This window comes from Megascapheus bottae, chromosome 11 (genome assembly GCF_031878675.1).
Source record: "Megascapheus bottae isolate mThoBot1 chromosome 11, mThoBot2.hap1, whole genome shotgun sequence".
NCBI lineage: Eukaryota > Metazoa > Chordata > Mammalia > Rodentia > Geomyidae > Megascapheus > Megascapheus bottae.
In genome coordinates this window covers 63853812-63997990 of record NC_143519.1, presented here as the reverse complement: position 1 = coordinate 63997990, position 144179 = coordinate 63853812, and the positions used below count along the sequence as shown (strand labels likewise).

General features: G+C 40.6%; 2 protein-coding genes, 1 long non-coding RNA gene and 3 pseudogenes across 6 annotated transcripts in view; 3 read left to right on the top strand and 3 right to left on the bottom strand.

The window, feature by feature from the left end:
- Gja3 (gap junction protein alpha 3) overlaps positions 1 to 838 on the top strand; it is a 1311-nt gene extending 473 nt beyond the window's left edge. Inside the window, exons 1-2 of one of the 4 annotated variants that reach the window (XM_090341767.1) lie at positions 1 to 576; positions 613 to 838. The exon at positions 1 to 576 is cut by the window's left edge and continues 473 nt beyond it. In XM_090341767.1, coding sequence (XP_090197893.1) covers positions 1 to 576; positions 613 to 838 — 802 coding nt within the window. The other 3 variants (XM_090341768.1, XM_090341769.1, XM_090341766.1) reach the window with 3 other exon arrangements.
- Positions 839 to 30729: 29891 nt separating this feature from the next.
- On the bottom strand, positions 30730 to 120812 carry Zmym2 (zinc finger MYM-type containing 2). The gene is made up of 24 exons (XM_090342438.1): positions 120673 to 120812; positions 92588 to 93441; positions 89171 to 89456; positions 85385 to 85550; positions 83263 to 83475; positions 79596 to 79667; positions 75686 to 75836; positions 73616 to 73731; positions 71277 to 71393; positions 69798 to 69948; positions 62832 to 63004; positions 56904 to 57069; positions 55096 to 55130; positions 47536 to 47665; positions 46468 to 46583; positions 44876 to 45044; positions 41734 to 41859; positions 40551 to 40645; positions 36997 to 37165; positions 36669 to 36820; positions 35819 to 35933; positions 34842 to 35093; positions 34339 to 34459; positions 30730 to 31605 (listed from the first exon to the last, which is right to left on the bottom strand). Exons 1-24 carry the CDS (start codon positions 120711 to 120713, stop codon positions 31413 to 31415), a joined length of 4179 nt encoding a protein of 1392 aa, XP_090198564.1. The 5' UTR covers positions 120714 to 120812; the 3' UTR covers positions 30730 to 31412.
- Positions 42125 to 42777, bottom strand: LOC150057292 (uncharacterized). The gene is made up of 2 exons (XR_016537172.1): positions 42320 to 42777; positions 42125 to 42243 (listed from the first exon to the last, which is right to left on the bottom strand). It is a non-coding gene; the product is annotated as an uncharacterized LOC150057292 (long non-coding RNA).
- LOC150057291 (small nucleolar RNA SNORA51) lies at positions 58604 to 58720 on the bottom strand (annotated as a pseudogene).
- Positions 60498 to 60923, top strand: LOC150057290 (large ribosomal subunit protein uL15 pseudogene; annotated as a pseudogene).
- Positions 120813 to 121100: 288 nt separating the features above from the next.
- LOC150057288 (importin subunit alpha-1 pseudogene) lies at positions 121101 to 143430 on the top strand (annotated as a pseudogene).
- The last annotated feature ends 749 nt before the right edge of the window (positions 143431 to 144179 follow it).

The window sequence follows — 144179 nt, the reverse complement described above, 5'->3', positions numbered from 1 at the left end:
CAACATCATCTTCAAGACGCTCTTCGAGGTGGGCTTCATTGCAGGCCAGTATTTCCTGTACGGTTTCCAGCTGCAGCCACTGTACCGCTGTGACCGCTGGCCCTGTCCCAACACGGTGGATTGCTTCATCTCCAGGCCCACGGAGAAGACCATCTTTATCATCTTCATGCTGGCAGTGGCCTGTGCGTCCCTCGTGCTCAACATGCTGGAGATCTACCACCTGGGCTGGAAAAAGCTCAAACAGGGGGTCACCAACCACTTGGATCCAGATGCATCTGAAGCCAGGCTGGGGATTGCCGACCCACTGCCGCTTGTGTCTCACCCTGGCCCACCTAATGTGGCTGTGGGCTTCCCACCTTGCTACTCACACCCTGCCCCTCCCATAGGACAAGCAGGGTGTCCTGGGGCTCCCCCCGTGCCAGCAGCAGACTTTAAAACATTACCTCTGAATGAGGCACAAAGCGGAGCCCACCGGGCCCAGTTCTACAATGGCCACCACTTGCTAATGACAGAACAGAACTGGGCCAACCAAGCAGCGGAGCAGCAGACTCCGGTAGTGAAGTCCTCCCCTACAGCGTCCAGCCCTGCAGCCCCCAGCCCCACAGACAATAGCAGCCAGCCTCTCGCACAGGAGTCCAGGCTTGGGGACAGTGGGCCGCTGCTGCTGGCAGAGGGCAGCAGTTTGGAGGAAAGCACCTTAGCAGTGACACTTGAAGACGAGGAGCAAGCTGGGATCACAGCTGCAGAGATGCATGCACCTCCTTTGGTGGTGCTAGACCCCGGCAGGTCCAGCAAGGCCAGCAATGGGCGGGCCAGACCTGGTGACTTGGCCATCTAATGGTGATGTCTACAGACAGTTTATGATATCCCAGTCGCTCAAAACCAAAACCAAAGTGAAGTTCAAATCAGCAGGTAGAGAGCGAACCTGCAATCGAGAGTGTGTTGGAGTTCTCAGAGGCAGAAGATGGAACAGAATGGATCAGGTGTCCGTGTTTAATGCTTGCTGTTTTTAGCACTGTGAGTTAGTGTGGAGGTGACACCAAGGTTCCTGAGGCCAAGAGGTAGGGCTGGGGGGGGGCGGGCAGGGGTTCCTGGTCTTTACAAAAGAGCCTATCAGCCAGATTGCTTTGGGGCCTGGAGAGCCCTGGTCTCTGAATAACTTGTTGCATGCAATCAAGCCACAGGTGTCTGTGGCTCTCTGTCTGGGCACAGCTGGGGCTTCCATCCCTGAGCTACCCAGAGCCTCTCCATCCGGCCCAGAGGCCCAGACACACTTAGCTCTATCTCTGGCTCCATACTTTTTAACTTAGGAGTTGAATTTCATTTGGGAGATTTGCCAAACTGTACTAAAAAAAGATTTAAAGAGTGAGTCCATCCAATGTCATTTGAGTTTCTGAAAATTGCCTGAGAAGTCTGAGATATCAAACTTGAGGCTGCATGACAAGTGACAAAGAGCAGTCACCCTCCGGGGGCAGCGTCAGGGGAACAGGGCCACAGAGGTTGCTGGTGGGAGGCAGTGCAGAGCTGCTTCAGAGCACAACAGCTGAGGAACTGACATCAAAGTACGGCAGGTGTGCCAAAGGGTTGTGGTTTTTTTTTCTTTCTTTTTTTTCTCTCTCTTTTTTTTTGCTGGTGCCAGTACTGGGGCTTGAACTCAAGGCCTGGATGCTATCCCTGACCTTTTTTTTTTTTTTGCCCAAGGCTGGTGCTCTACCACTTGAGCCACAGCTTTGCTGCTGGCATCTTGGATGGTTAATTGGAGATAAGTGTCTCACTGACTTTTCTGCCTGGGCTGGCTTTGAACCAGGATCCTCAGCTCTCAGCCTCCTAAGTAGTTAGGATTATAGGCATCAGTACCTAGCTAGGTATTTATTTTTTAAATGCTGTTTGTGCTTTGATCTGAATGGTTACAGGTATACCTGTTTCCTGAACTTCCTATCTTTCAGAAGAAATTACTGTAACTATGCATACTGACCAAGAGATTGCTAACTTGTCCTAATACGAATTAGTCAAGACTTGAAACTTGCCTTTCTAAGAAATCCTTCAACTTCATGAGTCAGCCAGTCACCAAGAGACTGTATTATATAAAATAAAAGGAGGGAGGGGATTTAAGTCCATTTCAAATACTTGAAGTTGTGAAGTTTTTGAATGAGAGGTTTAAAGTTAACTACTGTTGCCAAGGAAACTATTTATACAGATGAAACAAGGAAGATTTCTTTTTGTCCTTTTTCTTCCTTCTTTTCTTTCCTTTCTTTTTTTTTTTTTAAGAAAACAGCACAAAATAAAACACTTCAAGTTTCCTATTATTTCTGGGCAGCCTGTTTGCTTTCCAAGGTACAAATAAAAATGTCTGGGTTTAACTGCCTGTGTAACGGCATGTACTGACACTCCCACCCCAACACGCACACACACACACACACACACACACACACAGATGTCCTGCCAGAAATGCTATCCACGTGTGTGGGCACAGCTGGAAGGTAGCAGTGTTTTCTGTCTAGGCACACACTGCTGTAGGGTCCTTGTCACTATTATAAGCCAAGAAACAATGGTCATATCCAGCCTGTCTCCACTTTTTATCATATCCCACTTCCACTGAGTATCAGTAGGCCTTGATCAGCACTCACTTTTTCTCCAATTTTATTTTATTATTATTGTTGTTGTTATTATTATTATGATGATGATTATTATGATTATAGGGCTTGAACTCAAGGTTCTTTAGCTTTTGTGCTCAAGTCCAGTACTCAATTACTTGAATCACACTCCTACTTCAAGCAGTTTTGGTGGTTAATTGGGAAAGAGAGTCTCAAAGATTTTGCTGCCTGGGCTGGCTTTGAACCATGATCCTCAGATCTCAGTAGGTCCTGAGTAGCCAGGATAACAGGCATGAAACACCTGCTCATCAGTCTTCTGACAATTCAGTGGAGGCCATACTTCAAAACATATTTTTGTTTTGTAACATTAAAGGGTGAGCCACTTAACAGTCTGATGAAGAGTATGATTTCCAGTGCTCAGATTCATATGTACAACTAATTTTGTATTTGTGAACACAGTTCACTAGTACATTCTGCTTGGACTATCACATGGGTTTGCAAAATACTAGTTCTCTCTGTTCATGTCCTCACACCACAATTCAGCCGTTTGGATAATTCCTCTTTTCCCTCATCAGGTGTGTATCGAAACCTTTCTGGGTACATAATTTGTCTAACTCTTCACATGTAGGCCTAAATTTTTAGGTCTTCTGTGTAAAAGGATATGAGAAAATCCTGGTACACAGAGCACTCTGAGCGAGCTTTGGCCCTGTAAGAAAATGCAGTGGCAGTCATGAAAGAGCCCAGCACATTTCACAGGTAGGATGTGGGTACTTACTTAGCTCTTAGTTTTTTGGCTTTTACCACAGTAAATGTGAACTATGATGATAACAAGCTGTGTGTTTATTCACAGTGTGTGTGTGTGTGTTTGTGTTTGTGCATGTGCGTGTGTGTGTGTGTGTGTGTGTGTGTGTGTGTGTATGCATGTGTGCTGGTACTAGGGTTTGAGCTCAGGGCCTAGTTACACTCCCTTAGCTTTTTTTGCTCAAGACTGGTGTTCTGTTATGTGATCCAGAGCTCCACTTCTGGCTTTTTGCTGGTTAATCGGAGATGGTCTCAAAGACGTTTGTACCTGAGCTGATGTCAAACCATGATCCTCAGATATCAGATCCTCTTGAGTAGCTAGGATTACAGGTGTGAGCCACCAGAGCTTGGCCCTGTTTACCCACAATTTGACTTTGGGTCGGATTGGAGATGAGAGTGAGAAACCCTTAATTGTATTTGTTATACTTTTAAATTCTATTACAGTATGATCATGAAAAGTCAGAATTGTTTGACTAGTCTAGTAGGCCTGTTTTGCACATGAGCAGGAATGTAAAGTTACAGTCATCTACTTAGCAAACCGCTAAATCTATTTTGTGTTGTCAGGTGCTGTGCTGCTACTTGAGGTATCTTGACCAGGGAAGCCAAGTTCCTCACCTCTTATGGGCAGTCTGGAATTGTTCCATAATTAACCATCATTTTAAGCATTGAAATAAGCAATAAAAATAGAAATTGTTCTCCCAATGGGCAGGATAACAGTTTGTCCTAGCTTGTTGCTTTAGAAATTTCACTTACACTATTTTTCCCTTGACTGAATAGAAAAAAAAATTAATCCCTGTGTGTGCTCACATGTGTGCACATACATGTGCATTTTAAGGTTCTAACTCAGAGCCAAACTGTTATCTCTGTCTTTTAGCTTTTTCTCTCAAGTTTGGTACTTTACCAGTTGAGCTATAGCTCCATTTCTGGATTTTTTGTGTGTGTGTGCCTGCCCTGGGCTTGAGCTCAGGGCCTGAGCACTGTCCTTGGACTTTCTCAAGGACAGAGCTCTACCACTTGAGCCTCAGCATCACTTCCAAGCTTTTTTCCATGTATGTGGTAGCGAAGAATCGAACCTAGGTCTTCTATGCATGCTAGGCAGGCACTTTACCACTAGGCCAAACTCCCAGCCACCCACTTCTGGCTTTTTGCTGGTTATTTTAACTTTTCTACTTGGACTAGCTTCAAATCACAGTCCTCACTTCCAGCCTCCTGAGTAGCTAGGATTATAGGCATGAGCCACTGGTTCGTGGCTTCTTTTTGTGTGTATGTTTTTGTAAAATTGAATCAAAACAAAGATACCTTAAGTAAGAATAGAAATGAAAGAGATGAAGTTAATATATTTATGATATATCCTAAGTCTTTTTAGCCTAGATAAGTGGATAGATCATACAATTCTTATATAAGAATATTAGAATAATGCTAGGATCTATTTATCTCATGCTTGTAATCCTAGCTGCTCAAGAGGCTGAGCTCTAAGGATTATGCTTCAAAGCCAGCCTGGGTAGGAAGTGAGACTCTTATCTCCAATTAATCACCAGAAAACTGGAAGTTGTGCTTTGGCTCAAAGTGGTAGAGCTCTAGTCTTGAGCTAAAGAGCTCTGGGATGGTGCCCAGACCCAGAGTTCAAGCCCTGGGACCGACAAAAAATTGTATGGACATATGCATTTAAAGACAGAGAGCAAGTGTTATGGTGTTATGGTACAGCCTGACATGCCTGAAGGCATTTTCACCCTTTATAGAATGTCGTAGTTTTTTTTCATGGTCAGGTATTAAAATGGCACTGAGAGTGAGCTGCTTCTAGGAAGTCATGTATGTAAAGGTGTTTGTTGTATAAATGTTAACTTAGCTTCTATGTTTACAAAACTTTTACTAAAACTTAATTGTGTATATGTCTTATGACCATGTCTTTCCCAGATTACATTGTAACTAAAAATAAGCATTTTCCAATATACATAATAAAAAGTGACCTTACATTTAAATGAATAGTTCCCAGGAGCGGGGGAACACCAGGTCGGAAACTCCCCTGCTGGCCCGGAGTTTGGCCTAGTGGTTAAAGTGCTTGCCTAGCGTACACAAAGACCCGAGTTCGATTCCTTGGTACCACATACATACAACAACAACAAAAAAAGCCGGAAGTGGTGCTGAGGCTCAAGTGATAGAGCTCTAGCCTTAAGAAAGTCCAAGGACAGTGCTCAGGCCCTGAGCTCAAGCCCAGGACTGGCAAAAAAAAAAAAAAAAAAAAACACTCCCCTGCTGATCAGAAAGGTAGATTCAGCCCTGAGGGAGCCCCAGGCCACTGTGTAGCCAAAATCGTGGCAAACTCAGTGACAGCACTCCAGGTAGCCTGGGGGTGCCACATCATACTTCTGCCATCCCTTCTCAGACCATGAGGAGAAGGGACAGAGCACACAAGCCATAACCATTTGCACAGAGGATTTTGGACCATTTCCTATGGCAACAGCTAGAAAAGGAAAGGTCTCCGGAGGAGGCAGGCACATGCAGAGTGGGCAGGAGACTGGCCTCGGCTGCTTTGGGGAAACCAAAGGCAGATACAGTGCAAGCTAAGGGACAGGCAGGGAGACTCAGCATGGCTTGCTGCTGGCCCACTGAGACCCAAGCTGGCAACATTTCTATGTCTTCAGATCTCAGCCTCCTGGGGATTACAGATGTGAGACGCTAGCATTTGACAGTTCTGAGATAGGAACTCAGGGCCTTAGCACTTGCTAGGCACGCTGTTGGCTCACTGAGGTTGAAGGTAACTGTTTCTAAGTGTAGATGAATCTTGTTGTCTGTTTTGGTGGTACTAGAATTAGAACTCAGGGCTTCAATACTTGCTCTATCATGAGCTGGGAGCTAGATGCAGTTAGACAGCTTGCTAGAGGCAGCTTTTACAGGTTTATGAGATGTCCTAAGGGTTCTGATTTCCTTCTTGGCCAGTGTAAGAGATGTGGCAGGCAAAATAATAGGATCTAATCCTGATCACATCATGGGTGAAATCTCCCTAGGTTACTGAGTGGGAAGACAGAACCACGAGGGTCTTTAGGAGAGAGAAGATGATTTTCTTACAGCGGGACTGAAAGATGCAGAATGGTGACAACAGGAAGACAGGAAACCACTAGAACCCAAAAAAGCCTGGAAGATGGAGTCTCCTCCAGAGCCTCTGGAAGGAACACAGTGTGGATGGCAGCTTGATTTGAACCCAGTGCTGATTTCTGTCTCCAGAAGAACGAAGCAAATAAACTTCATATTTCTAGCCTCCAGAATGGTTAAGAGAAAACATTTATGTTGCTTAAAGCGTTGTTTGTAGTGATTGGTGCCTGTAGCCCTAGAGAGACGTATACAAGAATCTTGATAAAGCCCATCTCAGGGCTTGGCAGGGCTGGGAGTGATCTTTCTGCAAAGGCTGGACCATCCACTCCTCACACCTGCCTCACACATGCCTACCTCACACCTGTCCTGCCAGGGCCAGAAATGCAAAGGGCAACTCTCTCTGCCTGAGGCCCACAGTGTCCTACAGGATGTTACTGAGAACTTTCCTTCCTCATTCAACCCAGGAAGAATCACTTCTATGTGATTTCCATGCCAGTTTCAACAGCACCCCTCCTCCATCCACTCGCCACAAACCATACAGGACTTGTTTTTATTGTCTAATCTTTTTTCCAGTGTATTTTCAGACTTCATTGCTATGACAGAGTATGTGACGAAAGCCACTCGGGGGAGGAGTGGTTTATGTGGACTTACAGGATGTTTTAGGGCCCAATCATCTGGCTCTGTGCTTCCGCAGCAGTGAAGCAGAGCATGGCTGAGGAGCAGCTTGGCAAAGGAGCAGCAGGCAGCCAGGAAGCAGAGAGAATTCCTCCTCCCCTCCCCCTTCCGTTCCATCTGAGGACCCTGCCATTTCCCCCTCAGTCCTCTCTGGAAACCGTGGCCTACTAATCTAGGCATCTCTCAATCCAATCAAGATGACAGTCAAGATTAGCTGTCACTCTTATAGTATAGAACACACAGTAGGTTCTCAATAAATGTGTACTGAATAAATGAATTTCTACTTCATTGAACACAGAAGCAAGGCCAAACACATTCAAGCATAAGATAAAAGGCTTGTAAACTAACCAGCATAGGAAAAACAACCCTCAAAAGTCAGCTTTTGCTGGGTGTCAGTGGCTCATCCCTGTAATCCTAGCTACTCAGGAGGCTCAGAGCTAAGGAGCCAGGTTCAAAGCCAGCTTGGGAAGAAATGTCCAAGAGACTATCTCCAATTACTCAATAAGAAGCCAGAAGTGGAGCTCTGGCTCAGGGATAGAGCATCAGCCTTGAAAAAAAGACAGGCCCAGAGTTCAAGCCCAGTACTGGCCACATGCACAAAAGTCAGTTGTCCACTGACAGAAGCGCAAGGAGCCTGGGCAGCGGGTGCACTGGCCAGCGGGAGGTGCTGGTGGGGATGGACAGTCCTGGGAAGAGAGGAGGAGGAAGGTACAAGCAGGATCTCCCTTCCTGCCCTGCAGTGTCCAGATGAATGCATGCACTGGGCCACTGGAGACAGATTCAAGCAGAGTGTTGTTCCAAACATGCCTGGGCCAGGGGTTCCTCCCCGGTTCTCAGAAGTCAACCCCAATAAGGGCAAGAGGGAGAAAACATGGCATCCCCTGCCTTGTGCCCGCTACCATGTTCAAGTGTGAGTGTGTGTGTGTGTGTGTGTGTGTGTGTGTGTGTGATGAGTGCAGTGAGTGCTCAGTTCCTCTTCATTGCACTCAGGTGTGCTTATAAAATAGTGAAACTGTAGGCTAGACAAAACATGAAAAAAGGGCTGGGAACGTGGCCTAGTGGTAGCGTGCTTGCCTAGCATGCACAGAGCCCTGGGTTCGATTCCCTGGAACCACATACACAGAAAAAGCAAGAAGTGATGCTGTGGCTCAAGTGGCAGAGTGCTAACCTTGAGCAAAAAGTGTCCAAGGACAGTGTCCAGGGCCTGAGTTAAAGCCCCAGAACTGGCAAAAAAAAAAAAACCATGAAAGAAAGCATGAAACCAAGTGTGTTCGCGTGCCATTTACAGCCAGGCTGCCAGGCTTATTTCGGTGTCCTCTGCTCAAAGGTGAGTGAAGACAGAGCTGATGTTCTCCTTCAAGGTTTTAGTCAGGTGATGGAAAAGTGGGGTTTGTGCCATGTCCTAAAACCAGACTGTTCAGACATTGGCAGCTTGCCACTTGAGCCACACCTCCATTTTCTGGCTTTTGCTGGTTAATTGGAGATCAGAGTTTCACACATTTTTCTGTGCAAGGTTGGCTTCGAAGCTTGATCCTCCTGAGTAGGATAAGAGCTGTGTGTCAATGGCACCTGGCAGAATTCTTCCTTCTCCTCCTCCTCCTCCTCCTCCTCCTCCTGCTCCTCCTCCTCCTCCTGCTCCTCCTCCTCTTCCTCCTCCTCCTCCTCCTCCTCTTCCTCCTCTTCCTCTTTCTTAGAAAAATCTATAGTTTCACAGGTCTCAGCAGGAGTCTGAGGGTTTCTTTTCCCTTGGGCACTCAAGTGCTGACTCCAGAACTGCCTCCATTGCTTCAGTAATAGTGGTGGACGAACAGACACACATGTGGTTCAAAATCCATCCAAACACATTCTTTTTTTTTGGGGGGGGGTGCCAGTCCTGGGCTTCAGCTCCGTGCCTGAGCACTGTCCTTGGACTTTCTCAAGGCTAGAACTCTACCACTTGAGCCTCAGCACCACTTCCGGCTTTTTTCTATGTATGTACCACCGAGGAATTGAACCTGGGTCTTTGTGCATGCTAGGCAAGCACCCTACCACTAGATCAAACTCCCGGCCACCCAAACGCATTCTTAACAAATTCACTTTTTGTTACAAGTTGTATGCCAATAAAGTTGACTTCAAAAAGAAATATGGATGTTTAAATGGATACACACACACACACACACACACACACACACACACACAAATATCCTCAATAACTTCAAACCCTAAAGTCACTTTCTGTATGAAAGTATGAAAACTGCAGTTTTCATTCTAAATAAGTGTGTATATGTGTGCCTGTGTGTGTGTGTGTTCGTGCTTGTACTGGGACTTGAACTCGGGGCCTGAGTGCTAGGACTTAGCTTTTTCACACAAGGGTGGCACTCTACCATTTGAAACACAGTTCCACTTCTGCCTTTTTGGTGGTTAATTGCAGAAAAGTCTCACAGACTTTCCTGCTGAGACTAGCTTTAAGCTGTGATCTCTCAGCCTCTTGGGTAGCCAGGATTATAGGTGTGAGCTGCTGGGGCTTGGCTGGGCTGCAGAGGTGTTCATGAGATTTATCTGACATTGACTTCTATCCATTTATTTCTTCTACATTGGTGAATCCATTCAGGCTTTCTGACTATCCAAAGAGATTTTTTTTTAATAATGAGTAACAGCCAGTTTGTCCCTTATACATATTGTTTCTTAGTCAACTTTAGCAATGCTGAAGTCTGTATTTAGACAAACCATTGTCTACAAGTGAAAATAATTTCCAGCCTATGAGAGGATCATATGACTTCAAATACTTCTGTAACAGCCATCATGTGATGAAAAAAATAAAAATGTCATTGAAAATCTGTATGCTTGGGAGACTCATGATGGACAGTCTGCAGCTATTTTATCACTTGAGAATAATTTTAGCCTTCGATATGTTGATAAACAGTGGGTGTGTAACAAATAACTATGCAATTAATAAATACCTAGAATGAATGGATGCAAATGTTTGAATCTGTTATGAACTATACAAAAATATCTGAGGTGTGGGTAATTTATAAAGAAAAATAATTTATTTTTCATCTGGGTATCTTTATTTCCCTCACAGAACATAAATTCTGTGGGGAGGAATTATGAGTTGCCTCACTCAGAACACAAGCCAAGCAGCTCACAGAAAAGAATATGCCCCCACAGACACTTCAATGAGCATCCATTAAATAAATGAAGCATACATTTGTATTTGTGTGTGGGTTACTATTGGTGCTTAAACTCAGGACCTAGGTTCTGTCCTTAGGGTTGCTTAAGGTTGGTGATCGACCACTAGAGCCACATTTCTCCTTCTGGCTTTTGGGCTGGTAGGTTGACATGGAATCTTGAGCCTCAGATCTCAGCCTACTGAGTAGTTAGGATTGTAGGTCACCAGAGCCCAGCTCGCTCGTCTTCTAACATATTGAACATGAATCAGAGTATATCAATTCTCCAACTCTTCCCCTGACTTCCAAATGCTTTGCTGTCATCTGGAGAGCATTGTATAGGTTGAAGAAAATCTCATGACTCTGGGAACTGGCCACATGTAGTCATTTTATTTTATGGCACAGAGGAGGCAAAGATTCATAAAAAGACATAATTTTGGATGGGGAGTTTGGCCAAGCAATAGAGTGCTTACCTAGCATGCACTAAGACCCAGGTTCAATTCCTCAGTACCATATACATAGAAAAGAACAGCAGTGATGCTGTGGCTCAAGTATTAGAGGTCTAGCCTTGAGAAAGCCCAAGGACAGTGCTCAGGCCCTGCGTTCAAGCCCCAGCACTAGCAAAAAAAAAAAAAAAGACACAGTTTTGCATCTAGTCATAAGTCAATAAACACGAAAGGATCTGCTGTTTTCCAGAGGCTGTGCTGAAATTGGAAGTATTAGAATGGACAAAACAGTTTCTTGTGGGAAACACAGTCATTTTACCAAATACGTTGAGAAAAATGAATATCCACATGCAAAAGAGTTTGGATTTCTCACAACCTGTGAAAAAATTTACTCAAAATGGACCCAAGCAAAAGAGCAACAACTCTAAATCTCTTAGAAGAAAGCATAAAGACAAAGCATCATAGCATGGATTTGGATTTTTTTCAATTGGTATAAATTAACTGTAAAAAGGGATTTCCTTATGACATTATCATACATGTATACAATATACTGGTCCCTTATAATATCTTACCTCTTCTCCTTTTTTGTTTTGTCAGTCCTGGGGCTTGAGCTTCTTTCGCACTCTACTATTTGAGCCATAAGGCCACTTCCAGCTTTTTCTGTTTATGTGGTACTGAGGAATTGAACCCAGGGCTTCATGCATGCTAAGCAAACACTCTGCCACTAAGCTACATTCCCAGCCTCCTCTTATTTATCCAAGTAGTACTTAATGGGTTTCGTGTGTGTGTGTGTGTGTGTGGTGTGTGTGTGTGTGTGTGTATAAATATATATAATGTTCACACACCCACACCCTTGCCCAGCTTCCTCTCCTATCCCCCCTTCTGAACTGATAGCCACTACCAGACAGTCCATCATCATCATCACCTTCATCATCATCATTTTAGATCTAGATTCCATCTCTGAGTGAATACATGCCAGATTTGGCTTTTTTAAGCTAATATGATGATCTCCAGTTCCATCCATTGCCCTACAAATAACAATTTCATTCTTCTTTATAGCTGAGTAATAGTTAATTATGAGCCAAGCACTAGCGACCCATCCCTATAATCCCACCTACTTTGGGGGTTAAGAAGGAGGGTCACAGTTTGCTACATACAGGTTCTTAAGACCCCTTCTTAACCCAAAGCTGGACGCTGTTGTATATACCTATCATGCTAAGCCATGTAGAAGGCTAAGATTAGAGGACCAAGATTTCAGGCCAGCACAGGCAGAAAAGTCCTTAAGATTCCATCTTCACCACAGGGAAGCTGGACTGGGAAGAAGCCTCGAAAGAGCAGGCCAACTGCAGCTGAAGTATGTGCCTTAGCAAGAAGATCCTATGGTAAAAAAATAACCAGTGAAGATGAATGCTGCCAGCTTACACCTGTAATCCTAGCTACTTAGGTAGCTGAGGTCTGAAGAATGAGGTTCAATGCCAGCCTGGGCAGGAAAGTCAATAAGACTGTTAACTTCACTAAACTACCAAACATGACAGAAGTGGAGGTAGAGGATTAGCCTTGACCAAAAGAAGCTCAGGGACAGCATCCAGATCCTGAGTTCAAGCCCCAAGACTGACACTGAAAATAATAACAGCCAGAGAAAAACATGACTGGAGGTGTGGCTTAGCAAAGCAAGCTTCAGGCTCTAAGTTCAAACCCCTAGTACTGCCAAAGCAATCTCTATTGTGCCCATATATATTTTCTTTATCCAACCATTAGGCTTTTTTTTTTTGTGGGTCATGGGCCTTGAACTAGGCCTGGACGCTGTCCCTGAGCTCTTCAGCTCAAGGCTACCACCCTACCCTTGAGCCAAGCCCCACTTCCCATTTTCTAGAGGTTAATTGGAGATAAGAGTCTCAGGTCCTTTTGTGCCAGTGTTGGCTTTGAACCTTGATCCTCAGATCTCAGCCTCTTGAGTAGCTGAGGTGAATACTGGAAGAAAGTGAGGAACAGGGTAACATTGTCCAAAAAGAAACATACTCATTACCTGACTTTTTTAATGGTAGCCTCTCTATACATCAACTTTATAATAACAATTAAAAAGTAAGAATTAAAAGCTGGAAGTATGGCCTTGTGCTTGCCTAGCATGCACGAAGCTCTGGGTTCGATTCCTTGGTACCATACACACAGAAAAAGCTGGAAGTGGTGCTGTGGCTCAAATGGTAGAGCACTAGCCTTGAGAAAGCTTAAGGACAGTGCTCAGGCTCTGAGTTCAAGTCCCAGGCCTGGCAAAAATTAACTAATTAATTAATTAACAGTTAAACAAAGAAGGCCCCATATAGCTCACATCACTGGCAGACATCAAGCTCTGTGAAGCTGAAGGCTTATGGAATGCAAGCCTAAAAAAAAGACCCTATGGGTTGCAACTAATACCAAGACCTTGGTCCCATAGTCTGCTTTAGATGCTGGACACAGAGCTATAGGATTTACCATTCCAGTGATGGGTTTGGTCTTGCTCTGGCCCAATCCTTCCTTGTGGCATTCCTACTCCTCCCTTTTAGAATAGCAATGTTTTTCCTGGGCCAGTGTATCTTGATAGAATGTAATTTCCCTTTTTATATTTATAGCACTGCCAGACAGCTTCGTATCTGTAACAAAATAAGCAATTTTAGGGAGGAAGGAACACTGTGGGGCTTACAATTTTCAAGGTTTCAGTCCATACCCAAGGTAAGGCAGAGCATCATGGGGAACACGTGATAGAGCAAAGCTGCTCACCTCATGAAGGCCAGGAAGCAAAGGCAGGGCTTGGTGTCAACACACATCCTTCCAACTCATTCCCCAGTGGCTTGCTTTCTCCAACTAAGTCCCACCTCCCGACAGCCCACCCAGCTATGAAGTCATCCAGTGATGACGCCAGCACCCTCGTGGTCCAGGCATCTCTCAGGACCAGTTCTTCAACACAGGAGTCTTTTGGAGGCACTCTTCATATTCATATCATACGCAGGGTCACAGCTAAGAGTTTGCCTTGAGTCTCATGAGTCCCTTTGGGGACCTCTTCCCCCAGTGTGACCACCATCAGCTAACCCATCTGGTTAGAGTTCCAATAATGATTGATATAGCTAAAACACTGGCAACTGTTCAGCACAGATTCCTAGATATAGGATTGCTGAAGTAAACACTACAAAGGCTAAGTCGTTTAGAGTGTGTGTGTGTGTGTGTGTGTGTGTGTGTGTGTATGTGTGTGTGTGTGTGTGTGCCAATTCTGGTACTTGAATTCAGAGCCTGGACCCTATTCCTTAGCTTTTTCATACAATGCTAGCACTACAATTTGAGCCAGGGCTCCATTTTTTACTTTTTGGTCATTAACTGGACATGTCTTAGGGACTTTCCTACCCAAGCTGGCTTTAGCCATGATCCTCACATCTCAAGTCCCTGAATAGCTAGGATTATAGGTGTGAATCATTGATGCCCAATGTTTCTGAAGACATACTGCTGATTTCTGAAATAATCTGCTGAGTCCCTCATCCTTTTAGCATCCTACGAACGCACTGTCTCATTTAACCATACTCAGGTAAGTTCCAACAGATTCGTGGACTTTCTTCCTGAATGCTGATTGACTTACATCTATTCCACACAAAAGACCTTAATGCTTACCAGCTAATCAGAGAGCCCATGTGAAACCTCCCCTCAAAGTAAAAAATAACCAAAGTCCCTCAGAAATGTGTGTGTGTGCGTGCGTGTGTGTGTGTGTGCGTGCGTGTGTATGAAAACATGAAACTCCTTTCAACAGTTTGTAAACTCTGCCTCCCCTATTTTCCAACAAGGCTGTCTTTCATTTGCTTAAACAAAACATTTTAAAATGCAATTGTCATCTATTCTATGGCTTGGAGAGTGGGACAGTCTGTTTTATGATAAATGGTGGCCTTAGTTCAGACCACGTGATACAAGATATTCTGCACCAAAGGGCTGGCCTCTAATCACAGTTTGTAATCTCGTTTTCACATCTCTCTCTGGCTGTCCTGCTTGACCCTGCTGACCCATGCACTTTGATTGTGCTGGTTAAAAGGGTAAGGGATTGTGCTACAAAAAAAAAAAGTGAGGTCTGCGAATTGTTTTCATGTCCTGTGCCCCATCCAACTCTGCTGCTACATGAATAGAAAGCATCTGGAGGTTAGCCAAAGCCACTTGATGGAAAATTCGGACTTCCAGAAAGTATTCCTGGTGCTTAAAAAAAAAAAAAATCATCTCTTAGGTTGTCTCTTTAAAAAGTATAGAAATATTTCTTAATTTTGCTGGGCTGTGTGAATTAACTAAAAAAATACCTGTGCCCTTTGATCTAAATATTGTCTGCTGCATTTTACAATCATTTTGAGCTCCAAGAAAGAAAAGATTGCGTGCGCGCACACGCACGCACTCGCACGCGCACACGCACGCACTCGCACGCGCACACGCATGCACTCGCACGCGCACCAGTATTGTTCAATGTCCTGCAGCAAGAAAACAGAGAAGCCACATTCTGAGAGGTCAAATTTGGAGCCTTTATTGGAGTGCTGGTGATCTGCAGAGGGACTCCTGACACAGAGATCTGCAGCCCACTTAACACTGTCAGAAAACAGAGCCATGAGAGCAGTAGGGGAAAGAAAGAGCAGAAATACCGATAAACCAGATCAACTCCAGTGGGGGGCTGATAGTGGAACTCCATGTTGACCAGAAAAGAGCCATAAAGAGACATAAACTGGTGCCTGAGTTGGTCTGCATGTACAGAGGGTCAGGTCAGGGGGCAGAGTCACAGGGAGCTTGAGAGTCCTTGACCTAAGACTGGTTTAAGTGTGCATACCTTTCTCATCTTTTCCCCCAATTCTTCCTATCTAACCTGGAGTCAGTGCCATTGTAAAGATGGCGGCAGATGTCCCGAAATGCTGCCCTGTGATATGATCCTCTTTAATGCCTACTAGACTACGTCTCTTTTTTGATATTATAAGGACAAGGGGCCCCTTAAGATTCCTGGACTTTAGGCTTGGGGTGTAAAAACATACTTTCATTTTGATCTGTCCTACAAAAACAAATCTATGCTAAAACTTCAAATTAAAAAAAAAAAAAACTCAGCCCAAGAGGAAAGAGAAAGAGCTGACCATAATAAGAGCACAGCTGGAGACACCACCTGACACCAGGATTCCACAGCCTTTTTTTTTTTTTTTATCCTGGGGCCTGAGCCCAGGGCCTAAGCACTGTCCTTGGACACTTTTTGCTCAAGGCTAGTGTTCTACCACGTAAGCCACAACACCACCTATAGCTTTTTCTATGTATGTGATGCCAAGGAATCAAACCCAGGGCTTTGTGCATGCTAGGTGAGCACTCTACCACTAGGCCACACTCCCGGCCCCTTCATAGCTGTTTTTTGTTTTGTTTTGAGCCAAGCCCCGCTTCCCAATTAACTTCTAGAAGTTAATTGGAGATAAGAGTCTCCGGTCCTTTTGTACCTGGGCTGGGTTTGAACCTTGATCCTCAGATCTCAGCCTCCTGAGTAGTTAGGATTATAGGGGTGAGCCACTATACCCGGCTTCTGTGGTACATTCTAATAGACCTAAAATTGGAAAGAATTTTATACAATGATATTCATATGGAGAACCAAACCTTCTGAGATCAGATGTAACTTGAAATCCTCATTCTTCTTGTTTCCCCTCTCCCCAGAGTCTGATGATACAACCCAGAAACTTCTCTGCCCCAGTGAATGAAATGTCTGAGACTGTCATGTGCTCAAGCTTTCAGTCAAATAGAACAAAGCGATGCAGCCACCGTGTCATGAAAGGCTGATGGGGACATTCTGGTGGAGGATAAGTCAGAGGTGGGGAGCAAAAAGGGCATGAAAAAGATCTGTGTGGAGGCAGCAAACAAGTATAGTTTTCTGGACAATTCTAAAGCAGAATATTTTATTTTTATTGGAATCATTGTTTTGTTAAAGCAGTAAAGAAGATACAATTACACCTATAAAGGAAATACACTTTCTCACACAGAAAATATATCCAAAATGTTGTCCATCACCAAAACTGGGAGAGAGTGAGGGAGGAGTGACATTGTTCAAAAGAAATGTACTCTTCCACTAGGCCCAGTGGCTCACATCTGTAATCCTAGCTACTCAGGAGGCTGAGATCTGAGGACCAAGGTTCAAAGTCAGCCCAGGCACAAAAGGACCAAAGACTCTTATCTCCAATTAACCTCTAGAAAACAGAAGTGGGGCTGGGCTCAAGGGTAGGGCTGTAGCTTTGAGCTGAAGAGCTCAGGGATAACTCACAGGCCAAGTTCAAGCCCCACGACCCACAAAAAAAGAAAGAAAGAAAAAAAAGCAAAGGGACCATGTCCAGGCCTTTGAGTTTAAGCCCTAGTACTGGCACACACACACACACACACACACACACACACACACACGCCAACACAAAAAACTTCACTCCAAAGGAGCAAGTTCAAGACTTACGTGGGCTCAAGGTCACAACAGACCACACTTTTTTACATTGCAGAAAATTTCCAAGCAGTTGTAGTGGGCCAAGGTTTGTCCCCTGCTACAACATGTAACAGAGAAACCCATTAGAACCAGATGTGAGGGGTCGACTGGCCAGTTAGTTGTAAGGCTGCCAGGCAAGTGAAGATCCTTGGAACATTGCCAGAAATAACAACCATAGCGAACACTGGATTCTCCAGGGCCTTCAGCATGAATGGCAAATGGGAAGAAATGCTTCCAGATGCCCTCAGGGCTGAAGAGAAGATACCCAGGGATGTCCATGTCCAAGTCTGTGGGGTGTGGCAGAACAGACCACCAGAAGACCAGAGTAGAGCTGTAGAGTGCTAGCCTTGATCAAGAGCGCCTCTCTCTCTCTCTCTCTCTCTCTCTCTCTCTCTCTCTCTCTCTCTCTGTCTCTCTGTCTCTCTCTCTCTGTCTCTCTCTCACACACACACACACAGAAACTGCCTATCAAACACACTCCTTGTTCTCTTTGCCAGCTTTGGAACTACCAGTCTACTTTATGCCTTTGAATCTGCCTTCCCTAGATGCTTCATGTAAGTGAGACTATGCTGTTTGTTCTTTTCTGTTTGGCATAATGTCCTTAAGAACCACCTTCCTTTATAAGGCTAAACAGTGTTCCATTATACAGATATGCCATATTTTTTTTTGCCAGTCCTGGGCCTTGACCTCAGAGCCTGAGCACTGTCCTTGAGCTTTCTCAAGGCTAGAGCTCTACCACATGAGCCACAGCACCACTTCTGGCTTTTTCTATGTATGTGGTACCGAGGAATCAAAGCTGGGCCTTTGTGCATGCTAGGCAAGCACTCTACCACTAGGCCAAACGCCAGGCCCCAGATATGCCATATTTTGTATCCATTTTTTGGTAAGCATTAGGTTGTTTCCACGTTCTGACTACTGTGAATAAATTTTTAAGTAATATTCAGTGCCCAGTAATTTATTTAGTGCCCACACACACAAAAAAAGTAATATTTTAACAGGCACTGGTGGCTTGTACTTATAATTCTAGCTACTAAGGAGGCTGAGATTTGAGGACTGCCATTCAATGACAGTCCAGACAGGAAAGTTCATGATATTATTTCTTCTTGCTAGTCCTGGGGCTTGAACTCAGGGCCTAGGCACTGTCCTTGAACTTTCTTAAAGCTAGCACTCTACCACTTGAGCCACAGCACCACTTTTAACTTTTCCTGTGTATGTGGTACCAAGGAATTGAACCCAGGGATTCATGCATGCTAACCAGTACTCAACCACTAGGCTACACTCCCAGCCCAAGTCCATGAGAATCATTTCCAACTAACCACCAGAAGACTACAAGTGGAGCGGTAGAATGCTAGCCTTGATCAAGAGCTCAAGGACAGCACCCAGGCCCTGAGTTTAAACCTCATGACCAACCGAAAAAAAGTAATATATATTAAACAATTCAAACATAAAGTAGTACTGAAAAGCATATAATAAAAAGTAGCATCCAGACACTGGTGGTTCACACCTATAATCCTAGAAATTTTTGCTCAAGGCTAATGTCCTAACACTTTAGCCACAGCTCCATTTCTCGATTTTTGATGACTACCGAGAGATTAGAATCTGACTTTTTAGCCTAGGAGGGCTAAAAAGTGATCCTCGAATCTCAGCCTCCAGAGTAGCTAGAAGCCTCCAGTGCCCAGCAGGAGTTTTTCATTTTGTCATACAATCTACTTGCCTCTTAGCACACAATGCACACACACACACACACACATCCCTCCCTCCATTATGGTCCTGATACAACTATGTCATGCACTTGAATACAATGATATTTCCATGTTTATAATATCTATCCATCAGGGCCCAGGCAAAAGACAGAAGTAGGCACATTAATGTATACAAAGAAAGATTAATATAAAGCATTATTCACTAGTAGTTAGGAAATTATGAAGAAGGAAAAGGCGGACTCTAAAGAAGGCAGATAGGAGGTACATGCAGCTATGTCTGCCTCAGGGGTTCCAAGAAGACACCAAGGTAGAGAAACTGTGGCTGCGACACTCAGCGTGTGGGGGAACGGAAGCTGAGAAATGGAGGACAGCTGCCACTGAATTGCCAGTAGAGTTCCTTGGGAAGTTTTCCCAGGCACTCCACTTGGCAGCTTCATCATGAAAACAAGAAAAACAAAGCCTGAGGTCCAATATAACCCCCTCTTTTCTTCTTTAGGTCTGAGATCAGGACTCAAACTCTGTACCTAACACTTTCACTCACTGGCTAGAGCTCTACCAACGGAGCCATACTTCCACCCCTGGTCCATCCTTTTTCTTACAAATGCTTCCAGTGTTCTCCGCAGATAAGGCTTGACAGTGTGATCTTCAGTGGAAATCAGTGTCACAGAGCAGGGCACACGGGTAGAGTTAGGGCAGAGAGGTAATAAGGTGATTGGAATGTGGATTACAACATTCAGGTTTCTCCAAACCTCCCTCATCACCTTCCAACTCTCAGCTTTTTTTTCCTATCTCCTTATCTTCTCATTGGTGGACTAGAGTTACTTTTGTCTGTGTCCTTCATGGGGCTTGAACTCAGGGGCTGAACACTGCCCCTGAACTTTTCTGCTTAAGGCTAGAACTCTACCACTGTGAACCACAGCTTCGCTTCTGGTTTTCTTACAGGCATGAGCCACCTGCACCTTGCTTAGAGCTGCTTTTTGACAACAATATCTAGGAGAAACTTTCTGGAAATGTGAATAGTTGGTTGGTGCAGCTGGCTAATGTGTATAATCCTAGCTACTCAGGAGGCTGTGATCTGAGGATCAAGGTTCAAAGCCTGCCCAATCAGGAAAGTCAGTGATACCTTTATCGCCAATTAACCAGAAAACTTTAGATATGGAGGTGTGATTCAAGTGACAGAGCACCAGCCTTGAGCAAAAAAGTTAAGGGAGACTTAAGGTCCTGAGTTCAAGTTCTGGTACTGGCTCAAAAACAACAAAAAAAAACCCTCAATGACTGCCCAATTTCTAATCTTTTGGCATATGATCTGGGTTGTTTGGATTTTTCTTCTGCGGAACTCTTCATGTCTTCACAGAATTTTATCTAGGGCTTCAACTCAGAACCTTGTGTTCTTGCTTGGCTTTTTGGATTAAGGCTGGCACTCTACCATTTGAGCCACACCTCCACTTTCAGCATTTTTGCTGGTTAGTTTCTCAGATGTGTTTGCCCTGACTGGCTTTAAATATTCTCAGATAACTCTTGGGGATTACACACATGTGCTACTAACACGGGGCCTCAATTTAAACCTTTAAGAAGTGTTCCTATATTGTGGTTCTTCTTTCTTTTTACTTTGTTTGGATCCTCAGCTCTCATAGTAAAAAATGTTCCCAAAATGTTTATTCTTACTCAAGGATGGGAAAAAATCCTGAAGGAAGCAACGTGGACCTAAAGACCCCCCCTTCTCAGGTCACTGTAATGTCACTTTGCTGTCAGCAACTGGTGGTCTCATTGTCATTATTCTGGGATGGCCTGTGTTCCCTTCCAGAAACCTTTGTATCTTCTGTGGGATGGCTAGAAGCCTGAGCTGCAGTTGCCTGGGCAGGGCAGTGATGCTCACTTTTAGCTGTGGTCTTGCACATAACCCATAGGAGTTTTCAGCTTTTGCCTCTGTATCTTGGGTCTCTGTTTTCCTCTCTCCAGAAACTAAACAAAACTTGATTTCTGCAGAGGAACAGAAAAATCTTCCTAGGCTGGGGAGGGAAACTTGGAAAGGGCTAAGTGGCTTCTCGGCTAAGCATTTATTTTTATGAGACAGGCTCTCCTCATAATGCCCAAGCTACACTGTGATTCTTGTCCCTGCAAACACTGTGGGAGCACTGTGTCTATTCTCAGTGAGACTACAACAATGCGAAACCAGTATCCATCATTGTTAGTAAGCTGCCAGCAGAGTAGTCCCAATACATGGAATGCAATGGTCTTGAAAATTAGAGGCTGGATCTGACTTTGTTACATGGTATATTGTATATATGTTTATTTGAAATAGGAAAGGGAAGGGGGAAAACAAGATGACTGGAAGGGGGTAGGGGAGGAAAATGGGGACAAAAACATGAGAAGGGGTATCAATGTGTGAGACGTAATGCACCTACTATCTGACAAATGCAACTGTAACCCCTCTATACATTACCCCAACTATAAACAATTTAAAAGAAGAAGAAAAAAAGAAAATTAGAGGCTAGGTGTGGTAGCTCATACCTGTAATCCTAGTTACTCAGGAGGCTAAGATTTGAGGATGGTAATACAAAGCCAGTCCTGGCATGAAAGTCTGTGAGACTTTCATCTCCAATTAAACACCAGAAAACCAGAAGTGGTGGTGCTTCAGCTCAAATGGTAGAGCAATAGCATTGAGCTGAAAAGCTCAGGGACAGCACTCAGGACCAGAGTTCAAGCCCTACAGCCAACCAAAAAAAAAAAAAAAACACACCAACTATCAAGGATTTGAACTCAAGAGTATTGCACTCTTACTTGTTCTTTTTTGTTTGTTTTTCACTCAAGGCCAGCACTTTACCACTTGATCTATACCTGTAGTTCTGGCTTTTCGATAATTGGAGATTAGAGTCTCATGACTTTTCTGCCCAGGTTAGCTTCAAACTGTGATCCTCAGATCTGAGCCCCTTGGGTAGCTAGAATTACATGCATGCCATGCAGTGGCTGGCTCAGCTCCATGAATTTTTGTCAGAAAAGGAAAGGTGAATAACCCTCCTGGCCCTTCCACATATAACTTAGCAGTTGTAAAGATTTACTGTGAGATTTTTCACTTAGGGCTAAGCAGGAATTCTCAACATCAGAAAACTCACATTCAACCACTATTATTGAACAATGAAGAGCTTTGTGAAAGGGTTGGTGGTGATGATGCAAGCCTACTGAATTAAATGTAAAATTACAAGACAATCAGTTTTTGGATGCAAAACTCACTTCAAACCAGTAGCAGTGGCTCACACCTGTAATTCTAGCTACTCAGGAGGCTGAGATCTAAGGACCATAATTCCAACCTAGCCTGGACAGGAAAGTCCACAAGACTCCTCAATTAACAAGCAAAGGCACTGGATATGGAGCTGTGATTCAAGTGGTAGTGCCAACCTTGAGTGAAAAAGCTAAGGGAGTTAACCAGTAGCCACCTCCCTCACCCCACACGCCTTCCTCCCCTGCCCCACCCCAGAGAGAGATTTTTGGGTCTTCCCAGTACCCAGGCCAACTCTGCTATATGCCACCACCCAGAGGAGAATCTGGCTTGTTTCAAACTAACAAATCATTATCTGACAAACTGCCAAAAGGAAGGGGAAAAGGTGGGATGGGACAATACAAAAGAAGTCCCTAACCACATAATGGACAACCAACTTCCAGGTTCCCCTGCTCACTCTCCAGAGTGGCCTTTATTTTTTTTTTGACAGTCCTGGGGCTTGAACTCAGAGCCTGAGCGTTGTCCTTGGGCTTTCTCAAGGACAGAGCTCTACCACTTGAGCCACAGCACCGTTTTTGGCTTTTTCTATGTATGTAGTACTGAGGAATTGAACATAGGTCTTCGTGCTTGTAGGCAAGCACTCTACCACTAGGCCAAACTCCCAGCCCTGGACAACTATGAGGAGAGAAAAAAAAAGTGAAGAGAAAATGTCTTGATCGTGAGTTAAAGGATCAAGTACAAAGGAAGGAAGGAAGGAAGGAAGGAAGGAAGGAAGGAAGGAAGGATGGATGGAGGGAGGGGGAAAGAAAAGAAAGAAAGGAAGAAAGAAAGAAAGAAAGAAAGAAAGAAAGAAAGAAAGAAAGAAAGAAAGAAAGAAGGAAAGAAAGAAAGGGAAAGAAAGAAGGAATGAAAGAGGAGGGATGAGGGAGGGAGAAGGAAGGAGGGAGTAAGGAAGGAAGGTAGGCAGGCTGCACTGATATCCAACAACTAGTGTTGCTTGAATCACAGTCACAATTAACATTTTGCTTATTGTGGAAAGTTGAAAAGCAGGGATTTTCCACTTCCCAACAAACTGACAAGTGTATTTTCCAGTCTCAAACTATAGTTCCAACAATGTGTTTTTGAGTATAACGAATGCTCAAAGGATATTCCCATTTTTCAAAACCCAATTGTAGGACTGAAGGTTCTATGCAACTGTCAATGGGAATCAAATGACTAATCTGCAACGTAATAAGCCAGAATGCCAACACCTTGCAAAGGGGAGAATCTAACAGAATTCTAGAAATGCCTTTCAAGAGATAAGTGTTCATGATTAAAATCATTTTTTCATGGTTTCAGCAGTTTGAAATGTTTGCTTTCATTCATGTGTGCTAAGCACTGAAGACTGAACTAAGGGTCAGAATGCTGTCCTTTAACCTTCATTCAAGGCTGGCACTCTACCACCTGAGTCACAGATCCACTTCTAGCTTTTTGCTTGTTAATTGGAGATAAGAATCTCATGAATTTTCCCTGCTCAGACTTGCTTCAAGTCAAGATCCTCAGATCTCAGCCTTCTGATTAGCTAACATGTATGAGCCACTGGTGCAAGGCTGAAATGACATTCTCAAAGACATAAAACCCATGCCTAACCTAGCAAACTAGTTTTTGTTGTTATTTGCTAGTTTTGAAGACTGGTGAAGCAAAACGGACATATTTGTCTATAAAAACATATATATATATATATATATATATATATTTTTTTTTTTTTGCCAGTCCTGGGCTTGAGCTCAGGGCCTGAGCACTGTCCTTGGATTTTCCTCAAGGCTAAAACTCTAGCACTTGAGCCTCAGCACCACTTCTGGCTTTTTTCTAAGTATGTGGTACCAAGGAATCAAACCCGGGTCTTCATGCGTGCTAGGCAAGCACCCTACCACTAAGCCAAACTCTCGGCCCCAAACATTATTTCTTCTAAGTACATATACAATATCTTCACTGCCTCTTGGTCTCAAAACCTAAAACTAGGGCCAGGAGTGTGGCCTGGTGGTAGAGTGCTTGCCTACCATGCATGAAGCCCTGGGTTCAATTCCTTGGTACCATACACACAAAAAAAGTCAGAAGTGGTGCTATGACTCAAGTGGTAGAGCATTTAGTCTTGAGAAAGCTCAAGGACAGTGCCCATGTTCTGAGTTCAAGCCCCAGGATTAGCCAAAAACAAAAACAAACCTGATATTGGTTGTGGCTCGCCAGTTTCCAGGGCTTGTAGAAGAGGCACACATATACAGGTACCCTCAATATATACAGCTGCGGAGGTGTGGGGGAGGGGCAGGCAAGACAGGCTCCAAGTATTATTACTGGCGCAACTAAGTTCATCCCCCTTATCCATCTGCTTTCAAGCTTCCAAGATTTCACTGTATGTTCAGCTACATTATTTATTTATTTATTTTTGCCAGTCCTGGGCTTGGGCTCAGAGCCTGAGCTTGGGCTTTCTCAAGGCTAGAGCTCTTCAAGGCTAGAGCTCTACCACTTGAGCCATAGCACCACTTCTGGCTTTTTCTATGTATGTGGTACTGCAGAATCCAACCCGGGTCTTCATGCATGCTATGCAAGCACTCTGCCACAAGGCCAAACTCCCAGCCCTCAGCTACATTTTTTTTTTGCCAGTCCTGGGAATGAACTCAGGGGTTGAGTACTGTCCTTGGACTTTTTCAAGGCTAGAGCTCTACCACTTGAGCCTCAACTCCACTTCCAGCTTTTTTCTATATAGGTGGCAGCAAGGAATCGAACCCAGGTCTTTGTGCATGCTAGGCAAGCACTCTTACCACTAGGCCAAACTACTGGCCCTGCTTCTGCCTTTTTGCTAGTTAATTGAACACGAGCCTCATAGATTTTTCTGCCCAAGCTGGCTTCTAACTTCAACCCTTTAGCGTAGCTAGGATTACAGAGGTTAAGCCACCAGCATCCAGCTCTGTTTTAATCCATGTAGCAGATGTGTATATATGCATATATGCCTATGTAGATGCATGCATTTGTTTCACAATAAACATGCAAATAAATGGGTGTTTCTTGTATTGATTTTGTTATATGCAAAATGACAAGCATGTGCTTAAGTATCTGTGGATATATAGATTAACAGTACTGGAGGCATAAACCAATACCATACCTTTCCCTTGTAGTTTCTCTCACAAAATTTTATAGGGAAACACCTACAAATTTAAGAACACCTCAAAGAAGTACTTGCCAATTAATGCACCTGATCATAAAACAGCTTCATGAAGAAAATATCTTTATGTCATGCTACTTTGTTGCACTCTACCACTAGGCCAAACTCCCAACCCCTGTATTTGAGTTTTTAACCAATGCTGAAAATGCAACTCTCTGGGACCCATTCAGATCTTTGTTATCTGATATATTGAATTTATTTGTATTTGGTTATTTGAAATTTGATAGGGAAGGGGAGAAAACCAAGACGGGTGTGGGGGTGGGGGGGAGGGTAATGGGTACCAAGACATGTGAAAGGGTATCAATGTATGTGAATTAATGCACTTTCTATCTGGCAAATATCATGTAACTCTTTTATTAATTACAATTAAAAAATACTTAAATAAATAAATAAATAAATAAATAAATAAATAAATAAATGGGCTGGGAGTTTGGCCTAGTGGTACAGTGCTTGCCTAGCATGCATGAAGACCCAGGTTCAATTTCTCGGTACCACATACATAGAGAAAAGCTGGAAATGGTGCTGAGGCTCAAGTGGTAGAGCGGTAGCTTTGAGAAAATCCAAGGACAGTGCTTAGGCCCTGAGCTCAAGACCAGGACTGGCAAAAAAAAATTAAAATAAATAAATAAATAAACCCTTCACCCAGGCTTGGTGGCTCACACCTATAATCCTAATCTCAGAAGGCTGAGATCTGAGAATCAAGATTCAAAGCTAGGCCTGGCACTAAAGAATGTGAGACTCTCATCTCCAATTAACCACTAGAAAAACAGGAAGTGGGGCTGTGCCCGAGTTTAAGCCCCATTGGCAGGGATGGAGCTGGGAACTCTTCATTTAAACAAACTTCACAAGTATTTTGTATTTCAATCTTAAATTGCTTTAAACCATCATACATGTTCACATGTCCCCTGATTCTTACAGATGGAAGAATGAAGAATTCATGTGGTACCAGTACACAGAACATGTGCACAAAACCAACTCAAGGGCCAAAAACACAAAGGGGGAGGGAGGAAGGACTTCTTCCTGTACCACAGGTCTTATTTCAAGTGGTTCCTTGATTTTCAAAGTTCTTTAACTTAGAAGGTAATTTTAAAGCCCGGATCTGGTGGCTTTCATCTGTAATCCTAGCTACTCAAGGAGGATCTGAGGATCACAGTTCAAGCCTGAGCAAGAAAATCCATTGAGATTTTATCTCAAAACAAAATCTGATTTTTATTGCTTTTAGAACTTACCTGGACTTTTAAGGCATAGTTTATATGAGGTGTTGCACCAGAGCCCTTGGGCAATTTTATATAATCAACAACATATTTCACCTCCCAGTAGAATATTATGAATTTAGGATTTCAGTTGAAGAATGCTTTTAGGATAAATGCAATTGGAACTTTATGCAGAGAACTACTGCCATCTGCTGACATTCACGCAGAACTACAAATATGTATTCAATGCAGGAAGGTTCATCTTGCATAGTTAATTTAACAGTTTACTTATAAAAGCAATTGCATTGAAAGCCTTTTAAAACAAGAGGTAACACTGGATTTTGTGTTCTATCAATCCCATATAATGTAACAGAATTACTTGTCTCGATTTAATGTAGTTGACTACCTTGAGTTTTATTGCTAATGCTCAATTAGAGTATTGCTAGTATTCAGAGATAATCCAGCACACTAGTATCAGTTCTGCTGACAAGCTTCTAGCAGAGCAGCAGGTGGCAACGACCTATGCATGTAATCCCCTACAATAGTAGCCTTTTGCTAGTCCTGGGGCTTGAACTCAAGACCTGGGCAGTGTCCCTGGTCTGGCTTTAGGTGGTTAATCAGAATTAAGAGTCTCATAAACTTTCCTGCCCAGAATGGTTTCTAACTTTGATCAGATCTCAGAGTTCCAAATACCTTGAATTTTAGGTGCGAGCTACCAGTGTCTGTTCATAGAAACCTTTGGAGTACTTATGGATGTTCACAATCTGTTGTAAACTATCATGAATGTATTTCTTCTTCATTCCCTGAGAGTTAAATGTGTATTGTTTGTTGTCAACCCAACTCTCCACAGGATGTAAACTTTGAGTTCAGCATCTGAGGGCTGCGGTTCAAACCCAGCCTGGACATGAAAGTCCCTGGGATTCTTATATCCAGTTAACAGCTGGAAATGGAGCTGTGGCTCGTGTGGCAGAGTGTCACCAGTCAGCAATAAAGGTCAAGAGCACCCAGGTCATGATTTCAAGCTCCAGTAACAGAACCTGCACATGTGAACACACACACTGAGTAAATCTGGGAACCCAAGTGTCTTAATCTTTCTCTTCTGAGAAAATATCAGCTCCTTGGCACAAAGGAAATACATAGCAAATACTAAGCTGCGTGTGGATGTAGATGGTTTATGCACTTAATTTAGTTCTGAGGAGTTACCCGAGAAGGACTAAAAAGAAAATTTGGTCAATTAAGATTTCTACTTCCTAATCTGTAACCTTCTCTTCAGGTTCAAAGGTTAACTATCCTTTATTCAAAATTCTTGGGACAAGTAGTGTTTTATATTTGCAACATATTACATAGACTTTACTGGAGCCTTCCTAATACATTCAATTCATTTTAGTTAGCTTCTCTTCTGTTTACTTTTTCAAAAGGTCTAAATCCATGAACTTGTTAGAGCGCAATTAATTAATAGACATCACGTGCCTGGGACAGCATTTTCTAAGTCATTATAAAATGGGGGGGGGGGGGAGAGAACTGACCACTTAGTGAATGTTCCTCATAATATCTAACTTCCAAGTGAAAGGGTGGGGAGGTATAAATTCAGATACTTCGTACATATAAACATGCCCTAGAGTTCTGGATATCAGCTTATAAATTGCTTAAGACCCAGAAACTACAACACAAAAGTACCTGTATACTGGAAGACAGCCCTAAAGTTGGTCTAATCCTAAAAACATAAAACATAGTAACAAATTCAGAATGCTCTTTAAATGTAACAGACTTATTAAGGGGGAAAATTCAAAAGTACTATAATTTAGTTAAAGAAATTTATTCTTTTAAAATACTTTACACTTTCATGACTATTTTGAGGGGAACAATATTCTCCTACAATCAATGTTATCTTAGAACAAAAATGACATATGTATAACAATACATTTTGGAAGTAACTGGCAAAATAAAAATGTAAATGTCTATAGTGATTTAAGACTGCAACATATTTGCAGATTAAATGGACCCACATTAAGAGTATGTAGTGCAAACCCAAACTTTCAGTTTTTGTTTTTTTGTTGTTTTTTGACTTCTCCATTACTGTATTTCTTAATACTATGTATAAATGAATTGCATCCATTTGCAAATCACAACTGGCCAGGAGAAAGGGAAATTCCATCAGAAAACAATGATAAATCTGAATGCATAGTACAGTATGCACCCTCCTCTTATTTCAGTAAGGTTAACACACTGGTAACAACTCCATTTAATAAAATAAAACCATAAATTACTATTGAAGTAGAAATATTTTCATGGAAAAAAAAGCTGAGCTTCTTGCCTACAAATAATCATTTAATATTGTGTTACCTAATACAGTAAAAAGCCTTTAAAATGATTTAATAATGATTCATTTTTGCAGGGGAAATGCACCTCTTTCAATATGGCTGATCATCTTTTTTACTGAATGATTTTCAATGACAAAATCATTCTTCAGGACAGAAAAATATAGCATCTTCAATAGATATCTCAGGACAACAAAGCTGTATTTACAAGATGCTCTATTTACAGAATGCTATCTATAATTAGAAATCACAAGAAAAACTAAACTTCTACCATTTCATTTCCTTTTTCTCAGCACACACACACACAGGAGATCCAAGATTCAATAAAACCTGCTCTAGATGAAGTACCCCAAATGAGCAGTGCTCATAAAATACTTTTTCTCTTTTCACCCTGAGAATCAATTTAATCTATCACTGGATTACAATCAAGATAAAGAAAGGAGCTCTAATCCCCTATTCCTGTCAAAATCAAACTGATGTAGGCTTCGCCTTAAAAAGCTAAGACATACAAATGAAAAATGTAAATAGCAAGACATGGTGCTTAATAGCAATACCATGGCAGAAATTTATAATATTTGGTGAGATATACAAGAAGTGATATTTGGGAAAGTGTTTATTGCTGTTTTCATGGAACATAGCACCAGGTTGAAGAACAAAAAGATGGTTAGGAATAACCACCTTTTACTCAATAACACGTGTTCATTCATAGGGACAGGACAAAGAACTTGCTCTGGGAAAAGGGGAAGTTGGAGGAGAGTTGTTTTTTTTTTTTTAAATCATGTTTTAAATGCTATCAACTTCTCTACACGAAATAGACAGCAGTCTATTTTTACTTGTATCAGATCTGTTGTATGATTATCACTGAACAGATATAAAATTAAGGAACAGGAAAGTATTTTAAACTTATAAAAACTAGTTATACTACAAATTTGTTAGGACAAAAATTTGCCTGGGAATTAATCATTGTTTGAAAATAGTGGTTATACCTGTGAATTTTTCCAAATCATGATGAGGCCAACTTTGTTAGTGTGCTAACATCCTAACAGACAGAAATACCTAAGGGATTTGTAGTTATTGACTACCTTCTTCTTGGGGAACAGGCCAATTTCTCTTAAAAATCAAAAGTCATCATGGTGACCTGAAATTTAGAAGCAAAGAAATAATATGATTGTATACATGCTAGACAAAGTTAGCTAAATAATTTACTCTTCAGAAAATAGAACTTTCTAGTAAAGTTCCTGATTCTAAAGTAAACTTCCTGATTTTAAAAGAAAATGTTTGAGTAGATAAACTGCTATGCAGAAGCACGAAGTAGGTTTTTTTAAAAATGCAATCTTCTATAAGAAGTAATTAAATTTAAAAGCCAAACAATTTAAGATTTTTTCTGCAGCAGATTTTCTCCATCAGTTTTTGTTCTTCAATTATTTGAAATACAATTACTACACTGGTGATCTATGTACTGAAATGTGACACTATCTTAAAGTTACAGAACTTTCTGTAACAACTGTACCAAGGGTGGCATTACTAAAAAGATTTTACCTAATGTGTGAATCATATTTGGGAGCAGGCACAAAAATTCCAATAGGAGTAGTTTAGACTACTATGTAAGTAACAGTGCAGCATGATGTTTATCTGGAAATAAGGTGGAAGGAGAGGGAGGAGGATAAATAAAAATAAATCTTCTACGAATAAAGGGGACCTTCAGATATGTATGGTTGACAGCGAACTTATATTTTCATCAGACATTCTTACAAAGAAAAATGTCTTAATGATCCTGTTTTCAGCTTATTGTTCTTTACATATATATATATATAATATATATATAAAATTAGATTATTGGTTGGGGTGATGCAGAAAGCCACAAATGAGAAAAGGACACTAAGTTTTAATAAGGGGAACAAAAAAAGTTGTTTTCACCAGCATAGATTCACATTACAGCACACCAATATCAACAGCATTCTCTTGTCTATTTTTGGTACAGAAGATGGTATCTCTCTCTACATAACCTTGTAAGGCTTCAAACTAAAACATAAAACAAACAAACAAAAATAAAACCCAAATAAAACAAAACAAAAAACCCAACCTATTAATTTACAGTTTATTTTAAAAATTGTGAAAGACACTGCAAGTTCTAAACTTTTAGTAGTGCTACCCATCCAGAACCATCCGATCAAGAACTCAGGAAAAGCATCCACTCTTTTGAAGAAGCTTTGCAACAGTTGAATTGTGCAATATGGATGTTTCTTACTACAGGAAAGAAATTATACATGGCACATTCTCATTCATATTTTGTAATGTAAAAAGTTATAAACATACCTAATCAAATAAATAATAAAAAAGAATCTGAATGTATTTGTTAAGTATTCTAAAACCACTACATAGAATAATGGCAACTTTCACTCACAGATTATTTACATGGTAATACCCAGTGTGGGTATACTGCTACAAAACTCAAAATAGGAAGAGTAAACTTGAAATGTTTTCCATAGTAAAGATCTAGCAGCATGAGTATCTAATGCTGTTTAATCCGATTGCTTCTGAAACATTCCTTTTTAGTCTGTGTCTTCATCCAGTTCATAATTATCTTTATCATAAATATCTTTAACTAGAAGAACCCGTACAAGCATATTTTCCAAGGTATTTCGGTCCAGTGAAGTAGATGTATACCAGACAGGGCTATCCGTAGAACTAGAGCATTCTGGTTGCAAATAAAAAACATCCATTCTCTGATTAAGATTCTGTGGACTTTGGGGGGGAAAGAAGAAAAAAGTCAGCTTCACAAAATATACAAGAATTTCCCATAACTATTCTTTCTTTCAAGAGTAATCAGATCCCAGTAAAAATATTACATGGCCAATCTCTCTGCCTCATTGCCTGTAATAAATACTTGTCATTCAAATAGACTAAAAATTAGTATTTTTGCCAAAAGGATTACCTCCCAACCACATTTAAAACTGTATTTCAAGAATTCTAGACACAATTTTGTGTGCATGTGTACATGTGTATGAACATGTCAGCCCTGAGGCTTGCACTCAGGGCCTGTACACTATCCTGAGCTTTTGAGCTTCAGGATAGCACTCCATCACATCAGTCACAGCTCCACCTCTGGCTTTTGGTAGTTAATAGAAGATGAGTCTGCTTGGGTTGGATTTGAACCCTGATTCTCAGATCCCAGCCTCCTGACTAGCTCAGATTACAGCCATGAACCACAGGCACCCAGCTTAGACACCATTATTTTAATGGCAGTGATTATAATTTTAAGATACATCAATTTAAATATGCATAAGTTTCAGTGTGAGGAAAAATGTAAAACATGACAGAATTGATGAACCATAGGACACATAAGTAAAAAAAAATCCTCACAGTATTATACGATGGAAACAATTTGCAACACCAAAAGGATTCCACCTGACAAACAGTAATTGCCACGGAAATATCTTGATATCACTGCAGTTAAAAAGAGCTAACCTTATGCCATGAAGGTAACATTATTAAGTTCCTGAGAACTACCTTAGGAATCTGTGATTTGTAAAGTTATATTAAATAAGTTCAAATTAATCTTTTGAAAATTAGGAAAGCCCTTAAATAATACACAATTATTAAAGAATCTGTAGTTCACAAGTATTTTTTAAAAAAAGTTTTTTGTTGGAATGTTTGTTTCAGGCTAGGGAACCAGTAGTATGAAGTTCAAGCCCCTGAGTTCAAGACCCAGGCCTGCAAAAATGAACACGAAAAACAAAAACAAAAAATAAATTGAAAGCAACACTGTGACTCAAGTGGTAGAGTGCTGGACTTGAGCACAAAGGACAGCATCCAGGCCCTGAGTTCAAGACTCATCCCAACCCCAAAAAGTATAGTGCTTTCTGAATATTGTTGTGCCTTTCAAAACTTCTTAAATGAAAGCTTCATTTTTTATCTATACTCCTATTGCTAAATTTAAGCATATATCTCCAACAGGACTGAACAAACCACAGCCAGCTACCTATTTGTGCTAAGTTTTATCATAACATAGCAAAGTGCTATGAATTATTACATATCATTTGGCTACTTTTCTGGCTGTAACAGCAAAAGAAACAAACAACAGACTTAAAAGCTTAAGTCTAAACTATTTCTCATCTGAGCTTTTTTAGAAAAAGTTTACATAGTCTATAGAACTGCTCTAAAATATGACAGTAGTAATTTTTAGTAGCTATATCTTAACATATACCTGAATTTTCATAATCCTGCTACTGAAAGTTATAGCAGAAAATAGAAATCTTAAAAATGATCACTTAAGCCAGGTGCCAGGGCTCACACCTATAATCCTAGCTACTCAGGAGGCTGAGATCTGAGGATCAAAGCCAGCCAGGGCACTAAAGTCTGTGAGACTCTTATCTCCAGAGAAAACTAGAAGTAGCACTGTGGCTCAAGTGTTAGAGTGCTAACCTAACACTGGGACAGCACCCAGTCTCAGAGATCAAGCCCCATGACTAACTAAAATCAATCAATGAGCCAGTGCCAGTGGCTCACATCTATAATTCTGCTACTCAGAAGGCTTAGATCTGATACAATCAAATTCATGTTCAATGTTAGAAGAGCAGCTGGGCTCTGGTAGCTCATACCTGTAATCCTAATTACTCAAGAGGCTGAGGTCTGAGAATCAAGATTTGAAGCCAGGGCTGAAAGTTTGACCTCATGGTAGAGTGCTTGCCTAGCATTCACGAAGACCCAGGTTTGATCCTTTGGTACTACATACACAGAAAAAGACAGAAGTGGCACTGTGGCTCAAGTGGTAGAGCTCTAGCCTGAAGAAAAGAACAAGGTCAGTGCACAGGCCCAGAACTTAAGCCCCAGGACTGGCAAAAAAGAAGAAGAAGAAGAAAGAATAAAGAAGCAGAAGGAGGAGGAGGAGGAGGAGGAGGAGAAGAAAGAGAAGAAGGAGGAAGAAGGAGGAAGAAGGAAGAAGAAGAAAGAAGAAGAAAGAAGAAGAAGAAGGAGGAGGAAGAGGCGGAGGAGGAGGAGGAGGAGGAGAAAAGATTTGAAGCCAGCCAAGAGGAAATCCCATGAGATTCTTATCTCCACTAAAAAGCCAGAAGAAGATCTGCAGATCAAGCAGCAGAGTACTCATTTTGAGCAAAAAAGGCTCAAAGTACCCAGACTCAAAGTTCAAAGCCCCAAAAGAGCACGAGCGTAAGTGTACATGCATGTGCGTGTACACACACATAGGATCAATTAAAAATGTCACCTCAGGCCAGATGCAGTGGTTCATGCCTGTAATCCTAGCTACTCAGGAGGCTGAGATCTGAGGATTAAGGTTCAGAGCTAGCCTAGGCACAAAAGGACCTGAGACTCTTATCTCCAATTAATGGGAAGTGGGGCTTGGCTCAAGTAGGGCAGTAGCCTTGAGTTGAAGAGCTCAGGGACAGCGCCCAGGCCAAGTTCAAGCCCCATGAGCCACCAAAAAGAAGGAGAAAAAAAGTCAAGTTCATTAATGCTCACCTTTTGGATAAGTAGCATTCAAACATTTTCACAGGACATCTTGAAGGATTGGCTGTGTTTTCTACTTGTTCAAATAGCGGTTCATCATCTTCATGTTTCCTTTTTCCAGTAGAAATTTTGTCTTAAAAAATAAAAATTAAATAATCTTGAAGACAGATAATACTACTCTATCTTAGCTATTTTAGAAAAATTAGACTAGGTGCCTTGAAGACTTCTACATTATAGTTTTTGGCAAGGTACAATTAATTTCTCCAATAAAAAGAACCAACACAGGGTAGGGTGGTAGCCTTGAGCTGAAGGGCTCAGGGACAGTGCCCAGGCCAAGTTCAAGCCCCATGACTCAAAAAACAAAACAAAACAAAAAAACCCAAGACATTTTAAGGTAGAACACATTGTTTTGCCTTATTTTGTGGAAATTCCTTAGGTTCTTATCAAGATGGGTTTCACCAAGACAAGATGTGAATACTTGAGCTACAAGCACCTCAAAAGATGAGCTACTTTACCTTCAGTATCTGTTCCACATAAGGAAGACACTTGGTATCGAAGACATGCTTTGTTTTCCATTGTTAAAGGGTTTTTTTTCCAATGCCTAAACACAGTGCCAAAGGAAAGTCTTAAGTGTTGTTCCACTGTTTTCAGGCCAAAATACTTAGTGTTAAAGTAGAACAATGTATTCAAAAGAGCTACTGGAGAGTGTGATCCTAGTTGTTTTATCCTCCAGAGATAGTCTTCTTCAACTCGAGAGAATATCGACCCTTAAATAGAGAGAACCACTTTAAAACAATTATCGTAAATAAGTTTTCATCTAAGTATCTAGACATAAAGTAAACTTAAATGAATCCAACCCAAATCTCGACAAATAACAGGCCAACTAGAAAACATTTCAGAATTACCTATGGAGCTGTTTAATAACACAGAGGCTACAAAATTATCCCCTATCAGATGAGGAAGTGGACCTAGGCTGTACTCAGTGGCAAAGCATTGCCTAGAATGTGCAGTGCTCTGGACGGGATCCTTGTGTGTGTGTGTTGGGGGGGGGGGGGGGGGACGAGCAGGGGAGAACAAAACAAAAAAACAACAACTGGATGTTTCCTTCTTCAGTAAGATAAAAGAAGACAATGGTCAGAAAATAATTTAAATCTGTACAATTTCTAAAAAACAACAGGTGATTTCCATATATACATTTTCTCCAAACAACTGAAACTGTGGTTTTTAGGAAAAATTTACATGAGAATCTCCACTGTAGGGCAAAATTCATACACATCCAGTTTTGTGCTCCAGAGAAAGTTGTTCACATTTCTTCCAAAACTCTTATAAACACTAGTTACTCATTCCATTCATTTCTAGTTTAATAAGAAATGAACAGATGCGCTCATAAACACTATGCTCTAAGCTATTTACTAATTATTTTTTTAACACACTTTCTGTAAACACAACAATCCTAGTATTGTTAGAATCACTTTTATTTAAATAGCATTACCATCTGGAAGTATGCTTGGTTGCCAACTTCGGAGTATTTTGTTCAATTCTTGCTCAAACATCTGGTATCCAGCATCAATAAATATGTTGTCCTTCCGGTTACTTCCACACAAGTACTATTTAAAAAAAATCACAAACAATGAATTTATTTGTATTCTCTGTCATTCTTTTTTATTTGCCAGTTCTGTGGCTTAATCTCAAGACTTCACACTTCTGCTCAGCTCAACTGCTACTTGCTTGCTCACAGCTGACACTTTACTACCTATCGCCCCCTCCTGTCAAGTTGTGACACAAGTATAAGCAAAAAACGACAAGGACAACACCTAGGATGAGGTTAAGACCCAAGTCCAGCAACAACAATAATAATAAGTGAGCTATACACATATTCTAGTAGTTAATAATAAAAAAACAAAAGAAACATGTATCCAAAGATGATTATTTTCCTCTGTTCTTTTTCAGCCAGTGCTGGGGATCAAATCCAGGGCCTCAGAAAGCTAAGCAAATGTTCTACCAGTGACCTATACTCAGTAAAAAAACATGAAATTTTGACAAAAACTAATATGAAATTTCACATTTTAAAAATACAAGTTATTTGAAAGACTAATACTTAAGACTAATCCTCATTTCAGAGAAGTTAGATAATCAAAAGGAATTATTTATTATTAATGTTTTCAGTAAAGTACTGATGGCTTATAACTGCAATCCTCACTATTCAGGAAGCTGAGATCTGAGGACTGCTATTTCAAGCCAGTAAGTTTTAGCCAACTATTCTTAATCTTCTATAGGTTCTCTTCAAATACCAAAATAACTTTTCTTAGAATAATCTTGAAAGCAACCATCAAAATACCAACCTCCTGTATTCCAAGACAAAGATAATAGATACTGTCAGGTGCATAATTCTCTCCATTTGGTCTTCGGATCTCATTGACAAAATGGGCTAACCCATAGTTAAGCTCAGCTGTGGTATGGGAGAGTAAATCTTCTTTTAACTTTACTGATTTAGCTAAAAGGAAATAAAATAGTCATTATTACTATGTCTTACCTAAGGTATTTTTTAAATATTTTAAATCAAAAGGCAATTCAAAAGTTGTAAGCTACAATTACAATTTTAAAAATTAAAGGTAGTAACAGAATCTTTTAAATAGGGGTTAACAGAAAAAGAGCAATCAAAACACTTACAAGATTTTAGCTCATCTAATACCAGAAGATCTTCATCAAGTTGCCTAGTTTTCACCCAGTGTTTCCATGCATTTACACCATATGAATATTTGAAAGGAAAGCTGCATTCTGAATTGTCAGAACTATCATCATGAGACTGGTATCCTGATACAGCTTTTCTTTTGGCTCCCTATTTAAAAAAATTCTTGTTTAACACAACAGTATTTTGTGACTTTATATAAACCATCACTCAACAAAGGCAAATTAAATATATTTATTTTAAAACTAGCAGATCTTATAGCCAAGATATACAATCAACCCAGATGTCCCTCAGTAGACAAATGATGTATAAATACACAACGGAATTCTAATGTCTCCATCAGAAAGAATGATATTGTATCATTCGCAAGGAAATGGAAAGACTTGGAAAAAATTGTAGTAAACATAGGTTGCATGGTTTCCCTCATTTGTGGTAACCAGAATGTGCCTATAAATCTACAAATAAACACACAAATAAAAAAATAAAATAAAAAAAAATACAAATAAAAAAAGTAGAAACTGCAGTGGACACGATAAATTATACATGACTCTAGACATTCACACAGTGAGGCCAAAGGAAAATATTCTTAGGAGAGGATCACAAAGGCTCAACAGCTATGTGCATATGATTATATAGAATGACAGTTGTTGCCAGAAGATCATGGATCACGGTTCGAAGCCAGCCCTATCAGGAAAGTCAGTGAGACTCTTGTCTCCAATTAACTACTAGAAAAACAGAAGTAGAGCTATAAATCCAAGTAATACAGTACTAGTCGAGCAAAAAACTCAAGAACGTGCACAGCCTGAGATCATAGATGATTAAAAATTTAAATAAACAAACCAATAAATAAAATGTTTATCAAAATGAACTCCAAGAAATGGAAACAAGAAGCTTTTTGTAATTTTGCTTTTCGTTGTTGTTTTCTCTTTTGTCACTGTTCTGTTTGGGGTTAAGGAGGAACACAGAAATGGTTGAACAAAGGATGAACAATGCAGAGGTGATGCTCACTAGACCCCATGTTGAAAAGGACACAACTTGGGGGGCTGGGTGTGTGGCCTAGTGGTTGAGTGCTTGCCTAGCATGCACAAAGACCCAGGTTCAATTCCTCGGTACCACATACTAGAAAAAAGCTGGAAATGATGCTGAAGTAGTAGAGCTTAAGTCCAAGGACGGTGCTCAGGCCCTGAGTTCAAGCCTCAGGACTGGCCAAAAAAAAAAGAAACAAAACTGCAACCCCTCTGTATATCACCTTTTTAACAATGAAAAATAAAAATAGTAGCTGGTATTAATGAACCTGAAAAGTTACTTAGAAAATTTCTTGAAATGCAACTCCTAGATTGTCATGTTTCTATACAAAGCACTCTACATCAGAGTAGTAAAAGTGAATGTACTGAAGAGAAAATTAAAGATAGTAAGCTAATAACCTAGAACTCTAATATTATATCATTTAAGAAATTTTGAACTTTTTTTTTTTAGGCCCGAGGGCTTGAACTCTGGGCTTGGGTGCTGTCCCCGATCTCTTCAACTCAAGGCTAGTGGCTTGAGCCACAGTACCACTTCTGGTTTTCTGGTGGTTAGATGGAGATAAGAGTCTCACAGACTTCAGTGCTGGCTTTTAAAGGCAATCCTCAGATCTCAGGCTCCTGAGCAGCTAGGATAACAGGCCGAGCCACCGGTGCCCAGTTGAACAACTCTATCCTACAAGGAATGACCATTGAATTCCTTCTATTTTATTTTGTTTTGGTGGCTCTACAGGGACTCGCACATGCCAAAATGCACTCTACAACTGAGCAACATCTTGAGCCCTGCTATTTCTGCCTTGTTTTTGCACACAAGCTGTCACGATTCAGCTCAGACTGACCCTGAAACTCAACATCTTGGTAGAATAATAAACATGTGGCATCACATTTCTCATTTTTTTGTGACATTATTTTGAATTTTGATATATCATTTCTTCTCTTTCCTTTTTTTTTGGGGGGGGGGGCTAGTACTAGTGCTTCAAATAGGGGCCTTGGTACAGTCACTGAGCTGTTTTGCTCAACACTAGTGCCCTACTACTTGGGATCCAGGTCCATTTCCCAGTTTTTGTGATTAAATGGAGATGAGCCTCTTAAGACTTTTTCTGCCTGAGCCAGCTTTGAACCATGATCCTCAAATCTCAGCCTCCTCAACAGCTAGGATTACAGGTGTGAACCCCTAGTGCCTGTCCATCCATCATTCTTTTTCTTCTTTATACGTGGGTTTTCTAGCTAAGCATGTCTACCACAGAACCAGAAAGATGTTTCACAAGTTTATATGTTTATCAATTACATTTAGGTCTGTGACCCATTTAACTAATTAATAAAAGTTCACCTTCACCCTATTCCAATTATCCTTTTCCAGTCTTCTTTCTTTGGGGGTAAATTTATGAAACCCATGTTTCTTATGGTACCTTTAGATCTTGCCTTATATTGGAAAACAAAAACACAAAGTTGTTGATTGAATAAAACAATTACACCTATTAATACATTTAGATTTAATCTAATAAGTGCTCTAGATGTTTTATGTTGACACATTGAACTGTGTACCTTTTTTCCTTGTTGACTAATATCTCATTAAAAATAACACCTGTAATCCTAGATACTCAGGAGGCTGATATGTGAGGATCATAATTTGAAGCCAGCCAGAAAAGTCTGTCAGTCTTGTATCTGTAATTAAGCATCAAAAAATAAACAAACAACAAGGGACTGGGACGGTGGCCTAGTGGTAGAATGCTTCCCTAGCATGCACGAAATCCCGGGTTTGATTCCTCAGTATCACATACACAGAAAAAGCCAGAAGTGGTGCTATGGCAGAGTGCTAGCTTTGAGCAAAAAGTGTCCAAGGACAGTGCCCAGGCCCTGAGTTCAAATCCCAAAACTGGCAAAACAAACAAACAAAAAAGGAACTATATGGCTCAGGGGCTAAAGGGCAAAACTTAAAAAAAAAAAAAAAAAAAAAAAAAAAGCTTAGGGTCAGTACATAGGCCTTGATTAGCAAACCCCAGAGCGCGCGTGCGCGCACGCACACACACGCACACACACACACACACACATACACACACCCCATAACAAGCCTGGTATCTGTCTCTTCCTATCTCTCTCTCTTCTCATTCCACTGACTCAAGGTATATCAGAGTCCTTAACTGGTCCTAAACTTTATAACTCTCCTAACTCAGATTCTCTAGGCATATGCCATGCCTAGATCCGAAAAGTTTCCATTTTTGTCAGACTAATTTACACTTTTTAGCAACTACTGTTTTGAGCTTATTAGTAAGATAAATTTTAAATCAAATCCAGCACATGGTTAAGCATTTTCCAATATTAAAACAAAAACAAAAAAACCCTAAAACTATTGGGTTAAGCATTTTCCAATATTAAAACAAAAACAAAAAAACCCTAAAACTATCTTCACATATTCCTAGGCACAACAAATCCTTACTATATCTTTGTTGTGTGGGGTTACATTAAGGAATGAAGGTGGGGTTACATTAAGGAATGAAGAATGGATTTTGTACCTTTTTTTTAGATCGAGGTCTGGGCTGTTCTTCATATTCTTCCCCAAATACAGGTGGTAATAAAAACTCATTTTCCATATCAAGCTCCTCAGCAGCTGAAAAATCAGAAAAAAAGTTTTATCTCAAATGCAATACTACAGATTCATCTAACAAAAATTAAGCCGACAAAATATAGGCATTCATACACAAGAATAACCTGGTCTGGCAAGGGAGTAATGTCTGTCTATATCTACCAAAGTCTGTGAGTTCTGACAAACTCTATTCAGACTCCAAAAACATCATAATATCAATACAGAATTTTCAAGGAAATACATGGGATAAGGAAAATGATTACAGCTTGAAATTCTAAGATTTAGGTATAAATGTGGTACAATCTCAGTTATTCTGAAGGAGATTGATTAGAGGAGTGAGGTTCAAAGATAGTTCTGGAAAAAAAGCATGGCTTTATGGAAAAAAAAACAAAACAAAACTGAAAGAGTTATGGTACAACTCAAGTGGTAGAATTCCTGCCTAAAACGCACAAGGCCCTGAGCTCAACATCCAACTACCACCCCCCCAAAACCCCTAAAGCATTGTAAACATCTAAAAGTTTGCAGTTCAAGTCCAGCTCAATTTACTAAATCTTCCTGAAGCAATGTCTTACATTTTCATGTGCTCTACAGCCATTCATAGTTCAACAAAATAATGAAAAGTAGAACACATTTCTTTTACTAATACCTGACAATATTTTTCAATAGTAATTCTTATAACTGTCATCAATGCTTTTAAATTTAAAAAGGAATACATTTCTTTCTCTATTTCAAAACTTTCTCTAGTGAATCATTTGAATTTATCATGAGCACACAATCATCTTAGTCCATAGCTAGTTTTTTTAAACATGTTCAAAGAGATTTGTCTCATATTCCTATAATTATATGCTTTATTATTTATATTATATGCTTTGTTTTATTTGGGGAAAAAGAAAAAACAAGATTATAGATATGATACCATGTGGTAAAGCACATCTTCCAGCATCTATTCATATACATATATTATATGTATAAGTAGATATATTTTCCACATACACATTCTCTCTCACACATAAGGAAATACAATTATAAATACAATTATGAACATTAATTAAATGATCTTAAGTATGGTTAAGACTCCATCAGTAGATTCAAAAACAAAATGTTTTGAGTACCTCTGGGAAAATCTATTTCAATATCCAACTCTGGTTCATATGGCACATCAGGCATGTTGGACTGTGTTTCTTGGTCAGAGTTCTTCATGAGATCTGAACCAACTATACCCGTTTCAATAATCACATCTGTAATCAATTCATAATTTTATTAGAAACCAAAATATTGCTTTAAATCTGCCAAAAGGAAATGATTTAAGAATACAATAAAAGAATACCTTTGTACTAAAGGAAGACGGCGATAGCTGTCTTAATATGTAAATTATTAAACTTCATAATTTTAATTACATAATCTTTTAAATACATAATAACTATTAACCTTATATAAATTTTGACAGTCTTCTAAAAGTATAGGTTTGCTGTGATAGTGAAACAATTCATAGTCTTTTCTCTCGTTTTTGTTTTCTTAGTGGGGAAGATTATAGCACTGGGATCTAGGTAACTGCTCTATGACTTGTAAATAAGTATGTAATTTTTTTTTTCCATGCCAGTCTTGGGGCTTGAATTCAGGGCCTGAGCATTGTCCATGGGCTTTCGCAAGAATTCAGGGCCTGAGCACTGTCCGTGGGCTTTCGCAAGAATTCAGGGCCTGAGCATTGTCCATGGGCTTTCGCAAGGCCAGAGCTCTACCACTTGAGCCACAGTACCACTTCCAGCTTTTTCTTTCTTTCTTTCTTTTTTTGGTCAGTACTAGGGCTTGAACTCAGGGCCGGGGCATTGTCCTTGGGCTTTCTCAAGGCAAACACTCTAACTTGAGCCACAGCACCACTTCCAGCTTTTTTTGTGTACATGGCACCAAGGAATCGGACTCAGGGCTTCATGCACGCTAGGCAAGCACACTACCATTAGGCCATACTCTCAGCCTCACTTCCAGCTTTTTCAATGTATCTAGTACTGAGGAATTAAACCCAGGTTTTCATGCATGCTAGGCAAGCATTCTACCACTTGGGCCAAACTTCCAGGGCCTATGTAGAGTAATTTGAAAGGCACAATCTCGTTAGAAATGAGCTACTAGTAATTTTAAAACACTTGAGTTTTGATCCCAGAATCTCTAAAATCATTCAATATACTTATTTATAATTAATATCTAAAATTTCAATCTATTGCTTTATATTAATTATAAACAAAATAAGGAATATACTTTAGTATATACTAAAGGACAATTGTAGGAGATAATAAAATAAGACACATGCCTTCAAACTAAATACAAATATTTTAGAAAACAATACTTATACCTTCTATGGCAGATGCATGGTATTTTTCTTCCTGTTATATTTCTCTTTTGGAGGGAAACTGGGTAACTGGGATTATGGTTCAATGGTTCAATGTTTACCTATCACATACAAGGCGATGGAACCAATCTAGACACAGACAGACAGACAGACACAGACACACAGACACAGACACAGACACACACACCCCTACACACTACTTTGGAGGTCTCTGTTATTTTTGTGTATGTGCCAGTCCTAGGGCTTGAACTCAAGAGTCTGGGAACAGTCCCTGAGATTTTGTGCTCAAAGACAGTACTCTACCACTTCAGCCACAGTGCCACTTCTGGCTTTTCAGTGGTTAAGTAGAGACAAGAATCTCATAGACTTTCCTGTCCAAGCTGACTCTGAACAGAGATCCTTAGCTCTCAGCCTCCTGAGTAGCTCTATAGGCATGAATCACTTGTGCCTGGCCCTTTGGTGTTCTGTTTTGTTTTGAAATAAGGCTCTTATATATAGCCCCAGGTTTGCTTCAAATTTACAATCTTCCTGTCTCAACCTCCAGAATTATGACATAACAAATATATGCCACCATGCCCAGCTTCCATTTCACATTTAAATTTACTTTAAAAAAGTTTACAATCTATCAAATTACTTCTACAACTTTTGATAAATACTTAACACTAGTATAATTATGAAATACATAGAGAACTACATGCATCAGCTACTCTTCTCTAGGATAAAGGGAATTAAGGCAGCTCATGAACACAATGGAATTCTGGAGCAAAAGACAGGAAAACAAAGTAAATTTAGAAACATCTATAACATGCTCAATTAGAATAATCATATACCATGTAGCAAACAATGTACTCATTGAGGTTAAATTTTGGCACACATAATGCCAATTATGTTAGTAATATAAGAAGTAATACAAATGACTAGCCAGGCGCAGTAGCTCATGCCTGTAATCCTAGCTACTTAGGAGGTTGGGAGGCTGAGATTTGAGGATGCAGGAACAAAGCCAGCTTGGGCACTGAAGACCATGAGACTCTTACCTCTAATTAATCACTAGAAAAGGGGAAGTGGCACTGTGGCTCAAAGAGTAGGATAGGAGCCTTGAGCTGAAGAGCTCGGGGACCGTGCCCAGGCCCCAGAGTACAAGCCCCATTACTGACTGTCCCCCCACCACCAAAAAAATGGATATAACTATTCTAAAGAGAAAATCTGAATCACATCTAAAGTCAATTTTATGTCTGTGTTACTCTGTTTTATGTCTGTTAACAGGTAAAATTTGGGGTTAATTTTGGAAATGAAATCCTATTACAACTAAAACAGGATCGATAAGTCAGGTATGGTGGTATGTACTGTAGTCCTCACATACTCAGAAGGCGGAGACAGGAGTATCACTAAAGCCCACGAGCTCAAAATTATTGCCATGAGCATATATAATTATTGCTTTGGTATCAGGTTTGGCATTAGAGGATAGCTTGTATATATATAATATGAGACTTCATAATATAAAATAATTTTCACTGAAGTAATTTCCTTCATACCAATATCATAAACATATCTGGAACTATAATAATCACTATATATATATATATATATATATATATATGGGGGGGGGCAGTCCTGGGGCTTGAACTCAGGGTCTGAGCACTTTCCTTGGGCTTTCCTCAAGGACAGAGCTCTACCATTTGAGCCACAGCACGACTTCTCGCTGTTTTATGTATATGGTACCGAGGAATCAAACCCGGGTCTTCGTGCATGCCAGGAAAGCACTCTACCACTAGGCTAAACTCCCAGCCCAATCACAATATTTTTAAATGCATGTTCACATGAATGTGCACACACGTACACGCACATGTGTGTGCACATGAAAGCATTCTCTTGCACACACGCACTATGATACTAATTGACAAAGTATAGCTTACTGTTGATGTTAGATGACTCTGTTTTCCCCTCATCTTCAGTCATCATATCTGACATTGTAAGCAAGTCTGTATCAAGAGGATCTGAAGAAACTTTGCTTTTTAGCTCAATTGCTGCAGACATCTTCTCAGTGCTATCCAATGGAGCAGGTAGAAAAACAGGAACGGGCACCTAATTAATCAAATTATTTAGTGTTAGGTTACTACACAATAAAAGATACACTACCAAGTCAATAATTACTGATAACGTTTTATGTTTTGGAAAGAACATATCTTAAAACTATGATGTGAAGTCTAACAAGGAAAGCCCAGAGTACATACAGCTTTTATTTTTTTTGAAATAAAAACTAAAGCCTGGCACTGGTGGCTCCTACCTGTAATCCTAGCTACTGAAGAAGGCTAAGATCTAAAGATCAGGGTTCAAAGCCAGCCTGGGTAGGAAAATCCACGAGACTCTCATCTCCAGTTAACCCCAGAAACCCAAAAGTGGTAATGTGGCTCAAAGTGGTAGAGTACTATCCTTAAGTAATAAAGTTCAGGGACAGTGCACAGGCCCTTAGCTCAAGCATGACTAACAACAACAAAAAGTCTCCTGGATTTTCTGCCTCAGGTGGCAATAAGAGCCAAAATCCTCAGAGCTCAGCCCCCTGAATAGCTAGGATTATGGGTGTGAGCCACTGACAGCTGACTAGAAAATAAGATTTGAAGTATTTTGTTCTCCAGGAGAATGTAATAGCTAAGATCAAACATAGTATTCTTAGTATTACAACAAATAATTTGGGATAAAATTCAGGTTTTCTTGGCAACTGTGTGTGCATGTTTGGGTGTGTATCACATGTGCACATATGCACATGGGTGCACAAACATGCTGGGCCTAGAGTTTAAACTTGAGGCCTGGGCTTTTTTTGGTACTCAATGCTAGTGCTCTACCATTTGAGCAACAACTTGAACTGTAGTGACTAACTGGAGGTAGAGTGTCAAGTACTTTTCTACATAGCCTGGGGTTATTTTTTTGTAGCGTTGTTTTTCTTTGCCAGTTCTGGGGCTTAGACTCAGGGCCTGAATATTGTCCTTGGGCTTTCTCAAGGCTAGAGCTCTACCACTTCAGCCATAGTACCACTTCCGGCTTTTTCTATGTATGTGGTACTGAGGAATCAAACCTTGGTCTTTGTATACCTTAGGTGAGCACTGTACCAGTGGGCCAAACTCATGGCCCCATAGGCTGGATCTGAACCATGAACCTCAGATCAAAGTCTCCTGAGTAGTTAGCAATAGAGCTTTGAGTTCCCAGTGTACCCTGCTAAAATTTAGTTGTTTTAAACAAAAACTCTAGTCTGTGCTTCTGTTTTAAATATTATATCTTCACAAATACTTCCTGTGAAAATAGCCCAAATATAAACGACAATATGCACAGAGAAGGAAGGATGAATATCGAATTGATTAAACATGATTCAGAGAAGATTTAACCAAAACCAATCACAGACGACAACCAAGGATGACTTCCCTAGTTGTACTAAAAACTAAGTTAGCAACTGCAACCCACCCTGTATCCAGAGTAGAGTTTAAAAAATGAAAAAGAATAAATTCCAACTTACAGGAACAGGAACTGTAGTAGGAACAGGAATATTTTGGCTGTACATGTGCATAGGAACTGGGACATACACAGGCACAGGGATAGGCACTGGAACATACTCCGTTTTCCAATTTTCCTCTAAAGACAATGATAAACATATCAGAGGCAGTATACATACATAATAGTTATTGAAAAACTTGGAAATAAATAAAAACCTTACTTTTTGCTAGTTGGAGCTAAGAATCTTTGAGATTTGACTGCCCAGACTGGCTTCAAGCAATCATCTTCCAGATCTCAAGCTAGGATTATAGGCATGAGCCTGCAACATCCAGCTCAAGGAAGTTTTTTGGTTTTTATTTTTAAACTTGCTTGTTTTTGTACATATGTGTGTGCTGGTTTTAGGCATCTTTGGGCTTTTTTACTCAAGGTTGCCACTCTACCACAGCTTCACTTCTGGCTTTTTGGTGGTTAGAGATAAAGGTCTCACAGATACTGAGTCAGGCTCTGGTGGCTCATGTCTATAATCTAGATACTTATGAGACTGAGATCTGAGGATCACAGTTCAAAGCCAGCCCAGGCAAGGAAGTCTGTGGGACTCTAATCTCCAATTAATTGCAGAAAAAGCCAGGAGTAGTGCTGTGGCTCAAGTGGTAGAGTGCAAGCCCTGAGCAAAAGGAGAAAGCACATAGGCACAGAGTTCAAACCCCAAGATCAGAAGAGTAAAAAAAAAAAGTCTCAAAGTCATGCCCCAGCTAACATTGAACTTCGACCCACAGATCTCAGCCTCCTGAGTATCTAGTATTATAGGCATGAGCCACCAGTTAAACTCTTCTTTATTTGCTTACATTACTCATATATACAGAAAGGGATTTCACTATTACATTTCTACACATTTACTTTTCTGACCTTTATCAAAGACTATCTGATCATTAATGATACCTAGAACTCGAGGTAATAGGCAAAGCTACATAATTGAAAATAAAAAAAAAAATAACCCGACAAATCTATACAATGACATAATAAAAGTGTATATTTTTAGTAAACGAAGAGCAAGATATAGGGAAGTATAAGGCAAAATTGTGTAAGTTACCTGTCTGGGAAGATTTAGACTGCATGTGAGGTTTACAGTAAGTAGCTTTTGTCATTGTCAAAGGTTTGCAAAGAACTGCCTTGTTTTTCATCTCTTTGTTTGGCGTTGGAGAAGGAGGTGGTGCTGAACCCTACAAAAAATCAAAAAGAAATATTTTTTGACAGTATTACCATTACTTCTTTATGTTTATGAATACATAATTACTAAGGCCTAAGGAGAAAACACAGCAAAAAAGGAAAAGTAATGTCAAATTATGTTATTATTACTATGTGTACCAGTCTTAACTATAGAGGCTCAATGTGAATCTTAGCCATTGGGACAGCTGAATAACAGGAATTATTTATTCTACAAACTAATGTCTCATTCAAAAGCTATCACAGGCAAGTAAGTTTTCAAAAAATATAATTCTATTTACATACCAAATAAAGGTTATAAAGGTAAACTAAGAAAATAATTTGGATATTTTTGTTATTAAAGAATATTCTCACAAGATGATTGGGAGGGGGTGGGGGAAGGGAAATGGGGCCAAATCATGAGAAGGGGTATCAATGTATGAGAAGTAACACACCTTCTATCTGGTGAATATAACTCCTCTATACATTACAATAAAAAGAAAGAATATTCTAAAGGCAAAATTCTATTCTAACATTATCTTCCTTCACATCATCAAAGTCTTCTCCAGTCATTGTCATTCACTGTTTTTAACAGTTCTGTTTTCTATACATATTCAGTGACTTAGAAATTTTAAGTTAGGTAAACATTTTTCATCAGTTAAATGTTTGTCAAAAATAATTAAGTTGTGGGCTGGGAAAGTAGCTTAGTGATAGCATGCATTAAGTCCAGGTTCCATTTCTCAGTACCACACAAACAAAAAGGCCAGAAGTGGCACTGTGGCTCAAGTGGTAAAGTGCTAGCCTTGAGCAAAAGAAGCTCAGGGACAGTACCCAGACTCCGAGTTTGAACTCCAGGACTGACAAAATAAATAAACAAATAGATTGTGTAAAGGAGTGATTTCCAACTGTACACTATGGTGATATTCTTGTTAGACTGAAGAGCCTTGAAAGTTAGATGTCTAATTTTAATTGTCAACTTTTACAAGAAAGGTCTAGAAAGCTGGGTGCCAGTGCCTCATTCCTGTACACAGGAATAGGTACAGAGGAAGTTGAACTCAAAGGATCATAGTTCAAAGCCAGCTCAGGCAGGAAAGTCCTTGGGACTCTTATTTCCAATAAACTACTATTAAACAGCTGGAAGTGATGCAGTGGCTCAAATGGTAGAGCACTAGCCCTGAGCACAAAGAAGATTGAGGACAGCACCTAGGTAATGAGTTCAAGCCCTAGGACCAGCAGAAGAGCAAGAAGGAGGAGGGGGGAGGGGAGGAGGGAACGAGAAGGAGAAGGAGGAGGAGAAGGAGAAGGAGAAAGAGAAGGAGGAGGAGGAGGAGGAGGGGGAGAAGGAGGAGGAGGAATGTCTAGGAGGTTAGTAAAGCATATCTCTGCATCTCTGCATGTGTCAATGATATTGTTTCCAAAGATGGTTAAGATCATGAGGGTTCAAACTTAATAAATGAATTCATAATACTGGGAGGTGGTGAAAGGCAGGATATATAGGGCCTACATGAAGGATGTAGATGACAGAAGACATGGCATGGTGCTATTCTGTTGTTCATGGTGACAGTAAACAGCCTTCCAATCCACACACATCCAATGCCATGATGTTCTATCTTACCATGGGCTCAGAATTAAGCCACGCACAGTGGACTGAAATATCGAAAGCAATAAGCCAAAGTAAGTCTGTCCTCCTTTAGGTCAATGATGCCAGGCATTCTGTCACAGTAATGAGATAAATAACTAAACTCTGGCATGGATAGTAGGGATAAAAGAGTGAAAAACCTGCCACACTGGGGTGTGATTTTTTAGTTCTCTGTACCAATGAACTACAAAACTTTGGAAGGCAAAGTTTTCACCTCGGAAATAGTATTCAACTTCTACAATAAAGCTAGTCCCAGACTATTTCAAACATTATCCATGCATTTATTTTTTATATCCAATAGAATTTTTTTTGTCCTACTTACAGATTTCTTTTTTTTTTTTTTTTTGCCATTCCTGGGGCTTGAACTCAGGGCTTGGGCACTGACTTTGAGCTTTCTCAAGGCTACGGATCTGCCACTTGAGCCACATTGCCATTTCTGGCTTTTTCTATGTATGTGGCACCGAGGAATCAAACCTGGGTCTTCATGCATGCTAGGCAAGCACTCTACCACTAGGCCAAACTCCAGCTCCTGCTTACAGATTTTTTAGCAAGTAGTTTGTGGATTTTGAGCACAGTACATCATTAGGATTTGTACTTAAAAGGAGTTCAGAGTATTAATGGCAAAATTGTGCAAACTTGATGATTTAAAGCTTCAAGTTTCAGGGCCTGTGAACACCACTCACAGATTTCCTAATAAATATCCTTACTTTTTTTTTTCTTTAAGCCAGATGCCAGTAGCTTGATGCCTGTATTCCTAGCTACTTCATCAGATGCCTGAGCTCTGAGAATCTTGGCTAGAAGCAGGAAAGTACATGAAATACTTATCTCTGATAAACAATCAAAAAGCCATATGTGGAGCTGTGGCTCAGGTAGAGTGTTAGTCTTGAGCAAAAAATGCTCAGGAAAAGCATCTAGACCCTAAATTTAAGCCCCAGGACCAACAAGCCATGCATATACACAATCTGATTAGCATTAAAATCTAGATTTCATAACCCTTTTCATATATACTACTTAACAGATATTATCTAGTAGTGTCTTGATCAACAGAACCTACCTCACCTCAGTCGGCACTAGTTGAAGAGTTAATATTTTCCTAATCATGGTTAGCACATTGTACATCCAAAGTCTTATGACAGTTTACTTCACTATGCTTTTGTAAGTGGGTCATAATCTGACGAATCTATAAACTTAGATACTATATAGTACATTATCTTTTAAACTGACTTGATGCAATGATTCTTCCTTTCTTTGATTGTTATTAATTCATTAATATTAAACTCACAGTCTCTAATTCATGCCTAAATGAGTTTTTGTATTCAGAGATGCTCTATAATAGCATTTCAGTACCACACTTGTATACCCTTGTAAACAGCAAAATGGCCAACAAAAGCACAAAAATAGAAAGGAAACAACAAAAAAAAATAACCAGAAACAATACATGACACTAATTAATAGCATGAAAGTTGAAACCAGAAGAAACAATACTGCCCTGATCTACTGCTACTGGGAACACACAGGTAAAGTGAATGTGCAAACATACCAAAATTCCATAGGTACTTATCTAGGTAAGTAGAGAAATTCACACAGACTCCAGAAGTAGTGAAAACTAGCTGTACTAAAAGAAATATATCTGAATTTTTTTCAGGGGGAGGGGGTGGGTAATGCTGTGAAGAAAGCACAGCCTTTCTTGTGATTAATAAGCACCAACTAGAAGAATCAGGTCCTTGTATTTATTTAGTATGTGCCAGGCACTAGGTTTAAATTTCATCTGGCCAAGAAAAAACTCTGATATCCTCATTTAAGAACAAGGAAATTGACATGTGAAAGGGTATCAATGTATGTGAATTAATGCACCTTCTATCTGGCAAATATCATGTAACCCTTTTATTAATTACAATAAAAATATATTAAATAAAAAAAGAACAAGGAAATTAAAAAATTACAAATATTCTAGAATTACTCAATATATCTGTGGCAAGTCAGCAGTATTACATTATGTCAATAACCATGGAAATGGCTCTAATCGGGTGACAGAAGCTCATGTCTTTAATCCTAAATGCTCAGGAGTCTGACATCTGGAGGATTACTAGATTTTATCTCTTTCCAAAATAACCACCAAGGCCGAGAGTTTGGCCTAGTGGTTAAAGTGCTTGCCTAGCATGCGCAAAGACCGGGGTTCGATTCCTTGGTACCACATACATACAAAAAAGCTGGAAGTGGTGCTGAGGCTCAAGTGGTAGAGCTCTAGCCTTGAGAAAGTCCAAGGACAGTGCTCAGGCCCTGAGCTCAAGCCCAGGACTGGCAAAAAAAAAAAAATAAATAACCACCAAAAACCATTGCTTTAATTATATAATGACAGCTTGGCAAGCACCAAGGCCCTACATTCAAACCCAGGACTGCCATACAAAATAAGAAAGAAATTAAAATTGGTGACATTTGTAGAAGTTAAACCGTTAAAAACTGGCTGTATAATCTGACAAAGGTCAATCTTAGAATTCAAGGAGATTCTTCTAATATTAAAGCCTATATTATTAACTATACACACAGACACAGACACAGACACAGACACAGACACACACACCGCCTCTACTGTGGTCAGGAAGAAAAATAACCGGTCAAGTGAAAAACCAATTCTATCCTGATTCTATAAATAATGAAAGAAAAGGAACTATGAATGAAGTTGCAGAAATTATAAAAGCTATGGAAAAATGGAATGGACAAAGGTAACAGCCACACCACACTCTGACTTTTCACTCATCATTTTGTCATATAATGTAGTTTGAGGAAAATAATACTTAGTACTACGTGCAGAAAAAAGGTTTTCTTAATTTTTCCATATATACTTTCAATGTATTTCAAAATTATTCACCTGTCAGACTTTTATTCTTCTCAAAGATTTTTGTTTGTTTGTTTCTGGGTAGGTCATGGGGCTTTAACTCTGGGCCTGGGCGCTGTCCTTGAGCTCTTCAGCTCAAGGCTACTGCCCTCCGATGAAGTCCCACTTCCCCACTTCCCGTTTTCTAGAGGTTAATTGGAGATAAGTCTCAGGTCTTTTTGTGCCTGGGCTGGCTTTGAACCTTGATAACTCAGAGTTCAGCCTCCTGAGTAGCTAAGATTATAGGCGTGAGCCACCATGCCCGGCTCCAATGACTTTTGTAAAGATTTTTTTATTTGTTATTTTTTGTTTCTTGTGCCAATCCTGGAGTTTGAACTCAGGGCCTGCCACTCTTCCTTGGCTTTCTGGAGATAAGAGCTTCTCAGACTGCACTGATAGCTCATACCTGCAACCCTAGCTGTTCAGGAGTCTTGAGATCTATTATCAACAGTTCCAAGCCAGGCAGTAAAGTCCGTAAGACTATTTTCTCCAATTAATCAGCAAAAAAAAAAAAAAAAAAATCTGTAAGTAACCAGGCTCATGCCTGTAATCCTAGCTACTCGGGAGGCTGAGACCTGAGGATCAAGGTTCAAAGCCAGTCTGGGCACAAAAGGACTTGAGACTCCAATTACCCTTTAGAAAATGAGAAGTGGGGCTTGGCTCAAGGGTAGGGTGGTAGCCGTGAGCTGAAGAACTCAGGGACAGTGCCAGGCCAAGTTCAACCCCAGGACTGGCAAAAAATTAAAATCCATAAAGTTCTCACAGATTTTACTGTCCAAAATGGCTTCAAACTGTGATGCTCAGACCTCAGCCTCCAGAACAGCATGAGCCACAAGCAGTTGGCTGAGGAACAGATTCTTGAAGGACCCTCTCAGAAGGTCCTGAAGTACCCAACTATGCAGAAGCTCAAGTTCAAGGGCAATGTATTTCCTTAAAAGCACATATACTTTAAATCATCTTAGGATAAATGTTATATAGAATTGTTACTTAGGGACTTTGTAAAGAGTTGCCATTTGTTAGTTTACAAGCTGCAAGTTCAATACAGACATTAGGCAATCAATAAACAAGGACTGCTGGAGAGAATCTGTATATCTGTAAAATGAAGCTATCTATCACTTCATTTGTGTAAAATCAGCACAGTGCTTTGCATATGACTATTTTTTTTTTAATATTTTTATTTCAGGTCCTGGGGTCGTCCAGGCCTCGGTACTATCCCTGAGCCTCTTTGGGGCCCCAAACTAGTGCTCTACCACTTAAGCCATGGGGCCCCTTCTGGCTTCTTTTTTTTGGGGGGGGGAAGGGGGGTGTTAATAAGGTTTGAACTCAGCCCGGGCACTGTCCCTGAATTCTTCAGCCCAGGGCTACTGCCATATCCTTGAGCCAAGCACCACTTCCTGTTTTCTAGAGGTTAACTGAAGATAAGAGTCTCAGGTTCTTTTGTGCCAGGGTTGGCTTTGAACCTTGATCCTCAGATCTCAGCCTCCTGAGTAGCCAGGGTTACAGGCGTGAGCCACTGCCGCTAACCACTTCTGGCTTTTTTGGACTAGTTTATAGGAGATAAGAGTATCACTGATTTTCCAGTCCAGGCTGGCTTCAAACTGCGCTCCTCAGATCTGAGCCTCCCTGGGTAGCTAGGATCAGAGCCACCAGTGCAAATTTTTATTTGTAGAACTTTCTGACTTTTTTTTTTTCCTTTTTTTTTTTTTTTTGGCTAGTCCTGGGGCTTGAACTCAGGGCCTGGGCACTGTCTCTGAGCTTCTCTATGCTGGAAGCTAGTGCTTGACCACTAAGACACATTATCACTTCCAGCCTTTTCTGTGTATGTAGTACCAAAGAACTGAACCCAGAGCTTCATGCATGTAAGGCAAGAACTCTACCTCTAGGCCATGCTTATCTGTAAGTTTTTTTTTTTTTTTCCCCTCTAGGATTTGCAATCCTGGTTAGCCGAATCAGTTGGGAAAAGTCAAGGAGCTATATAGTTAGTGATTTCATCTTTGGTTATATATTATAGCCAACTGAAGATGATTTCTGGGTTAAAACCAAAGAATTTGATTCTTGCTAGATCTAAGAACTAAGAATTGATTTATCACAAAAGAACTAAAATGAAGGCATACTGTAATCTAATAAAATGCCTAAAGCACTGCCTTCACTTTCTTAGAGTGAGACATTTCAGTAGAGTAGGTCTATCCAAAGAAGGCAGCAGGCAGAAGTATATCAAAAGCTCTTGGAGGACTTTCTAGAAGTTATTCCACATTACAATTTTTAAATGCTAGTAATTTAAAAGAATAAACTGATACATTACAAAAGAGAGAGATTAAATAAAAGAGGACAGACACATGTACTGCTAAAACTTAAAATACACAACAGATTCTCACTAGCAATAGAGATGTTTAGGCCTCTATTTGAAATATGAATACTCTAGAGCTCTAACCCTAAGAAAGCCCAAGGACAGTAGCTCAGGCCCTGAGCTCAAGACCGGGACTGGCAAAATAAAAAAAGAAAAAGGAAAATAAAGAAAACAAAAGAAAAAAGAAAAGGAAAGGAAAGGAAGAGAAATGAATAGTCTGTCATAGCTATTCTTTCACCCTCACTTTCCTTTATTCTACCTTTCAGGCAAGATCCTTGTGCATAGTTTTGACAAATATGTATGTTTTCTTATTCCTCCTACTCATGCCTATCTACTTAGCAACTAATCAACTATTTATAGTCACCTAATTCACATTTTTTAATAAAGAGAGCCCAGCATTTCAAACATACCATTACTATTACAGAACTTTTAACTCAAATAGCATATATATACATATATATATGAATATATATATTCATCAGCTGAGTACTTCTATTGTTTCAAGAAAGAAAAGTATAATTTTATGGTAATAATCAGATTAAATTGGCCAAATCAATGCAAAATAGCAACTTAGCACTCTACTTACTGTCATTTTGGTCCGTGATGTCTGACAGCCCTGATCTAGAAAACAAAAATGAATGTTAGTAAGAAAAATAGCAGTTGAGTTTATATGAATGTTACTAACAAAAAAATTACTTTAATGAAATGTACAGTTACTGAAGAATTAACTCTTTTAACTTTAATGTATATATATATATATTGAATAAACATTAAATATACATACTCTGAATATACTATACTCTGAATATATAACATACATTGCTTTGGATACATGTTGTGGCCTTAACTTTATTTTTGATTTAAGTAAAATCAAAAGTTACTGGTTAGCAGGGCACTGCTGGCTCATGCCTGCAATCCCAGCTATTCAGGAGGCCGAGATCTGAGGATCAGTTTGAACCCAGCCTAGGCAATAAAGTCCATGAGACTCATCTCCAATTAACCACCAAAAACTGGAAGTTTTTTCTGCGGCTCAAGTGGTAAAATGAAAAACTAAGGGACAGTATCCAGCCCATAGGATCAAGCCCCAAAATTGGCATGCATGCACATGCACACGCACACACACATTATGAAAGGATTTTGTGGTTATAACTTAAAACAAAACTTTAGTACCTAAGACACTACTTACCAAAATGTTTTCATTTTAAGTTACCCAACAAACTACACTTTATGTAAGTTAAAAAAAAAATTACATTTCACTTGACAGGAGAAATGATTATTCTTTCTAAACTTTTTGCTGTAGTTGTTTAGCATCTCTCTAGCCTAACTAAGTTTAGTTATCATCTTAGTACTGAATCTTTAAAAGTGAGCAAGTAAAAACCCAAAATAGCTATAGAAACATTACAGGGACTACTTTCACTGGAATAAACATAGGATGAGTTGTCATTAAACTATCTCCAAAATAAATTATCAGTTTATTAAGAAAAAGTAATTTATTTGAAATATGATACAAAAAGTGTTAGTAAAATCTTTTAATAATAATTTTTAAAAAAGGCCGGGAGTTTGGCCTAGTGGTTATAGTGCTTGCCTAGCATGCACGAAAACCCGGGTTCGATTCCTTGGTACCACATATATAGAAAAAGCCAGAAGTGGTGCTGAGGCTCAAGTGGTAGAGCTCTAGCCTTGAGAAAGTCCAAGGACAGTGCTCAGGCCCTGAGCTCAAGCCCAGGACTCGCAAAAAAAAAAAAAAAAAAAAAAAAAAAAAAAAAAATTTTTTTTACTTTTTTTATTGTAATTAGTAAAAGGGTTACATGATATTTGCCAGATAGAAGGTGCATTAATTCACATACATTAATACCCTTTCACATGTCTTGGTACCCATTTCCCTCCCCCCCACACCCCCCACCCGTCTTGGTTTTCCCCCCTTCCCTATCAAATTTCAAATAACCAAATACAAATAAATTCAATATATCAGATAACAAAGTGAGATACTATACCAATATGAGATAACCAAGGGACAGCAAAGGAGATGAGAGACAACATAGTACATTAAGGACAACAATCATTCATTATATGGCTTTTGTTTCAATATCCTGGAGGTCCTTTCAATTAGCTTCACATTATATGTCCTTATGTATGAAGATTTTGCTCTATTGCAAATCTCTGCTAGTAGAACCCAAGGTTTCTACTGATTATGATGAATGAGGGAAACCATTGAGCCTAAGTTCCTTTGAGTCTGGCTTACTTCACTTAATATGATTTTTTCTAAGTCTTTCCATTTCCTAACAAATGGGGCGATGTCATTCTTTCTGACAGCAGCATAGAATTCCATTGTGTACAAATACCACAACTTGTTGACATGTTGGTTTTCAAGTTGCCACCTGAATTGCTACATACCATAATGTAAGTTTTCAGGTCCTTTCTGGGTTGTCATGTTGGGCTCATTTTGCTGACAGTAGAAACGTAATAAGCAGTGTTGATCACAAAAATGTTTCATTTCCCCACGCCACTGCACTCTTTCTTTCAGAGTTCCTTGAGATTTGCAACAGTCACACCTTGCAGCCTTTAATAAGAAAGGGATTTCAAACTCTTAAAATAAGATTTAAGTATATATGACTTCTTAAACTTTATCATCAGGGATTACTAACCAATGTAATAAAATTTATAATTTAACACATGGATAGATTTTACTACCCACAATATATAAAACTGGAATGACAAAACCTCCTTTTGTGGTACTAGGATTGAAATTAATAGTTTTATTATCTTTTTTTTTTTTGGCCAGTCCTGGGACTTGAACTCAGGGCCTGAGCACTGTCCTTGGGCTTTCTCACGGCTAGCACTACCACTGGAACCACCACAGTACCACTTCCAACTTTTTCTATGTATGTGGTACTAAAGAATCAAACCCAGGTCTTTGTGTATGCTAGGCCAACACTCTACCATTAAGCCAAACTCCTGGCCCCAGTTTTACCTTCAAGCACAAAGAAATTACCAGTCAACATGTCAGTTTGTGGTGCAATGCGTCTTTTTCAAAAGCATCCCCTCACGAGCCTCTGGCTGAGCTTTGCTTGCTGAAAGGTGCTCTATTACTTGAGACACCAACCCTACTTAATTTATTAATTGATTTAGCCAGTCCTGGGGCTTGATCTCAGGGCCTGAGCACTGTCCTTGGGCTTTCTCAAGGCTAACGCTTTACCACTTGAACAACAGCATCATTCCCGGCTTTTTCTATGTATGTGGTACCGAGGAATCAAACCCAGGTCGTGGCAAGCACTCTACTGCTAGGCCAAACTCCTGGCCCCCAACCCTACTTTTGATTTGAAGATGGAGTCTCAGAGATAATTCTATGATCCTCTCAATGTCAGCCACCTTCAGTACCTATAACAACAGGTATGAGCCACTATTGCCAGGCTGACAAAGTCTCTTTCTATATTTACTAGATGTCAAAAGACCAATATTAAAAATGAGATGATACTGATAACTGGGTGTGGTGGCTCATGCCTGTAATCCTAGCTACTCAGGAGACTGAGATCTGAGGATCAACGTTCAGCCAGAGCACTAAAGAATGTGAGACTCTTATCTTCAATTAATAATTACAAAATGGGTAGTGGGGCTGTGGCTCAGGGGTAGGGCAGTAGCCTTGAGCTGAAGAGCTCAGGGACAGCACCCAGGCCCATCCCTCACCCTTCCAAATGAACACTGGTAGATCAGACTGATACACCTATTTCATTATTTTTAAATGACTCTCAGATGGGGCTTGGTGATATATGTCTGTAATCACAGCACTTGGGATACTGAGGCAGGAAACCTACAAGTTCAAAGTCATTGTAAGATATGTGGTGAAACTGTACCAAGAAAAAAATAAACCAAAATAAACACAAACATTAAAAGACAAAATAATTTTGAGCAGCATAGTATTATTCAGGTAAAAGTCTCCTATAATTATATCATTTGGAAAGTTTCTAGTGGATAAATACATTTACTAGTTTAGTTATACAAGTAAATTTTATAGCAAGCCAACAGAAAATTCATAATGTCAAATTAGTTTAACTTTCTAACGGTTTAATCTTTTGTCCTTTTCTTTTTTCTTCAACTCATGTCCCCTAATTTGCAATACACACTAGGCACAGGGCCCAGACTAAGGTGAATACAGGTTAGATTTTCTCTGCCTCCTCTTTTTATACACAGCTTGTGGTTAGCACCAATAGGCCTGGTTTTAAATCTGTAATAAATACACTGACTTAATTGTAATGAAAATACTTAAAATACTCAGTCTATTTGCCAAAACAGTTCTCTTAGGACATGCAATCTGACCTGCATCTAATAATATGAGTAAGCACAACGGATCTATGACTTGACATGAGAAAACCCAAACTTCATACATACAATTCTATTTTCTGGACCGATTTTTACTTTTCCATATTTACTATTTCTTAACATCTCAGTGAATGGACCATAAGATATAGGATTCATTTCAAATATAGTTCTTTTCATAATTATATCTACTGTAACTTTTTAATTCAATCTTTATTTTAAAAACTTGAGCGGAGGCCAGGAGTTTGGCCTAGTGGTTAAAGTGCTTGCCTAGCATGTATGAAGACCCGGGTTCGATTCCTTGGCACCACATACATAGAAAAAAAACCGGAAGTGGTGCTGAGGCTCAAGTGGTAGAGCTCTAGCCTTGAGAAAGTCCAAGGACATTGCTCAGGCCCTGAGCTCAAGCCCAGGACTGGCAAAAAAACAAAAACAAAAACATAAAAACTTGAGCGGAGAATATGATTAGTGGTAGAGTGGTTACCTAGAATGCATAAAGCCCTGGGGGTTCGATTCCTCGGTACCACATATGCAGAAAAAGCCTGAAGTGATACTGTGTTGAATTATAAAGAGGATCAGAGACAGCATCCAGGGCCAAGTTCAAGCCCAGGACTGGAAAAAACAAAAACAAAACAAACAACAAAATAATAAACTTAGGAATTTTGATGAAGTAACAAATATTGCATACTTTGCAGTTCAAATAATAGTCACTGCCTTTTTTATGAGTACGCTAAATAATCAAGTGTTCGATAGTATCATTTTTATAAACTTCAATTTTCAAAATTCTTTTCTTTTTTCATGTTGTGGTTTTTTTTGTTTGTTTTTTGCCAGTACTATCTTGAACTCAGAGCCTGAGCCTTGGGCTTTCTCAAGGGTAGAGCTCTACCACTTGAGTGACAGAACCACTTCCACCTTTTTCTATGTATGCAGTACCAAGGAACTGAACCTGGTCTTCATGCATCCTGGGCAAGCACTCTACCACTAGGCCAAACTCCCAGCTCCTCCATTTTCAAAATCACAAAGCAAGTCTGAAGAGATATTTATTTCAGCAGTAAAGCACTTGCATAGTTTCTTCATGGACATGGACTTAATCCCCAGCACTACATCCTCACCCCCCAAATAATCCCCACCTAGGATAGTAATAAATATGTAATCATTTATCAAACTTGTACACAAAGTCTTTAGAAGTCTCATATACTTGTTTACTAGTCTTTATAAGTCTTATAAGAATAAATATCAAACAAATGCTTATTAGTAAACTACAATTATTAACTAAATGTTTTAGACAAGAGACTTCTCAAAAACTTATGAATCTCAATTAAGTATTTTTGTACTATATGATAATCTCAGTAATACCAGCATTAAATACCTACCACAGATAGATAGACAGATAGATACATAGATAGATAGATACATAGATGGAGAGATACATAGATACATAGATAGATACATAGATACATACATGGATAGATACATGGATAGACACATAGATAGATAGATGTATACATTAAGTCCACATGTATTTAGTCAAAGGCCATAATTAAGTAACCATAGTGTTCTAGGTTCCAGTTGCTTCTTATTTTTAAATTAAGTACAGTTGAAGAAAGTTGAACAAAAGGAGATGAAAAGCATGCAGAATTGAAGGAAATAGCCCTTTTTGGTCTGGCTGCCAACATGCCATTCAGACTGAGGAAGACCTGCAAACTTGAGGCCACATGAGCCACGGCAAGTACCGCCCAGGAGGACTTGGTAATGCTGGCGGTGTGCACCACCATAGGATCAACTTTAACCAACATCCCAGAGGTTACTTTGGGAAAGTTGGTATAAGGCATTACCACTTAAAGAGGAATCAGAGCTTTTGTCCAACTGTTAACCTTGATACATTGTGGATAGACACTGGTCAGGGAGCAGACAAGCGTAAATGCTGCCAAAAACAAGACTGGAGTTGCTCCCAACATTAATGTGGTTTGATCGGGCTAATACAAAGTCCTGGGGAAAGGAAAGCTCCCTAAGCAGCCTGTTATTGTGAAAGCCAAATTCTTCAGAAGAGCCAAGGAGAATATTAAGGGAGTTGGAAGTACCTGTGTCTTGGTGGCTTGAAGCCACACTAGATGTTCATTAAATGCTTACATTCTTTCAAAAAATAAAAACAGAGAGAATTGAAGGAAATAGCAAAAGTGATGGTGTGGCCCAATTATCTCATTTATTGAGAAGCTAAAGTAAAAGACCAAAATGAACTGGGCACTAGTGGTTCATGCCAGTAATCCTAGCAACTCACAAGGCTGAGATCTGAGAATTGTGGTTCAAAACCAGCCCAGGCAGTAAAGTCCAGGAGATTCTTATGTCCAATAAACAACCAACAGAAAACAGGAAATAGAGCAGTGGCTCAAAGTGGTAGAGCCATAGCCTTAAGCAAGAGCTCAAGGACCATGCCCAAGGCCTTGAATTCAAGCCCCACAACCCCCAGAGAGGAAAAAAAAAAAAAGCCCAATACTACTAAGTATTGCTCAACTTTCAAAGTATATTTACTAAAACTGCTCTCCATAATTTTTACAAGAGCCTGAAAAATGGGTACCAAAAACTAACATTCAGAGTATTAAATTGTTTGGATAAAATATTTAAAATGCAGGAAGGATTTTTTTTTCTTTTTGCATAACACTAGGGATTTCAATTCAGCACCTTGTGCTTCTTTGTCAAGGGTCTTAAGGCCTGAGACATGCCCCTCACCACCCTCCTTTTTTGTGCAGATACTGGGGCTTTTGCTCAAGGTTGGCACTCTACCACCTGAGCCTCAGCTCCACCTCCAGCTTTTTGCTGGTTAACTGGACATAAAATAGTCTCAGAGATTTTTCTGCATGTACTGGTTTCAAACTCCAATTCTCAGATCTCAAGGCTCCTAAATATCTCAGACCTCCACATAGCTAGGATTATAGGCCTGAACCATTAGTGTTGGCAATCACTTGAGCTATAATCTCAAGAAAGATTAAGTAGGGGCCGGGAGTTTGGCCTAGTGGTTAAAGTGCTTGCCTAGCATGCATGAAGACCCGGGTTTGATTCCTCGGTACCACATACACAGCAAAAAGCCGGAAGTGGTGCTGAGGCTCAAGTGGTAGAGCTCTAGCCTTGAGAAAGTCCAAGGACAGTGCTTAGGCCCTGAGCTCAAGCCCAGGACTGGCAAAAAAAAAGAAAGATTAAGTAAAAAGCCAGACATGGTGGAACTTTGAAACCTTGAAGATGCCAAGAAGTAGGGATGAGTTTTGTTTTGTTTGCCGATTTGAGGGCTTGAACTCAGGGCCTGGGCACTGTTCCTGTGCCTTTTGGTGCACAAGGATAGTACTCTACCTCTTGAGCCACAGTACCACTTCCAGCTTTTCCTGAGTTCATGGGAGATAAGAGTCTCTCAGACTTTTCCACCTGGGCTGGCCTCCAACCAGACCTCAGCCTCCTGAGTAACTAGGATGGTAAGTATGAACCACCAGTGACCAGCTTGGGATGGATTATTCTATTATAACTAGAAATAAACTTGGTAATTTTCATAAGATATCAAGTATTTACCTGTCACCCCAGCATAAACTGTAAATAAGAGGGTTGTGTTTCAAACCTCAGTATTACCAAGAAGACAGCAACCCCCCTTCCCCGAAAAAAGAACAGGTATTTCAAAATGTAATTACTCAAAACAACTACTGCTAATGTTCAATATTGATCATGGAATCATCAAAAATATTTCTAGGACTGAAATAAAATCAAAACGAATTTTAGAGAAGTAATCCACTTAGTTAAAATACCATTGTCACGGAGAATACTGTGGATACAGCCTAAAGGGCAAGCAAATTGGAGGAGGGAGTAGGAGTATTATGAACTGACAAAGTATTTCAATTAACAGTATGGTCAGAGCCAGACTTAAAGTGTGTTTATGATAAAAAATAAATGAATTACTATACTTGTTACAATAATCTCTACAGAGACTTTCAAAAGATTGGACAAAGTAATAAAAGTCAAGTTACTTGCCTTATAGTACCAATCCTGAAATTTTTTGCAGCAATCTTCACTACAGAAATCTCTCACAACACCATCAAGTTCTTTCGTTGCTCCTTTCTTACACAGCTGAGAACAATAGTTGCATGTAACACATCTTAATCCTAAACGCCTTGCAAAATCCTGTTTGTACAGTAGTTTGCAGCCTGAAAAATTAGGCATAAGTATTAAAATGAAAAACACACTAAAAAAAATTCTGCGCTAAGAAAGACCTTACAAGTTTAATACTTTACTTTAAAAAACCCAATGATTTGTTTTTCAGGTTTTTAACGTTTTCATCATGAAAGTCCTTTATATTCTTAGTTAATTCCTAAGTATTTTATTTTCTTTGAGCCTATTGCAAAGGAGTTGCTTTCCTGATTTCTGCCTCGCTTTTTTCATTGTTGGCATACAGGAAAGCAGTTGATTTTTGAGGGTTATTTTTTTTGTTGTTATTGTCAGGATAATGTTACATTTGTCCTGTAGTAGGTGCATTACTTCTCACACTTTGACACCCCTTCACATGTTTTTGTCCCCATTTCCCTCTTCAGACTCTCTCCATTTCATCTTTAAAAACCTGAAAAAGGAAATTAAAGCAGAACTGAGGAAGTGGAAAAACCTCCCATGATCCTGGATTGAAAGAATTAACAGTGTGAAATGGCAAACCTGCCAAGAGCTATCTACAAACTCAATGCATTACCTATCAATATCCCAATGTCATTCTTTAAGGAAACAGAGGAAGCAATCAAAAAATTCATATGGAATAATAAAAGACCCTGTTATACCCTTTCAGGACTGAACTGTATCTCCCTCTATTAATTTTCCCCTGTGTTGTGATAAATGTTTGCTAGTCTTCAGTACTGTGTAGGTTTATATGCTCATTTTTAGCTTATTTCTCGTACCTTGCAACATGCTGTATGCATTCAGTCCTTAAGGGGTTTAACTTTGCAAACTGTGCACCTGTAAAGTTATTAGCAATAAGATAGAAAACTGAGCAAGTTTATACCATAATTTTGTAGAAAAAAAAGTAATCTGCTCAGTTCCATATTTCATCCATGAAAAAACTGCAATACAGGTTTCAAGGAATAAATAAAAAGAAATGTAAACCATTGTAAAAGTCTTCTGTTGGGTGTGTGTGATGCATGTATTATTGTCTGATTTCAGAATACTTCATAAAGACAATTCAAAAAGACCTTGTTATAGCAAAAACAATCCTCACCAGAAAGAATAGAACTAGGGGAATATCAATACCAAACTTTAGACTCTATTTCAGAGCTATAGTAACCAAAACAGCTTGGTACTGGCACAAGAACAGGCCAATGGAATAGAACTGAATACCCAGAAATCACCAGCAGACCTATGGCCACCTAATCTTTGATAAAGGAGCCAAAAAAAAAAAAATAGAATGGAAGAAAGACAACAAATGGTGCTGGCAGAATTGGTTAAGCACCTGCAGAAAATTGAAGTTGGATCCTTCTATGTCACCTTGCACAGGATTAATTATAAATGGATCAAAGACCTTGAGGTAAAAGCAGATACCCTGAAAACTTTACAAGAAGGAATAGAAGATATACTAGTTCTCCTTAGCACCAGTCAAAATTTTCTTAATAAAGACCCTGAAACACAACAAATTAAAGAAAGTTTGGACAAATGGGACCGCATTAAACTGCAAAGCTTCTGTATGGCAAGGACATAGAAATAGAAAGCCCACAGAGTGGGAGAAGATCCTCCACTAGCCACAACAGACAAGGGCCTAATATCTAAAATATACCTACAGCTAAAAAAAATGAATCTCTCAAAAATAAATCCTCAAAGAAACAACCACCCACTAAAAGGTGGGCTAAAGACTTAAAGAGAAGACTTCTTTGAACAGAAAAATAAGAATAGCCTATAGACACATGAAGAAATGCTCTGGCCACAAAAGAAAAGCAAATCAAAACAACTTACCTCATTCCATTATCAAGAAATCTAATAACAGATTCTGGCAGGGATGAGCCAGGAAGGATCCCTACTACACTGCTGGTAGGAGTGTAAACTCATTCAACCACTCAGGAAAGCAGTATGGGGATTCCTCAAAAGACTAAACATAGAGCTCCCCTGTGACCCAGCAATCCCACTCCTGGGCATTTACCCAAATGTCCAGAAACAAGAGCATACTCAACTTACTAGCGCAGTGAATTTTGTTGCAGCATTATTTACCAAAGCTAAGATATGGAACTAACCCAGATGCCCCTCAGTAGATGAATGAATCAAGAAGATGTGGTACTTATACACAATGGTATTCTATGCTGCTATCAGAAAGAATGGCATTGTCCCATTCTCAAGGAAATGGAAAGACTTGGAAAAAATCATGCTAAGTGAAGTAAGCCTTACCCAAAGGAACATAGGCTCAATGATTTCCCTCATTTGTAATAATTAGTACACATCTAGGACTCTTCTAGCAGAGTATTACAACAACTCAAAAAGCTCTGTATGTAAGGTCATATAGAATGAAACTAAATGAAGTGAACTCTAGGATATGGAAACAAGAGCTTTATCTTGTGTGATTGTTGTTTTTAATGTACTATGCTATTTCTCTTCTTTTTGCCCTTATGGTTAATCTCATGTGGTTACTGTAAATGACTTTATTACCTAGTATATTGTATGTACGTTTATTTATTTATTTGAAATAGGGTCGGGAAGGGAGGAAAACAGAACGATTGGGAAGGTGGAGGGAGGGAGGGTGACGGAGACAAAAACAAGAGAAGGGGTATCAATTTTCAAGAAGTAATGCACCTACTACCTGAAAAATATAACTATAAGCCCTCTATATATTATTGCAACAATAAAATTTTTAAAAATGTAAAAGCAACAAAGGAATACAAACTGGAAGCCTCTCGCTTATATATTTTAGCAAACCCCATTTTCAACATACTAAATAAAACCAGTGTCAAAATCCACATTTGCATAAAAATAATTTAAAAAATTAAAATCCAATGAATTTGCATTTAGTTCTAGCTCTCTTTCATGACTGAAAATCTAAACTCAATCTGTAAAAATTGGGACAGATATATTATATAGATATATATTTTTAATATATATACTGCTTTAAGATATTAATTTCTCAGAGCTATTCTTTGTTCAACTTCAACAGAATCTTAAACATTGGGGTAAATGCCTTACAAAGAGCATTTTTATAATGAAGACCATCAAAATGTTCCAAGGAAATTGATGGATGCTGCCTAAATAGACAGATTAGCTGAAAGTTCTTCCTTTAATGAATTATCTCTTTTAACCCAATGTATAAATGCATTCTTTTAAGATATAAGTAAGGTTCCATTTAATTTTAAATGTTCATTTCTTCTTCTTCTTCTTCTTCTTTTTTTTTTTTTACCAGTCCTGGGCTTGAACTCAGGGCCTGAGCACTGTCCTTGGACTTTATCAAGGCGAGAGCTCTATCACTTGTGCCTCAGCACCACTTCCGGTTTTTTTCTGTGTACATGGAACCCAGGCCTTCATGCATGCTAGGCAAGCACTCTACCACTAGGCCAAACTCTCAGCCCCTTGTAATTAATTTTAGTGTGTATGCATGTGTGCCTAAATATTCATTCCTATACAGTTCATGTTGGCTTTGAATGCAAGATCTTCTACATCAATGAGGTACTGAATACTGACTATATTAAAAGCACATGCCAATACAGGAACATACATTTCTGTTTCAAAATAGATTTAATGAATTATCATCCCTCAAAATCACTGACAAAAATCACTCATCTTAAGGATCCTAAAAACTTAAGGATTGCTACAAAGGCACCTAACATAAATTAAATGAACTATAAACCTCAAAAAAAAAAAAAAGAAAGAAAGAAAGAAAGCAAGCAAGCAAGCATATGCCATTAGTGGCAGAATGCCTGCTTAGCATGCACGAAGCCCTGGGTTCAATTTCTCAATACCACATAAAAGAAAAGGCCAGAAGTGGTGCTGTGACTCAACTGACAGAGCCTTAGCCTAGAGAAAGACTAAGGACTGTGCTCAGGCCCTGCGTTCAAGCCCCAGGACTAGCAAAAAAAAAAAAAAAAAAGTACTACCGCAATTTTTCTTTTATGATTACCTTTACTAAACTAGAACTGTATTCAGCCAGGTGTGTATATCTATTTCTGAAAGGCTCCAGAAAACTAGGTGCAGTGAAAGAGGGGGATAGGGGAGAAAGGAGAAAGCCATTCAATTATGTATCTGTTGCTCTCTAATCATTTTAGCAAAACACATTGAAATTTAAACACTATAAGATCACTGATATCTCACATCAATAGGATCTTATTTATGACTTGGCAAAATGGCTACTAGATAAAAATCCAGGTGCAAAATAAGTAAATTTAACATTGTTTTAACATTCTGTTTTTTACTTTTCATTACAGGTTTGCTCTTCAATAACTATGAAATATAGCTCTTGGTGAAATGTAAATCGGAATAGAAATACTTCCTTTGTTTTTATTAAAACTGAGTTTTTACATCATATTTCAAATGTCATGCTCTACAAACAAATATTCAAGAAAAAAGTCTTTATATGCAATCACTGGCACATAAATTTAAGAACATAATATTTAGCTGAATCTTTGTCACAGATACATATCAATCTATATCATCAATGTCTATGGAATATATATCCTATCATAGACCTATACATCTATATAGATATATTTATATCTGAAAATTCATGTCAGTGACCTAAAATACCTCCTTATTGAGTCATCAATCTTTTATTGTTTAGACCTAATACCCTCATATCAGGGAGACCATGGGCCTTTTGTTCCTTTGGTCTTGGCTTATCTCATTCAACATCATTTGCTCTAGTTTCATCCACTTCCAGCAAATACCATTATTTTATCTTGTCTGGTAGCTATGCAGAATTCCATTGTATATATTTACCACATATTTGTATCCATTCATCTGGAATGGGGCATCTGGGTTGTTTCACTTGGCTGTTGTGAATAGTGCAGCGATAAACATGACTGTGCAAGTGTCCTTATCATATCTTTGGTCATGCTGCTCAGAGTAGATGCCTAGGAGTGGCATGGCTGGATTGTAGTGACGGTCTATGTTTAGTTTTTGGAGGAACCTCCAAACTGCTTTTCCGAGTGGTTATATTGTTTACATTCCCACCAGCAGTGCAGTAGAGTTCCTCTTTCTCCATATCCCCGACAGCATTTGTTATTTTCTGAATTCAGAGTATTGGCCATTCTGATTGGGTAAGGTGGTATCTTCTCAGGGTTGTTTTATTTATATTTCCTTTATGAACATGAATAGTGAGCATTTTCTCATGTTCCTTTGCCATTTTTACCTCTTCCTCTGACAAGTTTCTCTTTAGTTCCCTTACCCATTTAGCGACTGGTTTGTTGGGGTGGGGGAGGGGAGATTAGTTTCTTAAGTACACTGGAGATATTGGATATCAAGCTTTTATCTGATGTATTGCTGGTAAACATCTTTTCCCAGTTGGTTGGCTGTCTTTCTAATTTAGTAGCTATGTCTTTGTGCAGAAACTTTTTACTTTTAGGTAGTCCCATTTGTCAAGTCTCTCTCCAATCTGTTGTGACCCTGGGACTCTATTCAAGAAGTTTTTGCCTGTGCTTACGAGTTCCAGTGTTTCTCCTACTCTGTTGTGTAGCAGTTTCAGAGTTTCAAGTCTTTGATCCGTTTTGAGTTAATGTTCGTGCTATGTCTTTAGCTGTGGAAAGCTTGTTTTTTAAGAGATACTATCTTATACACATAAGAACATTACAAATGAAAGCCCTAATAAATCTTCTGATTTTCCTGTTATGCTTTATTGCTTGCATTTAACCTTTTAGCCATAAATTCCATGGAAAAGTAAAATCAGGAAAAGAAAAAAAAATCTCATTAGAAAACAAAGGTAAAAGGGGATAGCTGAGAGTTCAGAAAGAATAAAAAATGAGAGCCAGTTTTGAGAATGCTGTGAAGTACTAATAATGACAAGAACCTCAAGCTCTAGGAAAGTACATTCAGAACTAGAGTTGATTTCTACAATCTGCTGCCTGGCACCAGAATAACAAAGTGAGAAGGAAAATTCTTCAGTATGCTCTATTTAACAGAATCCAAAGCTCCTCTAAATTTCCCCACTGTAATACTGTTGCTGCATGTAGTTTTATTTTATTTATTTATTTTTTTTTGCCAGTCCTGGGCTTGAATTCAGGGCCTGAGCACTGTCCTTGGACTTTCTCAAGGCTAGAGTTCTACCTCTTGAGCCTCAGCACCACTTCCGGCTTTTTTTTCTATGTATGTGGTACCAAGGAATTGAACCCTGGTCTTCATGCATGCCACGCAAGCACTTTAACCACTAGGCCAAACTCCCGGCCCTGCATGTAGTTTTATTTCTGGTACCTGAAGTGCTTGACACCAGAAACATTTAGCATTTGGGGGATTTCTTGTATTTGGGAATATTGGAGTGGTCCACTGATCTGACCTCCCTGAATGTAAAATCTTATGAAAAGCCCCATGAAAAGCTCAAAAGTTTTGGTGTTTAAGTAGGGATATTCATCTTACAGATTGGAAACTTGTAGGTGAGGTACTAAGCTGAGAAGGAAAAATGAAGCCAATGGGAAAGAATTTCAACTCACTTCGGAAATCCATCTTTCAGGCCACAATGCAAAAATTTAGACATGGCAGTAATGATGTATTATTAAAATTTACTTGTAATGGAAAAAAGTGGAATAGTATATTTTTAGTGGTAAAACCTTGAGACCCAGAAATCTATAATACATCTAAAATACTTTTCAGTAGAAAAGTGACCTTGTTTTGTACAGCTACTCTGAACAACAGTTCAGATTATTTAGGCAAAAAAAGAATTTAAATACTATGTTTTTAATAGTAAAACCTTTGTAAACTAAAAATAAAAATATAACCTACTAAAGATAATTAAAATATAACAATATCAATAAAAATTATGACCAAGACTGTATATATACTTGCCTTCACTACAGAAAGGTCTCTTGACTCCAGAGAAATTTACTGTTTCATGCAGAGTCTTCTCCTCTTGACAGTATTCGCAGTATGTAACTATACAGTGCAACTTCTTATAGTCATCTGAACAAGTTTTGCTGCAAAACTGATGTACTTTGTTCTAAATGCACAATGAGAACTTTGATAAGTATATGACAACCACCTAAAGAACAAGTTTAAAAAACTTACAAAACAGGGGCCAGGAACATGGCCTAGTGGTAGAGGGCTTGCCTAACCTACACGAAGCCCTGGTTCGATTCCTCGGTAGACACACACTGAAAAGGCTGGAAATGGTACTATAGCTCAAGTGATAGAGCACTGGTCTTGAGAAAGCCCAAGGACAGTGCCAAAGCCTTGAGTTCAAACTCCAGGCAAAATAATAACAACAACAAAATATTAAAACACACACACACACACACAAACCACTTTTACAGAAACATAATTAAATCATTGGCCTATTTAATGCTATGGTATTTGGTAAAACATTTTCCTCAAAGCACCAACACTTTAAATGAATGAATTCACTGCTAAATATAAAACATAACTCTAGCAGGGCGCTGGTGGCTCACTATAATCGTGGCTACTCAGATCTAAGGATCACAGTTAGAAGCCAGCCACCTCAAGCACAAAACCCATAAGACAAATTTTCTATTAGCCATTAGAAAACCAGAAAGGGTGCTATAGCACAAGTAGTAAAAGACTAGTCTTGAGCAAAAGAGCTCAACTTCCACTGGAAGAAGTGCTGTGGCTCAAGTGGCAAGGCCCTAGCCTTGGAGGAAAAGCCCAAGTACAGTGCTCAGGCACTAAGTTCAAGCCCCATGACTGGCAAAAAAAAAAAAAAAAAACCATGATTGCCCGGCTCTGGTGGTTGATACCTGCAATCCTAGCTACTTAGAAAACAGACATCTAAGGATCACGGTTCTAAGCCAGCCTGGGGCAGAAAAGTCTGTGAGTCTCTTATTTCCAATTAACTACCAGAAAACCAGAAGTGGTTCTGGCTCAAAAGGGTAGAGGACCAGTGTCCAGGTCTTAAGTTCAAGCCCCACAACACAAAAAAATTGTTTTAAGTTATGATAATGTGGTATACAACTAATAATTTTTACAAGTACCCTGTGGTACAAGATATTACAGTTCACATAAAATACTTGTAAGAATGAGTAAAATGGGGTAAATAACATATACGGGGTAAATATAATATGTGTGTATACACACCCATCCTTATAGATATATACTCATACGCATACATACATATGAGTAATTTCTGACCTGAAAGGAAATATGTACTCTTGATTCTACTCCCGTAAGTAAATAAGCCAATCAGCACTAAGTTTAAGATAAAGTTTATTCCTATTAACAAAAATAAGATTTCCAGATAAATATCATTATCTTATTTTTATTAACTTCCTAAATTTTAGCATTAGATAATACATGCAAGAAAATATGACTTACTTCCCATTCTAAAATTTCTGGTTTTGAACAAAAAGAATTTTTGCAGTAGTTGCATTTCAGTTGAATATCACTTGGTGCTACAAATTGGCCATTTGAAGATGACTGCATGCTTAGAGCCTAAAATAAAGAACAAAGCACACTTAACCTGGTAAGTATTTTAGAATTTCTACTTGTGACAATTGCTAAATATCTACTATATGCAGAGAGAAAAAAATTACTTGTCAAATATTTATTTTTAATATATATACAATCTTGAACCATCCTTAAAATAGTTTTGTAAAACTGAAGTTTATTTTCACAGAAGTATTATTTACCTAAAATAAGAAAATAGCATGAAAAAGAAAAGCAATAATTCATTTGGGATTCTCTCACTTGAAGGAGATAACGTAATAATGCTATATGCCAAAGTTCTGAACTAGCCAAGTTAACAAAAAGTAACTGTTTGGGAGGGAGTAGGAGATGGGAAAGGGAAACAAAAACATTAACGGTTCCAGAAGTAATGCACTCACTACCTGACAAATTTAACTGTAACCCCTCTATACATTACCCAGACAATAAAATACAATTTTTTTAGAATTATTCAAGGTACAATGAAGAAAGAAAGAAATCTAACACACATTATATATGTTTTATGAGCAAAATAAATGAAGATTTAAGATATATACTACCAGGTGAATAAAAAATTTTTAAATCAAAAGTTTCCAAATATTGAACCTCATTAAAGCTATTTCTCTAAAACAAACAAAGTACATGTTACAATCTGTGGACACCAAAATTCGTGTGTGTGTGTGTGTGTGTGCACGCATGTGTGTGTATGTATGTATGTATTTTGGGGGGGGAGGGGTCACAGAGATTGAACTTGGCCTGGGTGCTGTCCCTGAGCTCTTCAGCTCAAGGCTACCACCTTACCCCTGGGACTGGTTGCTGTCCCTGAGCTCTTCAGCTCAAGGCTACCATCTCACCCTTGAGCCAAGACCCACTTTCCTTTTCTAGAGAGTAATTAGAGATAAGAGTCTCAGGTCCTTTTGTGCCCGGGCTGGCTTTGAACCTTGATTCTCCGATCTCAGCCTCCTGAGCAGCTAGGATTACAGGCATGAGCCCCCACACCGGCTAAGAGGTATACCTTTGAGCCAACTTCCTGACCTAATCAATGTTCTAATTTAAGGGAGAATGGAAGAGGAGACAGGTCATGTGAAAAGGTACTATCTGTGACAAAAAGGCCTTTAAAAGACATATGTATACCCACCAGAATCCCCACACTGAACTTTCTAGCCTCCAAAACGTTGAAGACAGAAAATTCTGCTGTCTATAAGCTATCCTATCTAAAGCATTTTTTCAACTAGCCTAAACAAACTAAAAACACTATCCTATTGTATAACTTTTTAAGATAAAGTTATCTAGTTGGGCACCATTGGCTCGAGCCTATAATCCCACCTACTCAAGGGATCTCTCCTGATGGACACTTCTCTATCTCCAAAATAACAAGCAAAAACCACACTGGAAGTGTGGCTCAAATGGTGTAGTGTCACTCAAGCAGGCAAGTAAGTGCAAAGTCCTGCAGTTCAAGTCTCACTACTAGTGATAATAAACTAATAAAGATATAAAATTTAAAAAAATAGCTAGAATCCAGGCACCAATGGTTCGTGCCTATAGTCCTGATCACAGAGGAGGCTGAGATACATACAAAGGATCATGGTTTGAGGCTAGCAAAGGCAAGAAAGTTCCTAAGACTATTGTCTCCAATAAACTACTAACAAAAAGCCAGAAGTGGCCCTGTGGCTCATGTGGTAAACCACTAGCCTTCACATCTCAGGACCAAGCAACAAAAAATAATTGTAGCAGTAATAATAATACATACATATATACTCACAATGTACATGAGTCTCAAATTATAGGTATGTTTCAATGAAATGAAAAGGTAGTTATTTTCTATTATCAACTCAATGGACCCATCAACATTAAAAAAAGAAAGATTAGGAACACATAAGATTTGACAAGCAGCATGTCAGACACTGTTTTCACTTCAATTACTACCTACACACTACACATTTAGTTTCCCCTTCAGATTCAAGAGTATATTCAAATCATCTAATATGAAAATATTACACATCAAGGCCTAAGATTGACTACATTAAAACTTATTTCCTTCAAAATCTACATCACAATAACAATTTTGAATTGAATCTTATGCTAACAACCTGGTCTTCTGTGACTCATTCAATTTCCATGGTCTGATTTTGACCCTCAACAAACTACATAAAAATTAATAAAGATAAGGCATACTTCAATGATTAATTTCTATATGCATTTATTAGGGGTTGGCAAAATAAATAACAAACCTGAAATTTAGCCACACAACTGGAATTGCAAAAGTTATACAGTTTTCCATCAGGCATAGTGGCTTGGTATTGAGGTAAAGAGGTTCGCTTACAAAAATGACAAATAATTCCCAAACCTAGGAAAGAAAAGACATATATCTAATACCTTTACAAAATAATGAAAGTCCTTGTCTAAATATTAAATGACTTGAGTGCTTTAAGTGGACCCTCTTATGACCAATTCTTATTATATATTCAAGATTATTTCATAGTAAACATTCAGGATTATTTAATTTCTTTAAAAAAATACTGTCATTAGCATGGCTCACGCCTGTAATCCTAACTAGTCAAGAGGTTGAGATCTAAGGATCAAGGTTCAAAGCCTGCCAAACACAAAAGGACCTGAGACTCTTATCTCCAATTAATCTCTAGAAAATGGGAAGTAGGGGGCCAGGAGTTTGGCCTAGTGGTTAAAGTGCTTGCCTAGCATGCACGAAGGCCCGGGTTCAATTCCTTGGTACCACATACATAGAAAAAAGCCGGAAGTGGTGCTGAGGCTCAAGTGGCAGAGCTCTAACCTTGAGAAAGCCCAAGGACAGTGTACAGACCCTGAGCTCAAGCCCAGGACTGGCAAAAAAAGAAAATGGGAAGTGGGTCTTGGCTCAAGGGTACAACAGTAGCCTTGAGCTAAAGAGCTCAGAAACACTGCCCAGGCCCAGGGGTAGAGTGCTAGCCTAGAGCTGAAGAGCTCAGGAACAAACCCTCAAGCCCAGTTCAAGCCTCCTTACCCACCAAAAAAAAAAAAAAGAAAAAAAAAAAACTGTCACTGAATTGAGGGAAAAAGCTATCACTGTCAAAAAGAAATGTACTCATTAACTACTTATATAACTATAATGCCTCTACACATCACCTCTGTAACAATAAAAGCCAGGCACTGGTGACTCACACCTGTAATCCTAACTAGTCAAGAAGCTGAGATATAAGATTTGCAGTTCAAAACCACCTCAGGTAGGAAAGTCTGTGTAAGTCTTCTTTCCAATTAACCACCAGAAGGTAGAAGTGTAGTCGTAGAGCACTACTCTTGAGCAAAAGAAGCTCAGAGAGAGTGCCCAGGCCCAGAGTCAAGCCCAAGGACCAGCAAAACAGTTTTTTAAAGAAACTTAAATTAAGGAAAGGGAGGGACATTTTTCAAAAGGAAACTTATCCATTACTTAACTTATAAAACAATAACCACTCTGTACATCATCTTTATCATAATTTTTGTTTTATTTTTCCTAGTTCTGGGGCTTGAACTCAGGACCTGGGTGCTATCTGCAAGCCTCTTTTGTGTTCAAGGCTAGCACTGTACCACTTGAGACACAGAGCCACTTCTTTCTGTTTTGAGTAAATTATTGGAAATAAGACTCTCAGGGGGAGACTTTTCTGCCTATACTGACTTCAAACCATGATCCTCAGATTTCAGCCTCTAGGATTACAGATATGAGTCATCAGTGCCCAGCTATCACAACAATCTTTTTTTTTTTTTTTTTTTTTGCCAGTCCTGGGCTTGAGCTCAGGACCTAAGTACTATCCTTGGGCTTTCTCAAGGCCAGAGCTCAACCACTTGAGCCTCAGTGCCACTTCTGGCTTTTTTCTATGTATGTACTTACTACCAAGGAATCAAACCTGGGTCTTCGTGCATGCTAGGCAAGCACTCTACTACTAGGCTAAACTCCCAGCCAACAATCTTTTTTTAATTAAAAAAAAATATTCAAATGACTAATATGTCTCTAAAACAAACATTAACATATTTCAAAATATCTGCTTTGAAAACCAGAAGTGGCACTGTGGCTCAAGTGGTAGAGCACTAGCCTTGAATTAGGGACAAAAAAAATTTGCTTTAATGTTGGACTAACAGTTGAGGTAAATGCATGAATATAAAGAGCACATCAGTATGTTTAAAAATTAAAAACTCAGAATGATCAAATTTATTAACAGTTTGCAAAGAAGGAATCTAGTATAAGCAAAGTAAACAAAGGCAAAAACAAAGAGCAAGAGAGAAGTAATTATACTACTTAAAGGTTTTACTTTCCAAATACCTGAAAGACTTACTTTGGGATTTTGCATATTTTGTCTTGTGACTGTTCATGCAAGCAGTTGAACAATATGGCTCCATATATCCATTTGGACCTATACACTGAGTCATATCAAAAAACCTGCACTGTGTCCGGCAACCAGTACAAGTTGTCAGTTTTCCATATTTCTAAAATTTGAAACATAAAAATAATTTTTAAATTTGACTAGAAAAAAATATATATTCTTCATCTCCCCCTATCTTTCCCTTGAGACATGGTCTTGCTATGTATCCCAAGCTAGCCTCAAATTCCTGATCCTTGTGCCTCACTCTCCTGAGCACTAGAATTACAAGCACAAATCAGCAGTCATTATACATTTGGTGCAACAAGAATAACCATTTAATATCTAAGCACTTTCAGAGTCACAAGTCTTTACCTATCTAGATTAACTACCTATTAAGTTTCATGACTACTAGATTCAAATATTTCAACTATCCACAGCTTTTCTATAATTTAGCTTGAGTTATCTCTACATAAAAATAAAAGTTAAGGCTGGGAATTTGGCCTAGTGGTAAAGTGCTTGCCTAGCATGCATGAAGACCCGGGTACCACATATATAGAAATAAAGCCAGAGTGGGGCTGAGGCTCAACTGGTAGAGCTCTAGCCTTGAGAAAGTCCAAGGACAGTGCTCAGACCCTGAGCTCAAACCCAGGACTGGCAAAAATAAATAAATAAATAAATAAATAAATAAATAAATAAATAAATAAATAAATAAAAAATAACACACTTCTTAAAAAAAAAAAAGTTAAAGAGATAGTTACTTGGAAAGCTGAGATCTGAGGATTATGGTTTGGAGCCAGCTCTCAGCAAGAAAAGCTGTAAAGTCCTATTCCAGTTAACCATCAAAAAACCTGGATATACAGATATTTATGACTCAAGTGGTAGTGTACTGGCCTTGAGCATAAAAGCTTAGGAAAGAATGCCCAAACAGGTGAGTTGAAGCCCCAGGATTGGCACAAAACAAGAAGAAAAAGGAGGAGGATGGGGGGAGAGGGAGGGAAAGGTAAAGGGAAGAAGAAGGGGAGGAGGAGGAAGAGGAGGAAGAGGGAAAAGAGAAGAGGAAGAAGAGAAAGAGGAGGAAAAGGAGGAAGAGGAAGAAGAGGGAGAGGAGGAAGAAGAAGGAAAAGGAGGAGGAGAAGAAAGAGGGGATGGAGCAAGAGGGAAGAAGGGCAGGAAGAGGAAGAGAGAGAAATTGAAAGGAAGGAAGGAAGGAAGGAAGGAAGGAAGGAAGGAAGGAAGGCAGGCAGGCAGGCAGGCAGGCAGGCAGGCAGGCAGGCAGACAGAAAAGAAAGAAAGAAAGAAAGAAAGAAAGAAAGAAAGAAAGAAAGAAAGAAAGAAAGAAAGAAAGAAAGAAAGAAAGAAAGAAAGAAAGAAGAAAGATGGGGGGAGGGAGGGAGGGAGGGAGGGAGGGAGGGAGGGAGGGAGGGAGGGAGGGAGAGAGGGAGAAAGGGAGAGAGGGGTGGGGAAGAGGGGCTGGGAGTTTGGCCTAGTGGTAGAGTGCTTGCCTAGCATTCACAAAGACCTGGGTTTGATTCCTCAGTACCACATACACAGGGGGGGAAAGAAGCCCGAAGTGATGCTGAGGCTCAAGTGGTAGAGTGCTAGCCTTGAGAAAGCCCAAGGACACTGCTCAGGCCCTGAGCTCAACTCCAGGACTTGCAAAAAGAAAAGAGGAAAGGAAGGGAGGAGAAGGAAAGGGGGAAGGGGAAGGAAAAGAAGAGGGGAGGGGAGGGGAGGGAATGAAATCTTAAATTATACCTATATTAGGGTTTCAAATCTGGGCCTTGTACTAGACAGATGGCTGGCTCCCTTGAATTATGCCCACAGCTCTTTTTTGCTTTTAAAATAATATTAACAATATTAATAATACTAACAATAATAGTAATAATAATGTCTCATGCTTTTTGCCAGGGGATGGCCTCATATTGCCATCTTCCTGTCTACTACCAATACGTTCCAAAAACCTAGGGTTGACCTTTATTTTTTTTTAAATCTTTAAATTCCTTCCTTCCTATCATCCTTACTTCCTCCCACCCTGGTGTTCCTCCTCACCCTCCCACTCCTTCTCCTCCTTTTCTTTCTCTTTCTGTCAGGGAAACAAATGAAGTAAGCCCTATAGCTACCAAAGAGTGTAAAGGCAGTTAGGTGATGCTGGTCCAGAACAGAAACTAGCGATTTCACCTGGTTGAAAACAAAGGAAGCTCTCAACTAAGATTTGGGAGTAATGAAAACAAGAGAACTACGTAAAAAAGAATGGTGACTATGTAAAAAAGAGGTCCTCTTAAAAGAGGTGTGAGAATTTTGTCCTTATCAGTTCTGATTCATAAAACTTTTAGTGCCATTTCACTGCTGGCTCAAATAAACTGTAATGTCCTTCCTAGAATATCTGTGATCTATGTTACATAAATCTATTTTTTCTTAGCTAGATACAAAGCACAAGTTATATATTCTTATGCTATTTTACATGCTGAAAGCATTTTATTAACTCTTAACCTTAATTTTTTATGGTCGAATCTTGTACACAACTATTTGAAAATACTTTTTAAAACTTCCCTTTCCCAAAAAATTCAAAAGAACTACGCAGTCTTCAACAAGCATCTCTCCATTTCTTACAAATTTAATGAATATAAATTTCAAAATCTTCATAAATCCCTACCTATATTTGAGAATTTCAAGATATTATATAGTACTTGACTCAAATTTAGTAAAGTAAAATTTTAGACCTACTACTAGATATATAGAAAATAAAGCTAAAGCCAGATGCCAGTGGCTCATGCCTATAATCCTAACTACTTGGGAGGCTAAGATCTGAAGATTTCAAAGCCAGCCTGGGCTGCCTCTAATTAACCTCTAGAAAACTGCAAGTGGCTCTGTGGCTCAAGCTAGCCTTGAGCAGAAGAGCTCAGGGACAATGGCCAGGCCCAGAGTTCAAGCCCCATGACCAAACAAAAAAGAGAAAAAGAAAAGAAAGCTAAGCTGTAAAAATTAAATAAATAAATGAGGTGAGAGAAATGAGCACTGCATATATAGAACAGAACTGAGGGTACACTAAGAGCCAGAGAACCACATGAAAAAAGAAGCCAGCTACAGTGATCAGTAAGCCCAGCACTCAAAGAGACTGAAGTAATAAGGATCTTCATTTCAAAGGCTACACAGTGAGACTGTAAATAAAAATTCCCGAAATAGTCAGCTGCCAGTGACTTATGACTGTAAAACCTCCTCACTACTCAGGAAGCTGAGATTGAGGATAATGATTCCAAGCCAGCTTGAGCAGGAAAATCCATGAAACTCATCTCCAATTAACCAGCAACGGAAAGGCAGAAGTGGATGGTTATGTATGGCTCAAGTGGTAGACCTTGTGTAAAAGGGCTCATCAGCAACACCCAGGCCTTGAGCTCAAGCCTCAGAACTAGAAAAAGTCCAAAACAGCTATCAAAAGTTCATTTGATGACACAGCCTCACAGCCTTAAGATGGGAAATAAGCCAAATAACCAAATAATTCTTTAACAACAACAACAACAAAACTCGAGCATGCATGAAGCCCTGGGTTCAATTCCTTAGAACCACATCAACAGAAAAACCTAGAAGTGGTGTGTTAGCTCAAGTAGGAGAATACTAGCCTTGAGCAAAAAGAAGCTCAGGGATAGTACCCAGCTCCTGAGTTCATGCCCCAGACTGGCAAAACAAACAAAAAGACTCCAAATGCAGCACAAAGTGGTACAGAGAGGGAGAAAAGGAAAAAAGGAAGAGGAGCAACTGGGATAAATTTTAACATAATTTAAAATTCATGTAACTTTTCACACACACATACACATACACATGCACAATAATGGTGCTTGAAAATATACCTAATATAGGTCTTAAATGCCTCTACCTTCCTGCTTACCTCAGGCTGCATTAAGAAAGAGTCCTGCATGTGTTCACGAACCTCCTTCAGGAAGCTTGGATGGCTACCTACCTACAAAAGATTTTAAAAGACTTTATAAAAACATAAAGGAAGGCTACTAGATTCAAAGGTAAGTAATTTTCTACAGAAGTTCCATTTATAGGATGTGGGGAGAAAAAGGAATCCTACTGCATTGTTGGTGGGAATGGTGTGATGTGATCATCACAAGGATACCATAAAGACACTTGCACATCTATGTTCACGCTTTTCATAACAGCAAGTTGGGGAAACAGCCCAGATGCCTTACAATAGATGAGTGGGTAAGAAAAAAATGTGGTACCTATACATAATGGAATTTTACACAGCCATTAGAAAGAATAATATTATAACATTTGCAGGAAAATGGATGGACCTAAGGCAAATCATGGTAAGTGAGGTAAGCCAAGGTCAGAGAGAAAAATGGCAAAAGCTAGATCTAAAATACATGGAGACATGTTTAATTATACAGGTCTCTAGGCATTCATGAACAGTGAGACCCAAAGCAAAATACTCTCAGGAGAATAAAAGACACAATGCCTATGTGCATTTGATTATACAAAATAATGTTTATCAAAATGAATTCCAGGAAATGGAAACAACAGGTTTCTCCCTTTTTAGCTGTTTCTTTTTCTTTTCTGTTTGTCCTGTTTATCTGTTGATGTCTTTGGGAATATAAAGGAAAACATAGAAATAGAGGAGGAAAGAGTGGGGAAAAAGGTATAAAACATATTCACTAGACACTACTTTGAAAGTGAATGTACAACTTGTAGGTAGGAATGGAAAGGAAAAACTGGGTGATGGAAGGAGTGACATCGTGTAAAAAGAAATGTATTTCTAACTGACTGTGTAACTAGAACCACTCTATACAATAATAGCAATTTTTGTTTTTAAATTTAATGCCTACCTAAGTCAGGCATGGGTGATTCACACATGAAGATTAGCTACTCAGAAGACTGAGATATAAGGATCCTGGTTCAAAACCAGTTTATACAGGAAAGTCTTTGATACTCTTTAATTTCAATTACCCCCAAAAAAATTTTAAATTAAAAAAAAAAAAAGTAAGGTGGAGCTATTGCTCAAATGGTAGAATGTAGCCTTGAGCGTCAGGAATAGCACCCAGATCCTGAGTCCAAACTCAGGAGCAGCACCAAAAAAAGGAAAGGAAGGAGGGGGAGAGGAGGGCGGGCTATCTGTCCAATCCTATTGCTACTACTGCTGTTTCAATATACGGAATTGCCAGTTTATCTTAATTATCTGAGAAAACATAGCATAACAACGATGAAAGGAAATATAGATTAGTTCACTCCTGCTTAGGGAATATACTTTAAAATTTATCACATAGTTTCTGTTCTAGCTGGGGACTGATGACTGTGCCTGCAATCGTAGCTACTTAGGAGGCTTAGATATGAGGATTAAGGTTCAAAACAAGACAAGGAGGCCAAGCAGAGAGTCTGATATTCTACCTGGCAATAATGAGGCTATGATATTCTATCCCCTGCCAGAACACTGTCAAATGAAGCCAGCTAAAATAGAATGTTTAAAGGTCCAGACTTCATAACATAAAGCCCAAATTTTAGTCAAAACTCAACAAGAAAACTCCAATTCAAATTTAAGACAATCCTCAAAACCATGAAAGCAAACAAAACCTTAAAATTCAATCAATTTAAAGATAACGAATGCCAACATTAGCTGAGGTGGCTCACACGTGTAATCCTATCAACTTTTGGAAGATGCTCAAATCTTGGCCCCGAGTAGATAGGACTGCAGGCATAAGCCACTAGTGCCTGGCCGAGGAACAAAATAGAAGCGGTACTCAAGGCAAACACCACTGACTCTAGCCGCACTCACAAAAGAAAAGGACAAGAAGAAAAAGATTTCTCATCTAAGCACTCTAGCCATTTTGAAGTGAAAACTCAAGTATGAGCCGGGGAGTTTGGCCTAGTGGTAAGAGTGCTTGCCTAGCATGCACGAAGACCAGGGCTTGATTCCTCAGTACCACATACACAGAAAAAGCTGGAAGTGGTGCTGTTGCTTAAGTGGTAGAGCTCTAGCTTTGAGAAAGCCCAAGGACAGTGCTCAGGTCCTGGGTTCAAGCCCCAGAACTGGAAAAAAAGAAAGGAAAAAAAAAAGAAATGCAAGCAAAGCCAAAGTGGCCTATGGATCAAAATTAGGTGGATCATGCCAGTTGTGCTGGCTCCTCAAAATTGGGTAGACTGAGGGAGGAGCTACATAGGAACAGCCTATCTCATGGGGAAAAAAAAAAAAACAGGCAGACCAACATGTACATCATTAAGTTCCAAAAGGAAAGCAACTGAAAAGGGACATACAATAAGATACAGTACTCAGTCATTTCTGATATAATGAATACAAATTAAAGCAACACTGAATATGAAATTTTCACCAATATAAAATAACAAGCACCTTCCTATATTATTGAAAAGAATATATATGGGTACAACTCCAGAAGAGTCAAAAAGTATCTGACATTGCCGCTCTATAGCTACATAATCAGGCTCCTCAAAATCTACTCAGAAAGTATAACATGTTATTCATCATCTACCATTTTGTAATAATAAGACTGGACACACCAATTGACAATAGTAAACTGAGCAGGTAAATTACTGTACAACTCAAGGTTGTCATATACTGTTTACCACCTGATCTTGGGAGACACAGGTAAGACCATGATTTGCTGTGGCAACATTCCCACTATAGCTAATTCACGTTACCAATACTAAGCTGATCATGAAATCCGAAAGACATACACAGCAGCTTGCATTTATATATATATATATATATATATATATAATTCCCACTATACAAATGTGATCATCATGAATACCACACAATACATATTACTAAAATGTTATAAGCCAGGAAGGGGAGTACAAGCCAATAACCTCAGCACTGTGAAGTTGAGGCTTAGGGATCACAAATTGGAGGCTACCCTGGGCAATCTACAGACCTGATCTCTAAATAAATAAATAAGTGATATGTTTATTATCTCCATTTCTGTACAATGTTAAGTATTAAACTCTATCTTCCTCCCCTCCCTCTAAATGCATTCCCTATCTTAAAACTCCAACTTTCAGCCAGGTGCCAGTGGCAGTCACCTATAATCCTAGCTACTCAGGAGGCTGAGATCTGAGAATCGTGGTTCAAAGCCAGCCAGCCTGCAGTGAGAAAACTCTGAGTCTTAACTTCACTTAACCAGTGGGTAAGAGGTTAACCACCAGAGACCTAGCCTTGAGCAAAAAAACCTCAGGGATAGTGCCTAGGCCCCATGTTCAAGCCAGAAGACTGACATAACAAAAAGAACTGAAATTAGCCTTAAAATGTAAAAATAAACAAGCTAAGTTTTAGTATTTTGAAGAAATGTAGATTCTCTAAAACTCATAAAAAAACTGAAGAAGAATCATACTGATCTCATTTATTATTATATGTAAGATCATAAGTTTATTCCAATTATCTACATATGTATTCATTTCAGATAGGAAATATTTATGACACAAAGATAATAATGGAATTAAATGAGAATCTTAAGATAAATCTGGTTAATAAAAGCTGTTATTAGCAAAACTATCAGTATATCCAAAACAATGTCTAATTTTAATAGTACATGAATTACCTGTTTGTACTCACTGACACAACTTTGACAACAAAATCTTTTCTGCTGACCATCAATCACCAGAACGTTATTTCCAGCACCTTTACTAGGTAAATACTCTCCACACTGTTCACAGCAATTCATTATAAGACCATTGGCCATTCTATATCTATTAAAGCAGTGGTCACTACACAGCTTATGAGTCATATTTTTAAAACTAACTTCATGGCGAATCTAAAAGAAAAAAAATATTTTTTTAAAGAGGATCCATTTTTAAGTAAATAACAAGGACTAACAGAAATAAAAATAACCCAAATAAAAACAATAAAATAGTGAAAAGAATAAATCATAAATAGCAAAATACAGTCCATAATTCTTTGAATGTTTTCATACACACAAAAACACATGACATTGAAGGAACAAAACAGAAAAACATACAGAAACACCATCATAAACTTCTTTAGAGTTTTATTAAAATGATAGGAAATAGCCTGGCTCATACTTGTAACACTAGCTACTCTCAGGAGGCTAAGATTTGAGAATTGAAGTTCAATGCTAGCTCAAGCAAAAAAAAAAATCCATGATGCTCTTTATCTTCAAGTAATAATCAAAAACCCATAAGCACAGGTATGGCTCAAGTGGCAGAGTGCCAATCTTGTGGGAAACAGAAAAAAGCCAAATTTAGGCTGGGCATGATGGCTCACACCTATAAACCTAGCTACTCAGGAGGTTCAAAGACAGCCCAGGCACTATAGAGCCATGAGACTCTTATCTCCAGAAAATGGGAAATAGGGGCAGGGAGTTTGGCCTAGTGGTAGAGTGCTTGCCTAGCGTGCACAAAGACCCACGTTCAATTCCTCAGTACCACATACATAGGGAAAAAAAAAAGCCGAAAAGAGTGCTGAAGCTCAGGTGGTAGAGCTCTAGCCTTGAGAAAGTCCAAGGACAGTGCCCAGGCCCTGAACTCAAGCCCAGGACTGGCCAAAAAAAGAAAATGGGAAGTGGGGCTGTGGGTCAAGGGTAAGGCGGTGTAGCCTTGAGCTGAAAAGCTCAGGGACAGTGTCGAGGCCCAGAGTTCAAGCTCCACAACGCACCCCACCCCCAAAAAAGAAAAAAAGCCAAATTACATATATTAATAAATAAGGCTCCTGGGAATCTTCATACAACTTATAAAAGGAATTACAACAAATAAAAGACATTTATTTAAAAAGGGAAGGAATAAATGTTACAAACAATTCAAATGAGGTATGTATGTATACACAGGTTTCCTTTTACTCAGTATCATAATCAATAATATAAATTTCTCTTTATGACAACTCCAGGCTAAGATCTGAAGACTGCAGTGCAGAGCCAATCTAGACAGGAAAAGTTCATGCGATTCTTATCTACACTTAAGTCACTAGAAAAGCTGGAAGCTAAGCGATGGCTTCAGTGGTAGAACACTAGACTTAAGCAAAAAAAGCAGGGCACAGGTGGCTCACTCCATGATCCTAGCTACTCAGGAGGCTGAGATCTGAGGAAAGTTTGTAAGACTCTTATTTCCAATAGCACTGGCTTTGAACTGAAGAGTTCAGGAATAGGACCCAGGCCAAATTTAAGCCCCAGACAGCAAAAAGGGGGGGGAGTAAAAGAGCGGGGGCAAGAATAGTGCCAGGCAAGCACCAAAAAGTAAAAAAAATAAATTCCCTCCGCTATTAAGTGCCATTAAGAGCACTCATCAGTCTTATGAAAACTATTGAAAAATTAAAATATTACTAGAAAAATTAAAAATCATCTACAACATTATGATTTTTGTCTCTGCTTCAAACATCAATAAAAAATAATTAACATAAATTTTCCCATCAATTTTTGTTGATCTGGGGGATGGACTCAGGGCCTGAGCACAGCTCTTGGGCTTTCCTCAAAGCTAGTGCTCTCCCATTTGAGCCACAGCATCACTTCCGGCTTTTTCGGTGTATGTGATACCAAGGAATTGAACCCAGGGCTTCATGCATGCTAGGCAAGCACTCCTGGCCCCTTTAATTGGATATTTTTAAGGGTTTTTATATATCCTTACTTTTAAGGAAATATATATAAGGAGTACATAAAGCTATTAAAAACATAAATCGTAGTTACAGCTAAGTGAAAGTATAAAAATACAAACCTCAGTTAGTTTACCACAGATTGTACATCTTGATTTATTTAGAGCTGCTTTAGTAGGATTCTGCTTGTCTTCATAGAGAGACAAACAAGATGTACTACAGAATTCCTGGAAGGACTCACTTGAATCCACTTGAGCAACAATAGTTCCTTTCATTGTAGTAATATCTCTGAAAAATACGAGGTACAATTTGAAGTAAAATTTCATTTTAAAAGAAACCAAATATAAGATTACAACTGACATTTCCACAAATTCAATCATGGAAATAAAACACTATTTTCAGATCTAGGAAGTATAGTTTCTTGGCAGTAAAAGACTTAGAAGTAAGCCGGGCGTGGTGGCTCACATCTGTAATCCTAGCTACTCAGGAGGCTGAAATCTAAGGATCGAGGTTCAAAGACAGTCTGGGCACTAAAGATCCTGAGACTCTTATCTCCAATTAACCACAAGAAAACTAGAAGTGGCACTGTAGTTCAAGGGGTAGGACAGTAGCCTTGAGCTGAAGAGCTCAGGGATAGCACCCAGGCCCAGAGTTCAAGCCCTATGACCGACCAAAAAAAAACACTTAGAAGAAAAGCTACTTAGTTAGGCACTGGTGGTTCACACCTGTATTACAGGTGTTCAGGAAGCTGAGATCTAAGTATTGTGGTTTGAAACCAGCCTAGCAAGGAACATCTACGAGACTCTTAATCACCAACAAGTTGAAATAGAAGTATGACTCACGATAAGAGACCACTAGAGCTTTGAGCTCCTACAAAAGCTCAAAGACAGTGTACAAGCACAGTTCAAACCCAAGGACAAACAAGAATATAAAAGAAAAAATATATAATAGAAGTATAAAGAAAAAAGAAAAGAAAGTGAAATCATACTATCAAAACTTTAAATTCAGCAAATGGAAATACTAAAATAAGTACTTGTTAATCACAAGGAGTCAATGTCAAGAACTGACTGATTCATTAAGGTTTAAATTTATATAGCACTTGTTGAATCTCTCTCTTCTGGACAAGAAGAAAGGTAACATGTAAGAGGTGGAAACTCAAATTTTCCCCCCCTTAAAGGAATTATTCCAAATCAAAAACACTATATCAACCATCTGACAGCTCTCAAATTCCAATTAGAAATAATGACTTCTGATGTTCAAAATTCTGAATTTCAAGAATATTGTTGCAATTAAGTCTATTTGTCAAGCAACCTAAAAAACCTCAAAAAATTGTTGTAAGTTTATTAAATATAAGCAATCCATAAATTCTTTCCTAAGTGCCAAAAATCTAAAAATAATTGTAACCCCTTATCTCCAATTAAATAACAAAAAGCCAGAAGTGGAGTTGTGGCTCAAGTAGTAGAGTACTAGCTTTAATCCCAAAAGCTAAGGGAGAGCACCCAGGCCCTGAGTTGAGGCCCCAAGACCAGTGTGTGCGCCTGAACACGTAGGTACATGCACACACACGTGCACATGCACACACACACACACACACACACAGTAAAAAAAAAAGCAAGCAAACAAACTAAAAAACAACTACACAACTCATGGAGATGGGAGGGAGGAAATGGAAGAGAATGAGGGCATGGAAAAAGCTATACAAAAAGAAATGCACTCACTATCTGACTAATGTAAATATAACTGCTCTGTACATCATCTCTATAATAAAAATAAAGTAAAAAATTTTTAAAGTCTACCTAGTTTCACCTTTCAGGTATTTCATCATAATCTAATTATTTTTAATTAGTAAAGCCATATTTAAAAATGGGCAGGATAAGCCATGCCTATAATTCTACTCAGGAAGTTGAGATCTGAGCCAGCCCAGGCACTAAAGTCCATGAGACACTTAACTCCAATTAACACCAGAGAACCGGAAGTGGCATTGTAGCTCAAGTGGTAGAGCACTAGCCTTGAGCTAAAGAACCCAGGGACAGCACCCAGGCCCAGAGTTCAAGCCCCATAACTGATGGGGGTGGGGAAGAGGATGATCAGATCTTATCTTTCAAAGGCTAGCAAAAACCTGGCTGGTTCCTGGCTGGATGCTGGTGGCTCACACTTCTAATCCTAAGTACTCAGGAGGCTGAAAGCTGAGGAACAACATTTAAAGCCAGCCTGTGCAGCCAAGTCCATAATATTCTTATCTCCAAATACCAACAAAAAGCCAAAAGTAGAGCTGTGGCTCAAGTGGTACAGCACTTAAAACACTTGAGCACTTTATGCTCAAGTAACTAGCCTTGAGCATAAAAGCTTAGGAAATGCACCCAGGTTCTGAATTCAAGTCCCAGGACCAGCATGGAATAAAGAGAAAGAAAAACAGAGAAAAAAAATTTGGTACCTGAATTATAAAGCTATTATTTCTAGTCAAAACAATTAGATAAGAAACCAAAGACTTACTGACTTAAAATAATCTCACTCTGGGGCCAGGAGTGTATCCTAGTGGTAGAGTGCTTGCCTAGCATATACAAAGCCTTGGATTCAATTCCTCAGTACCATATACACAGAAAACCCTGGAAGTGGTAGTGTGGCTCAAATGGTAGTATACTGGCCTTGAGAAAGCTCAAGGACAGTGTCCAGGCCTTGAATTCAAGCACAGGAATGGAAAAAATAAAATAATATAAAATAAAATATAAGGGGCTGGAAGTATGGCCTACTGGCAGTGTGCTCGCCCAGCATGCACAAAGCCCTGGGTTCAATTACCCAGGACAACATACTCAGAAAAAGCCAGAATTAACGCTGTGGCTCAGGTGGAAGAGCGCTAGCCTTTAGCAAAAAACGTCCAAGTACAGTGCCCAGGCCCTGAGTTCAAGTCCCAGGACTGGCAAAAAATAAAAAAGTAAATTTAAAAAAATAAAAAATATCTCACTCTATAGACAGTGTACAATCTGACCAATTTTAATTAAAGAACCAAATATAAACTGGTTAACACCAATAAATTCTTAGAATAATATACTCACTAGAGAGAATCATGTATGTGTCTAATCATGTATGTCTCAAGTAAGTGGGCCTTTTACAACTTTTAGAATAAGAAAGATATGTACAATATAAATAGTAGTAGTAATAATTAGCAGTAAAGCTTTTGTCTAACCAATGTGAAGCTCCTAAGTCTGACCCCAACATCACAAAAACAAAAGTAATAATGTAAAGAATCATGTATTTCAACAAATTTAAAGATTTCAATGGTAATTACAATAAAAACCAATTACAACTCAGTGGCTCACACTTGTAATCCTAGCTACTCAGAAAGCTGAGATATCAGTCAAGGATGATGAAAAACCAGCCCCGGGAAGAAAGTCTATGAGACTCTTAACTCATAAAAACCTCCAAAATGCTAGAAGTGGAGCTCAAGTGGTAGAATGCTAGCCTTGAGTAAAAAAGTCCAAGGACTGCACAGCACCCATACCCTGAGTTCAGGACTCAGGACCAGCACACACGAGAGGACACACACACACATGCATACACACTAAAACTAATTACAAGGGGCTGGGAGTTTGGCCTAGTGGTAGAGTGCTTGCCTAGCATGCATGAAGTCCCAAGTTCGATTCCTCAGTACCACATACACAGAAAAAGCCAGAAGTGGCTCAAGTGGTAGAGCTCTAGCCTTGAGGAAAGCATAGGTAGCCATATGAATAAGCCATCTGAACTTGGTAAACTTTCAAAGCCATTACAAACTTGGATTTGATTCAAGAATTAAAGTAGCTTATCAATTCTTAAAACATAGTAATTACCTCCAAGACTCTTATTCAAAATGTTCTTACAAATTTTACACCAATATTCAACCACATGGAATTATGCTGAAATGTAAACCTTACTTTTTACACATAACACAGAGTTTCTTTGGAGCAGGCTTATGGGAGAAGGAAGAAAGGCAGGCAGTTGAACAAAAAAGGTGAGCTGATCCTTTTCGTTGATAAGCTGTCTGTCCCTTCTGTAAAGGTTTTTTGCAATTTGCACAAGTAACTTTAACTGGTTTAGTTGGTTGTTGTTGGGCTGAAGGCTGGAAAATTTGTTTAGGAAGTGAGGCCACTGGTGATAAAGAATCCACTCCTGGTTGTTTTTGATTTCGGGGAAATGATGCTGACTGTGAGATCCAAGAATCTTAAAAACAAAATGTACAAGAAAAAGTAATGAAATAGATGTTTAAATATTCTGAAATTTATACTAGAGATTAATTTTTAACTTCCTCCTTTGTAAAAGTTTAAGATGATAAGTAGCAAAGAAGTACTTGAGTTTAAGGTAGAAACTTCTGGCTCTCCTTAACCATGTATTATAGTCTTACTTTCTTAACAGAGCTTGTATGTCAGTACTAGGACTTAAACTCTGGGTCATGTTCTGGCTTAGCCTTTTCATTCACAGCTGATGAGGCACCATCTGAACTATGCCTCCACTCTCCTATTGCTGCTTTTTGATGGTTACTGAAAAAAAAAACAGTCTCTTGCATTTGTCTGCCAGGCTTGGCTTTGAACTGAGATACTCAGATCTTAGCAACCTGAATAGCTAAAGAGTATAGACATGAGCCACTATCACCCAAGAAAGAACACAGGTTTTAAGTGTCTCAAAACAAAAGTAAGTATGTGAGGTAATGCATGTCAATTAGCTCAATTTAGCCATTCCACAATTTACACATATTTCCAAATATATTTCATACATGCAAAAAAAGGAGGGAGGGGGGAACTGCGCCAGTGGCTCATGCCTGTAATCCTAGCTATTCAGATGGTGAGCAGCCAGGACAGGAAAGTCTGTGACACTCTTATATCCAATTAATCACCAGAAGACAGGAAGTAGTGCTGTGGTTCAAAATGGTAGAGCACTAGCCTTGAGCAAAAAGAGATCATGGATAAGACACCCAGGCCCAAGCCCCATGACCAACAAAAATGAATGAATGAGACCTGGTGGTAGCATGCTTGCCTAGCGTGCAGTAAGACACAGGTTCGATTCCTCAGTACCACATACATAGAAAATAGCCAGAAGTGGTGCTGTGGCTCAAGTGGTAGTGTTCTAGCCTAGAGAAAGCCCAAGGACAGTGCTCAGGTCCTAAGCTCAAGGCCCAGGACTGGCAAAAAAAAAGAATGAATCAATGAATGGTAGCTGGACACAGTAGCTCACACCTGTAATCCTAGTTTCTCCGGAGGCTAAGATCTAAGGATCTAGGTTTTTCAGTTAACCTGGGCAGGAAAATCCATGAGACTTGACTTTTATACCCATTAACTACCCAAAAGCCAGAAATCTAACTGTGGCCTATGTTAGAGTGCTAGATGAACAAAAAAAGCTCAGACAGTGGCAGGCCCTGAGTTCAAGCCCCAAGAGCAGTACATACCCAAAAAATAAGACTCATAATCTACAGCCACCATTTGTAAGACTGTGATGCTAAACTAAGTGCTTCACTCCTATCTAAACTACAAATTGTACCCCAACTCATAGTAAACATTAAATAATATAATGTATTTAATAAGCATAGTGAGTAGTATATAGGAAACATTTTAAAAAACTGTTTACTAGTTACTAGTTAGGAAGTACTCATATTTATAGAATATTTCATTAAGCAATGAAGACAAATATTAATATGAAATTACAATAAAATCTTCACTAAGGGCAGGAGATTGGCCTACTGGTAAGAGTGCTTGCCTAGCATGCATGAAGACCAGGGTTCATTTCCTCAGTGCTGCTGTGGCTGAAGTGGCAGAGCTCTACCCTTGAGAAAGCACAAGGACCCTGAGTTCAAGCCCTGAGACTAGTGGGGAAAAAAGGGAGGATAGAGGTGGGGAGGGAAGAGAATGGCCTAGTACTAAAGTGTTTGCCTAGCATGCAGGAAGCCCTGGGTTCAATCCTTCAGTACCCCATACACAGAAAAAGCCGGCAGTGGTGCTGTGACTCAAGTGGTAGAGCACTAGCCTTGAGGAAAGCCCAAGGACAGTGCCCAGGCCCTGAGTTCAAGCTTGAGGGCAGGGAGAATTTTTGGACTATACCACGTCTGAAACAAAATAGATACAATTATTTCCAAACAACTTTTTTTGTTGGTTCTAGGATCTGAACTTGGTTGGGGCCTGGATGATGTCTCTGAGCTATTTTGCTCAAGGCTAGTGCTCGAGCACTTTGGGCCACAGCTCCACTCCTGGTTTTTAGGTAGTTTTAGGTGGAAATAAAGAATGTCACATGGGCTGGGAGCATAGCCTACTGGTAGAGTGCTCACCCAGCACGCACAAAACGCTGGGTTAAACTCCTTGGTACCACATACACAGAAAAAACTAGAAGTGGTGCTGAGAAAAAAGTGTCCAAGGACAGTGCCTAGGCCCTGAGTTCAAGCCCCAGGACTGGCCAAAAAGTGTCAAAGACTTTCCTGCCGAGACTGGCTTTGAACAGTAATTCTCTAATGTCAGCCTCCTTTCCAGGGCTGGAAATATGTTATAATGGTATAGTACTTACCTGGTATGAAGCTCTGAATTTGGTTCCTTAGTACTACATAAACAGAAACAGTCAGCCTGGTGCAGTGGCTCATCCCTGTAATCTTAGCTGCTCAGGAGGCTGAGATCTGAGGATTACAATTTAAAGCCAGCCCAGGCACTAACACTAAGGAACATGAGATTCTTATCTCCCATTACCCCTAGAAAACAGGAAGTGGGGCTGAGGGTAGTAAGGTAACCTTAAGCTGAAGAGCTCAGGGACAGTGCCCAGGCTCAGAGGTAGGGCAGTAGCCTTCAGCGGTAGAGCTCAGGGACAGTACCCAGACCTAGTTCAAGTCCCATAATCCATATAAACACAAAAAAAGATTCCTACATGAGGAACAGGAAATGTTTCTCATCTTCTATTTCTCCCTACTTATACTAAAGAAAATTCTTGCTAAACTTGCAAAAAAGAAATGGTAGTATTATATAAACACCTAAAGAAAACAAATCAAATTGCTATATATCATACAACTGTTAAAAGTGCTAATCTTTACATTTTCTAATTTACAAAGTAAAATAGTAAAAATATATTAGCAAAAAGTAGCAGATGACAAATAAAATACCATAGATGCAAAATATTTTTGAACCTCATAAATAACTTTGTGATATATTTACTAGTCCATATCCATTAAAATCCTATTCATTAAAATTTCAATGGAAATTAAAAGTCAATGGAATTAACATACTTTATATGAAGAAACTAAACACTAACAGCATCAATTACTACAATGAAAACAGAATCAGCTATAAGCTTAAAATAATTGAGAGAACATTACTATTGCTTACCAGGATTATGATGAGAGGCAGATTCTCCATTCTGAAATACATCTCCTGTCACATTCATTCTACCAGGATTAAAAGGTCCTACTCCAGTCTTGGTCTGGGAAGTTAAAGATGGGGTGTATGTTTGTATATTAACACCAAAATTACTTGACTGCAGTCCATTAGAGACATCTCCCAAGTTGGTATTCTGCAGTGATGTTACATGTGTAATCATTAAGTTCATATCTCTCCCATCAGTATTTTCTAAATGCCCATCACTCACAGAGCTTACACCTGTTTCTAAAGTTGTGACATTAGCAATCTGAATTTCAGAGTCTGGTTCTGTGGTGATGCCACTGTTACCTATCCCTGCATTTATCTTACTTCTTGAAAAACTAGAAGTAGAGAAATCCACATCATGGTTTCTGTTTTTAGTATCAGAAGGTCTCCTTTCAATAAAATTGGAGGAATTTTTCTCTTGACCTTGATTTGTTTCCATGTCCTCTTCATCATCAATGACAATTGTTTCACTTACACTTCCCTTCTGAGAAGTCAACTCTTTTGAAGAAGGAACAATTTTAGGATCATTTCCATGTAGTTCTTCATTTTTTGATGGTGTAAATGTTACGGTTCTTTGATCAGCAACCACTGGAGTGGAAGGTTGGGGAGGCTGCACAGGTTCAATGAAAACAACATCATCATCATCTTCTACTGAGTTCTGAAACTTAGTAGATCTAGACACTAAAGGATTCGATGAGCCACTAAATGAACTTCCTACATTTGTGAGACTAGTTGCCATGGTTGTACTTCCTAATAAAACAGGAGATGGATCAGTCAATTCTATTGTTCCTACTGAACTTGTGTCCATGCCAAAGAACCTGACAGAGAAATGGAAAGAATAAAATTATCAGTATGTGATTTCATTTTCTTTGTATTAAAAATTAATGAGTGTAATGACATCCTTAAGATTTTCAAATCAATCATTTACATGGTTTAAAAGTTAACAGGATAACAAGGAAAATAAATATCTAATTTTCAGTAGTTATGTACAATACAGTAACCCCCCACATTCTTTAAGGGGTACACAACTGATTCTAAAATTTTAACACTTAAAACAGATAAACCCAACACATTTTCAACAGAAAAGTAACCAAAAACCAACAAGATAATCCCTATTATAATATACATGCATCCCACACAGCCACTAAATTAAACAAAACATCACGCAACTCCCAATTTTGATCACCTAATTTTTTTCTCTTAAATTCCTTTATTATCTAGCCCCCTTCTAACTCCCTGATTAACTCTTCCTCAAAACATAATTCTGGGGCTGGGAGTTTGGCCTAGTGGTAGAGAGCTTGCCTAGCAGGCACAAAGACCCAGGTTCGATTCCTCAGTACCACATACATAGAAAAAAGCCGGAAATGGTGCTGAGGCTCAAGTGGTAGAGCTCTAACCTTGAGAAAGTCCAAGGACAGTGCTCAGGCCCTGAGCTCAAGCCCAGGACTGGCAAAAAACAAAACAAAACAAAAAACATAATTCCGTGTGTGTGTGTGTGTGTGTGTGTGTACATATGTCAGTGAACCCTAAACCTAGTCACCCACAAGATATCCTTATAAGAGAGCTAGAAGATTACAGGGCAAAAAGGAGGCAGCAATGCACTGAAGAGGCATTAAGATTGCCATGACAAGGAGGGGCACCATGGCTTCGCTATCTGCTCAGGAGACTGAGATCTGAGGATTGTGGTTCAAAGGCCAGCCAAGGCAGTAAAGGCCCCGAGGCTCTTATCTCCAATTAACCTCTAGAAAATTAGAAGTAGCACTATAGCCAAGGGGTAGAGTGGTAGCCTTAAGCTGAAAAGCTCAGGGACAGTAGACAGGCCCTGGGGTAGGGCGGAAGCCTTGAGCGGAAGAGCTCAGGTACAACACCCAGGCTCAGAGTCCAAGCCCCATGACCAACCAAAAAAAAAGTAAGAGGGGTCGGGAGTTTGGCCTAGCAAAGAGTGCTTGCCTAGCATGCACAAAGACCCAGGTTCGATTCCTTGGTACCACATACACAAAAAAGCTGGAAGTGGTGCTGTGCTCAAGTGTTAGAGCTCTAGCCTTGAGAAAATCCAAGGACAGTGCTCAGGCCCTGGCAAAAAAAAGACTGCAATGACACAATCAGGAAAGAAAAATCACCAGAATGTAAAAGCAATAGAGATTCTTCCCCCAAAGACTCTAAGAAGAGTGGTAGTCTTGATATTCTAATTTGATTACAACGAAACTGATTTCAAACCTCTAACTTCCAAAATTGAGAGAACAAATTTGTATTGTTTCAGCCACCGAGATTGTGCTTGGTTGTTGGAGAAAGCTCAAAGAACTCACTTCCTAGTTAAATCTCCAAATAAACCTTAATATTACATTGTTTCACCAGCACGGTGGCTCATGCCTGTAATCCTAGCTACTAAGGAGGCTTAGATCTGAGGATCAAGGTTCAAAGCCAGCCCAGGCACAAAAGGACCTGAGACTCTTGTCTCCAGTTAACCTCTAGAAAACAGGAAGTGGGACTTGGATCAAAGGGTAGGATGGTAGCCTTGAGCTGAAGAGCTCAGGGACCATGAGCCCATGACTTCAAGTCCTTGGACACATACACACACACACTATATATATTTTTTTCCTATGTTAATGATTAATAACTTGGAGCTTAATTCAGGTTAATCCTAGTTCCTCGTGAGTCTGTAAACCAGAGGATCAAAGTCGAAAGAGAGCCCAGACAAGAGCTCATGAGTTTCCATCTCCAATATATCCATCAAAAAGACAAACTAGGGTAAACAAAGGCAGCAGTGATACTCACTAGATACTGCGTTAAAAATGTACTATACAACATGTGGGTAGAAACAGGAGGAAAAAACTGGGAAACACAGAGGGAAAGAGTGTGTGATACTGTACAAAAGTAAATATACTCATTACCTGATTTATGTAATTGTAACAACTTTATCGTAATTATATTAAAAAACCAAACCGGTAGTGTGGCTCATGTTGGAAAAACAAGTGAAAGATGAAGCAAGCCAAGCAAGCTAGAAGCCCTGAATTCAAAGCCCAGTACCAGACCAAAAATAAAGAATAAAGAATTAAGCAGGGTGCTGGGGCTCACGCCTGTAATCCTAGCTACTTGGGAAGATGAGATCTGAAGATCATAATTCAAAGCCAATCCAGGCACTAAAGTTCGTAAGACTCTTATCTCCAATTAACTACAGAAAACTGGAAGTGGCTCTGTGGTTCAAGGGGTAGAGCGGTAGCCTTAAGCTGAAGAGCTAAAGGATAGTGCCCAGGCCCAGAGTTCAAATCCCACCAACAACAAAAAAAAGAATTAGGTATAGAAATGCTAGATAATTACTCAAGTTACAATTAGGATGAATGCCCAGATTTCTAACCTCCAAAGTCTTAACTCATCATCACCTCCCTATATTCAACTAATATCTTCTGAACACCTAATATTACTACTACTACTACGCAGAAGCCAGAGAGAGAGCAGAGTTAAAAAATAATTTCTAACTTAGGCTTGGTATCACATATATGTAATACCAGACCACGATAGAATAGTGAATTTGGAGCTAGTCTGGTCTGGTCCTATACCAAAACAACAAAAAGTAAAAAAGAAAATAATTTATAGTGTAAGGTTTTTTTGTTGCTGTTATGCTAGTACTGGAACGTTGACTCAAGACCTTAGCTCTGAACACGGCTTTTTCAATACAGCCCAAGTACTTGACCACTTGAGACACAATTCTACTTCCAGTGCTTGGTATTTTATTAGAGATGATAGTCTTAGGAACTTTTCTGCGTAGGATGGCTTCAAACAAAAAAGATTTTCTGGCAATGAACGTAGCCTAGTGATAGAGTGCTCGACTAGCATGCAGCAAGCCCTGGATTCAAGTCCCTGGAACCAAATACACAGAAAAAGCCAGAAGTGTCACTGTAGCTCAACTGGCAGTGTGCTAGCCTTGAGCAAAAGTGTGCAAGGACAGTGCCCAGGCTCTGAGTTCAAGCACCAGGACTGGCCAAAAAAAAATAATAAAAAAAAAAAAAACAGTCTTAAAACAATATAAAGGTAAGTGAAAGAGAGAGTAGTATAGGATTTATCAGGACACTTTGTGTACATTAATGGAAATGTCACAATAAAATTCCCCTTATATACTAACTTTAAAATACATACACACAATTGGGCCTCTTGACCAACTGACCAGAACTGAAGACCCAGAAATGAACCTGTAGTCCTATGGCTACCTAATCTTTGATAAGGGAGCCACAAAAATAGGATCGAAGAAAGACAATCTCTTCAACCAGTGGTGCTGGCAGACTTGGCTATACAAGTGTAGAAAACTGAAGTTAGAACCTTATATATCAACCTGCCCCAGACTCAATTCGAAATGGATGAAAGATCTCGAGGTTACAGGAGATACCCTGAAAATTTTTCAGCAAGGAAAAGAGGAAACACTAAGGCTCCTTGGCAAAGGTTAAAACTTTAATAAAGACCCAGAAATACAACAAATCGAAGAAACCTGGATAAATGGGACTGCATTAAACTGCAGAACTCCTTCATAAAAAAGAACATAGCTAGCAAGATAAATAGATTGAGAAAAGATCTTCACTAGCCATACAACAGACAAGGTCCTCATAAAATTAAATCCCCCCACCCAAAAAGAAAAAAAAAGCCCTCAAAGAAACAACCACCCCATTAATAAGTGAGCTTGGAGACTTCTGTGAAGAGAAAATAAGGATGGTCAATAGACATGTAAAGAAATGTTCAACATCTCTGGCCATAACAGAAATGCAAATCAGGGCTGGGAATGTGGTTTAGTGAAAGAGTTCTTGCCTGGCATGCATGAAGCCTTCAGTTCAATTCCCCAGACCACAGACACAAAAAAGGCAGTAAGTGGCATTGTGGCTCAATTGGTAGAGTGCTAGCCTTGAGCAAAAGAAGCTGAGGGACAGTACCCAGGCCCTGAGTTCAAGCCCAGGACTGGCAAAAAAAAAAAAAAAAAAGGCAAATCAAAACAACATTGAGATTCCACTTTACCCCAGCAGAGTTCTTCATAACACATGTAAGATTTCATTCTAACAGATGCTGGCAAATATGTGGCCAAAAGGGGAAACTCTACTATACTGTTGGTTAGAGTATAAACTTGTTCAACCACTCTGGAAAGCACTCTCTAAAGACTAAATAGAGCTCCCTCCCCAGCAATCCTACTCCTGGCCCTTACCCAAATAACCATAAACAAGGCCATACTAAAGCTACCAGCACAACCATATTAATTGCAGCATTATTTACTACAGCTAAGATATGGAACCAACCCAGATGCCCCTCAGTAGATGGATGGATCAAGAAGATGTGGTATATTATACACAACGGAGTTCTAGCCTTCCATTAGAAAGAATGACACTGCCCCACCATTCGTAAAGAAATGGAAAGACCTGGAAAAATTTTTATTAAGTGAAGAAAGTCAGGACTAAAGAAAAGCTTACATCACTTCCCTCACATGCAAGAACTAGAATATGTCCATGGCATTCTTAATGGGATCAAAATAGACCAATTGCTAAGTGCATAGGACTATATATAATGAAAGAAACGTATCAAAATAAACTCCATGAATTGGAAACAAGAGGTCCTTATTATGCTCTGTATGCAATTATTTCTTTTTTGTTTGTTTGTTTTAGTTTTCTGTAGCCTTTTGTCTTGTATATAAGTAAGTTTATCTGATCCATGGACTGGTAAGGGAATCACGGAAACAACAGGATGAACTAATGCAACAATGAACTACACAACTATGTTGGAAATGAACTATATAACTTAGGGGAGAGGGAAGTAGGTAGGGTTAAACAAGAGAAAAATGAGGAAAGGAGTAACAGTATTTAAAAAGAAATGAGTAGGGGCCAGGAGCATGGCCTAGTGCTGGAGTGCTTGCTAGCATGCACAAAGCCCTGGGTTTGATTCCTCAGTTCCACATACACATACACAGTGGTGATGTGGCTTAAGAAAACCCAAGGATATTCGAGATGGCTCATGCCTGTAATCCTAGCTACTCAGGAGGCAGAGATCTGAGGATCAAGGTTCAAAGCCAGCCCAGACACAAAAGGACCTGAGACTCTTATCTCCAATTAACTACTATAAAACAAAGTGGCACTGTTGCTCAAGGGATAGGGTGGTAGGCTTAAGCTGAAGAGCTCAGGGACAGTGCCCCGGCCCAGAATAGAAGCCCCACAACCCACCAAAAAAAAAAAAAAAAAAAAAAAAAGCAGAATGGTAACAGACTGAATAGTCTGTTGATCTCACAGAACAATTATTTGAGGAAATGACACACTGAAACCTGAAATGGCAAGAGATGAGAGAAAAATGGGAAAACAAAAACAAAGATCTTCAGTAACTTTGAGCAGATCATTACCACCCCCCAGGGGACCTGTGTTGAAGGTTTCCTCTCCTCTACAGTGAGGTAGTGGAACCACCTTTAGGACAAAGGGCTTAGTAGGAGGAAGTTAAGTCATGTGGTGCATTTCTGAGAAAGCCCCTCCTCTCTATTCACTTTTGAGTGAGTCTGCTCTGCTCAAACTTCTAACCTTGGCCTCTAACCTTGGCAATAAGCCAACCAACATGAATTGAAGTCTACAAAATTTAGAGGCAAAATAAATGACCTTTTTATTTTTCTTTTTATTTTTGTGTTTATATGCTGGTACTGGGGTTTGAAATCAAGATTGAGAGTTATCCTTTGGCCTTTTATTTCTACTTCTGGCTTTTTTCATGAGTGAGGATAAGAGTCTCATGGAGTCAGATGGGGATGGCTCACACTTGTAATCCTAGCTACTGAGGAGACTAACATCTGAGGATCACAGTTCAAAGCCAGCCCGGGCACTAAAAAGTCCATGAAAATTTGATCTCCAATTAACCACCAGAACACCAGAAATGGCACTGTGACTCAAGGGGTAGGATGGTAGCCTGGAGCTGAAGAGCTCAGGGGCAACGTCCAGGCCCAGAGATCAAGTCCCACAACAGAAAAAAAAAAAAAAAAAAAAGTCTCATGGGTCGGGGAGAAGGGGTAAGAAAAACATAGGAAGGGGGTATAAGGAGTATCAATGTTCAAGAAGTAATGTACCCACTACTAACAAATGTAACTATGACCATTCTCTACATCACCCCAGCGATAAATTGAGTTGCCTAGGCTTGCTCTGGAAACCAATCCTCCAATCTCAGCCTCCACAGTAGCTAGAATTACAAGTATAAACCACCAACACCTGGCTTTGCCACCTTTTCATTTGTTTCATGTATTTGTTATAGTTGTAAAGGCTGAAAAAAATACAAGAATAAAACCAATTATGACTGAAACAAAGAAAGGACAAGAAAGGAAGACAATATAGACAAAAACTGACATAAACACAAACAAGCTGGTTCATTCATTAAGCATGTTTACAACATGTAAAAAATGTTTTAAGTACCTGAAAAAAATTGTTTAATACAAGTACAGTTAATATTATGAGCCAAATATTCGTATCAGCTGATTATAGCAAACCTGTGAAGTAGAATTATTCCTACTACACAAATTTTAAAAAATCTTTAAAATATTTAATTAAATCTTAAACAATAATACAACTTTTTAATTAGTAAAAAAAAAAAAAAAAAAAAACATTTAATTCAATAACCAAACCAAGGACTGCTGGCTAATACCTATAATCCTACAGACTCAGAAGACTGACATCCAGAGGAACTTGACTCAAATCCAGCCTGAGCAGATAAGTGTGCTAGATTCCATCTACAAATAAACAGTGAAAAACAAGGTTGGAGGTATGGCTCAAGTAGAGCAAATAAGCAAGTCAAGCAAGTCAAGCAAGTCAAGCAAGCCAAGCAAGCCAAGCAAGCTATAAGGCCAAGTTCAAAAACTTGCATCACAAAATAATAATAAGCCTGACTCGGTGGCTCATGCCAATGATCCTAACTACTCAGGAGGCTGAGATCTGAGGATTAAGGTTCAAAACCAGCCCAGGCACAAAAGGACCAGAGTCTCTTAGTTCCAATTAACCTCTAGAAAACAGGAAGTTGGGCTTGGCTCAAGGGTAGGGTGGTATGAGCTGAAGAGCTCAGGAACAGCACCCAGGCCAGTCAAGCCCCATGACCCACAAAAAAAAAAAAAAAAAATATATATATATATATATATATAATACTAATTTTTTAATACACAAACTACAAAAACTTTAAAGGAAGAAGTGTCAAGCAGAAATAGACTCCAGTCCTAAGGCTTGAACTCAGGGCCTGGGCACTGTACCTGAGCTTTTTTGATCCAAGCTAGTATTCTCTAACCACTTGACCCTCAGTTCTACTTCCAGCCTTTTTCTAGCCGGCTAACATTGAACAGCTACTGTCAGATCTCAACCTCCTGAATAGCTAAGATAACATGTGTGATACACTATTATCCTAGCTATTTTCTTAAAAATAGCTAGAGATTTTCTTTAAAAATAAGGCATATTTGGGGATATAAGCTTATAGCCCCAGCATTTGTAAAGCTAAGGAGGATGGAGAGGCCAAAGCCGTTGTGGGCTTTAAAGCAAGAGTGTATTAATAATAACACTTGCCTAACAAGTACAAAACCTTGAGTTTGCACTCCAGCATGGCAGTGGATCCAATTAACTTCCAAAAGTCTGGAAGTGGAGCTGGGCTCCAATGGTAGAGTTCTGAGCAAAGAGTTAACCTAAAAGACTCCCAGTACATACCCACAGTCCTGGCACAAAAATAAATAAGCAAAATATAAGATATTGAAATATTAGTTGATATTGACTTGTTGTAAAACAGGAACCTGATCAACACAACTTTTCAGAAAAATGAGGCTACAGTTCAGCTTAAATCTACTGGTGTTATAAAATGTGTAGACGTTTTAATGGGTAAGTTCTCTGGATCCTTTTGGATTTTTCAGCATATTTAGAAACAGAAGAAAACAATGAAAAGCTAGAACAATAACATTTCCCTTTGGTTGACTATTAGATGTCAATCCAGTATCCTAAGAACATGGAAAGTAGGTCTTTCCTCAAGACACTGTTTTCTACTTCTCTATTTCTATTTCTCAAAACAAAATAACCATCAGATGAATGGATACAGAAAATGTGGTAAATATACACAATGGAATTCTACATAGCCAACAGACAAGATAAAATAATGGCATTTGCAGGGAAGTGGATGAATCTAGAGCAAATCATGTTGAGTGAGACAAGTCAAGACCTAAGGATCAAAAGACGCATGGTATCCTTAATATGCAGTTATTAAATCCAAAGAGTACAAGAGCGAGGACTCAATAACTGCATACCCAAAGCTATGGACATGGTAATGGAAATACAAACATTAACTATATAGACATAAAAACCTATGACTCTATAGACATAATGTTTTATTTCATAAATTAATGTTTCTATGACATACAAACCCTTAGCCTAATTGTAATTAAGTTCTAAATACTAAGTCCCAGTGATTGTAAATAGATTCCCTCCTTGAACACTTGTTTGTTAAACTTGTCATTTAAAATATGATGTAAAAAATCAATGTTAATAAATTCTTTAATAAAAAAAAATAACCATAACAGAGAAGTATAGATACTGGGTCTAACTGGCACCATCTTGGCATCTTGGTGGATGAAGTTATAATCCCACCCCTATGTGATAGGCATGCCTGAATTCCTAGAGGAATTCAGACGTGGACATTAGGTTACTGAACCTGCTGGACTTGTACCATGAACTCACAAGACTTTGAACTCTGAAACTCCCTGTGGCCCTGCCCCTAATCATCACCCTCTAAGTCCCAGCACAGCCGTGCTAGGCTAGCACTCTACCACTCTACTACTGGGCCAAACTCCCAGCCCAACACTCTGGTTGTTTTAACTGGCTTTTCCCTCCTTTACTTGCTCTTTTTACTCCTACATCTCCCTCCCACTTCTGCTAACTGGGGATAGTAAAAATATAAATGTCACTGTAAATTTTCTCTCCTTTCTTTGCCTACAACATACTTAGACATATCCTACCTAAAACATAAATCTTAAAACTTTCTTGGCCAGGAATTTGACCTAGTGGTAGAGTGTTTTCCTATCATGCACAAAGACCTAGGTTCAATCCTCAGTACCACATATATAGAAAAAAGCCAGAAGTGGTGCTGTGGCTCTAGTCTTACAGCTCTCGCCTTGAGAAAGCCCAAGAACAGTGCTCAGGCCCTAGGTTCAAGCCCCAGGACTGGCAAAAAAACAAAAAAACTTTCTTAAACCACCTTCCTAGCTGGGTGTAATGAGTCAAACCAGCAATCTAGCACTCATGACTAATGGGTGGGATGGTAAAGAGTAGGCCTAACTTTGGGGGAGGCGGGGAAAGCTGGGCGCAGTGGCTACGCCTGTAATCCTATCTACTCAGGAGGCTGAGATTTGAGGATCCTGGTTCAAAGCCAGCCCAGGTACTAAAGTCCAAGAGACTCTTATCTCCAATTAATCACTAGAAAACCAGAAGTAGGGCTGTGGCTCAAGGACTCCGGTGGTAGTCTTGAGCTGGAGAGCTTAGTTACACACCCAGGCCCAGGGTAGGGCAGTAGCCTTGAGCTGAAGAGCTCAGGGATAGCACCCAGTTCAAGCCTCATGACTCACAAAACAAGAAGAGATGGGAAAGAAAGAAAGAAAGAAAGAAAGAAAGAAAGAAAGAAAGAAAGAAAGAAAGAAAGAAAGAAAGAAAGGAAGGAAGGAAGGAAGGAAGGAAGGAAGGAAGGAAGGAAGGAAGGAAGGAAGGAAGGAAGGAAGGAAAGAAAGGAAGGAAGGAAGGAAGGAAGAAAGACCACAGCTGGGTGCAGTGGTTCACACCTGTAATCCTAGCTACTCAGGCGGCTGAAATCTGAGGAATGACGCTCAAAACCAGCCAGGGTAGGAAAAGTCCCTAAGACTTTTATCTCCAATTAATTATCGGGGGGGGGGGGGGGGGGGCGGGGGGAGCTAGAAATGAGCCAGGGGTGATGGCTCATGCCTGTAAACCTAGCTACTCAGGAGGCTGAGATCTGAGGATCAAAGTTCAAAGCCAGCCCAGGCACTAATGTCCCTGAGACTCTGACCTCCAATTAACCAGCAAACAGGAAATGGGGCTGTGGCTCCAGAGGTAGGGCGGGAGCCTTCAGCTGAAGATCTCCAAGTACAGGGCCCAGGCCCAGATTCAAGCAACAACAGACCCACCCCCCCCCCCAAAAAAAAAAGAAAGAAACCACATTCAATTAAAAGTCAGACCAGGGGAGAGACTCCAAATGGAACCACATTAAATAAAGTTTCTGCACAGTGAAGGACATAATTAAGAAATTAGAAAGACAACCAACAACTGGAAGTGATGTGCTCTGGCTCAAGTGGTAGAGCACTAGCCTTGAGCTGGAGAGCTCAGGGACAACAAGCGTCTAGGCCCAGAGTTCAAGTCCCATGAGCAACCAAAAAAAAAGGAAGAAAACCTGCTAGAAATACAGTCAACAAACCAGGAGCTAGTAGGGCACACCTCTGTTGGGGACCAAGTAACACCATGTCTAATAACTTTCTGCTGAGACCTGTAGTAGGGGAAAACACGTGGATCTCTTTGTCCTGCCCACCTGTTGTGCTGATAGGTTATGGCACCGAATATAAGGAGGAGAGATCTGAGGAATAGATTTTCCTACCTTGATGAAACTGTGTGGAGTCTCTGTTCGTGCCCTGGGGTAAGAAGGCTGAGTACGGGAGGTCAGTGGGCCCTCTCCTCTCATGGCTTGGCCTGGTCGGGGTGTGTTTTTCCCCATCCCTCCTACTAGTCGAGAGGGACCGGGGACGAAGGACCCCGACACACCTATAAGCCTAGCTACTCAGGAGACTGATATCTGAGGATTGCAGTTCAAAGTCAGCTCAGGACAAAAGTCCATTCATGAGACTCTCTAATTAACCACCAGAAAACCAGAAATGGCACCATGGCTCAGAGATTCAAGTGGCAGAGTGCTAGCCTTGAGCTGAAGTGCTCAGGGACAGTGCCCAGGCCCAGAGTTCAAGCCTCACACCCAACAGGAGGGCTGGGAGGGAGAGAGGGAGGGAGAGAGAGAGGGAAGGAGGGATCTTTATCAACAACACAAGACAAAAGCCTACTATCCAATATATACAAGGAACTTAAAGAACTAATCCCTCCCAAATTTAATAAACCAGTCACTAAATGAGCAAGAGAGCTTAGAAGAAACTTCTCAGAAGAGGTTAAGAATGGCAAAGAAACAAATGAGGAAATGCTCATCATCCCTGGTCATAAAGGAAATGCAAATCAAAACAACCCACTTAGATCAGCCATTATTTTGAATTCTAACCAAAAATGCTGACAGGGATGTGGGAGGAAAGGAACCCCACTGCATTGCTGCTGGAAATATAACCTAATACAACCACTCTGGAAAGCAGTCTGTAGGTTCCTCAAAAAACAGAACAACAACAAAACAAAAACCAGCCATACCAGTCCTTGGCTTCCCCGCCCCCCCAGCATTATGAACCCAGGACACCTGTACATACATGTTCACTGCCACACAATTCACAATAGCCAAGATGTAGAAACAACCCAGATGCCCCACAATGGTACCTGTGTACAATGGAATTTTACACAGCCATTAGAAAAAATGTCATTTGCAAGAAAATGGATGGAAGTAGAACAAACCATGTTAAGTGAGGTAAGCCAAGATCAGAGACATGCCAAAGTTACATTTAAACTCCACTGGGATATGACAAATTACAAAGAATTCTAGATACTCACCTACAATGAGACCATTCTTACCACTTCTGAGAAGTTTCTGCTAAGCTCTCTAGACCATTTAGTGATTGGTCTATTAGATTTGGGCAGAGTTCTTTAAGTTCTTTGTATACATTGGATAGTAGGCCTTTGTCTTGTGTTGTTGGTAAAGATCTTTTCCCAACTGGTTAGCCTGACCTACCCTACCCATCTACCTACCTACCTACCTTCCTTCCTTCCTTCCTTCCTCCCTGCCTGCCTGCCTCCCTGCCTGCCTCCCTCCCTCCCTCTCTCCCTTCCTTCTTGTTGGTTGTAAGGCTTGAATTCAGTATGGGCACTGTCCCTGATCTCTAGGATCATTAGCGCCTCTTCTTATATATATAAAAATAATACAAATGCCAAAACAAAGATATGGAAACAAAGGACTTTTTTCATAATTTGCTATTTTCTTTTTCTGCCAGTCCTGAGGCTTGAACTCAGGGCCTGTCTTTGAACTCAGAGCACTGTCTTTAGGCTTTTTCAAGGCTAGAGCTGTACCACTTGAGCCACAGCACCACATCTGGCTTTTTCTATGTATGTGGTACCAAAAAATTGAACCCAGGTCTTGGTACATACAAAGCAAGCACTCTACCACTAGGTGAAATCCCAAACCCTGCCCTGACTCTGTATTCTTTACCTATATTCATGTGCACATCTGCGGACAGGTGGAAGGACACAGAATCAGATGAAAAAGGGTAAAAAAGAGTAGTGGGAGTGAACTGGCTGTACTAGACATTGATGAAAGTGAACTATGTAACTCATAGGTAGAGGTGGGAGGGAGGGAATAGGAGAGAATGTTCGGGAATAGGAGAGAATGAGGGAACAGATGACACTGTACCAAAGGAAGATGTACTTGCTACCTGACCAATATAAAGGTAACCCCTGCATATATCACCTCTAAAACAACATAAGTAAATTAGAAAACAGGAAATAAAAATTAAGAAAGCCAGGCGCCAGTGGCTCACACCTGTAATCCTAGCTACTCAGAAGGCTGAGATCTGAGGATCACAGTTCAAAGCCAGCCTGCACAGAAAAGTTCCCATGAAACTCTTGCCTCTGATTAATCACCAGAAAAATGGAAGTTGCACTGTGCTCCAAACTAGTACAGCACTAGCTTTGAACAAAAGAGTAGGACCCTGAGTTCAAGCCCAATAACTGACCAATAACCCCACCCCCCCCAAAAAAGAATCTAAGAGAAAAAAATGAGACCTCATTAAATTTCAAGTCCTAGAAACCAACAGAATTTATTTCAATAATTAAAACCCAGGACCTGGAGGGTGGCCTAGTGGTAGAGTGCTTGCTAAGCATACACGAAGCCCTGGGTTTGATTCCTCCACATAACACAAAAAGGCCAAAAGCGGTGCTGAAAAAGCTCAAGAACAGTGCTAAAGCCTGTAATCCTAGCTACTCAGGAGGCTAAGATCTGAGGATTGAGGTTCAAAGCCAGCTGGGGCACAAAAGGACCTGAGACTCTTATCCCCAATTAACCTCTAGAAAATGGGAAGTGGGGCTTGGCTCAAGGGTAGGGTACTGCCTTGAGCTGAAGAGTTCAGGGACAACACCCAGGCCCAGGGGTAGGCAGTAGCCTTGAGCAGAAGAGCTCAGGGACAGCACTCTGGCCCAGAGTTCAAGCCCCATCACAAAAAAAAAAAAAAAAAAAAAAAAAAAAAGCTGCGGGGTGGCTCACTAACTACTGTAATCATTTTTTTTTTTTTTTTTTTTTTGCAAGTCCTGGGCCATGAAGTCAGGGCCTGAGCACTGTCCTTGGACTTTCTCAAAGCTAGAGCTCTACCACTTGAGCCTCAGCACCACTTCTGGCTTCTTTTCTATGTATGTGGTACCAAGGAATTGAACCCGAGTCTTCGTGCATGCTAGGCAAGCACTCTACCACCAGGCTAAACTCCAAGCCCAACTAATCTTAGCTACTCCGGAGGCTGAGGTCTGAGGATCTCAGTTCAAAGCCAGCCCAGGCTATACAAAGCTGTGAGACTCTTAGCTCCAATTCACTACTAAAGAGCTCAGGGACAATGCCTTGGGGTAGGGCAGGAGCCTTGAGCTTAAGAGCTTAGGGACAGCGCCCAGGCCCAGAGTTCAAGCTCCATAGCCCCCCCAAAAAGAACAGTGCTCCGGCCCTGAGTTCAAGCCTCCGGACTGGCAATAAATAAGCAAACAAAAAATCCCAAACACTAAATTTCTAATGTTGCAGGGCTGGACAATCTCTAAAGGCTTATTAGGAAGCTAAAGCAGGAGAACCTCTAGTCAGAAGCCAGCCTGGGTTTCAAAAAAAGACCCTGTCTCCAAAAAAAGAATAAAAGTTAATAGAATTACAACTAAAAATCAGAAAAGATGAAGATCTGCAAATTAATTAGGTCACTAGTGACCTGGAGAGAGTAGATTCAGTATAATGCTTGAAAGAACAAGTTAGAACGATTTTTTTCAAAAATTAAAGGGAGGCCAGTGGCCCATAGATCATATCTGTCTGTACTCCTACCTTATAAGGAGGCTGAACCACAGTTCAAAGGCAGTCCCAGCAGGAAAGTCTGTGACACTCTTATCTCCAGTTAACCACCTACAAGCCAGAAGTGAAACCAAGTACAGCATCAGGCAAAAAGCTCAGGGAAGCGTACCCAGGCCAGGAGTTCAAGTACAAAAGCAGAAGGTCTCACACATGCAAGACACAAATATATGCACACGCCCACAAAACATGTATAGGGAAATCTGAACTAGCTTCTGCCCCCTTGGTTCAATCAAATGAGCCACATAGCTCAATCCTATCATTTGGCTAGTTATTTTGGAGAAAGTATCTCATACTTTTTCTGACAGAACTGACTTCAAACCACGATCCTTGATATCTGAGCCTCCTGAGTAGGGAGGATTACAAGTAGGACCCCTTGGCAGCCACAGATAGTCATGTGATTAATTTATTATGTTAACTAATCTTTTTTTCTCACTCTTATTTTTACTTAAAAATTTTTTTTGGTGGGTCATGGGGCTTGAACTTGGTCTGGGTACTGTCTCTGAGCTCTACAGTTGAAGGGGTCAAGGACAATGCCCAGGCCCAGGTGGTGAGCTCTTCACCTAATGGCCTTGAATCTTGATCCTCAGATCTCGGCCTCCTGAGTAGCTAGGGTTACAGACATGAGCCACAGTGGCATAAAAGATTTCTTAAACCAGGCACTGGTAACTCACACCTATTATCATAGCTAGTCAGAAGGACTCAGTTAAAAGCCAGTCCCAGCAGGAAAGTCAATGAAACTCATATCTCCAGTTAGTCATCAAAAAGCTGAATCAAAAAAAAAAACTGGAACTAGAGTTATGGCTCATATCAGGAGTGCTCTCCTTGAGCACAAAAGTCTATTAGGTCCTCAGGGCCTTGAGTTCAAGCCCCAGAACTAGCACAAAAAAAAAAAAAGCAGGTCAGTGGCCCACGCCCATAATCCTAGCTACTCAGGAGGCTGAGATCTGAGGATCGCACTTCAAAGCCAGCCCAGGCACTAAAGCCTGGCACATGAGATTCATCTCCGATTAACCATTAACATTGGGCTGTGTGTGGCTCAAGGGCTAGGGTGGCAGCTTTGAGCTGAGATCTCAAGGACAGAGCCCAGGCCCAGAGTTCAAGCGGCACAATGACAAGTAATAATAGTTATAATAATAATAACTAACAAAATTCTATAATTTCACAGAAGTGATCCATGAATTTCAATATATTTTAATACCAATATGCTTATATATTTTAAAATACTGTTTCAAGTGAGATCTAATAAAATTTTTAAAACTAAGCTGACCAACCAAGTATTTGGGGCTAGCTTCCATTAAGATTTACCTCCCATCTCAATTTTAATACAAAAGTCTAAAATTACAGGCGTTCAAAAACTAATTACAGCAAAGCATGGTGGCTCATGATTGTAATCCTAGCTACTCAGGGGGCTGAGATCTGAGGATCAAGTTCAAAGTCAGCCCGGGCACAAAAGGACTTGAGACTCTTATCTCCAATTAACCTCTAGAAAATGGGAAGTGGGGCTTGGCTCAAGGGTAAGACAGTATCCTTGAGCTGAAGAGCTCAAGGACAGTCCAGGCCAAGTTCAAGACCCATGACCCACAAAAGAAAAAAATAATAATACATATATAAAAACTTGCAACTCTTAACCAGACAGTGATGGCTCCTATCTATGTCCTAGCTACTTAAGAGGCTGGAGTCTTCGCAGAAAAGTCCAGAAGATTCTCATCCAAAGCTAATCAACCAACAAAAAGAGAGAGTGGAGGTATAACTCAACTGGTAGATCATCAGCTTGTAGAAAAAAGGCTAAGAACAAACATAAGGCCCTCAGTTCAAGTACCAAGGGAGAACAAGGAGGGGTAGAAGGGAGAGGCAGGAAGAGGTGGGGAGGGAAGAAGATGAGCAGCTAAGAGAACACTCCAAAGATTGGCAGGAGACCACTGAATGAGGAGGTTAGCCTTAAGATACACAGTAAAGAGTCCCAGATAAGCCTGGAGACCTTGTCGCAAAACACACACTCTCTCTCTCCCTCTCCCTCTCTCTCTCTCTCTCTCTCTCTCTCTCTCTCTCTCTCTCCAAAAATGTGGCTTACTGCAAGAATGCTTGCCTAGCATGCATGAAGCCCTTGGTTCCTCAGCACCACATAAACAAACAAAAAAAAAAAGCCACAAGTGGAGCTGTGGCTCAAGTGGTAGAGTGCTCTAGCCATGAACAAAAGAAGTTCAAGGACAGTGCCCAGGCCCTGAGTTCATGTCCCAGGACTGGCAAAGAAAAAAAAAATCATATGGGGAGCTGGATACAAGGCTTAGCAGCAGAGTACCTGCCTGGCAAATGCAGAGCCTAGAATTCAAAACCCCAGTATCACTAAAACAAATACCCACGGGACAGTTGAATATACCTATGTATTCTTACATCACTCACCAAAGACAAAAAAAGGGGTCTAAACAGAGAAAGTCATCCTTTTTGTAGATAAAATGATCCCATATGTAGAGACTCTATCCACAAGTTTCTAGAACTAATCAATACTTTTCGTAAAGTAACAGGACACACAACTCATAAAAATCAGTAACTTTTCGGTATTTCAACAATGTATAGAAGGAAACGAATTCTATTTACAATAACCTCAAAAAAATATTTAGAAATAAACCTAGCCAAGATGAGTATCTCAACAGCACAAACTATGAAACTCTGAACAGAGAAATCAAATACACTGGAAAGTAAAAAGACATCCCGGCCGGGAGTTTGGCCTAGTGGTTAAAGTGCGTGCCTAGCATGCATGAAGACCCGGGTTCGATTCCTTGGTACCACATACATAGAAAAAAAAGCCGGAAGTGGTGCTGAGGCTCAAGTGGTAGAGCTCTAGCCTTGAGAAAGTCCAAGGACAGTGCTCAGGCCCTGAGCTCAAGCCCAGGACTGGCAAAAAAAAAAAAAAAAAAAAAAGACATCCCATGTTCATGGACCAGAATTAATAAGAAAATAACCATTGTGCCAAAGGTGATCTAAAGTACTATCAAAAGCATAATGTCATTCTTCACAGAGAGAAAATAATCTGAAAATCCATATGGGATCACAAAACACTCCTAAATAGTCAAAGTAAATCTTGACCAAAAAAAAAAAAAGAAGCAATACTTCCAGACCTCAAACTTTACTACAGAGCTATACAAACAAGCTTGGTACCAGCATAAAAACAGGCCTGAGACTGGGTGCTATGGCTCACATCTGTAATCCTAGCTACTCAGGAGGCTGAGACCTGAGAATCACGGTTCAAAGCCAGCCAAGGCACAAAAGTCTGTAAGACTTTTTAATTTTTTATTGTAATTAATAGAAGGGTTACATTATATTAGCCAGATAGAAGGTGCATTATTTAACAGTCATTGCTACCTCTTATGTTTTTATCGCCATTTCCCTCCCCCACCCCCAAGTCTGTAAGACTCTTTTTTTTTTTTTTTTTTTTGCCAGTCCTGGGCTTGAGCTCAGGGCCTGAGCACTGTCCTTGGACTTTCTCAAGGCTAGAGCTCTACCACTTGAGCCTCAGCACCACTTCTGGCTTTTTTCTATGTATGTGGTACCGAGGAATCGAACCCGGGTTTTCATTCATGTTAGGCAAGCACTTTAACCACTAGGCCAAACTCCCGGCCCTGTAAGACTCTTATCTCCAATTAACCCCCTGAAAAGCAGGCTGAAGAGTCAGCACCCAGGCCCAGAATTCAAGCCCCATGACCAACCAAAAATTTAAAAAAAAAAAACAGGCCTGAAGACCAACTGAATAGGCTGGAAGACTCAGAAATCAACCTACAGCCATCTGATAATTGATTGACATGGGAGCCAAATATGTTTGAATAAAGACAACCTCTTCAACAAATGTTGTTGGGAAAACTGAACATCCCTATGTAGAAAACTAAAGTTGTTGGATCCCTGTCAGTCATGTTGCACTAGGATCAATTAAAGATGGATCAAAGATCTCAATGTCAAACCTGAAAGCTTGGAACTGCTATCGTCTCTCACCATATCACAGTTCACTTATTGCAGCTTCACTGTATAGTTTTGTTTTGTCTTGTTTTGTTTAAATATGTAACTAGTGATCCCTCTCCTATCCCAGGAGTTACATTCCAGAGACTCCTGGAATAAGTGATCATCGGCAAAGTAGCATCATTAGATAGTTGTCCTTTGCTATACTGCAGTTCATTTACTGCTATTTCATGGACTCTCTCTCTCCTATCCTAGGAGTCTTGGAATGTAACTCCAATGATAGATGGGGGATCACTGTATACAAGAAAGAGTAGGAGATACAATGAAACTTACTGGCATAGTCAGGAACTGAATTTCAGGGCATAGCATTAACTAACCAAAAAGTTTTTCACAGCAAAGGACAGTTACTAAACTAAAAAGACAGAATTGCAGGAGATAATTTACCAAGGGCCCAATATCCATAATATACAAGGAATTCAAGAAACTCTCGAAAAATTAACAGCTCAATAAATAGGCAAAGAAGCTAATCTTTTCAGAAGACTAGCCTATAAACACACAAGGAAATGGTAAACATCTCTCACCACAAAGGAAATGCAAATCAAAAAAACTTGAAATTCCAGGGCCGGGAATTTGGCTTAGTGGTAGAGTGCTTGCCTAGCATGCATGAAGACCTGGGTTCGATTCCTTGGTACCACATAGAAAAGACAGAAGTGGTGCTGTGGCTCAAGTGGTAGAGTACTAGCCTTGAGGAAAGCTCAAGGACAATGCTCAGGCCCTGAGTTCAAGTCTCAGGACTTGGAGAAAAATTCCTAGCCGGTGGCTCCTGCCTATAATTCTAGTTACTCAGGAAGCTGAGATCTAAGGATCACAGTTCAAAGCCAGTCCAGACCTTGATACTCATGTTCAATTAACCACTAGAAAAACAGGAAGTGGGGCTGAAGCTCAAGGGATATGGCATTAGCCTTGAGCTGAAGAGCTCAGGGGCAGGGCCTAGGCCCAGAGTTCAAGTCCCACGAACCCCCCTCTCCCCCACCTCCACCCCGCAAAAAAAAAAAAAAAAACCTTAAGATTCCATCTCACCAGGCCATCACTAACAACATGAACAATAATAAATGCAGGTAAAGATGAAGGGGAAAAGGAAATCTATCATACTGTTGGTAGAAATGTAAACAATGCAAACACTGAAAGGTTTCAAGATTCCTCAAAAAGTTAAACATAGGGGCTGGGAGTCTGGCTGAGTGCTACAGTGCTTGCCTAACCTGCAAAAAGACACAAGTTTGAATCCTCGGTACCACATACATAGAAAAAGCCAGAAGTAGTGCTGTGGCTCAAGTGGTAGAGCTTTAGCCTTGAGAAAACTCAAAGACAGGGCTCAGGCCCTGAGTTCAAGTCCTAGGAGGCAGAAAGAAAGAGAGAAAGAGAGAGAGAGGGGGAGGGGGGAGAGGGCGGAGGGGGGGAGGGAGGGAAAGGAAGAATAAACTACCATTCTTGCACACTTATACAGAATTTTTTTTTTTTTGCCAGTCCTGGGCTTGAGCTCAGGGCCTGAGCACTGTCCTTGGACTTTCTCAAGGCTAGAGCTCTACCACTTGAGCCTCAGCACCACTTCCAGCTTTTTTCTATATATGTGGTACCAAGGAATCGAACCCGGGTCTTTGTGCATGCTAGGCAAGCACTTTAACCACTAGGCCAAACTCCTGGCCCCATTTATACAGAATATTATAAGTCAGAATACAGTAACAATGCTTGCACATCCATGCTCACTGCTCTACTATTCACAATAGCCAAGTTATGGAAACAACCCAGATGCCCTACAAAGGATCAATGGACCAAGAAAATATGGTGCACACAACGGAATTTAACTCAGCTATCAGAATATTATGCTGAGCACAAGGGTTCATGCCTGTAATCCTAGTTATTCAGAAGGCTAAGAACTGAGAATCACTGTTAGAAGCCAGCACAGGCAGGAAGGCCCATGAGATTCTCATCTCCAATTAAGCATCAAAAAACTGGAAGTGGAGCTGTGATTCAAGTGGTAGAGTGCTAGATTTGAGCAAAAAAATAAAAAGTTCAGGGTCAGTGTCTAGGCCCCGAATTCAATCAAGCCCCAGGACTGCCACCAAAAAAAAAAAAACCCTTAGCTAAGGGGCTAGGAATGTGGCTTAGTGGTAGTGCTTGCCTAACATGCATGAAGCCCTGGATTTGATTCCTCAGCACCACACCAGAGGTGGTGCCCTGGCTCAAGTGGTAGTGTGCTAGCCTTGAGCAAAATGGAGCTCAGGGACAATACCCAGGCCATGAGTTCAAGCCCAAGACTGACAAAACAACAACAAAAATCAGCTAAGTTGGTGGAGAGTTTAACTTAGTAGTTGAGTGATTGCCTAGCATGCATGAAGACCTGGGCTGGATTCCTTGGTACCACATACAAAGAAAAAAGCCAGAAGTGGTGCTGAGGCTGAAGTGGCAGAGCTCTAGCCTTGAGAAAATTCAAGGACAGTGTTCAGGCCCTGAGTTCAAGCCCAGGACTACCACATTAAAAAAAAAAAAAAAAGGAAGAAGAAAAAAAATCAGCTAAGTGAAGTCAGGCTCAGAGAGACAAATAGCATGTCTTCTCTTATAGAAGGTTAGATCTAAAGTATGATAACATGCATAAGCTTTTATGCAAATAGACAAACTGACTAAAGGAGAGATGTCAAAGATATAACTCTTCTGAACAACTAATGAACTGTGCGACAAAATGAATGCTAGTAATCAAAAACATGGGAGCAGGCTACAAATGGCAAGAGGAAGAGTGAGTAAATGCCATCATTATACTCAGTATACTTTATGGAGAAACTGACCTATGTATAGGATAAGGGTGGGAATCGGGGGAAATGGAAGAGAACATTTTGTAAGGGGCAACATTGATTAAGATACATTGTACTTATAATGTGACTTACGGAATTATAGGTTCTTTGTACAAAACTAAATGATTTTTTTTAAAGTCTCATTCAACATTATAAAGCATATCCTTTTTTTTTTCTTTTTTGGCCATTCCTGGGGCTTTAACTCAGGGCTTGGTTACTGTTCCTGTATTCCTTTTGTTCAAGACAAGCAAGCTCCACTAGATCCACAATGCCACTTCCAATTTTTTTCAGGGCTTCATGCATGGTAGGCAAGCACTCTACCACTAAGCCACATTCCCAGCCCCAAGCATATTTTTAAATATAAAATGGAATGAAGATAGATAAATATCTAGAGTTAAGACATATACATTTCTAATTATACTTCATATTTTAAAAACCATTATTATACGTATATCACAGTAATACCAGGTCTGAAGAGCCTTATGTTTTGTAACCTTACATGAGCCTTATGTTTTGTAACCTTACATGAGCATAATACAATCTTACAAATCTATTAGGAATACTATTGCACAGACTAGCTCCCTATCGATTCAAGTCTAGAATATTCTTACGTCAGCTTTTGTGGAATATCTAAATAATTTATTCTGAAAAATAATAATAATAATAGTAATTTATTCTGGGCTGTCTGACCAAGTAAGATACAAAAATTTAGACCAGAAGTTTAAAATAAGTAAAAAATGGTTAGCTGCCAGTGGTTCAGGCCTACTCAGGTGGTTAGCTACTCAGGTGGTTGGGATCTGAATATTGCAATCCAAAGCCAAAGCCCTCAGGAAAGTTTGTGAGACAAAAAGCTACAAGTGGAACTATGGCCCAAGTGGTAGAGTGCCTTAAGGAAAAAAAAGAAGAGAAAAAAATCTCAGGGACAGTACCTAGGAAGAGTATGAGTACAAACTCTAGGACTGGTATACACTGGCACATATACACAGAATAGAAAATGTCCTGGCACTGGTGGCTCACACCTGTACTCTTAGCTATTCAGGAAGCTGAGATATGAGGATCATGGCTCAAAGCAGACTGGGTAGGAAAGAGTCACTGAGACTATTATCTCCAATTAACGGTCAGAAAACCACAGAAGTGGAACTGTGTCAAGTAATAAGAGCGCTAGCCTTGGGCAAAAAAAAAAACAGGGAGAGAGTCCAAGCCCCAAGTCTAAATCCCATGACCAGCAAAAATAAAAAATATATTTTTAAAAATATAATTTTTACTGGGAGCCAGTGGCTCATGTCAGTCAGTAATCCTAAATGCTCAGGAGGTTCGGATCTAAGAATCACAGTTCAAAGCCATACTGGCAGACCTACTAGTAAGACTTATCTCCAATAAAGACAAAAAGTGGAGGTATGATGGTTAAAGTCATAGAACACCAGCCTTAAGCAAAAAGCCTAGCAAAAGTGGGAGGGCCTGAGTTCAAATATCAGTACTGGCACCAAAAATACATAAATAGATAAAAATAAAATCTAAGCAAGGCACTGGTGGCTCATGCCTCTAACCTTAGCCACTCAGGAAGCTGAGATCTGAGGATTGAGGTTCACAAGCAGACAAGCAGGAAAATCTATGAGACTCCTATCTCGATTGAACCAGAGAAAGCCAGAAGTAGAGGTGTGGCTAAAGTGGTAGAGCATTAGCCTCAAGCAACAAAGCTAAGAAAGTACCCTGAATTCAAGCCCCAGTAATGGCAAAAAAAAAGGGGGGGGGGGGCAGGGAAGGGAGGTAACCCGACCCTGGTGGCCTATGCCCATAATCCTAGCTACTCAGGAGGCTGAGATCTGAGGATCATTGTTCAATGCAAGTCCAGGCAGGAAATTTTGGGAGACTCTTATTCCTAATTAACCATCAGAAAAATTGGAAGTAGTGTTGTGGCTTAAAGTGGCTAAATGCTAACCTTGAGTGAAAAAGCTCAGAGACAGGGTCCGAAGTCCAAGCCACAGGACTGATGAGAGAGAGGAAAAGAAAAAAAAGGAGAGAGAGAGAGAAAGGGAGAGGGAGAGGATAAAGGGGAGAGGGAGAGAGAGAGAGAGGGAGAAGGTAAGGGAAAGGGAAAGGGAGAAGGTGAGAGTGAGAGAGGAAAGAGACAGAAAGGGAGACAGAAGAAAATGATGGGTATGATATACTATTCTAACTCATAAAATTCAAAAGTTCCATTGGAAAGTATTTTGAAAATAAAAAACAGAATGGAGCTAGAATAGAGTAAGGGCTCAATTAATAGTACCTTATCCTATTATCCTGCAGTCTGCTTTCTAAAATTAAATAAGAGCCAGTCTGATGGCACACCAGTAAATACTAGCAACTTAGGAGATCTAAGGATCATAGTTCAAAACCAGCCCAGGCAGGAAAGTCTGTGATAATCTTATCTCCAATTAACCATCAGAAAAGCAGAAGTGGTAATAACTGTGGATCAAAGTGGTAGAATGCTACCCTTGAGTAAAAACGGCTCAGGGTTGGTGCCTAGGCTAGAGCTCCAGCCCCAAAACCAACAAAAAATAAAATTAAGTTAATTTATAAATTAAGTATGGAAGCATATTAAAGTGCACGGTGCCTAGAATGGTATGTGGCTGTCTTATTTCACAATACGTATTCAGCAAACCCTTACCTTCAATAAACTATTTGTGTTAATCTGTGTGTTTGTGTGTGGATACTAGAGCTGTAACTCAAGTCCTCCCACTCTTGCTTAGCTTTTTCCACTCAAGGTTGGCACTCTACCACCTGAGCCACACCTCCACTTCTGGCTTTTTGTTGGTCAGTTGGAGATGAGTCTCTTGGATTGGTCAGCCAAACTAGGATCTAGATCTCAGCCTCCTGAGTAAATAGCATTACAGGCATGAGGCACAGAGCTCAATCAACTATTTTTGAACCCATCTGGAGTTGTTTTTTTTGGGGGGGGAGGGGGGATAGGTTATACAGGATCTGGGACTTGAACTCAGGGACTGTCACTCAACCTTTTGAGCATAAGATTATTTGGAGCCTGTTTCACTTCAAAATTTTATTTTCTGGTTAAAGATCTTCACCCCTCCCCACACACATACTGACTTCCAACAGATTCCTACACTTATCACTCACTTTTGATAAAAGTTACATTAATTTCAAGGGGCTCAAGAAATAGCAGTATGTCCAAGATCTTGAGTTCAAACCCTAGTATTTCATATAAACAAATGAAAGATGTATCCACAGTGCTGACTCCATGAATATTTTGTGACTAGTTACAATTTAACTCAAGGAAAACCTTATTTATCTTTTTTTCACTGTCTAGCACATTACAACATTACCTTAAAACCATCAAATTATAGGTGTTAAATAATTCTCAGGTTACTCATTGGGGGTTGTTACTCTTAAATGAAGACTAACATTGAAAATGGTAGGCTAAGAAACTAGAATACTCCACTGGTCTGATCACCATTCTACTTGGTGAGGTTAAGGTAGTAAATATTCAAGGTGTTGTAGATGCCATGCTCTTTCCTAAGCAAAGCAATGAAAAAGACCTAGCTACTCACAAACCAAAATAGTCAAAATTTGTCTGTCAGGTCATATATAAACCGGAAGTTAAATGGTTTTCTCTAGCCTTCCAATGCTTTCAATTTGTCATTGTGACGGAAGAGAAATGTTAAAAAAAAAAAATGGTTGCACGCATACCATTTAAAACAAAATAATATTAATTCCCATTTTGGAACTCTAGAGGGCACCAGAAATATGCCCTCCTCACCACCCCTCCTCCCCAGTAACGTGAGCAGCTGCAGAAGCCCGTCGTCTGGTTGCTGAGGTTGGTATTGCAGCAGCAGAAGCGATGTTCTGCAGCGGTGCAAACAGCAGCGCCCACTCCCAGCTGCCTCAGCCATTACCCAGGCTTCGCCCGCCCCGAGGGCAGCTGCCACCCAAGGGAAGACCCCTCCCCCTCAAAACAACGGGAGGGCCAAGTCCTCGTGGCTGAAACCCTCCGACCTGACATCCTCCTCTATACAGACCAGAAAATGAGGGGCAATGGACTCACAATGGGGGTGGCTTTCCTTCTCACTTTCGGCCACAGATGTACCAGACAGGGTTGAAAGTGATCCCCAGGCCTAAAATAAAAGAAAAATGGAAGAAAAAAAAAAATAACGTGGGGGGGGGGAGAGTAACACCCATCCTGGTGGGAGCACCAAACCTATTCCACCAGAAGGAGGCAGAGAAAGGAATATGAGGTCAAGGAGGTTCAGCCCTTCTATTATTAAACGCACCCCACGCACAACAGCCCCCTCCTACGTAAGTGGAGCAAAATAACACAAAATATGCATCTGGTGTCCAAAACCCATGTGAGAAGCAAAATCCAGAAGGGAAAGGGCCCGAGAACATCAAGCCTGCTCCTGGGAAAGAAGGGGGGGAGGACAAACGTTGCCCCGACGCCAGCGAGGGATTTGTATTCCCTCCTAAATTGGCCCACCAAGCGTCACCCCCAGCACTCTCCACACCAATTTGGAGTTTCAAGGTGGCTCAAGTCACTGCTGGACCCACGTCGCCAATATTTGCCCCCCAGTAATTGCCCTGGGCCCGAGATTTGCCCCCCCCCCTGCAGTCGGCGACCGGCAGCGCTGCCTCCCCGTCCGCCATTAGAGACCCAGCCAAACAATACGTGAGGATCAAGAGCCGCGCAGCGCAGCGCCATAGAGGAGAGCGAAGAAGGGAACCCGGCGGGACACAAACAAACACCCTCACCACGCAAAACTTGGGGACCCTGGCTCGGGCCGATAGGGTGCGAAAGGAACCCTGAGAGAAGAAGGGCCCACACTGCCAGATCTCCACCTCCACCTCCACCTCCACCCCCACCACCACCACCCCCGGGAAGAAAGGAAAATACCCCCGCAACCTCCCCGCGGCCCCCGGCCCCGCTCGGCGGCCCCGGCGACCCTCGCCCCCGAAGTCCGCCTCACCCGGCCCACCCGGCCGCGCCCGCACACTCGCAGCCCTCGGGCCGCACGCGAAGACGCCGGTGACATAAGCGTGGCCCCTAGCAGACCCTGAGGCCCCGACACAGCCGCGGCCACGACGGCCGCGACGCGGGGTGTTAAGCCCGGGTCGGTGGGAGGCTCGGGAGGCTGCCCTCACCCATCTCCGCCTCCCCAGTCGCCTCCGCCTCCGCCTCCTCCTCTCCAGGCTGCGCTGCTCCCAGCCACCCCCACTCTCCGCGGCCCAACGTAGGGAAGACAGTGGGGATAAGCCTCACCCGGTTCTGGCTGCGGCTCCGCGGAACGAACCTCCCCTCCCCCGGCCCACCCCCCTTCGGCGACACGCACAACTCCGCTCAGTCCAGTCCCGGCTTTAGCGCTGGTGAGAGGAGGTGGAGGAGGTGGTGGAGGCGGCTGTGCGGCCGATCCTGGACAAACCCCGCCCTCCGCACGCTCATTGGCTCGAGGCAGAGGCGGACCTCGACGCCTCAGGCACACCTATTGGCTAGGCCAGCCTTCCTTCAGGAACCCCCTCCTCCGAGGGATCATCCACACGCCTGTCCGTCACATGCGGGCCACACCCCCGGCCTTGCCGTTCCACTCCCCCCTCCGCGGGCTCAGCCGCGTCCCCTCCCCTTCGTGCCCCCGCCCCACCCTGCCCCCACCAACCGGGTCCGCTAGGGCCAGAACCCAGAGTTGTGTACCGGCCTCACGGGTCACCCGCACTCTGGCCCTGAATTGGGGGTCTCCTCGGGCCAGGGTTGGCTGAGTGACTGAGGTGGGGTTTCGGGGCTTCGACCGACTCTAGACACCCAACTCGGGTGCCCGGTTCGGCCGCTGCCAACGACGCCGCTCGAGGAGAGTCGAGGCCTCGATGGCCCAGCGTCCTCCCTGTCCAGTCCCAGGCAGCGCCCCGCGAGGGCCGAAGCCCGGCCCGGGCTGCAGCGAGGCCGAGGGGGCGGTCGGGGCCGCGGCCACAATGGGTTCCCGGGCGCTCCCGCCCTCGCCTCGCCTCGCCCCGTGGGGAACTAGCCGTCCCCACCTCCCGCCGAGGCTGCAGCCGGAGGCGACGACGTCCTCCATTTTGTCGGAACTGCTGCTGGAACTTGGGGCCCGTTCAGAAACCAGTCCTGGGGGGCCGGAAGCTCGCCCCGAGGAGCCTCTCCTGGGCTCTGCAGTTGACCCAGAGGTCGGCCCCCCGCTTCCGGCGTGCGGGGCGCGGGACCGAGGGGGGGCCGACGCCTCTCCGCGCCGACACGGAGCAAGATGGAGGAGCGCGGGCCCCCAGGCGCGGGGTTCGCGTCCCGGGGAAGCCGGGGCGCCCCGGGCGCCGCCTCGCCGCCCGGCCGCTGGTCCTCGCCAGCGGCCACGTCCGGGTCGTCGGCGGCCGAGGAAGGCCGCGTCCCGCCGCCCGCCCCTTCGCAGCGCGGCGCCCGCTCGCTGAGGCCCTGAGAGCCCAGCCCGCTGCCGATGGCGCCGGGGCTCGGGGGCCTCGTCCACGAGGGTCTCCTCTTTTGTTCCTCGGCTACACCTACGTCTGGGGGCGGACGTCCTGCTGCTGATTTCCAAGACCACGGAAAGATGAAAGCGCTGCCTCGGCGACCCGCCCTGGCGGAGCTGGCCGGAATGACAGCTCCTGGGCTTGGCCACCTTTCCCACCCAAATGGATGAATGAGAAGGCTCAACTTCCCCGTCGCCCATTAACAACCAGACACATACACTTCTGCAGGACGGTGATGATGCACATGGATGTTTTAATAAAGTTAATCGTCAGATGCCCCATAAAGACTTGTAAACTCCGGTAGGTACCATTTACAGAGGACAATTCAGTCGAAGTTGAAACAAAAATGAGGTCAAATCTTCCTCCACCGGAGATAAGTTAAATAACCATACTACTGTCTATTCAAAAAAGATCTACAGCATGAATTTGAATCGATTTTTCAAAGAAGTTATCTTTCATGCTTTTTTTTTTTTTTTTTTTTTTTTTGCCAGTCCTGGGGCTAGAACTAATAAGGGCCTGAGCACTGCCCTTGGGCTTTCTCTAGACTAACACTCTACCACTTGAGCCACAGCACCATTTCCGACATTTTCTTTGTATGTGGTACCGAGGAATCAAACCCAGGGCTTCGTGCATAGAAGCCAAGCACTCTACCACTAGGCCATGCTCCGACCCCCCAAAAAGTTATCTTTTCGGAACATAATAGCACATTTTCTGTTTTCAATACACTAAAATATCTTTGTGACTTTTTTATTACAGAAGTATTTGACATTGACATAATTATCTTCATAATAGAAAATCTTACTACAGACCCTATAATTCATTAAAAAAAAACCTTTTCTATTCTCACATCCTTGATATCCTAACAACTCCTAAATGTATAGTTACATACACAAACTATGTCATACATTTTTTTTTTGCAAGTCCTGCAGCTTGAACACTCAGGGCCTGAGCACTGTCCTTGGGCTTTCTCCAGGCTAGAGCTCTACCACTGGAGCCACAGCATCATTTCCAGCTTTTTCTACATACGTGGTACCCAGGAATCGAATCTGGGTCTTCATGCAGACTAGGCAAGCACTCTACCACTAGGCCAAACTCCTGGCCCCTGTGTCATACATTTTTTGGGGGGTTGGTCGTGGGGCTTGAACTCTGGGCCTGGGCATTCTCCCTGAGCTCTTCAGCTCAAGGCTACTGCCCTATCCCTTGAGCCACAGGGCCATATCCGGTTTTCTAGTGGTTTATTAGAGATAAAGAGTCTCATTAGTGCCCAGGCTGGCTTTTAACCTAGATCCTCAGATCTCAACCTCCTGAGTAGCTAGGATTATAGGCAGAAGCCACCATGCCCAGCTCTAGGTCATACATTTTAATGCCAACATTAGGTTGCCATATACTGTTCAATTGAAGGAAACTCTATACTACTAATAATTCCCTGGAATTATTGTTGTTTTATATTTAATTAGCAACACTGATTTTAGTAATAATCAACCTTTTTTATTCACTCATATTTTTTTCAGGAAATAAAAGTGCTTCCTACATTCATGTGACCAGGGAGTATTTTACTTGCACTTAGACTTCAAGAAAAAGTTCCTTTGACAATTGAAAAATTATACTTTTTGTAGGTTGTTTTCAGTTTTATTTGTGTGTGTGTGTGTGATGGGGCTTCAGCTTAGTGTCTGGTTGCTGACCCTGAGCTTTTTGCTCAAGGCCACCTAGCACTCTACCACTTGAGCCACCGCTCCACTTCTGGCTTTTGGGATGGCTAATTGGAGATAAGGGTCTCAGACTTTCCACTTCAGGCTGGCTTTGAACTTCAGTTCTCAGATCTCAGCCTTCTGAGTAATTAGGATTACAGGTTTGAGCCATTGGAACTTAGCAAGAGTACTTTTAAAAGTAAATATTTGAGGACTAGAAATGTAGCTCAATTAGTTGCTCACATTATATGTATGAGGTCCTTGGTCCAATTCCCATTGCCACTAAAAATAAAAAGAAATTAAAAAAGAGAAATTAGAAACATTTAGATGTTCTTAACAGCATTATTCATAATTTCCAAAAGCCAGAAAATAAATCAAATGTCTAGTAACTGATAAATGGGTAAATAATTGTGGTATATCCATACAGTGAAATATTATTTACCCATAAAAAGGAGTGAGTTTCTGGTAATTGTTACAGCATAGACAAAGATAAAATTTGAGAGAAAAAAAAAACACAAGGACTAGGTGTCAATGGCTCATGCCTGTAATCCTAGCTATTCAGAAGGCTGAAATCTGAGGATCACAGTTCAAAGCCAACCTGGGCACATGAGACTCTTATCTCCAGTTAAACTCCAGAAAACTGAAAGTGGTGCTATGGCTCAAGTGGTAGAGTGCTAGCCTTGAGCTGAAGAACTCAAGGACAGCACCCAGACCCAGAGTTCAAGCCCTGAGACCGACACACACACACTATGCAAGTGAATCAAGGCTATGAGTTCAAGCCTCAAATCTATTCTCTTAGTTATTCCCAAAACTACAACACCGTTATTAACTATAGCCACCATATTATAAAAAATAGAAAACTCTCTTATCTACTCCTCATATAACTGAAATTTTGTATTTTTTGACCAATCTCTTCCAACTCAACTCCTGATAATATTCTACTCTCTAAATCTATGAGTTTAACTTTTTTAGATTTCACCTGTGAATAAGATTATGGAGGTTTTTGTTGTCATTTTGTTTTTGTTTTTTGTACAAATACTAGATCTTGAACTGAAGACCTGCGCTCTGTCCCTGAATATTTTTGCTCAAAGCTAGTGCTCTATCACTTGAGCCACCACTCCACTTCCAGCTTTTTGTGGTTAATTGGAGAGAAGAGGCTCATGGACTTTCCTGCTTTGGCTGGCTTTGAACCATAATACTCATCTCAGTCTCCTAAGAAGCTAGAATTTACAGATGTGAGCCACACACACATGGATCATGAACTATTTGTCATTCTTTGCTAGGCTTATTTCACAAAACAGTGTTCTTCAGGTTTATTCTTGTTGTCTTAAGTGACAGGATTTCTTTTTTTTCTAAGACTGAGTACAGTTTTCATTGCATGTGTATCACACTTTATGTCAACTATTCATGGCTATTTAAGCCGACTCCTTATCTTGACTATTGTTAAGAGTGCTGTAGTGAATGTAGGTGTGCAGATCAACTTCAACATACTGACTTCACTTCCTTTGGCTAGACATCCAGCAGTAGGTCATATGGTAGTCTATTTTTAGCTTTTGCATGAAGTTCCATACTATTTCCCAAGTGCTATATTAATTTACATTCTCAACAAGAGTGTGCAAGTTTTCTTCACATCCTTGCCAGCACTTGTTATCTTTTGTCTTTTGGGTAATAGCTATTCTAACAGGTGCACTCTGATATCTCACGGTGGTTTTGGTTTGCATTTTGTTGATAAAATGTTGAGTACTATTAAGATGTTGAGTATTATTTCATATGCTACTTAGCATTGAACTATTTTGGAGAAATGTCTTGACTCCTTTGCTCATTTTTATCTTCTTTTTTAATGGCACTAGAATTTGAACTCAGGTCTTCATACTTGATAAACAAGTACTTGACCACATTCCCAACCATTTCTCGTGCGTGTGTGTGTGTGTCCTGGGGTTTGAACTTAAGGCTTGGGCAATGCCACTGAGCTTTTTGGTCAAGGCTAGTGCTCTACCATTTAAGACATAGCTCTACTTAGGCTTTTTGCTGGTTAACTGGAGATAAGTCTCTGATTGATCTATCCTCGCTGGCTTTGAAACAAGATTCTCCAATCTCAGCTTCCACAGTAGCTAGGAATATAGGCATGAGACACCAATGCCCAATTCCAATGCCTAATTTCATTTTTCTTGAATTCAAAGTCAGGATGCAGTCCCTTAGCATTTTTTGCTCAAGACTGGTACTCTGTTGGGTCACAGTTCCACTTCCAGCTTTCTGTTGGCTAATTGGAAATAAGTCTCTGATTTACCTGTTTTGGCTGGCTTTTAGCCAAGATTCACAGATCTAAGCTTCCTCAGTAGCTAGGATTACAAGAAAGAGCCACAACACCCACCTGCTTATTGTAAATAGGTTATTTTCTTGCTATTGAATTATTTGAATTCCTCATTTATTTTGTATATTAATCCTTTATCAGATATATCATTTAAAAATATTTTTCTCCCACTGGGCACTGGTGGCACACAGCCGCAATCCTAGTTACTCAAGAGACTAAGATCTGAGGATCCAGGCTCAAAGCCAAACTCAGCAATAAAGTCCACGAGACTCTTATCTCCAATTAGCCACTAAGAAAAACAAGTGGCACTGTGCATCAAAGTTGGAGAGCTCAGGAATAGTGTTCAGGCCCTGAGATGAAGTCCTATGACCCACACCAAAAAAATAAAATAAAATAATTCTCCTGTAGATTATCTCTTCGTTCCATGTATTGTCACCTTTGCTGTTCAGAAAATATCTAGTTTGATGCCATTCCATTTGCCTATCTTCCCTTTATCTACCTCAACTTTCATGTCCCTAATTGTATCTCCCAGGGAGCAGAGCTTATAACTCAAGGGTCATCTAAGTTTTAGATATAGTCACTGGAGAATAGAAGCAAATTTTAAAAGAGAAGCTCCTATTGAGTAATTTCAGAGGTCCTTTCTAGCAATAAAAAACTGAGGATAATTATTACAAGGCCAAATTTTTTGCCCACCTGTTCAGCTTTCCATCACTGTGACAAAATATCTGAAATAAATCAACTTATAAAGAGGAAAGATTTACTTTGGCTCATGATTTCAGACCTTCCTGTCCCTGGGCATTTGTCTCTGTTGATTTTGGGCATGTGTCAAGCACAGCATGGCAGGAGCATGTAGTAGTAAATTTACTCAATCTCCGGACTGTTGGGAAGGAAAGAGAGAGGACAATAACCTAACTTAAAGACTCCACCATCTCCCAATTCTGCCACAGGCTGGCAGCCAACTATTTAACATATATTTTGTTGGGTTTATTGTTGTTTTGCCAGTCCTGGGGTTTGAACTCAGGGCCTAAGCCTGTCCTTGGGCTTTCTAAAGGCTAGAGCTCTACCACTTGAGCCACAGCACTACTTCTGGCTTTTTTTATACACATGGTACTAAGGACTGGAATCCAGGTCTTTACCAGTAGGCCAAACTCTCATCCCAGACACTTATTTTAAAGAGACACTGAAGATACAAACTATAACTTTCACACATACAAAAAATAATCCTGCTTCCCAAGGCATAAATACAAGCACAGAGTTTTGTTGTTTTGATTTTTGTGCCAGTTCTGGGCTTGAACTCTGGGCCTGAGCACTTTCCCTAAGTTTTGTATGTTCAAGGCTTAGCACTCTATTTCTTGAGTCACAGCTCTACTTTTGGCTTGTTGGTGTTAACTGGAGGAAAGAGAGCCATTGAATTTCCTGCTAGGACTGACTTTAAACCATGATTATCAGATCTCAGCTTCTTGAGTAACTAGGATTACTGGAATGAGTCACCAGTGCCTAGCAACACAGAGATTTTCAACAACAAACAATAACTACACTACAAATTATGTGCTATTGGCCATTTCTTTGTCTTTTTTTTAGGAGAACATGATATGTATACAGGAAATAAGTGAAGAATAATGCTTGTATCTAAGGATGACTGTTGTTACATTTCTAGAACAATTGTAAGTTCATGGCAAGCTGAAGAGGAAAGTATAGACACTTTAAATTGATTGGGTTTATTGCTTTGTTTTGTTGGCCTAAAATTCCCTACATATGCCATGTTATGTTCCAAACTGAGATCTTTCTTCCCCTACCACTGAGCACTGGGCTCAGGTATAAGCCATACCACCTTTGCTTCTGAATTGATTAAACTTTTCTTCCTATGATTTTACTTAATTTTCAACAAATTTGGGGACATAACTAAATATATACAAATAGAAGTTGATTATAACTAATTTAAAATTTTCCAAGTCATATAATTTTACTTTAATTATATATCTATAATACCATAATAGTCCTCTTCCCCATCCTTCACCCATGACAGCCTATGTAGTGGGCTGGCCTCCAGCCCTCAAACTTGCTTCATCAGCCTTTGAGTAGCTGGAATTACAGGCATTAACTACCATACAAAGTCATGCTAGTCTTTATAACCACAGTGAATAGCCTTAGGGGATTTCCTTCTCAAATGTACCTTGTTTTGTTTGTTTTCTCAAAATATGATCATAGAGGAAGAAGAAAGGCAATTTCTTTGAAGAAAAAGAAGAAAAGCTTACTTCCCAAACACTCCAGCCTCTTCGGCCTGCTTCTCCAAAGTTTACACTTTACCAGTTCCTTCTAATCATCTCCAGAAATACTCATATAAAATACAGATTGCTTTGCTAAAACTTAATTTTTTCCCATTCAGTAATCTATGTGAGCCCAGTACAGATGTAATCCTAGCTGCATAGGGGGCTGAGATCTGAGGACCACAATTCAAAGCCAGCCTGAGCAGTCTTCAAACTTTTTTATGTTTTTTTCCGGGGGAGGGGTGGGGAGGGGGGTTGGTGGTGGTGTCCATCACAGGGTTTGAACTCTGGGCCTGGGCTCTATCCTTGAGCTCTTCAGCTCCAGCCTAGCAGTCTACCACTTTGAGCCACAGCACCAATTCCAGTTTTCTTGTGGTTAACTGGAGATAAGAGTTTGATGGACTTTTGTGCCCAGGCTGACTTTGAACCTTGATCCTCAAATCTAGGACTACAGATGTGAGCCACCTGGCTAAGTCTTCAAACTCTTATCTCCAATTAAGCAGCCAAAATACAGAAGTAAAAGTGTGGCTCAAGTGGTAGAGTGCTTAGCTGGTCTTGAAGGCAAAAGCCAAACTGAAGGGCAAAGTCCTAAATTCAAGCTCTTTTAGCAAAATCTGTATAAAGGTCAACATAATAAGCATATTTCCTTCTTTTCTGATGCTGTATAATATTCACTACAATTATGATTTCATGGAAAATCAGGCTGAAATGACCATCATGATTTCACTGACATGTCATGACATGTCCTAACAATAGAAGATAGAGGACTGAAAAGCTCTTATACTTTTCCTCACTCATTTTTAAGGTTGACACTCATAAAAAAAAAAAAAGGTCAGCAAAGGCAAAGCATAACAAATCTGATTAACCAAAATTATAGCTAGGTTCCAGTGGCTCCATACCTATAATCCTAGCTACTCAGGAGGCTGACATCTAAGGATCCTATTTTGAAGCTAGCCAAGCAGGAAAGTCTATGACTCTTCTCTCCAATTAGAAAGAGTCAGATTATAACTGTGGCTTAAGTGTATACATTGTATACATCTCAGTGTGAATGAATGACTCATGACCTAGTAACAAATTCTTTTGCAGGTTAAGTGTTTTGTTTTGCTTTTTTCTTTCTTTTTGTCAGCAGTAGGATTGGCTTGGGTGCTGTCCCTGAGCTCTTTTTTGCTCAAAGCTAGCCCTCTACCACTTTAAGCCATTGCTCTACTTCCCAGTTTTTTGAGTAGTTGAATAGAGATAAGGGTCTCACAGACTTTTCTGCCCAGGCTGGCTTTGAACCTCAATCTGGGTAGCTAGGATTACAGGAGTGAGCCACAGGTGTCCAGGAGTAAATGACTAGTTTTTTTGGGGGGGGGGTCTGTTTGTTTGTTTTGCAAGTCCTGGGGCTTGAACTTGGGGCCTGGGCACTGTCCCTGAGCTTCTTTTGCTCAAGGATAGAACTCTACCACTTGAGCCACAGGACCACTTCTGGCTTTTTCTGCCTATGTGGTACTGAGGAATGGAATCCTGGGTTTCATGCATGTGAGGCAAGCAGTCTACCATCAAGTAACATTCCCTGCCGATATGTGGAGGTTCCTTGTTTTTGTTTTTGTTTTGTTATTTTTTGCCAGTCCTGGGCTTGAACTCAGGGCCTGAGCACTGTCCTTGGGCTTTCTCAAGACTAGAGCTCTACCACTGAGCCTCAGCACCACTTCCGGCTTTTTTCTATGTATGTGGTACCAAGGAATCAAACCTGGGTCTTCCTGCATGCTAGGCAAGTACTCTACCACTAGGCCAAATTCCCAACCCAATATGTGGTTTTTAATTCCTTATTTTTAACCAAATGGAATGAAGATCTAACTGCAATGACAACGGACAGGTGAAGTCGGGATGCTGAGTTTAACCAGTGCTATCTTGGCTATTGCCACTATCTTGTCTTCATGATGGAGGCAGGTAGACCTACCTCCCAGGTGATGCTTGAATTCCTAGAGATAGGAGTGAGGACTTGGACAATGCATTACTGGACCTGCCAGCCTTGGGTCCTCAACTCTCCAACCCCCTGTGACCCTGCCCCCTAACCTGACCCTATTTAGACCTGCACCAGTTCAGGTACCATTCTCTATGCCATTTGTCTCCTGCCTGCTTGCGTCCTGTCTCCTGGCTCTCCTCTACCCACCATGGTGACTTTCCACTGGAGCTGATCTGGTTTGTTGGTATAGTTTTTCTGCTCTTTCTTTCCTCTTGAGCTCTCATAGCTCAGTTTTCTGACCATGTTAAATTTATTTGTGGGTTACCAGTTATGGTGGCTCAAGCTTATAATCCTAGCTACTCAGGGGGCTGAGATCTGAGGATCAAGGTTCAAAGCCATCCCAGGCACAAAAAGACCTGATTCTCTTATCTCCAATTAACCTCTAGAAAATGGGAAGGATGGTAGCCTTGAGCTAAAGAGCTCAGAGACAGCGCCTAGGCTGAATTCAAGCTCATGACCCACCAAAATAAATAAATAAATAAAATTGTGGGGCTGCAGTTCTTTGAGGTAAGAGTCCCTCTACAGACTGCCAGTGTTCTAAAAGAAACTCCCCACTCAACTTTTCAAAAAAATATCGTGTCTCTGTTTTCTCACTGTATAAGACAGGAACCCTAAAATAATTTTGGCTGAATTATAAAAAACATAGATATGGTCTTAGGGGTTTCATTGTATATGTACACACACACACACACACCAAATATGCTGAAATCCTGATGCTCAGCAATCTAGAACATGCTCTTCGCCATTATTCTTTTGGTGATGGGGTGTGTGTGTGTGTGTGTGTGTGACAGTAATTTAGAACATAGTCTTTGCCCTTATGGTTTGGGTGTTGAATGTCTTTCTTATTGTAATCAGAATAACAGAAGCAGGCTGCCACACCCCTCTTTTCCTGTTGAGATGGGATTTTTTTTCTGGATTGGCTGGCCTAGAACCTCAATCCTCCTAACTTCCGCCTGCAATGTAGTTAGAATAATAGGTACACATCACCACACCCAACTACTGCTCGAGATAAGGGTTTTGGTAACTTATTTGCCTCAGTTAGCCTTTAACCAAAATTATCTCAGTCTGTCTCCTAAATAAATGTGAGGCCTAAATAAGTATGAGCCTGACTGGAAATAAGGTCTTTGGAGCTGATGTGTGCGTGCGCGCGTGTGTGTGTGTGTGTGTGTGTTTTATTTTCTTATTTTTTTGCCAGTCCTGAGACTTGAACTCGGAGACTGGGCCCTGTCCTTGGGCTTTCCCAAGGCTAGAGCTCAACCACTTCAGCCACCGTATCACTTCCTGTTTTTCTTCGTATGTGGTACTGAGTAATCGAAGCCAGGGCTTCATGCATGGTAGGCAAACACTACCACTAGGCCAAGCTTCCAGCCCTATAATATATATATTTTTTTCTTTTCTTTTCCTTTCTCTTCTTTTCTTTCTTTTTTTTTTTTTTTTGCTGGTCATGGGGCTTGAAATCAGAGCTGGGTGCTATCCCTGAGCTCTTCAGCTCAAGGCTATCATGCTACAACTTTGAGACACAGCACGACTCCCAGTTTTCTGGTGGTTAATTGGAGATAAAAGTCTCATGGATTTTCATGCCCAAGCTGGCTTTGAACCTCAATCCTTAGATCTCAGTCCCCTTAAGTAGCTAGGATTACAGGCCTGAGCCACCAGTGCCTTTTAAGTCTTTTTTAAAAAGTCATTAGGGAAAGATGACAGGTCTCTATAGAGAGGAGAAAATTGCACCCAGAGATAGAAATATATGCCTGCTGCGCTGCTGGGGTGAGGAGGGTTGTTTTATTTTCTTTCTTTCTTTCTTTCTTTCTTTCTTTCTTTCTTTCTTTCTTTCTTTCTCTCTTTCTGTCTTTCTGTCTTTCTTTCTTTCTCTCTGTCTTTCTGTCTTTCTTTCTTTCTTTCTTTTTTTCTTTCTTTCTTTCTTTCTTTCTTTCGTGAGTCTTGGAGCTTGAACTTAGGACTAGACACTGCCCTTGGGCTTTCTTAAGGTTAGTTCTGTACTACCTGAGCCACAGCACCACTTCCAGCTTTTTCTGTGTATGTGGTACTGAGGGCTTCAAGCATGTTAGGCAAGCATTGTACCACTAGGCCACTTTCCTGTCTCCTAGTGCTGGTTTTATATTTGCAATCCAAGCTACTCTGGAGGCTGTATCTGAGAATCATGGTTCAAAGCCAGCCCAAATAGGAAAACCTGTAGAACTGTAATCTCCAGTTAACTATCAAAAAGCTAGGAATCGCTGGGCAAGGTGGCTCACACCTATAATCCTAGCTACTCAGGTGGCTGAGACCTAAGGATCAAGGTCCAAAGCCAGCCTGGGAACTAAAGACTGAGAGACTCTTATCTCAAATTAACCACTAGAAAACTGGAAATGGCGCTGTGACTCAAGGGGTAGGGTGGTAGCCGTGAGCTGAAGAGCTCAGGGATAGTGCCCAGGCCCAGAGTTCAAGCACCACAACCAACAACAATAACAACAAAAAGAAAAGCTAGGAGTGGAGCTGTGGCTCAAATGGTAGAGCACTAGCCTTAAGCACAAAAATTCAAGGACAGGGCCAGGAGTTTGGCCTAATGGTAGAGTGCTTACCTAGCATGCATTAAGCCCTGGGTTACATTCCTAACTACCACATTAACAATTGAAAAAAAAAAAAAAAGCCAGGTGCCAGTAACTCAGGTCTGTAATGCTAGCAACTCAGGAGGCTGAGATCTGAGGATAGCAGTTCAAAACCAGCTGGCACACTAAAGTCTGTGGGAGTTTTGTTTTTTTTTTTTTTGCCAGTCCTCGGGATAAACTCAGGGCCTGGGCACTGTCCCTGAGCTTTTTTTGCTCAAGGCTAGCACTCTACCACTTGAACTACTTGAGCCACAGCACTGCTTCCAGCTTTTTCTTTGTCTGTGGTACCAATTAATCAATCCCAGGGCTTCATACATGGGCAAGCAGTCTACCATTAGGCCAACACCTGTCCCCCACCCCCGGCCCCAGTGAGGCTCTTATCTCCAACTGACCACCAGAAAACCAGAAGTAGCACTGTGGTTCAAGGAGTAGAGCACCAACCTTGGGCTGAAGAGCACAAGAACAGCACCCAGGACCAGAGTTCAAGTCCCACCACTGACCAAAAAAAAAAAAGACTTCAGCAATTGGGACTTCAAAACACAAAACAAAACAAAACTTGACCCAGCCAATAATTTGATTTCAAACTTCCAACCCTGTAAAAGCACAAACTGATATTTCAAATTACCCTGTTTGAAATAATTACGGCAGTTCTAGTAACTAGAAACTAGTACAAGTTTTCTTATTCTACACTCGAGTTATACCTTCAATTGTTGTTTTTTGTTTTGTTTTGTTTTGCCCTGGATGGGCTTCAAGCCCTGACCCTCAGATCTCAATCTCCTGATCAGCTAGGATTATAAACTTGAGCCATTGGCTCCCAGCTTAACACTGACACATTCGAACAAATCTCACATTTTTCAAGTAATTCTTTATGTTGCCTAATGTTCTTATCAGCTTAACATATGCTCATCTATAAAACTGAAGGATGGGGAAATAGAATCAGCTCCTTTCTAACCAATAAGAACATTCACAGTTAATGGTGGCTCCTGCATGTAATCCTAGATACTCCGCAGGCTGATATCTGAGGATCAAGGTTAGTAGGCAGCCGAACAGGAAAGTCCAGAAGTCTCTTATCTCTAATTAACCACCAAACAAAACAAAACAAAAATTTTTTTAAGTGCCAGAAGTAGAGCTGTGGTTCAAGTAGTACAGCACTAGCCTTGAGTAAAAAAGCTTAAGGTCAGCCAGCACCCAGGAGTTCAAGCCCCAGGATTAAATAAATAGCAGTCATCCAAAAATTTGATGAGCAAATTCCTGGCGGTGCACATTTGCAATTCTACCATCTGTAGGTGTAGATGGAAGGCAGCTTGACTTGGATAGGGATACCTATTCTCAAAGCGATTTGTGAGTTACTAATTTTCTGCCAATACTGTTCAGGACTTTATTTTCATGTTTATCCTGGGTTGCCATTTTTACTCACTGTTTGTGAGTTCTACCCCTTGAGCCACACCTTCATCCCCCATTTTGCTTGTTCAATAAAGTCTCGTAGAATTTTCTGCCTGGGCTGGCTTTGAACCATAATCCTCAGAGCTCAGCCTCCCAAGTAACTAGGATTACAGGCTTGAGCCACAGCAATTAGAATTTTGAGCTATTTTTAAAATTACCTTCTAGTCAGGCACTGGTGGCTTATGCCTATTACCCTAGCTATGCAGAAGACTGAGATCTGAGGATTGCAGTTCAAAGCCAGCACAGGCAGGAAAGTCTGCAAGACTATACATTTTTCTGAGTACTGCATTAGTCTGTAAGGCTAATGCTCAAAAAGACTGGAAGTGGTAGAGCGCTAGCCTTTAGCATAAAGAAGCTCAGGGGGCTTGGGTAGAGTGCTTGCCTAGCATGCACAAAGACCAGAGTTCAATTCTTCGGTACCACATACATAGAAAAAAGCTAGAAGTGTGCTGAGGCTCAAGTGGTAGAGCTCTAGCCTTGAGAAAGTCCAAGGACAGTGCTCAGGCCCTGAGTTCAAGCCCAGGATTGGCAAAAAAAAAAAAAAAAAAAGAAGCTCAGGGATAGTGCTCAGATCCTGAGTTCAAGCTCCAGGACCAACAATAACAACAAATACCTTCTATAATTATTAAATGAGGTGTTTGTATTTTAAAAGTTCAAAGTATTTTTGAGTAATACATTTGATGATGATTTTGTCTAAGAATTAATAATGTACCAATAGCTGTATCCATAGGAAATGTTTACTACTTAGTGGGTCTAGATATAAGTCTCATTTTATCTTTCTAGTACTAGGAATGAATTCAAGTCACGTAATTTTGTTACTCAAGGCAGTGTTCTTCTACTTGAGCCACACTTCTACTTTCAGCTTTATGCTGGCTAATTGCAGGTAAGAGTCTTATGGTCTTGTCTGCCTGGGCTCTGGCTTTGAACTGAGATCCTCAGCTCTCAGCTTCCTGAATAGCTAGGATTATAGATTTGAGCCACTGACCGTTACACTGTCATGCAGATTTGAGTAATTCTTGACTCATGTGTCCTTTATACTCAAATAAATTTATTTTATATATAGATTCTCTCCCTCATAACATTCCAACATGTAAAACATTGTAATATCTATTTTTAAAGGTTAAATATAGACAATTGTCTCCCTACTCACTTGGAAGATAAGAACAATGGGTTATTTATTTTTGTATTCTCTTGCCTGGCATAATTACATTTGCAGATAGATTTGCACTTAATAATTCATATAGGCCATAATTTTGGGGGGTGGAGTCAGTTGTGGGGCTTAAACTCTGAGTCTGGGTGCTGTCCTTGAGCTCTTCTTCAGCTCAAGGTTACTTTTTTTTTTTTTTTTTGCCAGTCCTGGGCTTGGGCTCAGGGCTTGAGCACTGTCCTTGGACTTTCTCAAGGCTAGAGCTCTACCACTTGAGCCTCAGCACCCCTTCCAGCTTTCTGCTATGTATGTGGGGTACAGAGGAATCGAACCTAGATCTTCGTGCATGCTAGTCAAGCACTCTACCACTAGGCCAAACTCCCGGCCCTCAAGGTTACTTCTTTGAGACACAGCTCCACTACAAGTTTTCTGGTAGTTAACTGGAGATAAGAATCTCATGGACTTTTGTGCCAGGGCCAGCTTTGAACAACGATCCTCAGTATCAGCCTCCGGAGTAGCTATAATTACAGGTATAAGCCACTGGCACCTAGCTTTCCATGGAATTTTCCTTATGTAAATTCTATTCTAGATTTTATAGTGGGAATGACTGTTTTGGGAAAACAAAGAAAATCTAGTATAATCATTTTTGAAAACGGAAAGTAAACCCAAGAAGTGGGATGCAGATAGCTCATATCTTAAGCTAAGGTACCCAGGAGGCTGAGATCTGATGATCACAGTTCAAAGCCAGCTTAGGTGGGAAAGTCCATGAGATTTATCTTCAGTAAACTACCAAAAAGACTACAAATGAAGTTGTGACTTAAATAGTAGAACACCAGCCTTGAGCAAAAAGAAGCTCAGGGACAGCACCCAGACCCTGAGTTGAAGGCCCAGGATTGGCAAAAAAAAAAAAAAAAAAAGAAGGAAGAAAGGAAAATAAAGAAAAGAAAAAAATAAAGAGAAGGGGCTAGGAGTTTGGCCTAGTGGTAGAGTGCTTACCTAGCATGCACAAAGACCAGGGTTTGATTCCTCGGTATAACATACATAGAAAAAAGCTGGAAGTGGTGCTGAGGCTCAAGTGGTAGAGCTCTAGCCTTGAGAAAGTCCAAGGACCCTGAGCTCAAGCACAGGACTGGTAAAAGAGAGAGAGAGGGAGAGGGAGAGAGAGACAGAGGGAGAGAGAGGGGGAGAGAGGGAGAGTGAGAAGGAGATTGAGGGAGAAGGAGAGAGGGAGAGAGAGAAAGGGCAGGAAATTTGGCCTACTGGTAGAGTGCTTGTCTAGCATGCACGAAGACCTGGGTTCAATTCCTCAACACCACATCCATAGAAAAAAAGCTGCAAGTGATGCTGTAGCTCAAGTGGCAGACCACTAGCCTTAAGGAAAAAAAAAACCAAAGGACAGTACTCAGGCCCTGAGTTCAAGCCCCAGGACTGGCAAAAAACTAAAAGAAAGAAAGAAAAGAAGGCAGGGAGGGAGGGAGAGAAGGAAAGGAGGGAAGGAAGAAAGGAGGGCAGGCTGCAGGTTTTTGGTGGTGGTGGGAGGGGTTTTGCTTTTTTTTTTTTTTTTTTGCCAGTCATAGGGCTTGAACTCAGGGTATGAGCACTGTCCTTGGGCTTTCTCAAGTCTCTGCCACTTGAACCACAGCATCGTTTCTGGCTTTTTCTATGTGTGTGGTGCCGAGGAATCAAACCTGGGGCGTTGTGCGTGCTGGGTAAGCACTCTATTACTAGACCAAACTCGCAGCCCCTGAATTTTTAAACCAATTTTAAGCTAGAATACTAGAAGGATATAGCTTGACAGACAGACAACATGACACAGAAAACAAGGATCCACACTACAACCTGGTACCAATTCTTAAGAAAACAGTATGGGACAAGACAGGAACACAAAAAAAAACTAAGCAAATTGAGTGGGCCACTAACTATGTGCTGGGCAGGCCTGATCTTCCAAGGGACCTCCAGCCACAGCACTACCAGAACCAAAGTTCTATTCTCAGCAGAAACAGAGGGATGGGTTATAGGTCTGAGCACATCTGCTCCCCTTACCTCCCCATTTCCAGATGGTTCAATCCCCAGAAAACAGAAACTCATACACACAGAAAACAAAGCCTTACTCTGAAGGTGTTCTGTATGACTCCAAAAATATTTAGTGGCGTGTCTGGCTTCCTTGATTCTGGCTATTGGAGTGGTGGAAGAATCATTGGCCCTGAGAAAAGGGTGAAGGGGTGCCTGTCCTAAGGCATCTCCTGTCTTCTGGCAGTCTGAATTATCGAGGCCATTTGCCAGTGTGGCTTCAAGGAACCAAACTGTACCCCTTAGCACTGGCATCTTGCTGACTGGGATCCCAGACAAGCCCTCAAATGCTGTAATGGAACTCAGTGAGATATAGAGAAGTAGTATTTTAAGAGCTGAAAATGGGAGTCTTTATTTGAGAGCTGGCATCTGCAGGTGGATTCCTGTCTTAAAAACCTGCAGCCCATAGAAAGAGGTGCTGTGGCTCAAGTGGTAGAGCACTAGCCTTGAGAAAGCCCAAGGACTATGTCCATGCCCTGAGTTCAATCACCAGGACAAAAAAAAAAGAAAAAAGCTACCAGTCACAGTGGCTCATGCCTGTAATTCTAGCCACTCAGGAGGCTGAGATCTGACGATCAAGGTTCAAAGCCAGCCGGCGCACAAAAGGACCTGAGACTCTTATCTCCAGTTAACCTCTAAAAATGGGAAGTGGGGCTTGGCTCGAGGGTTGGGTGGTAGCCTTGAGCTGCTGAGCTCAGGGACAGTCCCCAGACTGAGTTCAAGCCCCATGACCCCCCCCCCACACACAAAAAGACCCAGGCTCGATTCCTCGGTACCATATACATAAAAAGGCTGGAAGTAGTGCTGTGGCTCAAGTGGTAGAGCTCTAAACTTAAGAAAGCCCAAAGACAGGGGCTGGGAGTTTGGCCTAGTGGTTGAGTGCTTGCCTAGCATGCATGAAGACCCGGGTTCGATTCCTCGGTACCACATACATAGAAAAAAGCCGGAAGTGGTAGAGGCTCAAGTGGTAGAGCTCTAGCCTTGAGAAAGTCCAAGGACAGTGCTCAGACCCTGAGCTCAAGCCCAGGACTGGCAAAAAAAAAAAAAAAGAAAGCCCAAAGACAATGCTCAGACACGGAGTTCAAGCCCCATGACTGGCAAAAAAGAAAAAAGAACCAACACATGTTTGGGTGGGGTTGCAAGCCTAACAAAAGCAGACCATTTTAGGAAAGGAAGTAGCTCAGTGGTCAGCTAAAACTTTCCATATAGAGATGATATGCCTTCAACCTTCCATATAGCCTCAGAGGCAAGTGAATCAAATGATTTAGGGAGGTAATCAAGGATGAGCATTAATAAAAGCTCTCCTAATACTAAACAGCATGACATCTACACTGCAACAAATGAACTCTCTCACTTCTAAGCTTTTCATGGCTGGGTGGAAAGCTACCATCACCCAGCAAGGCACCCAGACAGCTATGAGCAGTTCCTTAGACTTAGCCTCCTTACTTCATTCAGTATTTAGGGAAAAGTGGCTTAAGTAGTAAAGCACCAACCTTGAGTGAAAAAGACACGCAAGAGTTTGAGGCCCTTAATTGAAGCACCAGTAAGGGCATTAAAAAAAAAAAAAAAATGAAGAGGAGGGCCAGGAGTTTGCCCTAATGGTTGAGTGCTTGCCTAGCATACACGAAAACCCAGGTTTGATTCCTCGGTACCACATACATAGAAAAAAGCTGGAAATGGTACTGAGGCTCAAATGGTAGAACTCTAACCTTAGTCCCTGAGTCCAAGCCCAGGACTGGCAAAAAAAAAAAAAAAAAAGGAAAGTAAAAACTACTTTAAACCTCTTTATACACTACTTAAAGATAATAAAAAGTGAATAATTATTTTTTAAGTGCTGCCATGCACAGGTGGCTCACACCTGTAATCTTAGCAAATCAGGAGGCTGTTTTCTGAGGATTAATTCAAAGCCAACTCATAAACCCAGGCAGGAAAGTCTGTGAGACTCTTATCTCCAAGTAACCACTAAAAAGCAAAAAGTGGAGTTGTGGTTCAGGTGGTAGAGCACTAACTTTGAGAAAACAGTCAGGGACAGCAACCAGGCCCTGAGTTCAAGCCCTAGGACTGCACACACACACACACACACACACACACACACATTCTCAGTGATTAAGGAAAACTATGTGTATCTAGTTCTATTCCATGAATGATAGTAAGATAATAAATATATTTGGCAACTTAAAATTATTGGTATACTAGTTCATGTTTACAATAGTCAATTTTTTGCTGTTGTAAATTCTGCTATAATAAGCATACTGAATCAGGTACCAGTGATATATACCTGTAAAGCTAGCTATTCTGAAGAATCAAAGTTTAAAAATAACTGGAGCAGAAAAATTCGTGAGAATCCATCTCCAATGAGCCAGAAAAAAGCAGGTTTAAAGCACTAGCTGGCACAACACCAGTTGTCACCAAACAGGTAGTATTCTGAGTCTCTGAGCTCAAGTTCTGGTTTAGAGAGATGATGTTGAAAATATTTTCTAAATTCTAAAAATCTTGAAAACGCTAATATTCTCTGGAGATGAAGATCATATTCGATCAGTTTATTTGGTATACTGAGAAAAACTAAAATCCAGAATTACTGTCTATTTTGTAGTAGGAAATTAGCTAACCCATTTATTACATTTCAGTAAATCTATAAATTATAGGTAATAAGAAATAAACTACAGAAAATTACTCCTAATTGACCACAATTAACTGTGTTTAAAGATTTTTCTAAAATTTTTGTGCTGACTGGGGGCCTGAATTGAACTTAAGGCCTTGTGCTCATTTTTTTTTCCCCTTGGTTGGTTGTGGGGCTTGAACTCTGGGCCTGAGCACTGTCCCTGAGCTCTTCAGCTCAAGGCTACTGCCCTGCCCCTAGGCCTGGGCATTGTTCCTGAGCTCCTCAGCTCAGGTCTACCTCCCTACCTCTGGAGCCACAGCTCCACTACCAGTTTTCTAGTGGAGATAAGAGCCTCTCCAGTGCTGGCTTTGAGCCGAGATCCTCAGGTCTCAGCTTCCTGAGTAGCTAGGATTACAGGCGGGAGCCATTGCACCTGGTTATTGTGCTCACTTTTAGTTTTCTCACTTAAGGCTGGTGATAAACCACTTGAGCCACACTTCCATTTCCAGTTTTTGTCAGTTAACTGGAATTGAGCCTCATGGATTTTCCTGCCCAAGCTAGGTTCAAACCACAATCTTCCAATCTCAGTCTCTTAGCTCTCAACTCTCTAAACTTTCTTTTATTCTTTTGGGGGGGAAAAGTATGCCATTTCCTGATCTCTAAAAATAACTTTCCTCTTAGCTAAAAATATATTTGCAAATAATTGTAACCATAGCCAAGTAACCAGAGAGGAATAAAATGTTTTCTGTAACAAATTCACAAAATATAATCAATAAGGCCCATTCTGTTAGAACATTTCATGAGAAAAAATTACCATAAAACCCCCTTTAATTCTGGTAATTTCTGAAATAAGCTCCTTACGAAGAAGTGCACGCTTTAGAAAATAGTGTTATAAAGAGTTTCTTTATATAATACAGATAGCTGCTGTTGTGGTGGTTTTCAGTCAGGGTTGCCACACAGCCTAGCTTGACCTCAAGCTCACATTCCTCCCGTTTCCGACACCCCTCCCTTACAGTGCTGGAATTGGAAGTGTTCCCAAATATGTTTGTCTGGTATTGTGGTCTTTTTTTTCTTTCTTTCTTTTTATGTTGTTTTGTTCGGGTTCTGGGGCTTGAACTCAGGGCCTGGGCGTTGTCTCTGAGCTTTTTTTATTCAAGGCTTACACTCTACCACTTGAGCCACATCTTTACTTTCAAGCTTTTAATAGGCAATTGAAGAAAAGTGTCCTGCCCCAGATGGCTTTGAACCGCAATTCTCAGATCACAGCCTCCTTCCTGGTAGTTAGGATTATAGGCATGAGCCAACATTACGCATCCTCACACAACACTTTAAAAACAGAACCTGTAGGGGCCAGGAGTTTGGCCTAGTGGTTAAAGTGCTTGCCTAGCATGCACGAAGACCCGGGTTCGATTCCTCAGTACCACATACATAGAAAAAAGCCCGAAGTGGTGCTGAGGCTCAAGTGGTAGAGCTCTAGCCTTGAGAAAGTCCAAGGACAGTGCTCAGGCCCTGAGCTCAAGCCCAGGACTGGCAGAAAAAAACAAAAAACAAACAACAACAACAACAACAACAAAAAAAAACAGAACCTGTCAAGCATAACTAAACTGAACTATACTGAAGTGGCCGAGTCCTTCTGTACAGCAGAAAAGCCCAGAAACTGTCTCTTGTTTCTCAGCAAAGTGGAACCAGAAGAGTAATGGTAGAGCGCCAGTCATAGAAAAAGCTCTGCAGGGGGCTGGGAGTTTAACCTGGAGTGGTGGAGTGCTTGCCAGCATGCACAAAGACCGGGGTTCAATTCCCCAGTACCACATACATAGTAAAAGCGGAAGTGATGCTGTGGCTCAAGTGATAGAGCTCTAAGCTTTGAGGAAAGCCCAAGGAAAGTGTTCAGGCCTTGAGTTCAAGCCCCAGGACTGCCAAAAAAAAAAAAGCCAGGATTATTGGCATGAGCCATTAGCATCCAGTATACATTGCAAAAAGTACAAATATATATAAATATGTATATTTGCCAAAACATTTGAAAATAAACATTACTCATAAGCGGACTAGTTACATAAATTGAGTGTTTGGGGGAATTTTTTTTTTGCCTTTTTCGTTGTTGTTGTTTGTTTTTGTCAGTACTGGGGTCAGGGCCAGGGTAGTAACCTTGAGATTTTGCTCAAGGCTAGGGTTCTACCATTTGAGCTACTACTCCACTTTTAGCTTTTTGGTGGTTAATTGAGATAAGTGTTTCATGGACATTTTCCAACCCCAGCTGGTTTCAAACCACAATCACCTCCTGAGTAGCTGGTATGAGCCACCTATTTTTTTTTTTTTTGGTCAATCCTGGGGCTTGAACTCAGAGCCCGGGAACTGTCCTTGGGCTTTCTCAAGGCTAGCACTCTACCACTTGAACCACAACACCACTTCCAGTCTTTTCTCTGTATATGGTATAAGGACTCAAACCTGGGTCTTTGCCCATGCAAGACAAGCACTCTATCATTAGGCCATGCTTCTAGCCCTTCTATGTGATTTTCATAAACTTTACTGTTTTGCCAGTCTGGGACTTGAACTCAGGGCCTGGGAACTATCCTTGAGCTTTTACTCAGGCTAGATCTCTAGCACTTGAGCCACTGTACCACTTCTGGCTTTTTCTGTGTATGCGGTACTGAGAGTCAAACCCAGGGCTTTGTGCATGCTAGGCAAGCACTCTACTACTAGGCCAAACTCCCAGCCCTTTATAAATTTTTATACCAAGTGGGACAAGGAAAATACAAAAAAAAGAAGTATTAAAAAAACATTCTAGGGACTGGGGGTGTGGCTTAGTGGTAGAGTGCTTGTCCAGCATGCACAAAGACTGTGGTTCAATTCCTCCGTACCATGTACACAGAAAAGTCAGATGTGATGCTGTGGCTCAAGTGGTTGGGCTCTAGCCTTGAGAAAAAAGCCTAAGTACAGTGCTCAGGCCCTGAGTACAAGCCCCGGGACTGGCAAAAAACAAAAACAAAAACAAAAAGAATTTATATAACCATATATGTATGTGTGTGTATATATATATATATATGTCATAACTGAGGGAAATTGAGAAATCCAAAATTGTTTCATATTTAAAGTAATTTAATAGAATTATATAAATAATAATTTTTTGTGTGTTTGCTGGTATTAAGGCTCCAGTGCCTTGAGCTCTCATGGGCTTTCTTTCTCAATACTCGTGCTCTACCACTTGAGCCATATATCTCGTTTATGTTTTGTTTGAAAGTTTTTTGAATTACCTTTAAATAGTTGTGCAACAGGATTTTCTTCTAATCTTAACCTACTGAGTAGCTGGAATTACCATCCTTCCCTTGCTGAATACACAATAATTATTATTTGGTGCTGGCCCTGGGACTTGAACTCAGAGCTGAGCTTTTTTAGCTCAAGGTTGGCATTCTACCCCCTTGAGCAACAGCTTCACTTCCACCCTTTTGGTGATTAATTGGAGATTAGAGTCTCATGGACCTTCCTGCCCCAGGATCAAACTGTGATCCTCAGATCTCAGCCTTCTGAGTAGCTAGAATTATAGTCATGAGCCACCGATGTTCAATTTAATACATAATATTTTTAAGTAAAAAAAAATACATTCCAACCTAAATAAAGTCAGAAGGAATATTTGATAGTATGCACCTGTAGATGATCTTGTCAAAGGCATAAACAGCAGCCATGTGGAAGGCCAGCTCCAAGCCACGCAGGCCGCTCGGAAACTTCTGTCTAGAGGACAACAGCCCCCCACAGATAGCATCGTCCGTGCTGGTCTGATCCCCAAATTGGTGTCCTTGGACAGCACTGATGGTGGGCCCATTCCGTTTGGATCTTCTTGGGCTTCTGGGACATCTGAACAGACCAAAGCTGTGGCAGATGGCGCTGCCATGCCAGCGTTCACTGTTCCGCCGGCATCGCCCCATGCTCACCTCGGTGAGAGGCTGTGTGGGCCCAGGAAACCTTGCAGGGGATGGTTCAGACTCCCGAGATGTGGTCACCAAGTAAGGTAGCTCTCCTTGCAGTTCCTGCTACGTCGGCCTTACCACGAGGTTACTCACGGACTGTCACCTGGACACTTTCAAGTCTTTGCCAATAAGAATCCTGCACCCCCACTAGATGCAGTCGAGCAGATTCTGCCTGCCGCATTACACTGCCCCTGAGTGGTGAATCAGGGGCTGGTCTCTGGTGGATGTTCTAAGGCTGACTTTAGACACAAAAGGAGGCGGTGTGGGCAGTGACTAACGACACCAGTGGTGGGTCCCGTGGAACAGACTGTGTACCTTGTTCACTGTGGCATAATAGAACCATTGATGAGCCTCCTAAACTCAAAAGATACCAAAACTATCCTGGTGATTCTGGATGCCATTACAAATACCTTCCAAGCTGCTGAGAAACTAGGAGAAACCCAGAAACTTCGTATAACGATCGAAGAGTGTGTTGGCCTGGACAAAATTGAAGCACTTCAAGAACCATGAGACCGAGAGTGTGTGCAAAGCCTGCGTGAAGCAGATTGAGAAGTACTTCTCCGTGGAGGAAGAAGAAGATCAAAATGTTGTACCAGAAAGTACCTCTGAAAGCTCTTCTTTCCAAGTTCAAGATGGTACTCCAGGGACCTTTAACTTCTAGATTTGTACAGCTTGGCATAAAGATGTTCCTTGTGTACTGTTTGGTATATGTTTATTCTACTGTTTTCTCTCTCTAAGAACTCTTCTTTTTTTAAAAAAAAATGTGGTTATTGTAGCACTTTTTACAACAAAACTATACTTGAACAGTTCCAAACTATACTGTATGACGCTTGTCCTCGGAATGGGTTTCTTATTTCTATGTGGAATTTCCTATCTTGCAGTGTCCTGTAAATAAAGATTAAGTTCCACCCTTAAAAAAAAAAAAAAGAAAGAAAGGAAAAAAA

Excerpts from the sequence above, each read along its gene's own strand:
- Zmym2 (XM_090342438.1), bottom strand. The coding sequence starts at position 120,713 with ATGGAGGACGTCGTCGCCTCCGGCTGCAGCCTCGGCGGGAG. Across the intron at positions 45,045-46,467 it reads CTACTACAGTTCCTGTTCCT|GTGCCCGTTCCTGTTTTTCT; the intron begins GTAAGTTGGAAT and ends TTGATTAATTAG. Across the intron at positions 35,934-36,668 it reads TTTGTCTTGGAATACAGGAG|TACTTGTGTGGAAGTAACCG; the intron begins GTTGGTATTTTG and ends TTTTTTAAATAG.